The 123,370-nt window shown below is 37.9% G+C and overlaps 7 protein-coding genes across 10 annotated transcripts; 5 read left to right on the top strand and 2 right to left on the bottom strand.

The window, feature by feature from the left end:
• Positions 1 to 4,331: 4,331 nt before the first annotated feature.
• LOC120424647 (G-protein coupled receptor Mth2-like) lies at positions 4,332 to 45,978 on the bottom strand. Of its 3 annotated transcripts, none has more exons than XM_039588815.2 (8): positions 45,284 to 45,978; positions 27,127 to 27,953; positions 18,114 to 18,252; positions 16,211 to 16,475; positions 12,417 to 12,586; positions 12,109 to 12,283; positions 11,458 to 11,647; positions 4,332 to 5,153 (listed from the first exon to the last, which is right to left on the bottom strand). In XM_039588815.2, exons 2-8 carry the CDS (start codon positions 27,613 to 27,615, stop codon positions 4,854 to 4,856), a joined length of 1,728 nt encoding a protein of 575 aa, XP_039444749.1. In that variant the 5' UTR covers positions 27,616 to 27,953; positions 45,284 to 45,978; the 3' UTR covers positions 4,332 to 4,853. The 3 variants fall into 3 exon arrangements, with proteins under 3 accessions (XP_039444749.1, XP_039444750.1, XP_039444751.1); XM_039588816.2 differs by having other exon boundaries at positions 11,462 to 11,647; positions 45,284 to 45,976; XM_039588817.2 differs by lacking the exon at positions 4,332 to 5,153 and adding an exon at positions 11,070 to 11,131 and having other exon boundaries at positions 11,462 to 11,647.
• LOC128093527 (uncharacterized) lies at positions 32,424 to 33,779 on the bottom strand. Its single transcript, XM_052710707.1, has 2 exons — positions 32,624 to 33,779; positions 32,424 to 32,560 (listed from the first exon to the last, which is right to left on the bottom strand). The coding sequence occupies exon 1, from the start codon at positions 33,727 to 33,729 to the stop codon at positions 32,731 to 32,733; it is 999 nt and encodes a 332-aa protein (XP_052566667.1). The 5' UTR covers positions 33,730 to 33,779; the 3' UTR covers positions 32,424 to 32,560; positions 32,624 to 32,730.
• Positions 45,979 to 60,453: 14,475 nt separating the features above from the next.
• LOC120424645 (tyrosine-protein kinase transmembrane receptor Ror) lies at positions 60,454 to 79,507 on the top strand. Of its 2 annotated transcripts, none has more exons than XM_039588814.2 (7): positions 60,454 to 60,670; positions 66,890 to 67,374; positions 75,024 to 76,109; positions 76,179 to 76,383; positions 76,826 to 77,541; positions 77,599 to 77,924; positions 77,990 to 79,507. In XM_039588814.2, exons 2-7 carry the CDS (start codon positions 67,274 to 67,276, stop codon positions 78,895 to 78,897), a joined length of 3,342 nt encoding a protein of 1,113 aa, XP_039444748.1. In that variant the 5' UTR covers positions 60,454 to 60,670; positions 66,890 to 67,273; the 3' UTR covers positions 78,898 to 79,507. The 2 variants fall into 2 exon arrangements, with proteins under 2 accessions (XP_039444748.1, XP_052566663.1); XM_052710703.1 differs by lacking the exon at positions 60,454 to 60,670 and adding an exon at positions 60,737 to 60,753.
• Positions 79,508 to 83,801: 4,294 nt separating this feature from the next.
• On the top strand, positions 83,802 to 96,290 carry LOC120424637 (UDP-glycosyltransferase UGT4-like). Its single transcript, XM_052710967.1, has 6 exons — positions 83,802 to 83,985; positions 84,042 to 84,129; positions 84,182 to 84,488; positions 85,909 to 86,188; positions 95,048 to 95,490; positions 95,555 to 96,290. Exons 1-6 carry the CDS (start codon positions 83,830 to 83,832, stop codon positions 95,856 to 95,858), a joined length of 1,578 nt encoding a protein of 525 aa, XP_052566927.1. The 5' UTR covers positions 83,802 to 83,829; the 3' UTR covers positions 95,859 to 96,290.
• Positions 96,291 to 100,653: 4,363 nt separating this feature from the next.
• On the top strand, positions 100,654 to 107,638 carry LOC120424648 (uncharacterized). Its single transcript, XM_039588818.2, has 9 exons — positions 100,654 to 100,820; positions 102,087 to 102,133; positions 102,350 to 102,522; positions 102,577 to 103,108; positions 103,172 to 103,498; positions 104,621 to 104,871; positions 104,929 to 105,390; positions 105,451 to 106,815; positions 106,879 to 107,638. The coding sequence occupies exons 1-9, from the start codon at positions 100,771 to 100,773 to the stop codon at positions 107,536 to 107,538; spliced, it is 3,867 nt and encodes a 1,288-aa protein (XP_039444752.2). The 5' UTR covers positions 100,654 to 100,770; the 3' UTR covers positions 107,539 to 107,638.
• Positions 107,639 to 109,402: 1,764 nt separating this feature from the next.
• LOC120424640 (xanthine dehydrogenase/oxidase-like) lies at positions 109,403 to 114,069 on the top strand. The gene is made up of 8 exons (XM_052710593.1): positions 109,403 to 109,485; positions 109,542 to 109,714; positions 109,770 to 110,301; positions 110,360 to 110,686; positions 110,743 to 110,993; positions 111,047 to 112,013; positions 112,476 to 113,317; positions 113,374 to 114,069. The coding sequence occupies exons 1-8, from the start codon at positions 109,446 to 109,448 to the stop codon at positions 114,031 to 114,033; spliced, it is 3,792 nt and encodes a 1,263-aa protein (XP_052566553.1). The 5' UTR covers positions 109,403 to 109,445; the 3' UTR covers positions 114,034 to 114,069.
• A 3,039-nt stretch (positions 114,070 to 117,108) lies between these two features.
• Positions 117,109 to 122,100, top strand: LOC120424639 (xanthine dehydrogenase/oxidase-like). The gene is made up of 6 exons (XM_039588808.2): positions 117,109 to 117,365; positions 118,010 to 118,182; positions 118,250 to 118,781; positions 118,840 to 119,166; positions 119,223 to 119,473; positions 119,527 to 122,100. The coding sequence occupies exons 1-6, from the start codon at positions 117,326 to 117,328 to the stop codon at positions 122,002 to 122,004; spliced, it is 3,801 nt and encodes a 1,266-aa protein (XP_039444742.1). The 5' UTR covers positions 117,109 to 117,325; the 3' UTR covers positions 122,005 to 122,100.
• Positions 122,101 to 123,370: the final 1,270 nt, after the last annotated feature.

Here is a 123,370-nt window from a genome sequence, read left to right as displayed (position 1 = left end):
TAAATATTAAAAGAATCCGTTGTGTTATGTAACAACAGAGAACATACCTAAATAGCTTGTGGAAATGTTCACCGAAATCATTTGATTAGATCCCCAATAAAGATTTTTCTCCGAAAAGATAACTTTCTGGGTTAAGCAAAGATGCTTATTTTTGCCTTAGGAGTGAAGCTATTTGGTGCAAAACAATCCGAGTTGATCCATATTTTTGTGATTTTTTTTTTCTAGCAGTTTTTTCATAAACTTCCTTTATACCTTTATTATACAGTAGAGCAACTCTCTACGAAATCGGCCGATTTCGGCCATTTTTATTTTTTGTATTTTTTTATTTGGCTCAAACTTGTGGGGGCCTTCCCTATGACCAAATAAGCTATTTTGCATCATTGGTTCACCCATACAAGTCTCCATACAATTTTGGCTGCTGTCCATACAAAAATGGTATGTAAATATTCAAACAGCTGTAACTTTTGAGTGAATTTTCTGATCAATTTGGTGTCTTCGGCAAAGTTGTAGGTATTTTTGAGGACTATTGAGAAAAAAATAGGTAAACGGAAAAAAGATTTGCAGATTTTTTTATCAACTTTTTTTCACAAAAACTCAATTTCCCAAAACACGTATTTTTTGATTTTCGAGATTTTTTGATATGTTTTAGGGAACAAAAATCCGCAACTTCTGAGCCATAGAGAAACATGGTCAAAAAATCTGCCCCCCAGTTCTGAATTTTTGAAAAAATAATGATTTTTGGAAAAAATCGGATTTTCATGCTAAAACAAATTTGACGATATTTTTTAATGCAAAATTGAATTTGCAATCGAAAAGTACTTTACAGATTTTTTGATAAAGAGCTCCGTTTTCAAGATATAGCCACCGAAAGTTTGATTTTAGCGAAATATTTGCAGTTTTTCGATTTTTAAAAATAGTGACCATGAATGACCATTTCTAGAAATATTTTTTTTGAAAAGTTCATAAAAATTTGCTATAAAATTGTCTAAGAGAAGTTGAAGATTGAACCTCGGGTTGCTGAGATACAGCCGCATTAAAAAAAAGAAACACGAAAATTGAAGTTTTTTAAGTCTCACCAAAACAACTCACCATTTTCTAATGTCGATATCTCAGCAACTAATGGTCCGATTTTTAATGTTAAAACATGAAACATTCGTGAAATTTTCCGATCTTTTCGAAAAAAATATTTTGATTTTTTTTAAATCAAGACTAACATTTTAAATGGGCGTAATATTAAATTTTTGGCCCCTTTAAATGTTAGTCTTGATTTAAAAAAAATCAAAATATTTTTTTCGAAAAGATCGGAAAATTTCACGAATGTTTCATGTATTAACATTGAAAATCGGACCATAAGTTGCTGAGATATCGACATAAGAAAATGGTGAGTTGTTTTGGTGAGACTTAGAAAACTTCAATTTTCGTGTTTCTTTTCCTTTAGGCGTCATCCATAAAGTACGTCACGATCTAGGGGGGGAGGGGGGGTTGTCGCAAGTGTGACAAAGTGTGACAAGGGGGAGAGGGGGGGTACGTGAGACTGTGAAGTCACGCTAGACTATTTCATTAATACTGAAAATTCATTATTTTAATTTAGCAGTTTGATGTTTGGTAAACTTACGCATAAATCAAACACTATTATTGTTGAAGAACTTGATAATTTAAGATCAAAATTTTCCACTAAATATTTGAAACATAGACAGAAACCGTAAGAAAAAAAGGCATGGTAACAATGATTGAAATTTAGCCAGACAAGTGATTTAAAACTATGTAATCTTTCCTCTTCCACTATCCACCTTGAAGAGATGAATGCACAATGGTGTAAAGTCCCTATAATAAAACAAAAATAAAACACTATTCAAGGAGTGTTAGAGTTATTGATGATAGATTTAATATGCTTCAAAAAACTGTGATGATGATGATGATTTCTACCACTATAACATTGAACAAAATAAAACAATCCAAACGCAACCTGTAAAAATTTTAAACTTTCTCGATTCAAAATAATGCTAAAATTGTACAAAAAACAAGACAGTGGGGGGGGGGGGGTCCAACAAAACGTGACGTACTTTTCGAGGGGGGTCAGAGCCAGCGTGACAAAGTGTGACATAGGGGGGAGGGGGGTTAATTTTGGGCAATTTTAGCGTGACATACTTTATGGATGACGCCTTAAGCCGCTGTATCTCAGCAACCAGAGGTCCAATCTTCAATGTCTCTTAGGCAATTTTATAGCAAATGTTATGAACTCTTCAAAAAAAATATATTTCTAGAAATGGTCACTCATGGTTACTATTTTTAAAAATCGAAAAACTGCAAATATTTCGCTAAAATCAAACTTTCGGTGGCTATATCTTGAAAACGGAGCTCTTTATGAAAAAATCCGATTTTTTCCAAAAATCATTATTTTTTCAAAAATTCATAACTCGGCGGCAGATTTTTTGACCATGTTTCTCTATGGCTCAAAAGTTGCGGATTTTTGTCCCCTAAAACATATCAAAAAATCTCGAAAATCAAAAAATACGTATTTTGGGAAATTGAGTTTTTGTGAAAAAAAAGTTGATAAAAAAATCTGCAATTTTTTTCCGTGTACCTATTTTTTCCCAATAGTCCTCAACAATACCTACAACTTTGCCGAAGACACCAAATTGATCAGAAAATTCACTCAAAAGTTACAGCTGTTTGAATCTTTACATACCATTTTTTTATGGACAGCAGCCAAAATTGTATGGAGACTTGTATGGGTGAACCAATGATGCAAAATAGCATATTTGGTCATAGGGAAGGCCCCCACAAAGTTTGAGCCAAATCAAAAAATACAAATAAAATCCATTTCCGGTTTTGGTAGAGAATTGCTCAGTAGTTGTTCGGTAAATGGGCGTTGGGGCTGGGTTTGGGCTGCTTTTTAAATGGGTGCTCGGTAACTAGGCCACAGCCCAGTTAAAAAGCAGATAAACGTCAAAAAACCAAAACAAACCGAAATGACCGCGGGGTTAATGGATGCAAAAATCATGTTCAATAAATAAATAAACTTTTTTCCAACTTTTATTTAATTTCATGTCGCAATTAAAGCAATAGTAAAAGTAAGCATTGCAAATAAATTTGAGTACCCTTTATTTTCATATTCCATCAGGAAAATATTATGCATCGGTGATCCCCCTGTTATTTTTCGTTCAGCCCAGTTACCGAACAAGTACTGTACTATCAAGTATATAAGCCGATTTATTTTCATCGCATAGCTAGTAGCTCTTCAGGATCAACTCGGATCTTCTTACACTCTTGAACAAATTTATTGGAAATTGAACATCCTACAAGAATATCACAATTGGACACATTTGGTCGAGACCTGCACTACTTGCCGGCAAATCTTGAAGCGACATCCAACATATTCTTAACTGGTTTCAGCTAATGAAAATTTGCCTAAAAAAATAATTCCTTGTGCTACTTAACTTGAACCGCTATTTCATGAAATCAGAACTCAATTTTTGAAATATGTTTGCATTCTTTGGGCACCCTACATATGATTAATTTTGTTTTAAATGATTTTGGTCAAAAGAATTTTCATAGTGCAAAAAGTGGTTTAAATAAAACGATACATGTTTTTGTTTTTCATATTTAACCTTTTCACGTCCTTGATAGATCCAGTTCTTCAAACATTTTTAACTTCAAACTGTAATTTCTCGAATACTATTAATTATTTGTTATATCTTGGCCGGATAGGGTTAATATGTTATTTTCAAATGATATAACAAGAAAATTCGATAAAAAAGGTTACGACAAATAAAATAGTTTATTTTCATTCCATAATAGGGTTATTTTTGCTGCCGAGCAAATAAGCAAGATTTATTCCCAGTTGTGAATAATTCAGAAATAATTATTATCTCAAATAAATATTGACATGAAATATCAGACATACTAATTAGTTTAATATGAACAGTAGATTGAAATGAATACAATCAAATTAGGTGCTTTCTTTATTTTTTTATATTTTTTTGTATATTTTCAATGGTGCCAAAAAGTTTGGAAAATTTATACTTCTGCTTGAATTTCAGGAATTCTCGGGCAATTTACAAATCTCCCGGGAAACGGGAAATAATTTTTTTCGGGATATCCCGGTCCCGGACATTTTTTCCCCGGGACGGGAAATTGAACGCTCTAACATCAACTGATTCCCGGTTTCGCTGGACTGACACAAACTCTCAATAAGATACTTTTTTGACATTTAAGACTAACAAAACTTGTTTGTATGGAACGTCGACAAGCGTAAGTAAATTTTATTGTTGTTTCGACATATATTTCATAAGTAAGTGATTTCATCTGAATGCCTTAATTAAAACACATTTTAAATTTGACTGCTTGCACGATTTATTGACAGATACAATATTTAAAGCATAATTTATAATTGTGACTGGCTTTTAACTTAGTACTGATTGAATTAACAGTAAATACACATTTTTGTTAAGTAATTTAGAAAATTTAAAACTATCATGGCTTAGTTTATCCTAAAACATCTTGAACAACAATTTAAAATGTTATTATCTTTAAAGCTGTAATATACATAATACAATTACCTACAAGTTTTAAAGTACATAAAAATATTCTGAGGTTCTTCATTTGCCTATATCTGAATATTATGTACATATCAGAGTTTTTTTTTTTGTGAAAAGGACCTATAAGCTATTGTCTTTCATATGTTTATAGGACCTATTAAAAAAAAACTCTGGATATTATAACGCGCCTTCAACGTTTTCGTATTGTTTTACTACATTTTCCAGTTTAATACTCAACAGCTCACATAGTACACGAAAGCCAATACCGCCGTCAATGTGTGATTTGTACTCAAAAAAAAATCATAGAAAAGTTCAGCTTTTTCTTTGGTTATATTCCTGTTCTCCGTCCGAGGTCGTCAGCAGGTCGCTCTCTTCGGTGGTCCGGTCCACGCTGATGGTCCGCTCCAGGCTGGCTCTGTTGGCCGCGCTTAGGCGAACTGATTCAGCGGCTTGCTCGACTGCCGTTCCCAGGCCGTGCTGGTGCCGTTTTCCGAGTTCATCCGCGCCGTCGTCAGCGGCCTTGACCCGTTGAACGAGGAGGTTGTGGCCGTCGTACGTGTGCTGCAGGTTGACAGCGATTGCTCCTGTTCGCTCTTGCTTTGAATACCGAACCTGGAAGGAGGGATTGGATTAGCACGTGGAACAAGGCTCGAGTTTTGTTTTTCTTTGGTTTTGGTTAGTAACATGCTTAATTTTGACCTACGGGTAAGGGCGGTTAGTTTTACGCTACTATTTAGTTATAATACTTATGAACTAGAACAAACTACATCCAAGCTAATGTAACAAATCAACTTCACATACTGCGTAATGTTAGTCATGTTCGTGAATTGTTAGAAGTATTGACATTGGCATGCATTAAATAATCAGCATAATCAGTGTACTTAGAGTTGCGCTGACCAAAACTAGTCCAAAAATGCCTAAGTCAGATTCTAGGCCAGTTTTGAACATGTTTTTTTTTTGTCAGAAGCTTTTTAACACTATACTTTCTTGGGGAAAGTTTATGTGTATACTAGGGTGGGTACGTTTTTCAAAAAGTTCTCGGATCAAGTTTTAGTATGGTTTCCCTTGTAGGGCATGCCCATAGGGACTTTCTGGCCAAATATCAGCTCATTTGGTTGTAAACTGGCTGCGCGCATCAGGGTTAAAGTTTACATGGGAATTAGTATGGGAAAATTGGAAATTTTGTTCAAACGCTCCTACAGGTATAGGAAATTAACGCGCCAACTTCTGGTATGGTCAGGCCTATGGGGAATGGTCTGGAGAACACTTTTCCCGAAGAGAGCATATGGATTCGTTGTCCTTAGACCTGGTGCATCGGGAAACAATCCGATATCTCCGGAATCAACGGTTTTCCCTGAAAAAGCATCAAATTTTCCTTAGCATGCTATGAAAGTTTGATGAACACCACGACGCCATATGTCAGACAGCTCCCACGTGGGTTAGAAACGGCTGGAATATTCAATTGCAAACCTTCTTTTAACTAAAAAAAAATTCGAGCAATCCTGATATTACATAGTCGAATTCAGAATCTTTGCATAGCAAATTTGTATTTTTTTGCAAACATTTCAACCTCCCACGTGGCTGTCTGACATTTGGCGTCGCGGTGTTCATCAAACTTTCATAGCATGCTTAGGAAAATTTGATGCTTTTTCAGGGAAAACCGTTGATTCCGGAGACATCGGATTGTTTGCCGATGTGCCAGGTTTAGGGACAACGAATCCATATGCTCTCTTCGGGAAAAGTGTTCTCCAGACCATTCCCCATAGGCCTGACCATACCAGAAGTTGGCGCGTGATTTTCCCAGACCTGTAGGAGCGTTTGAACAAAAAGTTCCAATTTCCCATAGTAATTCCCATGTAAACTTTAACCCTGATGCGCGCAGACAGTTTACAACCAAATGAGCTGATATTTGGCATGAAAGTCCCTATGGGCATGCCCTACAAGGGGAACCATACTAAAACTTGATCCGAGAACTTTTTGAAAAACGTTCCCACCCTAGTGTATACTTTTAACTACAACGCATTTATCGGTTTTAAAATTTCATTTAAAAATAATTATTAGGATAATTATTACAAAACATTATTTACATTACAAAACTTTATTTTTGTTTTCCTCATGTCTATACAGCAATTCCATTTGAAAAGAGCATAAAACGAAAAAAAGTTTTCTGATCGGGCTCAACACTTTTCTGGGGGTATCTTGGCCAAAATAATTAGACCCGTTTTTTTTTTGTTTGGCCATAAGGGTGACCTACTCCATGCTAGGACGGTCCCAAAAAATTTTATTTTCGTAAATTTTCGCAAAAACCAAATTTTTCAACAAAAAAAAAATAACTCCGAGCCGTTTCAATCGAATTGAGCTGTCTTGGACGCAAATGAAAGGTTTTTAGTTGGACTTTTAAGGAAAAATAGTGTGTAGCTTGAATAATCTAGCCTAACATTTGAAAAAGTAGTATGAAAACTGAAAATGGCTTCATGGCCGTGTCTCGACCAAAGAGCCCATGTCTTAGAATACTATTATAGGTTTCCTCGGAAAATTTCCAAAAAAAATTGAGATGTCGACCCGTACGTTCCCGAGATATGAAAAAAAACGAAGTTGACTTTATAGCTGTCGGCCACCATTGCTAGTACCAACCACTAGTGTCTTCCTTTTTAACTACAAGGACTTCGCCGCCCTGGGCTCCTAAGTGTATGAAAGTATGGCACGGCGCGACGGCGCCGAATACCCATATTTACACAAAGAATTTTAGAGCACCCGCCGCGGGATTCGAACCGACGACCTCTGGATTGTGAGTCCGGGGCGCGGTCCAATTGATCCACACGGGCGGGAGTACTGAGATATGATTATTTTAAAATAAAAATTAGGTTTTTCGAAGCGATTTTTTAAAAGAATATTCTAAGCTACTGTGAAAATTGTGTTCTTTCGCAAATGGAACACTATTTAAAAAATCCGTATTTTTGTTTGACATATAGATTCATAAATGGTCAAAACTCGAAAACGATGCACACAATTTAACAAAAATTCAAAATTCAAATTTTACATTAAAAAATCTAAATTTAAATCTAAATTGATTTATGGTTATTTTGTAAGTATACTTTCCACACATTCAAAAAATCACAATTTTGCAAAAAATATAACTCATGCACTTTAGCTCAAAAGTTTGTGCTTTTGATGTTTCTCAACCGGTAAGGAATTCTCCCTAGGGGGATGACTGTACTTCAATATCTTTAAACGAATTGGCAACAAAATCAAAACTTAGATATAAATCATAATATTGAGCAGCAGAATAGCACTTGTTTTTTTTCGAAATATTTTATCTTTTTATGAATTTTTGGATAAAGTAAGCTAATAAAATTTGACGATAACAACGTATTGTCGAATGGTTGCAGAAAATTAATATCGAAGGAAACATCAACAGTAGGGTGCCCAGAATATGGGACTTTTTCTTAAAACCTTGCTCCACAAGCTGAATATTGTTCCTTGAGCTATTTTAGGACTCTGGGCCAAATATGAGCAAAATCGGTCAACATTTACCCATTGATACTCGAAGGTGAAGTTTGTATGAGAAAAATCGAAAAAAAATTATGGAAAACCTATTTTTACGGTTTGGTTTGCAGGGTGCGCCACTTCCATCAAAATACTCCCAAAAGTGATATTCTGATTGGAAATTTAATGCTCTACAACTTTGTAGAACGTAGCAAAGCTTTAAAACTCGATCCTGAAAAGTTATAAGTGTATTAAAATCATTTTTTTCACCAACTTCAGGCTCGGATATCAATGGGTTAATCTCATCCCGCCCGTGTGGATCAATTGGACCGCGCCCCGGACTCACAATCCAGAGGTCGTCGGTTCGAATCCCGCGGCGGGTGCTCTAAAATTCTTTGTGTAAATATGGGTATTCGGCGCCGTCGCGCCGTGCCATACTTTCATACACTTAGGAGCCCAGGGCGGCGAAGTCCTTGTAGTTAAAAAGGAAGACACTAGTGGTTGGTACTAGCAATGGTGGCCGACAGCTATAAAGTCAACTTCGTTTTTTAATCTCATCAATTTCACTCAAAATTTGCACAGATGCTTAAAATAACCCAATAAACCGTTTCCGCTTGTGTAGCAGGGGGTAATTTATTTTTTTCTGGGCATCCTAATCAACAGTGAAATATAAAAGAAATTGTGTAAAACTAAATTATGATAGTTTTATTTTAGTCTTCAACTCATAAAAATTTGTTTAAAAAAAAACAATTTTATTTTTGTTTTGAGTACTTTGATATGTTTTTAAAATTCTCATTCATTCACTCTCATTCTCATTCAATTTTAAGAGTTGAGTTTGCAATTTTAAGAAGCTTTTAATTTTAATTTGACTTTCTGCTTCTTTTATTTTTTTAAGTAACACGTTTTGGATCAAATGGTAAACATATTATAACAAATAGAACGCAGCAATCTTTCAAGAACTGCATATTCATAAGTTTTTTTTTGCATTTGTAGTAAACAATTAAATCATTTATTGAGAAATTTCTTAACCCTCAACAACCCAACCCCGCCTTTAGACCAATTTAAGACCAAATTTTCAACCAATTTTTGATCTTTAAAAAGCTTTGGAACTCTTAAAATTTGAATTAAAATTGTTTTATGTGACTTTGCCAATGTTTTTAAAAATTTCATCTTTTCAGGGGTCGACATTGACTGTGTTTTCACTAAGATTTCCTATATTTTAAGTAAAAAGAAGTATGCAGTAATTTTTGTAGAGCACAAAATATGACAAATGGGCAAAAAAATAAAAAGTGACTTTAAAAACATGAAAAAATAAAGGCAAAATGTAATGACAGGAGGTGGTAGAATAGGCCAAATACTAACAAAAACAAAGATATTCTAAACAATATAAATGCAAATTAAAATACTAAAAATAAAACAAGAAAAAACATAAAATAAGAGAAGTAAAGTTTTTCGTTGCTCAAAATGACCTCCTGAACACGGGAAAAATTAAAATTTTCGAAAAAAAAATGGCCGTAGAGGGCTGAATAATTTCTAATTGATAACAAGTAGAAAGAGGAGGGGAGGCTGAAATAAAGTTCTTGAACATTAGTTGAAAATGGTATTGCATGAAAAAGGTTTAATGTAACGCATGCGTTCAACAAATTTCAGAATCAAAACAAAACTTTTTTATGCTACCCGATTGTTATGAAAATTTGGTAAAGTTTGATTGCTTATAAACTTTACCTACACAAATATGAATGATAACAGAACAGTTTGATCGACTATTCTATGCTTAAAAAATTATGGGATGGAAGAATCAATTCTTACCTATAAAAATGGTTAAAAACAACTAAAACATCTTTGGCTCAATCCACATAAAAATAAGTGAAAGCCCGTTTGATATTTTTCTTATTTGACCTTTAAACCTTAAAATCTAAAGAATCTCATAGAATTAACGTGTATTTTTGTATCAGTGTATTTTTTTAAGAAAACTCATCTAATTTCATATAAGCTTGTCTTCGACCACTTTTTATACGATGCAATGGCTTCAAGCTACAAAAACAAAAATATTTAATAAACTTACGCCCTTTTCAAATGGCATTCTCGTGAGCAATATTGCATTTTGAGTTAAGATTGCCATTTGTTTATTCCACGGTTATTCAAAAAATTGTCAGAATAAACAAAACTTCGCCAAGAGTATAATTTTTATGACACGTGCTCAAAGCATAAACGAGTTCTTTCTATAGCATCACCGCTATGAAGGCACGCCGACGACGGGTAGATTGTTATTTTCATTTAAGTGTATTTTCAAATCGGCATTTATTTGATAGCACGTTTGTCATTATTCGTGCATGTGTTTTAGCTGTAAATTTTCAACAACAAACGAAGACCTTCCCATAGCATTGTAGCTCTGATGGCACGTTAACGAGATTAACAGCTAGTTTATTTATTGAACTCTTCGTAACTTCAGTATTTGCAGCGATTTTAAAGCAGGAGTTGTTCGAGATCTGGCTCTGTTTTTTTGAGGGATTGAAAGTCGAACAAGTTGGGAGAGTTTTATTCTCTTTTGCTTTGGTGATCAATGTATAGGTTGACATATTAAAATTCTTATGTTTTGATCAGTCCAACGATATTTGTAATTCGAACACTCCAATAACTTCCGTCCTCGAGGGAATCTAGATTGGTAGCATCGTCGCATAAATCTTTTAGCGTCCTAATTACAGTGCCACAAAAAAAAAACACATCAACAAATATCTACAAAACTCTCGCTCCATAGACTAAGATATACCGATGACCACATGTTAGTGTGCCCTAGCCTCGTGGTGGTGGGTGGGTTGTGAGTAGACAACGTTGACGGAGAGAGAGAGGGAGGGACGTTTGTGTTTACCTAGAACAACGCAGTTTGTACAAACTGTTTGCCGGACGACTTTTGGGACTAAACCACACCTCGATCGCTCGTTCGCCCATAAATCATGAGAGTTCGATTCGAGTAATTGGTCAACGATGAATGTGTGTGTGTGTTTCAGTCTCTTTTGTTACCATGTCTTCTTCTTCTTCTTGTTTTTGGGAGGTGCACGCGCTCTTACCGGATCTAGGATTCGTTCAACGGGGTTACCGAAGTGCTAAGAGTGATTTATTGCCGATTTGGGGAAGAAATAAAAACACAATTTATAAAAATGATGAGTTGATGAATATGACAGTGGAAATTGAGACGTTTGACAAATGGACAATGGATTAAACGACGATAGCATGAATAGAACGTGAGAAACGAGAAACTCCAATCGCCGAAGAAACAGAGAAAGATTCGCCGAAAATCGAGTGTGTTGCAGTATCGATAGATGAGGAAACTTCGAGCTGAGAAGAGTTGCAGTCCACAGCGGACTTGTTTTTTGTTTTGTTCGAGGGCATTCCGGCTAAGCGTGCAAACAGATAAATTCGCGCCACATACATACTTTTTGTAGATCAGCCGCTTGACCTTCTGCTTCCACACGAACAGCATGAAGATCAGGAAGCCCTGGATGCAGTTGCACACGTCCGAGATGTAGAACACCCAGGCCACGTTGTTGACCGCCCACGAGAGCACCTCCATCGACCAGGTCACCCCCATCACGATGAACAGCCGCAGGTACAGGCTGAATCTGTTGGAGAAGGAAGTTACGAGAATATGTTACATGGCAGTTTATGACGAATAAACGTTGCTTAGTATAGATGGCAAAAACATTGTCAATAAATGAGCTAAACGGAGCTCAGATATTTGCACGAGTTGATATGAGTTAAGTAAGTCAATAGCGATAAAATTGTGGCCTTGTAGTTTGCAATCGTTCTGTTGACAAATCCAATCGTTACAGAGGATGCAAGTTTCTTTGAACTCGATAAACGTTCGATAATGATAAAACTATAGTTTATAAACATGCTGGTGGGCATTTGTCCTAGTTGAATCTTAATTATATACTATCGTATCATCCATCACAAACTACAAAAGTGGTTTTCCACAAACTAATACTTCCCGTTGGAAAACCCACCCAGTGAATCCCATTGAGACGCCCAACCTCGCCGTGACACACTCGTGGGGTGTGCAACCCCTTTCCTTATCACTCACCGGTCCCGGTCATTGTCCAGCTTGGAGTGGCGCTTCGAATCCCCACGGCGCACCACGGAAGTCTCCCGCTGGATTTTGATAATCCGTATCGCGGTTATCACGAAGAACATCACGTTGGCAAACACCAGAATCAGCATTGGCAGATAGAGATAAAGGAACTCTACGTATTTGTTTTCTGAAATATGTTAAGAAAAAATAATTTAATAATTTTTCAAAATATATGAAAACGACCAACCCAATGTGCAAAAATGATACACAACTCTGACACACATTTGGCCCCACCCTAGCTCAACCAACCAATTACTTACCCTGCAGGAGGCATCGCGTTTTGCCCATCCGGGGCCGGTAGTACTCCGGAACGAGCTCGGTGTTGTCCATAACGAAGGCCAGGACGGCCAGCAGCACCGGGCATCCCCAGGCGTACAGCGAATAGAGGCAGAACTTTTTACGCTCGGTACTCTTGGCGCCGCGGTTTCCGCTGTAAAATAAAATATAATTAGCAGTTGTTCCTTAGAAAACGCGTATTTTTTATCCTTTTGGGATATAAAATCAATTAACCTTAGAAGATTATTAATGGGTTTCTTTTTTTGTAATTGTCTATTCTACAACTTTGTAGATTATTTTTACACGCTCCATACATAAAAGTTTAGTTTTGTATGGAAATTGTCCACGAGGGTCTGATATTTCAAAAAAGTGTCCACGTGATTTATGGATGGTTCCTTATTAGCCGAACCTAGTTGAATGTTTAAACTTTCGATTCGTGCAAAAAGTTTCAAATAAATTGAAAGAGCTATGCGCGAAAACAAGCAAAAATGATAATCAAGTCTTCCCATCAACACCTAAGTGTATAACAAATATCAGGGTGCTCCAGGCTCTGGATGCACCGTTAAAACTTATTTTTAAAAAATCATTGAATTTATTTAGACCAATTGTAATGATTTGGAAAAAATCAAAAACAAAAGGTTTAAATTATTAGATGACCAAAGTAACAAATGGAAGAGCTAATTCAGGATCATAAACGTATAATCGTTAACAAAATTCTAAAAACAAAATGAATTTCTGCAAAATTTTTTGATTTAGTTTGATTCTATTGAAAAGAACTTATTAAAATAGATGTCAAACTTGAAATCTAGAGTTTTTTTTGCAATGGTCCCATAAATATATGAAACACAACAGACCTTTAAAACATTATTGATTATATTCAGGGATGGAAAAATCGCGAAAAAATTAATTTCGCTTGCGAACTTTCTTCACCCGCGAAAGAGAGAGGAGGCAAAAGAAAATCGGTCCCGAAATTCTCCAAAAAAATCAATCTGTTGATGATTTTTTGTGAATTTCCTTGTCAGCACCACTCGAAAATATTTATTTCACTTTGTTTACAAACATTGCCTATCTACAAAATGTGACAGGTCATTTTTCGACGTGTGACGTTACACTTGCAAGTGTAGTAGTGAAAAAAAATGTTCCGCCGAATAATCCAGATGATGATTTTTTTTTAGTTTTTTTACCGATCTTTCGTGCACGAGAGAGGAGAGCCATGCTCCCTTCGGTTTTTTTCTCTTGATGAACTTCCAAAGATTTTCTTTCGATAATGATTATTCCATCGCTGATTATATTGCTTTCTCACAACAAGAATTAAAAAAAAAATAATAAGGCAATGTTTTCAAAAAGATAAACGCATTGATATTTTAAGAAAAAAGTTATCGTTTACACAGTAAAAAAAGTCATGATAGATGTAATATAGGAATCTCGCTTTGATGTCAGAAAAATGAGTAACTTTCCATCTGAAAATTTGTAAATTTGTCACTTTTCTGTTGTGCTGTCATTTTTTTAGTCAAAATTGTGGTAATATTACATGATAAAAGAGGTAATATTAATCCTTCCATTTTTAAACCTTCCAATTTAACACAATTTTTTACTGTGTAGTAGTGATCATGCCCTTAAGAAGCCAGTACTTGAACAATCTTCGAGAGAGTCAAGCCTCTACGGACTTGTTTACCAAGCAGTCATTTTTTCTTGTTGAACTGATGGATCTGATAATTTTCCAAGATTTCCTACTATTTGAACCACACAATAAACATAATTCCACACCAAAATTCCTATTCTAAACATATCTTTGAACAGAAGATGTAAAATGTATGTGTTCTTACACCCATACGGCGGTCGCATGATTGTGATGCATGGCGGCATGAAAGTATATCAGAATCTGCATGAAAACTGTCCTCATGCATTTTTTTTGCGATATAGGGGTATGACATTTTTGCCCGTTACCGACAATTATCGACATTACCGACGGCTTTTTGGTTTTATTTAACCAAAAAAAAACCCTTATTAGAACGAGTTTTGAACTTCTTGATTATTGATCCTACACGCTACCACCGCGCCATGGACGCTTGATGAAATGTGAGTGAAAGAGCACCAACATATTTTTCTCTTTGGAGTGTTGGTCGGGGACGGGCCAGCATTATATGTTTTGGTGAGAACTGCAGATCGCTGAAATGTTTACACGCGGCCAAAAATGATCTACGGGCCTGCTGCAAAAAATGTTATAAAATGTTACATTTTCTGCAGCAAATCCACTGTTGCAGATTTTGAGATATAATTTTCCATTGGGTGTAGAAATCGAAAATTTGTCAAAAGGAACCAGAGCTACGACAGACTAAGTTTGCGTTGTCCCGTCACGCCAATTTTATTAAAGGTGCTCATTTTTCGTATCTAGAAGCAAATCGTGTAACAGGTCAGTTTTTGATCGATCTAGACTAAACCTACCATCCTGAATTCGAATTTGCCTGTTAATTTTGTTGTTCTCAAAGGGAAGCGAGATATTCAAGATGGCGTCCAATATGGCGGCTGAATGGAAAAACCTCCATAAAAGGATTTTTAAGTTCAATCGACTAGTCAAATTTAAGGCTACCAACTCTTGCTGAGCAAAAATCCGTACACTATGCCAATATGACAGCATGGTATAACAAAACTGTCAAGGAATTATTTATATAAATTAAATTAAATTAAATTTGAGAATTAAAAATTTAAAACTGTGTCGTTTTTACAGCTAACAAATTTCACAAAATGCTATCAGAGTGCTTATGCCTTGCACGTTTAAAAGTATTCATACAATAAACCGTGATTTGAACCAACACGTTATGTTCTTATTTTTTTTTGTTAAAAGTTTAAAAGTTTACGAAATGTCAAGTTTGCTTTAACGAATAATATCGTTCATAGTGTTTTCACGAACATATATCCAAAAATATTGAAAAGGTCCTATAACATGTTAAACACAAAAGTTGTTAAAATTCGGTAAAAATCCGTAGTATGCGAAAAATTCCCTACAAAAATTCCGGCCTGTTAAAAACCCGCGATAAGGGTCGAAAATCCGTATGGTAAGGAATTTGAGATAAAATTAGCCTTAGTCAAATTCAACTAATTTGGGATCGCTGAACTCGGATATGACCTCTTAAATACTCCAAAGTATTCAGGGAATGTGAAATTCAAGATGGCGGCCAAGATGGCGATGCTAGAATATTGGAAATTTTTATACTGAAATGTAACAGGGGTTGCTGAACTCGAATATAAGCCTTAGAATACTCCAAAGTGCTCAGGGAATGTGTAATCCAAGATGGCTTTAAAATACCTGAGTACTAGGGCTCAGTCAGCAAACCCAATTTTCAAATATTTTAATATGGCAAATCAAAATGATCCAATTGTACTTAGTGTACTTTTTTGATTTTTTTACATATTGGTACCATTTACCACAGATTTAAAAGTTATCAGCAAAAACTGAAAACATAAGCGTACAAACGTTGCCCCGTCACGAAAGAATCGGTCTACTAATTGTTTGGGAACAAAATAAATTATAAAATATTAAGTATTGCTCATTATATATTCTCTACTGAATATGTTCAAATTGAAGATTGTTTTCCTATATTCTTAGTTGACTGAACAGGATTATGAGAGATTTTCTGTTATATTTACAGATTTCATAAAGAATTTCCGAGCCAAATCAATAGATCATCTCCGAGTCAATTAAAAGCTGATGAACGATTTTAACGGCCAATTAAAACCACCGTAAGATTTGCTCCACGCCCGCCAGCTAATCACCCACCTAAACGTCCAGTAGATATCGAACGACATCACGTTGAGCCAGAAGAAGCTAACCATGAAGAAGAAGTACAGCGTGTAGCCGGCCACGACGCAGGGGGTGGTTTCGGCCGCGAACAGCCGCATCTGGACCAGGGAGAGGGCCGTGTAGCCGACGGTCAGCCCCAGGACGTAGCACATCAGTGACTTGCCGTGCATGTTCCGCAGCTCCGGAATGCACGCGTACACGAACAGCGTGATGAGCAGAAACGGCACCGACAGCAACATTCCTGCAAAAAGAGAAATAAAAAAACGCGATAAATATCGCACAATTTTGACGAAATGTGTGTTTGTGTGATGGTATCCTGCTGATAGTGGTGATGATGAAGTCCTGGCCGGCCATTTTGGGTGGCCACCGCCGTCGTGATGGCGCCACCGACTGATTCAGCAGTTGATATTCGCGTGTCACGCACGCTTTGAATGGTTTGACTAATTGGCGGATTATAAACATTAGTGATGCCAGAAATGGACTTGATGGTGGCTATTACAAATTTATTAAATTTTTCAGATGCATTTCAATGTTAACTACACGCAATACAAAAGTCATTCAACTCACATTCATTTAAAAAGAATTTAAGTGACTAATCCAGTCCTTAGCATTAACCAGCAACAAACCAGAGAATCCATTCATCTTATAAACAAATATGAGCTGTGCAGACCAATAAACTTTGGATGAATCTCAATAAACATCACAGGTCGTAAAGCGAGCGACACTAAACAGATTGCCTGTAAACCAAAGCTAATTGGCAGGCGAATCTAATTAGCGTAACGTATTTTGTGAACTATGTAAACAAAGTAAACGAGCCTCCAGTATTTGCTCAATTAACAAGATTTGAATGGGGATTACGGACACTGCAACACAATGTTTGAAGTATCCAAATTTCACAGACAAATTCAAAACGTTGTTTGCCAACGTCTTCCCTATAAAACACAACTAATTGAATCGTTGTCGATTAAAGCTAAATTTAATGTGCCAATAATAGCTAATCAAATGCAAACAATGGTGCGTCTCAACCACCACGATTACGATAACGATTAAGACACACGCCATTCCGAACCATAACTGCCGTAAAACGATACTATTATCGCTTTCGCATTGATCTCTGCCCAACCCAACGCCACCCAACTAGATGACATTTAGGGAGTAATAAAATATTCCGCATTTGGTATTCGTAAAAGTGTCCTTTGTGAAAATGAAGATAACGCAAGGATTTCATAGGTTTACAAAATTAAGTCAATGAAAAAACAGATTCAATTGATTTAGGACAAACATGCACTTATCGAAAGTAGCACTAAACCGTCCTACCATACAAGTTAGCTTCCTGTTATTGTGCGGTTTATTTGTTCAGGCGGGAACGGCGTTCAATTCTCCGAATTTTTTTATCGCTCCACATTATCTTGGCACATGCTGAGTATATTTCCCCCGGTCAGTATACGAATGTCATAAAGCTACTTGCTTCATTTGATTACAAAATTCTAGGGAATACTACCACCACTCGTGCCAATTGCAAAAGGAATAAATGCTATTATTATAGTACAAGTCATTTGTTCGACATCGACGTAAGCAGCAGAGCTATCAAAACCAAAAACAATGTCTGATAAAAAAATAGCTTCCACAATACAAAACAGTGGGATATCTTATTTCACTTTATTACAAGCGTACACGAAAAGCAAACAATTTAGTGCGAAGTGTAAACATAAACAAACGGTTCACGGCGCACCAGACCATGAAAACGAGTGACATTAAAATTATGAAATCGATTATAGAGCAAATGGTTCAAGTTCACAGAGAAATTTTCTATTTTGTTCGTATCTAAACATTTTAAGAAATATAAGGTAACATGAATGGATGTAAATAACCAACTTACCAATCGGATACAACGCATACTTGAAGTCTTCCTCGGGCTCGAAGCAGATGTACGGGATCACCGGTTCCGAGTTGTTGTTCTGCATGAAGCAGAACTGGTTCCTCGTCATAAGGCGGGAGTCGTAGATGATGCTGCCGTTCTGGAATAGGTTAGCGAAAAAATAGCATTGAAATAAACATTGATTTAAACATTACCAAAATTTAAAAAAAAATACAAAGATAAAAAAATATTTAAAAAATAAATCACATTTCGTTAAAATGACTTATAAGAAGTTTTTTTTCTATTTGAGCAATTCTCTACAAAACCGGCCGATTTCGACCATTTTTATTTTTTGTATTTTTTTATTTGGCTCAAACTTTGTGGGGGCCTTCCCTATGACCAAAGAAGCCATTTTGCATCATTAGTTTGTCCATATAAATTTCCATACAAATTTGGCAGCTGTTCATACAAAAATGGTACGTAAATATTCGAAAATCTGTAACTTTTGAAGGAATTTTTTGATCAATTTGGTGTCTTCGGCAAAGTTGTAGGTATTGTTAAGGACTATTTAGAAAAAAATAGGTACACGGAAAAAAAAATTTCCCGATTTTTTTATTAACTTTTTTTTCACAAAATCTCAAATTCCCAAAATACGTATTTTTTGATTTTCGAGATTTTTTGATATGTTTTAGGGGACAAAAATCCGCAACTTTTGAGCTATAGAGAAACATGGTCAAAAAATCTGCCGCCGAGTTATGATTTTTTGAAAAACTGGTGATTTTTGGAAAAAATCGAAATTTCATACATAAAATTTTTTTGACCTCATTTTTTTATGCAAAATTGAATTTGCAATCGAAAATTACTTTACAGATTTTTTGATAAAGGGCCCCGTTTTCAAGATATAGCCACCGAAAGTTTGATTTCAGCGAAATATTTGCAGTTTTTCGATTTTTAAAAATAGTGACCATGAGTGACCATTTCTAAAAATATTTTTTTTTGAAAAGTTCAGAAAATTTGCTATAAAATTGTCTAAGAGACACCGAAGATTGGACCTCTGGTTGTTGAGATACAGCGGCTTAAAGAAAAAGAAACACGAAAATTGAAGTTTTTTAAGTCTCACCCAAACAGCCCACGATTTTCTAATGACGATATCTCAGCAACTAATGGTTCAATTTTCAATGTTAATACATGAAACATTCGTGAAATTTTCCGATCTTTTCGAAAAAAATATTTTGAAAAAAAATAAATCAAGACTAACATTTTAAAAGGGCCAAACATTGAATATTATGCCCATTTGAAATGTTAGTCTTGATTTAAAAATTTTCAAAATATTTTTTTCGAAATGATCGGAAAATTTCACGAATGTTTCATGTAATAACATTGAAAATTGAACCATTAATTGCTGAGATATCGTCATTAGAAAATCGTGGGCTGTTTGGGTGAGACTTAGAAAACTTCAATTTTCGTGTTTCTTTTTCTTTAAGCCGCTGTATCTCAACAACCAGAGGTCCAATCTTCGGTGTCTTTTAGACAATTTTATAGCAAATTTTCTGAACTTTTCAAAAAAAAAATTTTTAGAAATGGTCGCTCATGGTCACTATTTTTAAAAATCGAAAAACTGCAAATATTTCGCTGAAATCAAACTTTCGGTGGCTATATCTTGAAAACGGGGCCCTTTATCAAAAAATCTGTAAAGTAATTTTCGATTGCAAATTCAATTTTGCATAAAAAAATGAGGAGACACACACACACATTTGTTTAGTAGAGAGTGGGGGGGGGGGGGGGGGGGGGGAGGATTCTGGTTAGATGTTGGATAGATGAGCGAGTACGGTGGTTAAGTATAGAATTTAGAGGGAGTGATGTGGTTTGGCGGGAGAGTGGGGGGGTATTAGGTGGAGGGGGGGCGGGGGTGACATGGCTACTCTCTCGTGTGTAGGGGGGGAGGGTGGGTGGGGGATGGGGGGGGGTAATGCTATATATATCTATGAGAATTTTTTGATTGAGTATATTCTATTCGGTATTTTTTGTGGAGGGTGATGGGGTGGGGGACATATATAGAGGGGTGGGGGGTGGGGGGGGTTTGTATATATTGTTTTTTTAGTGCTATCGGTGGGGTGTTTGAAGGGTAGTGGGGGGGGTTTTAAGGTATGTATTTCTAGAGTATTCTGAGGGTTGGTTTTGTTTTTTGGGTGAGAGAGTGGGTTATTGGTGTGATTGGGAGGGGGTTGGGGATGTAGATGGGGGGGTGTTATAGAATTTGGGGTGTTTGGGTGTGGGTATTTAGTTGGTGGATTTTGGGAGGATGGGGGATGTAAGTTGGATAATTTTTTGGGATGTAAGGTGTTTTTTGTATTTGTTATTGATTGGTAGAAGGGTTTGAGGTGTTGGGAGATGGGTGGTGTTGGATTAGTTTGGGTTGGGGAGGATGGGGATTATGAAAGATATTGTTGTTGAGGTCAACCTCTAAAAATAAATAAATAAACAGCCTGCCATAGCAACGGATATCTTCGTCAGCACTGTGAATGAAAATATACTGTGATGAAAATAATTGCGCAAGACTCTAGTAAAGTGCAGAATGTGCAAAACAATGAATTCAATCAACAATTTCACAGATATTTTTAATCTCTACTTTTTCGAATTTCGGTATATATTTTCATATTTGAATAAAATATTGTCCTTGCATTCTTTGCATAAAAGAAGCTTTTTTGCATAAATAGTTTGTTTATACAATGGTCAATACAATTTCACGGGTTATTAGTCACACAAAATGAGCATTTTAACATTCTGTGTTAGTTTTAGGTTATAACTTCCCAAAATATGTAATTTTTTTATTTTAAAATTTTTAGGGGACTGGAAATGCAATTTTAGCACTAGTGCTTAGGGTGGTGCAAAATCCGGTACCAGAGTTAAATGTTTTGAACAAATTTATTTTTTTGGGGAAAAAAACGAACATATTACAAATTGATTTTTTTTTCCAGTAAAAAAATTTATGGAGTCTACTTAATAAAAAATCATAAATTTTTCTTTTTTTGACTTTGCTTTTTTAAATTTAGAATTTGGCAAAAATATTTTTTCACAGTGTCATCTAATCAAAATCCAAAAGATTTTTTAATTTCAAAGATATTTTTGAATCAAAGAGCAGAAAATTTTACAAATGTTTTGTTTTATAACATTGAAAATTAAACAAATAGTTTCCGAGAAATCGCCAGTTAAAAAATGAGGGCTAGTTATACGAAACTGGGAAAAAATATCCGGCGAAAAGTTGTAAGCCTTCAGCAGGTAATTGCAGTAAATTTTCTCTTTTTTATATTTAAATTGTTGAAAAGTTAAAAAAAACATTAAAGGCCTTTTTACTTGACAACGGTGAACTTTATTTTAAAAAAATGTGAAAAGTCGAAGTCGAATTCAAATTTAATTTGCATCAGAAAATTATTTTCAAAATTATGTCTGACAATATTTTTATTTTTTTCCATAAACTATTACCATTTTTACAAGCATAACTTTAACACAAAATTTTGCACCATCCTAGACTCTAACTCAAAAGAAATTATGTTAAAACCCTTATGAAATATTGAATAAAATTAAAAATGTGAAACCCTTATGAAATATTGATTTTTCATTAGTGTACCTATTTTATTCCGAAAGTCCTAGTCTTAGGTTATCTACAACTTTGCCGAAGACACTAAAACGATCAAAAAATCCTTTCTCAAGATCCATATTTTCGAATATTCACATGCCAATTTCGTATGACGAGCCTGCAACGTTTTATTCAAATAATAACGTGCACAATGAAAAATCTCGACAGAAATTGATATATTCTAGAGAATTACTATGTAGTTCTTTAAAGTTTGGTAAGTTTTAACGAGACTTTATAAATTAATAGAGATTTTTTATTCAATTTGAAGATTAATAGATTTGAAAAATTAAGTATTAAAAAATTTAAGAATTAAATTTGAAGATTTGAAGATTTGAAGATTTGAAGATTTGAAGATTTGAAGATTTGAAGATTTGAAAATTTGAAGATTTGAAGATTTGAAGATTTGAAGATTTGAAGATTTGAAGATTTGAAGATTTGAAGATTTGAAGATTTGAAGATTTGAAGATTTGAAGATTTGAAGATTTGAAGATTTGAAGATTTGAAGATTTGAAGATTTGAAGATTTGAAGAATTGAAGATAACGAGATTTCGAGAAGATTAAGCGGGATTTCAGCAAGATAGCACGACACCATCGAAATGAGCGTTGTAAATAAACAGGAACCACCGGAGTACAGTTATAGAATAACAAATTCACAGATTGAAATACAATCACCACAATTCCTCACATCTCTGACCAAAACAAAAAACATGACACCTATCGTTGAACGAAACAGGTAATAGGAAGAAATACCTCTAAATTGAAGATGAAGTGACGTCAGTGTACGGGTCACATGATGTGCTAACCTTTTTAAATCTTCTTTCATCCCCTTTGATATGCTTCTGACAGCTTTCGTAAGCAAATAGACAATTAGATAGGCGATTGAAATTTACAAGAAAATGATCAATAGTTCAGTTCCCTTACGAAAATCTAATCAGCAAACAACCGAGCGTGTCCTTGAAAACGAATATGTCAAGCCCTAATATCCGAGCCGTCTGACCATGCTCTTATTTGTACGTGTCTGCTAAAAATTAGTGGAGCACCCACAGTACGAAACGCGTGATAACGCCTAGCAGCGCCAATTATCACCCGAATCAACAAATTGGCACTAATCTACCACACTTAGCGATAACATTTCCACAAACCAAATAGAGCCAACTGCCAAATTGAAGCGCTTCTTGCTGTGTATGAGGCAGCACGAGGTATCGGCAAATAGAACAAGTATTGCAAAGTCGTACTTCGAGTAGTACGGATTTGAATTTTCGAGAATCTACGAAAAATTGAAAAAGGTCGAATTTATTTTCTCTCTTCAGTTAGAAAACTTATGAAATGAATTTCAAGATTATACTGTGGGCTGTAACCAAACGGGAGTTGACTGTAGACGTCCAACTATAGCGAATGTCTGTGGCCCATCATCGACGGGGTACAATTACGATGTGGCGCGCCGTGGTCACGCTTCAGCGGCACTTGCGGCTGCCGGTTGAAACCAAAACACTGTTAACACATGATAAACAGGTGTACCGGCGGCACGTCAACACCGGTATCGCGAGATTGACAAGCTGATCGAACGCCACCGCGGTTTGGAGCTGCCTTTGATCAAGTTTCAAAAGAAAAGTGGCAGCGATCTTACGCACTATTTTCACCAGACTGGAAAATGAAAGAACGGTTTTTTGATCGGTAACATGGCAAATTCCGATGCGTTTGAACGAAACTTTTTGGCAATCGAACTGGGTTGCATTCTAAGCTATAAATATTGAAACTTGCAAGGTTGAATGCATCAGTTCCATTCTGCAAATCAAGCAATACAGTCAGCTAGAGAAATGCTTTTCCAAGTAGTGAACTTTTTAGGGCTAGTAGCAATCAGCTTAGCATATCGTCAGTATGCATACAGTACAGAGGTGAAGCACATCATTCCGATCAAGCAAGATCTCATCGAAAGCCCACAGGATATACCGACGATCGTGGTGCTCGGAGAGGGTGAAGAATCCAGTGAAAAGCAACAGGAACCAGAGCAACAACTACAGGAACCCATCGAGCAAGAACCAGAACAAGCAATTGAACAACAAGAAAACACCTTAGAAAGTGAGCCCGAAGTCGACTTGAACTCCCACTACTTCAGCCACTACCCAAAGTACAAGTACGAGTACGGCGTCAAGGACTACCTCACCGGAGATCAAAAGAGCCAGTGGGAGACCCGCGAGGGGGATGTCGTCCGGGGGGAGTACACGCTGCTCCAGCCGGACGGAACGCATCGGGTTGTGCGCTACACGGCGGACGACAAGAACGGATTCGAGGCCGAGGTTAAGAACGTCGACAAGGCGAACGAGCTGAGCGATGGTGCTGGGGAGATCGATGTGAGGAGTTTGCAGACAACAGCGGAAGAGGAGGGATCGCAGGGAGAGGAGCTCAGTAGTGGGAAGAGTGATGGGCAAATTGCGTACAGTTATAACAAGTTGCGGCAATATTTGTGAAAGTTTTTGAGTATTGATATGTTAAGTGGTCCTAATAAAGTTAGTTGTTTATATTTAAAGTGAATTAAATGAAGAAAATTTGAGAAAAGAATGTAATGAATTAAAAAAAAGTAGCAAAAATCGTGTTTGCAATTCCGTCCTGAAATTACATACTTTTCATGCATACAAAAATAACAGAATGGAAAATTAATCAAAAAAATCAAATTATTCGCTCCACAGCATTGCATGGCGTTCTCGATTGCGAGATTCCTACTCGAAACTAGGTGTCCGAAGGCTTGATTGTTGAGGCAATTGAAAACCTCTTTTTACACCTAAGCTTCCATCCACCTCGGGATTCGAACTGATGACCTTTGAATTGTTAGTCCAACTGCCTACCAGCGACTCCACCGAGGCAGGACCCAGGGAGACGACTCCTACTCCTGGACTGAGCTAACGACCTAACCTCTAGGTTAGACCGGGACCAACATTTACTTCCCTGTCCGACGGAAGGCGTGATCAGACAAATCTCGTCTCAAAATTTGCCACCGAGACCTTCTGTGATCGAACCCAGGCCGACTGGGTGAGAGGCAACCACGCTTGCCCCTACACCACGGTCCCGGCCGAATGGAAAATTAATACCTTTCAAAATCAGGGCTGAAATGCTCTTCTTTTCAGCACTTAAAAGGGTGCTGAAAAGTTGAACTTTTCAGCAATAGTATCGAAAAGTAACATTTTTCATTTTTTTTTAATTTATTTTGAACGGTGAATTTACTTAGCATATGGATGTTTGATATAAAATTCCATTGAACTCGCTGCCAAACTTGATTTTTTCAGCGCTCATCGTATTTATCCAACTCGGTGAACCTCGATGGATAAATGTACGACTTATGCTATAAAAAAATATTCTTTTTGCAACTTGTTGCATAAACTACTATTATAAATTTTTGTAATATACTTGATATTGTAATAAATACTATACTCCATCGAGCACCTATTGAAAACTAGCCAAAACGTCAAATTAAAATAAAACTGACAGTAGAGGATTACAACCAAACACAACCTAAAAAATCGACAAAAATCAATTTTTCAATGAATTTTTGAGCATTAAAATGCATTGGAAAGAAAAACCCTTAAAATTTTAGAAAACTTTAGGGTTTGACTGTGTTTTTTGCTAACATTTCCTATATTTTACGTAAAAAGAAGTATGCAGTAATTTTTGTAAAAGCCTAGATAATGTCCATACGCATTTTTTTACAATTTAAATTTATTTATGATAATGTTGCCATTCTAGAGCAGAAAAGGTGAAAAACAAGCAACAAATGGAAAAAGTGACTGTAAAAACATGAAAAAATTAGAAAGGCAAAATGTTATGAAAAGGGATGGTAGAATCGCCAAATACTACCAAAAACAAAGATAAACTAAACAAGATAAATTCAAATTAAAATTCAAAAATCAAAACAAGGAAAACATAAAACAAGAGAGGTACAGTTTTTCGTACAACAAAAGTTGCTCAAAATGACGAGAAATATAATTTTGTTCACAAAAAAATTAAGCAGTAGAGGGTTAAATGAAAATATCTAACTAGCAAAGCCTTGGCCAAACCCAAAAAAGCATTTAATTTTGAAAAAAATGTATTGCCATCATTAAATGCCGTACAAATCCGTATTATATGAAATAACTCCATGCTTAAATTCTACCTGTTAAAAATCCATACGGTAAGGAAAAAATCCGTACAGTTGGTAGCCTTAGTTAAAACCATTTTAATGCAAAAAGTTATTTTTTTACAATTTTTCGTTTGCGTGCCTGTTTGTTTTCATAAAGCAGTATCCTTGAATCCTGTTGATTAAATTCTCCCTTTTTGAAATTGTTATGCGAATTTTTCCGTAGAATCCTATACAAATATTTAAAGATATGGGCTTTCTGGTCCAGGCATGGTCAACACGACAATTTCAGACTTTTTTTTATTATGTCCTATGAACAAATGTAAATATTGAGAGTATCCCTCTTACTCAGATGGACATTAACATAAGGTGTGAAAGGAATACATTCAATGTTTACATTTGTTTATGGGACTAATATCTAATTGTTTGGTCCAAGAAACCTCCTGACCAATTTTGAGGTGTTAATAAACTTTTAAATGGATATGATGAGTGTTATACATTTGATTTATTTTTGTTAGAAAATTACCATTTCATTTCGAAGAGAACACAGTAAACAAAGTTGATTTTTGGAAGCTTCAAAATTTTATTGGTTCAATATTACCTCTTTTTAAAGTAATTTCACTTAAATAATATGTAAATATGGAATATTAAACAAAACTGATCAACATTCCACTAGTTCTTTTAATGTTTTTGAAAAATAAATTAGATTGCTGCAAATATTTTTTAAAGTTTTTTTTTATCCTAGTGGAGAGTTCTTTGGCCGAAATAATTAGACCCGTTTTTTGGACGCAAATGAAAAGTGATTAGTTGAACTTTCAATGAAAAATAGTTTAGAGTTCCCTGAGTTGCCCTGAGCTCCTGAGTGTTTGAGTACGGCACGGAGCGACGGCGCCGGATACCCATATTTACACAAAGAATTTTAAGCGCCCGCCGCGGGATAATGAAAGAACCCCCACTCCAATTTTGAACTAAATCGAAGAACTTTTATTTTTATATTTATCTTTCATATGAAATTGTTGATAAAATACATCACGACTGCATCAAAGCTTCTCGTCTATTAACAGCAGCCTGATTGGTTTCATTGATAAACATGATTGTTTTTTTTTTCTAAAGGTTGCTTCCATTATTTCTACACGCATTTGTGATTCAACGAGATTCTTCAACAGAGTTAAATATCATCGCTGAAGTGAGATGACTTTCATTCTTTATACGCTTTGTAGAATAAATTTGCACCTCAACGATGAACAATCGAAAGTTCATCATCTCACGCCACATAACAACACACTTACCCTCGCAAAGATCCACTCATCCTCCGGACTGTTCTCCGGATCCAGCTGGTACACCGATTCACACGGTTTACCGTACAGAAACCCGTACATCTGATTCTGCGTCAAATCGACAACCTCCGAGCTCCGGTTGCTGTTGTACAACGTGGTGTTCACATTCACCACCAGCTGACTCTCGGTCGGAACACACTTTCGCTGGAAGAACACCGTCCCGTACGGACAGCACATCCGGATGCACAACCGCACGGCACACGGACACCCCCGGATGTACTCGGCCACAAACTTCTTCCTCGAAAAGTGCTCGTAATCGTAGTCGATCGTCCGGAAGTACTTTGGTTTGTACAGAATGTTGTTGTGGATGATGTTTCCGGCCGAGTCCCGCACTCCGTCGGTAATGTTGACCGAATCGATAAAGTCACACGGCAAACTGTCTCCGGAGATCCCGCGCACGCCAAACACCACCAAGAAGGCACACACGTACCTTGGATTCATCTTCGTTACGGGGGTTTTTCCTATTCTTACTTAACCGATACCAACCCAAAGACACACTTTCAATTCTTCGAACACACTTTGAATGAAACGGCACTTTTTGGCTCTCTCGATCTTCTCACTGAAACTCGATTATCCAATCACGCATGATTATTCGAGGTCCACGTCCACGCACTTTGATCCTGTGAATGACATGCTGGTTCGCGTTTTTTTAGTGACACAGATTTGTGGATGCACTCCTCCTTCGCCAAGCTGACCAAGCTGTTTACTGTCGTTGTGGCGGCTGGAACATGTGGAACTGCTTAGCACGCGCGCGCAAAATTAGGCGGCCTCACCTTAACCTGTGAACGGTTGAGATAAACAAAACGATTAAAATGTTGGCCAATAAAGAGTCGGAAGAGGGTTGGGGCAGCTATTTTTGACGAAATAATCATTCCCCGTGAAAAAACTTAAATCCCACTGGACTGGTCACTAAGTGGTTAACAAGGTGGTCTCTCTAAAATTAGCTGCCGAAATAGCGTTCGGAGAGAGGTACGATCTTCACCTAGTAATGAATAAAATTTATATAAAGCTCGTAAAATTTCCCTTTCAAAATAATCAGCTGGGAACTGCCAACGGCGATCGTTGAGCGTTTATAGCCCTCCAAGCTTTTTATGCACGCAACAGCTGGCAATGTGTTTTGTGTGTGTACCTGGATAAACTGTTTATTGTATCTTTTTTTTAAATTTCCATAACAAATTAGATATGGCTATCCATCGTAGGGCACTTACGGGTGTGGTTTTTGAAAACTTTATAATTTTTTATTAAATCTTAAATGGATTGTAAAATGCTATGTAAAATGTAATGTATGTAAATGTATGTAAATGTAATATTCAAAGTTGTAAAATTAAAAGGTAATTACAAATTTTGTTTGGAGTTTTTCTACCTCGGACCTAATCGAGCTTAAGGGAAGGATGGAACTATATTATACAAAATTAATGCACAAAATACTACAACAAACTTTAAGCACTGCCATTGCTGGTAAAAATCTGCGAATTTATTAGAAGATTGTTTTTGCAAAAACTTTCTGGCATTCTAATATATTGTCAATTATAAAAAATGCTCAAAACCAGATTAAAAAGTTACACAAAATCATAATTTAACTTAATACCTAATTACAAGAAATAATGGCTCACAAGTCTTGTTAAATCAATTTGCCTATTTTGTTTAAGTTTCTGGAATGATTTTGTGGCACAAATCGTCGTGATCGCCGCATGTTCACAGATCCACAAAATTAACAAAAAATACAACGATTAAATTTATGCAATAAAAACAACGCAATCAAAAACAAAAATTTAAAACCGTTTTTATCAGCACGATTTTGTAAATTTTGTAAATTTTGTAAATTTTGTAAATTTTGTAAATTTTGTAAATTTTGTAAATTTTGTAAATTTTGTAAATTTGTAAATTTTGTAAATTTTGTAAATTTTGTAAATTTTGTAAATTTTGTAAATTTTGTAAATTTTGTAAATTTTGTAAATTTTGTAAATTTTGTAAATTTTGTAAATTTTGTAAATTTTGTAAATTTTGTAAATTTGTAAATTTGTAAATTTTGTAAATTTTGTAAATTTTGTAAATTTTGTAAATTTTGTAAATTTTGTAAATTTTGTAAATTTTGTAAATTTTGTAAATTTTGTAAATTTTGTAAATTTTGTAAATTTTGTAAATTTTGTAAATTTTGTAAATTTTGTAAATTTTGTAAATTTTGTAAATTTTGTAAATTTTGTAAATTTTGTAAATTTTGTAAATTTTGTAAATTTTGTAAATTTTGTAAATTTTGTAAATTTTGTAAATTTTGTAAATTTTGTAAATTTTGTAAATTTTGTAAATTTTGTAAATTTTGTAAATTTTGTAAATTTTGTAAATTTTGTAAATTTTGTAAATTTTGTAAATTTTGTAAATTTTGTAAATTTTGTAAATTTTGTAAATTTTGTAAATTTTGTAAATTTTGTAAATTTTGTAAATTTTGTAAATTTTGTAAATTTTGTAAATTTTGTAAATTTTGTAAATTTTGTAAATTTTGTAAATTTTGTAAATTTTGTAAATTTTGTAAATTTTGTAAATTTTGTAAATTTTGTAAATTTTGTAAATTTTGTAAATTTTGTAAATTTTGTAAATTTTGTAAATTTTGTAAATTTTGTAAATTTTGTAAATTTTGTAAATTTTGTAAATTTTGTAAATTTTGTAAATTTTGTAAATTTTGTAAATTTTGTAAATTTTGTAAATTTTGTAAATTTTGTAAATTTTGTAAATTTTGTAAATTTTGTAAATTTTGTAAATTTTGTAAATTTTGTAAATTTTGTAAATTTTGTAAATTTTGTAAATTTTGTAAATTTTGTAAATTTTGTAAATTTTGTAAATTTTGTAAATTTTGTAAATTTTGTAAATTTTGTAAATTTTGTAAATTTTGTAAATTTTGTAAATTTTGTAAATTTTGTAAATTTTGTAAATTTTGTAAATTTTGTAAATTTTGTAAATTTTGTAAATTTTGTAAATTTTGTAAATTTTGTAAATTTTGTAAATTTTGTAAATTTTGTAAATTTTGTAAATTTTGTAAATTTTGTAAATTTTGTAAATTTGTAAATTTGTAAATTTTGTAAATTTTGTAAATTTTGTAAATTTTGTAAATTTTGTAAATTTTGTAAATTTTGTAAATTTTGTAAATTTTGTAAATTTTGTAAATTTTGTAAATTTTGTAAATTTTGTAAATTTTGTAAATTTTGTAAATTTTGTAAATTTTGTAAATTTTGTAAATTTTGTAAATTTTGTAAATTTTGTAAATTTTGTAAATTTTGTAAATTTTGTAAATTTTGTAAATTTTGTAAATTTTGTAAATTTTGTAAATTTTGTAAATTTGTAAATTTTGTAAATTTTGTAAATTTTGTAAATTTTGTAAATTTTGTAAATTTTGTAAATTTTGTAAATTTTGTAAATTTTGTAAATTTGTAAATTTTGTAAATTTTGTAAATTTTGTAAATTTTGTAAATTTTGTAAATTTTGTAAATTTTGTAAATTTTGTAAATTTTGTAAATTTTGTAAATTTTGTAAATTTTGTAAATTTTGTAAATTTTGTAAATTTTGTAAATTTTGTAAATTTTGTAAATTTTGTAAATTTTGTAAATTTTGTAAATTTTGTAAATTTTGTAAATTTTGTAAATTTTGTAAATTTTGTAAATTTGTAAATTTTGTAAATTTTGTAAATTTTGTAAATTTTGTAAATTTTGTAAATTTTGTAAATTTTGTAAATTTTGTAAATTTTGTAAATTTTGTAAATTTTGTAAATTTTGTAAATTTTGTAAATTTTGTAAATTTTGTAAATTTTGTAAATTTTGTAAATTTTGTAAATTTTGTAAATTTTGTAAATTTTGTAAATTTTGTAAATTTTGTAAATTTTGTAAATTTTGTAAATTTTGTAAATTTTGTAAATTTTGTAAATTTTGTAAATTTTGTAAATTTTGTAATTTTGTAAATTTTGTAAATTTTGTAATTTTGTAAATTTTGTAAATTTTGTAAATTTTGTAAATTTTGTAAATTTTGTAAATTTTGTAAATTTTGTAAATTTTGTAAATTTTGTAAATTTTGTAAATTTTGTAAATTTGGTAAATTTTGTAAATTTTGTAAATTTTGTAAATTTTGTAAATTTTGTAAATTTTGTAAATTTTGTAAATTTTGTAAATTTTGTAAATTTTGTAAATTTTGTAAATTTTGTAAATTTTGTAAATTTTGTAAATTTTGTAATTTGTAAATTTTGTAAATTTTGTAAATTTTGTAAATTTTGTAAATTTTGTAAATTTTGTAAATTTTGTAAATTTTGTAAATTTTGTAAATTTTGTAAATTTTGTAAATTTTGTAAATTTTGTAAATTTTGTAAATTTTGTAAATTTTGTAAATTTTGTAAATTTTGTAAATTTTGTAAATTTTGTAAATTTTGTAAATTTTGTAAATTTTGTAAATTTTGTAAATTTTGTAAATTTTGTAAATTTTGTAAATTTTGTAAATTTTGTAAATTTTGTAAATTTTGTAAATTTTGTAAATTTTGTAAATTTTGTAAATTTTGTAAATTTTGTAAATTTTTTAAATTTTGTAAATTTTATGTTACACTTGTCACTCGTTTAGAACATTCAGCCCCAAACAGCAATTTACAAACTTAGTTTTTTGCTATATATATTTTTTTCCACAGACACAAATTTTTCATATTTTTGTATTTTATCATAAATAAAAATATTGTACATGAAAAATGAGTTCTAAATATTTCCGCTAGACCTAAACCTAAAATCCTAATCTATATTTTTAGTCAATTGGAGCGATCAATTTTACAATTTGAAATGTAATTTCTTTGCTAATAAATAAACATTAAAACATTCACCACAGTTATTAGCTCTGATTTGACCCTGCAAAAACCATGATGAACCATTTTTTACAGCACCTTTATTTAAAAAAAAAAAACCCTTAATGTATAAAAGTGAACACAAATCAAAGACCAGTGACATCACTATTCCTAACAGAATAATGGTGGTGCACATCGAGTTTTAAACAAATAGTTCAAGGTAGGACCAATAAGTCAAGAATACATGGATGCAATCCATCACAACACATACGCCCAAGTGTCCACAACAAAAATGGAAATGAACGGAGAAACTGTCACAGAAAGTCACAATTGCCAAGAGTTTTTTGGAATGATTGATTACTTTTGGTCCAAGTTGACGGACGCAACCTGTTGGGACGTTTTCGGGTTCTTTTGAGCAGCACACCGTTGATTAATGTGGAATCGCTAAAAGCTAAATTTATTCAAATTAATAGTAATTCTAGGCTTAAGTTTAATTTTAAGTACATTGGTCACCCTATCCGTGTCTGTCCTCCAACAGATAAGCAATGCCGTGTTCGTGCGAAATGTAATCAATCCGCAGCTCTAGTTTAAGATTTTAGGTAAGATTTTAGTATAAATTCATTAATAAATGTCGTTTCCTCATACCCTAGGTAATAACAAATTTCCAACCGGTTCTTCCCCGCGGTCCAGCGAGAATCTTACAGCGATAATCCAAGTTACTGAACTAATCACAATATTAAATATTCGCACTTTCAATTCAACTCGTTCATTTCAATTTCACCAATCATCGCGACTGACGTTTCGTGACGTTTGCTGCGGTGACAATGTGAGAGCAACAAACATGACACACGACGTATTGCTCTTTGCATCGCCGAGGGGTGTACATGCCTGACATTGCGCGCGCCGCTCCGTAACATACCCCGACCCGTTAAGCTGGTCCGGATCTTTCGGTTCAGCCTTACACGCTTAACATCAAAGCGCGCCAGTTTCTGCATGTTTCGCTCCACCGCTGGCCTCACCAATCCTCGTAATTTCCTAATTTCCGCAACACGCCTCCGTAACAATCCTTGGTTCCACAACTTGAAGACTTCCAACGGCATTTCCAAGCTAGCGATGTGACCCAGCGGAAGTAGAACGCCCTCTTCACATTCAGCGAATTGAGCCTGCCTTCCACGCACTTTCCACCTGGATCGAGGCTTCACGGCAACCGGCTCTCCGAGTTGGTGGTCTTTATACTTGCGCTTAACCGTCTCGAAGTTCCCGACTTGATAGCGTTCGTAGTTCGGCGAGAATTTTGAACTGTCATCCTCTCGATCTTCGACGCCCAGCTCCTTCGTCAGCTTCTCTTGATCGATCTTTCCTTGCCTGAGTTCTTTGACAGTCCATTTCGGTTTCCGGTCAGCTTCCTCGCCCCTAAGCGTTGCCGACTTTAAACCTTCGATCAACACATGAAAGTTTCTCCTTCCAGTATTGTTGTGAACTTGTGTCTTATTCGCGGGCTGGCGAATAAGGACTGCGCGATTTCCGGATATCCCGCGACTATCCGGCTGGCCACGCGCGTGCTTGTCCAACTTACGCATCGTGCATTGCCGTCTGCACCGCACGATTCCGCATGTCATACGCACCAGATACGTCTTCTGTGCGTACCGAGTTTCCATGTGGTTCTGCCCAGGTGATGACTTCCAGTTCAAACGCAACGCACGAACGTCCTTCAGGACCCATTTCGTCGTCACCCCATCGAACCACCCCATTTTGGGGAGAGACGTGTAGTCGTCCGCCCAACCCAATCCACCGGTGTACCTCCACCGCAGATCGCTCCGATAAATTTGTGATGAACTGGTTCTCAAAGGATCGTAGATTTTCTGCAACGCCGCTCCATATCTGACCAGAGTGTCAGACTGGTCAAACTGTGACGTTGGTACTCCACACATCCTCCACCACTGCTCCTTCAACTTCCATCTCGGTCTTGCGCGCACTTCTGTGCACGTGAACAGCTTCCTCTTCTCGCATTCCAACGAACCCACCATCCGCCCTGCACCTGGATACCTACCACAGCGTTTGGTGTTGGCAGACGTGCTTACGTACAGCGGCTGGTCCACACGCGTCAACTGCTCAGTCGAATTCACTTCCCACTTGGAAAGTTCCCACGATCCTTCATCCGGCGCCTTGCGCTTGTCCAGCAAGGATTCGCTTTCCTGTATGCTCCTCTGGAATTCCCCATCGAATGCAAACGATACCGTAACGTCGTGATTCGAGAAATCTAGTATCTCAGGTATGTGAACAATTGTTGGAGAGGCATGGTTTAGACTGCTTACAGCTCGAGTTAGTACCGCCGTTTTCACGAAGCAAACTTCTAACGGGAACTCCACAGCTTCGCCGTTCTGCGAGGAACTAGTCAACGCACGATCGGATTTGCCAGTTGATTGCCTTGTGCCCTCCTCACTAGCGCCTGATCCAGATGTCGCCACTAAAATGTCCTCCAGAACAACGTTTGCTGTTTTCTCCGTTGCCTTCGCCGTCGCGCTTCCGACCTCGTACTGTCGTCCTCGATCTCGCAACTCTTTCTTCTTGCCTTCCTCTTTCTGCTCTATTCCGACCTTGATACTTTCATCCACGACTTCCACTCGCGATCGGATGTTTTCGTATCGCATCTCCATCTCGAGTTGCAGCTTCTTGCGATCATCTTCGTATTCCTGATCGATTCGTGCTTGCATTTCGCTCAGTTCCTGCCGCCTCTGGTGCAACGCTTCCTGCACGGCCAGTAACTGCTGTCTCAGGCCTGCCACACGCCCGCGGGATTTTGTATTCGGCGTGATAGGTTCAGAGTTAACCACCGCTCCAGTTCTCTTTCCAGAATCTGGACGGTACACGGAACCTGCGATAGAGTGTTCCGGTAGGGCTCTGCTGTTGATGATTTCGCTGTCGTAATTCAACCCCGACCAGTGTAGATGGCGCTCGAACTTCCCGTCCGGATCGTGTTCAGCGCAGCTCTGGCTGGGATTACTTCGACTGGAGTCGCACGACATCACGTTGGGCAATCTTTTAGATTATGTTGGGACGTTTTCGGGTTCTTTTGAGCAGCACACCGTTGATTAATGTGGAATCGCTAAAAGCTAAATTTATTCAAATTAATAGTAATTCTAGGCTTAAGTTTAATTTTAAGTACATTGGTCACCCTATCCGTGTCTGTCCTCCAACAGATAAGCAATGCCGTGTTCGTGCGAAATGTAATCAATCCGCAGCTCTAGTTTAAGATTTTAGGTAAGATTTTAGTATAAATTCATTAATAAATGTCGTTTCCTCATACCCTAGGTAATAACAAATTTCCAACCGGTTCTTCCCCGCGGTCCAGCGAGAATTTTAAGCGATAATCCAAGTTACTGAACTAATCACAATATTAAATATTCGCACTTTCAATTCAACTCGTTCATTTCAATTTCACCAATCATCGCGACTGACGTTTCGTGACGTTTGCTGCGGTGACAATATGAGAGCAACAAACATGACACACGACGTATTGCTCTTTGCATCGCCGAGGGGTGTACATGCCTGACATTGCGCGCGCCGCTCCGTAACACAACCATTTCACAGATTTTTTTAAATCAACTCCACGTTCAAATCACATGCTCTTCCACGAGTGCAAGTTGAACACACTTTGAAGTAGATCGCCACACACTTCCGGACAAATAGAGCAGATTTCATCAGTTTACAAAGGTTGTTTCACCAAAGTGCACTTTCATACTAAAAAGTTATTCATCCTCGATGGAAGGGACTCCTCGCAAGAAACCCACTCGATAAGCTTGGCAACGCGTATCTTATCACCTCAGGTTGAGGCGCGATTCGATTTCTACCTTCCAGAGTTTACGGACGACTTCTCCAACGGCAACGGCTCCGTATCGATAAGAGTGTGACGCCTGAAGTCATGGCTGGCTCTCTCAGGTAGGTATCGTTCAACGTGGTCCGCGAGGTCGCGAGCTGAAGATGCTAACGGCCTACATAGCCAACAACAATCGAACCGTTTGACGCAAAAATCCATTCAAAGCGTCGAAAAGATTGGAATATTCGCACCCGATTCGTCGGAGTTGTGTTCTCTTTACGCAGTTACTTGTTTTAATCGGTATCGATAGGTCATTTAAAATATTTTGAAAAGTTTTGAAACCCATTTGCTTCCACTTTTTTCAAAGTCGTGGATGACTTTTTTTGTTTTTTGAACACTTGTATCTATAGATTTTGAATTCCAATTTAAGATACACCCAAAGGAAAAATATATCTCAAAATCTGCAACAGTGGATTTGTTGCAGAAAATGTCATATTTTATAACATTTTTTGCAGCAAGCCCCTAGATCATTTTTGCCCGCGTGTAAACATTTCAGCGATCTGCAGTTCTCACCAACACATATAACGCTAGCCCGTCTCCGAGCAACACTCCAAAGAGAAGCATATGTTGGTGCTCTTTCACTTACTTTTCATCAAGCGTCCATGGCGCGGTGGTAGCGTGTCGGATCAATAACCAAGAAGTTAGTGGTTCAATCCTCGTTCTGTTAAGGGTTTTTTTTTGTGAAATACAACCAAAAAGCCGTCGGTAATGTCGATAATTGTCGGTAACGGGCAAAAATGTCATATCCCTATATCGCAAAAAATGCATGAGGACAGTTTTCATGCAGATTCTGATATACTTTCATGCCGCCATGCATCACAATCATGCGATTGCCAGTTGGGTGTACTTTAAACATTTTTTTTGCCAAGCTTCTAAACTAAGAAAACGTAAAAATAAAACTTTTATTGATTTTGGTAATTTTCTGAAATATTGTTTTACCAAAAGCCGCTTATGGCAGGAGAGCTTAATCAGGAAGACGAATCGGTGGTGTCACTTCTGCGGTCTGCGATGTTATATTTTATTTGCGAATGTCGCGGACGATGCTATTAGTATTGGCCGACGTGGGGCGGGGTACTATGACGATGTTTTTTTTTTTCTTTTTTTTTTGGTCTCTTCTCAAACAAGTTTTTCCGCGGATGGGTTTGTTCCATGTTTATTTTTGGAGGATTCCGTCAAAAAACCTTGAAATACCTGTTTTCGAAGATCGAAATGGCAGCTCTCGAGGTTAAGGTTAGAACGGAGTGCCTTGAGAAGGCGAACTTTCAACCGGGAGCTTTGAAGGATTAGTTTCACCTTGAAATTGGGCTTCTTTATTGTTTTGGAATCAGATTTGGTTTTGGATACAAAAAGTAAAGTGTTTCAAATCAATCTGCGCCTTTTGAAAGTGGCCGGTTTTCAAAAATTTCAAAATTCCTAGACTACAAAACAAGTTTATTTGATGTCTGGAAATGCCAGGTACCTAGTTTGTCGAAAACTTGTTGTTTGTCGAATGGCACGAGAATGGCGTTGCAGACGAACATTTGAACCATTTGGACAAATAAGCAAACATGAAATCCGAACCGTTTAAGGTGGCAACAGGCGATACTGATCATCGTCTCTGTTGTTTTAAAAATGGAACAAGTTGTAGGTTGGAAAATTCTGGATAGGTTAGATGAGCTTAATAAATTTGGTTCTCCCATATTTCTTTCTATTGATATTAAAAGTCATTTGTTCTGAACTAAACTACTTGAACTAGTGAAAATGTCAAATACAACATGACGATATAATATTAAAAAAATCCGACTCAAATTTTTCCACGGAATACGATGTTTCACCAACAGTTAAAGAAACCCTTCTCATCCACTCTTCTCCAGAAACAAACAAAGCTATTCTGGGTTAATTTCACAATGAGTGGATTGAATTTGGACCAGAATACACAAAACCCACGGTGTTCTCAACGAAGTTTGGACGTTTCATTTCTCTCTCTCTCTTCTTTGAACAGACAACAATCATACTTGCTGTTGGTGTAAACATCATTAGCTCGTACTGCTAATTGCAGTGAATCACCTATTTTTGAATGAATCAAAAAAATAAACCCTTTCGCCAATTGACTTTCAATTTAATTTCACTTAAATTGAGCTCGAAGAAAAGTAACAAAAACAATCTAATTTAGCTACATCATTTAAAGCAGCTACCAGTGAATAGCTCCCGATGTGGGAGGCAACGTTTTCGCATTTCCTACGGTAATTGCAGGTAAACACACCTTCACCATACATCAATGGATTCCCCTCAGAGCAGCGCAATGTAAACGAAACCGTCATTCTTGACAGGAAGGCAATATGTTTGCCCAATGTTTAACAGCTCAATGACATCAGAATTTTTCAAACCGCAAAAATTATCAACCAAATTGATTTGTTTATGTATTTTGCTAAATAGACGAAAAAGCCACAATAGTTGATAATTTTTCTTGCAAAGCAAAATATCCACTTCTTATCACTGCAAGTTGTGAGACTGCGCTGCTGTACATTCTAATTTATATTAATTGCTTGCGAGTGGGAAAACCACCCAGCTGAGCTATTGCGGAGAAACGCGATCGGATCACTGTAATTGCCGCATATACATTTCATTACTTGATATGAACTTTAGCGTGTGGTGTAAATTTCCTGCTCTTCCAGCGGCAACCGGTTACAGTAAGGTTCGTGCAGCATTTTTATCGCACGAGTAGATCAAATGAATCTTAGAACAAAGTTAATCGAAAGTCGTTACGGAAAGTGCAGAAATGTCATCCGAGAAAAAAAGAACAGGTAATTTGTCAATAAATAAACATTCTAACAAATCCATTATATTGTAAAAAGAATCATATTCAACGTGAAGCATTCAAAAAATTGTTTTTCAAGATCTATTAGAATCCATTGAAAAATGTTGTAATTCGTCAAGCTAGGACAATTTTGTCACACGTGCATTCAAGGTACGTATTTTTTTTTTAATGAATATTATCAGATGCATTTTGTCACAGGTGCATGCACTCTCACTGTATTTTTTTTACTGATACTCGGTACTTCGGCAACAATATTGACAACAAAACAACATTGCAAGGTCTTCGTTTTGTTTATTTATGATTTTCAAGATTCAAGTTCAAACATTAATACGCGTTTTCTCATAAAAAGGCGGGACAAAATAGCTTGATCATTTGGACATTTTTCAGAAGCAGATTTATTTATTTCAATTTACTTGAGCAGTCTAATTATATACCACTAGTCTACAACGTCTAGTTGCATTAATCTTCTCCTTAATTGCAGTTGAGTTAAGTGATGTAGTAAATGACTTTGCTTGCATATTTTAAACTTTTAATTTAAACTGCATGAATGAGATCAGCAAACTCAATATTTATTTGATATCGTTGTGTGTTCTGAATGACTTGTTGTTTGCATATTAAATTACAGAATACGTCTTTTGAGTGTACATCAGTTTAAAATTTTATTAAGTACAATTAATTCAAAGCTTACTAAGCTTTTGACATATTTGCATGTAATTGCTACCTAAAAATAAGAGTTGCGTTGGAGAATTTGAACGGTGTGCGTCGTCGCGGTTATCACGCCGGATTTTCGTTGCCGTTTCCGTCTCTGTTGTCCCCCCGATTGTGTGTGTATTTCGATCGGGGCGGTTTCGGGATGTTTGACAGTTGCGTTGGAGAATTTGAACGGTGTGCGTCGTCGCGGTTATCACGCCGGATTTTCGTTGCCGTTTCCGTCTCTGTTGTCCCCCCGATTGTGTGTGTGTTTCGATCCGGGAGAGTTTGGAGAATTTGAACGGTGCGCGTCGCGGTTATCACGCCGGATTTTCGTTGCCGTTTCCGTCTCTGTTGTCCCCCCGATTGTGTGTGTATTTCGATCGGGGCGGTTTCGGGATGTTTGACAGTTGCGTTGGAGAATTTGAACGGTGTGCGTCGTCGCGGTTATCACGCCGGATTTTCGTTGCCGTTTCCGTCTCTGTTGTCCCCCCGATTGTGTGTGTATTTCGATCCGGGCGGTTTCGGGATGTTTGACAGTTGCGTTGGAGAATTTGAACGGTGTGCGTCGTCGCGGTTATCACGCCGGATTTTCGTTGCCGTTTCCGTCTCTGTTGTCCCCCCGATTGTGTGTGTATTTCGATCCGGGCGGTTTCGGGATGTTTGACAGTTGCGTTGGAGAATTTGAACGGTGCGCGTCGCGGTTATCACGCCGGATTTTCGTTGCCGTTTCCGTCTCTGTTGTCCCCCCCCATTGTGTGTGTGTTTCGATCGGGGCGGTTTCGGGATGTTTGACAGTTGCGTTGGAGAATTTGAACGGTGTGCGTCGTCGCGGTTATCACGCCGGATTTTCGTTGCCGTTTCCGTCTCTGTTGTCCCCCCGATTGTGTGTGTATTTCGATCCGGGCGGTTTCGCGTTTTCGCATTTTATTTCGTTTTATCTTTCCACAGCCGGCTGTCTAAGATTAAATCATTTATTCTAAACTCAACACCAAATAACCGGGAATAGTCTCATCCGCATACTCCGACTGATTGCCTTGAGAATGCATAATACATCACACCATTAAACAAAATTTATTGATTATTGGGTCGCATCATCATCCTCTATGTTGAATCCTGGCCATTACCCTTACCCACTAACAAAATCCCAAGTAGAAGTAGTTTTCCGGCACACGCGGGGGTGTGGATATCGTATAGAACCCACCCTTGGTAGCAGCCTGTGCTAACTAACATTCCCGTCCCATTCCCTCGAGATCTACAAACTGACATGGCGGGCGCCGTTGGTGGCCAACGACTGTTTCCTATTCGCACCGGCTCTAGTTTTGATGATCGTGATGTTTTATCTTTTCAGCGCATTCATGAATGCTGTTGATAAGGGAAACATCATTTGATCGTTGAAGCGTGTGACCGGTTGTGCTGATGGGATATTATGGTCCTGTTCAGCAACGGAGAAGGACAACCATGGGTGGTCTCTCATGCTCATGCTCATGCTCATGCTCATGTAATTGCTACCTAAAAATAAATTTACAATTTATGTTTACTTCCTGAAGCAACTATAGTCTCAAATTATTTCATTCAATAATTCCTATAAAAAATCCATATCAATTTTCTAAAGGATTGTTCCTTTACAAAGATTATAGAGAATGAATGAGGTACTACCAAAAAACAAACCTTATACGTTGCTTTAGCAAGAAAGGTAAAAACTCGGCTCTGGCTTTGGGGGACAAAAAAATAAAAAAAAATAAAAATTTAAATATTAGGCCATAATCTCAAGATATAGGGGAAATATACCAATTTTAATCAGTCTAAGCCGTTCGACCAATTCTCATCACTTTTGCCGTTTTCCGCTATTTAATCAACATTTTCAGATGTATCAACTATCGAGAGTTGCTTGCTTACTTTTATTTGAGCTATTTATTACTTTGGAACAGTCAAATACACTTTATGAAAGCTGTAATTCATGATCAAAGTGCTGATAGGCCGATAATAGAAATAGGCTGAGAAAGGGTATAGTTCCCCTAAATAAAAAAAAAGGTTTAAAATGAATTTGACACAAATTCAGTTGTTTTACAATCATTGGTTTGAAAAGAATGTAAGATTTGACGAAAAAAAATATTTGATCGAAAAAAATTTTGCGGTTCTGTATAACGAACATTTTTTTTTTTTATATTCCCGAACATGCTTAAAAATGATTCTTAAATCAAGGGGAATGGATTTTAAATTGATTTCATCTGATTGTACTTGAATTCACATTGAAGCCTTTTGAAAAAAAAAAAAATTTGCCCTCTGATTTTTCGGGCTAATTTTTAAGGTGGGGTGGCAAAAAATATTTGTACCATCCTAAAGAACATTAAATTACCGTAAACCGGGGTGACTTTGATAGCATTTCAATTTGTTTTTGGAATATTTTCCAATAGGTAAGGTTTTTCTCAAGATTATCATTTTTAAAACATGTAAAGGGGTAGGTCACATAAAGTCCATGTACTATTTTTGAAAAAAGTGTTTTCAGTAGTGTTTAGAAAAATAGTTACGTTAAAAATTCTTAATTTAAATTCCGGAGTGACTTTGATAGTCATAGTTTTTCTTGTTAAAATCATTTTTAAGATGTTCAAACTTTATTTGTACGTTAAATGTACCATCACTCAAGTAGCTAATATAGTTTTTTTAGAAAAAAAAATCAATGTTTATATTAAGTTAACTAAGTTTATAAGCGTTTTTAACTAAATACATATAAATTTTAGGTAAAATTGTTAAAAATTCGGAATTTTGCCTGAAATTTTTTAACATTAGTTTTATTTATAAAATTATCGATTAATATAGCATTTTATACTGAATTTGAAGCACGAATCACAAGTTTTCACATTTTACATGAAATTTGTTCAACTGAAATTGCTTATAAATTTGGAGATTTTTTTAATTATGTTTCAAAAACACATATTATTTATTATTTATAATATTATCCTTCTCTTAGTGGAAAATTGTCCAAGGAATCCGGAAATGCACTCCTTTTTCCGCTTCAAAATCATGTTCATTGAGACAATAATGACACTTTGAGAAGTTTAAAATAAAGACTTTCATCAACATTTTCTTAACTATAGTTAACTAACTTTTTAAACTTTTCAAAATTTTATGAAAAGTTCTTCTTGAGGTACTATGAACACTTCTCTACCACAGTCAGTATGTTTCGTAACCATTCCGTAAGTATTTTAATTGTACTCTTCATTTTGCGGAAAAATCGCGAACCTATCAAAGTCAGCCCGGCTATCAAAGTCACCCCGTTTTACGGTATTAAAAATTCACAGTGGTTGTATACTGTAACAAGTTAAAAAATATTACTTTGCCAGTTTGTACTGCGATTTTGTTAACATAAAAATACATTCAACAATAATTTGTAACCTTAAGCTTCAAATAATCAACGGTTTTAGAAAAATATCGAATAATTTAAAGGTATAAAAAAAATGACCGAGCCACGTAGCCTAGTGGTAACGCTCCCGCCTAGTAAGCGGCAGATCGGGGTTCAATTCCCGGCTCGGACCAACACAACTGGTGATCGTTTCTCTTCTGGATTCGATTGCTTAGTAAAGGGAAGGTAGTGTATCGTAACAAACTGGACCTTATCACAACACCTTAGGGAGGCGACCTATGGAATGTTAACATTAACCTTAACATGTTAACATTAAGTTGAGAATGAAATTGCCACTGAATCCGCTTTGTAAATGCCGGCCCCGATACTCTTCAAGGGTGTTCCCCTCAGGAACTGGGAAAGATTTACTTTTTTTTTACAATAAAAAAATCACAAGCATTTCACGTTGCACGGTATTTAATGATGTACAAATTTCAAAGATTCTTAAAAGATGTCATCCAACATATAATATCAATTCATTGTCTAATTGTTTTTTTTTTGTGTGAGAATTTGCCGATTGAATTCTAGAGTTTTTTTTGTTTTTTTTAAGGTCCTATAAGCTTTTGTGTTTCATTTGTTTATAGGATCTATTAAAAAAAACTCTAGAATTGTATAACGATGGTCACCATTTGTAAAAGGTTAGCTGATGTGATACTGATTAGTCGGCATATAAGTAAAGAGATCACTTTCCATATAAAAAAAACTTTACATGGGTTTTTACTAATGCCAAAATGATAAAATATATATAAATTATTTAAAGCATCTTCATAGCACCTTCGTAAGAACGTACAACTCAGTTTAATTATAATCAATGATTTTTTTTTGTCCATTGCTGATACAATATATACCAAAAATATCCTCAACTTTCCTCTTAAAAATATTGCAAGTGTGTGAGTTGTCAAACTGTTTTTTCAGCTTTTTATTACAACTAAGCGTTAACCTAGATTTCAAAGTTGTTTTAAAATCGACAAGTTTGTTTCCAATTAGAAGCAAAATCTCATCACTTACGAAAACAACTAATGTTTTTAAGTTCGTCAACATTGGTGTTACGAACTCGCTCTCAAGAATTCTTTTTATGTTAAAAACTAAATTAAATAAAATCAAACCATGACACAATATTTCTTCGTGGAAATTCCATCCATTACCATAATACACTACATTGGAACAACCAGACAATGAATTCACATTTTTTGTTGTTGTCAGCCTTTTAAACGACAAGTGCATGACCTTTTAGCCTGAATTGGTACACATTAAATCAACTGACCTTGACGTCAGCAACTGAGCACTTGTGCTCGAGTGTTTCTGGCCTCTCTTCGACTATTTACTTCTAAAAGCTTTAAAAAAAATTAAAGAAACCAGGAAATTTATCATTGTTCAGGTTGTTCTTTAACATCACCTGATACTAAAGTTTTAAAATAAATGTAACACCTAACAAATAGAATCAAACATATTTCTTGAATTTCTATTTAATCCTGTTGATTCTATGGCAAAAAAAATATAAGGTTGATCACTGAACTATACATGACAATAATTGACGTTGGATTACAACATGTTGACCTCTGTTATGCATACGAAGCAGAGCAAAACATGATTCGGTCTCATTTGAAAGAACAAAAACAACCTCTTGAAAACTGAAAAAAATGGTCCATTTTCTCGCAAAAGTTATGAAATTTATGAAGTTTGTTTTTAAAGGTTTTAAAGAGGATTTATTGGTTTGCTTTTTCCAGTTACAGGATAATAATCTCATGAAAATATTAAAAAAAAAACATCACTATCCTCAAAAACATTGAACTTTATTTTCTATTATCACAGTCCCAGGTCGGTATTACACCCAAAATTCAGAGTCGAGATAATCGTTCTCTCAAAATTTATTGAGGGCTCAGTGCCAAAATCGATAGAATAATGGTACCAACTCACACCATCATAACAAATGAGTTCATTCGTTAGTTGAATCAATAAATCTCCAACAAGTGTCATACATCGACTTCTGACTTCTCCTTGGTCACCAAGCTGTGGTGGCCGAGGCAGCTAAGTCATTGGATTGGTTTGTCAAAGGTCTCTGGTTCGATTCCCGTTGTCGACACTTTTGGTTTTTTGTTTGACGGATGAACTTTTTTTGCAAATGAACCTCGAGAGAATAGTTCTATCGCCCATCTCGAGCTGTGTTCTCTGCGTCCGTGAATGGTACCACTTTTCTCTCGACTCGAAACAATCATTCTCTCGGACTAGCGCTGCCAGTTTTGGGTGTAAGTAAGCTTCTGTGTATGTGTTAATCAAACCCAAACAAATGATTCAAAATATTTATTAGAGTTTAATTGACTATAAGCTCCATTTTTTAGCTTTGTATACCAATATTTAAGTTAAGACGAAAACTATCAGCTTTGACAAGTTTTTCAAATATGTTCCACACAATTTTCACATTGTCTCACTTCAAACCCTTTCAAATTACACTATTTCCCTCTGATCAAATCGCACTCCGACACTGCACCAACGATACCGGCCGGATTCAATCTCTCGTCGATTACCGTCCCTAATTACCTGGAGTTTGTTGCTGTTCTGGAAAGCACAACAGAGCTCAGACACCCCGTGGGATCTTTCCGCTCAAGCAGCAACGTCGTCGTTGGGGCGTCCGTCTAATGACGCCGATCGGGAAACCGGAAATGGTATCGGCGGGTAAATATACAAACACTGTTTGTAAAACTTTCCGCCGCGCTTAAAGGCGACTGGACAAGTAATTATCACGCCACGCGGGGACCTGACAAGTGAACCGGTCACGACGTGGATCTTCTTCCGTCACCAAAGGTACTTCAAACTCGTCTTCAAACTGGTTTCACGGGCGTTGGAGTGACTCACGGCCGATAAATATCAGCTCGAGTCAATATCGGCTGATTGGTGGTTTGCTTGGGTTTCACTGTTTATTCACTAAATTGAGTACTTTCCCGGCTTATTTTTAGGATTCGTTACGGAATCGCGCCGCTATCGGATTGGCCAAGCTGCTGTATCACACTCGTTCACGGCAAGATGAGATTCTTTTTGTAACACAAACTCGTATTAGAATAAACAATCGCCCGTCTTTCTTTGAAGATAACTCTGATACATTCAGTGCTGGACCCTGGACCAAACACTTAGGGATTCCGAAAATCCGCCTAGAAGTGCGAATCCCTCAACCGGAGACAATTGCAGAAGAAGCGAGCGCTCGCGCCGAACAACCAGAGACAACTGAACGGATCGACCTGAACAGCCTGTTGCTTCACCGCTCTGTAGCTGAAGCATACCAGTTCAATCCACGAACATCCACACCTCCTCTGCTGGCACGGATGTTTGTGTGTCTCCACATCGAACAGCAAATAACAACACGACCAATTGGCCAACACATTTGCGTGGTCTCTTGACACAATCGCCACATTTGACAAACCATAAACCTGAAGATAAACTCAGAGATGTAAACATCGAAATCGATTCAAACTCTTTTGTTCTTTAAGATTAGCAACACTGTTATTCAAATCGTAACCACAAGGTTGCGGTAACGATTCTAATGACATTTCTATTAAAATGTCAACAAGACATTCACTTCCGCCACAAACCTAGACAATGCATTGTTATCAATTCTTGTACACTCAAACCCCGATGGTTTGACACCAACTGTTGTCAAACGAACGGGGTCACGTTTTGGTTTGACACCCCTTTTACACGGAGTTCACACACACTACCAAACGTTTGTTTTGATAGTGTGCGTGAGCGCCGTGTAAAAAGTGACAGTTCGTCACTTTTTAGTTTGACTTTGACCAACCAACGGGGTACAAACTAAAAAAGTGTCAAACGAAAAGTGACCAACCACCGGGGGTTGAGTGTAGAGCAAAATGTCGTCCGCAAAAATGTTCCATGCACGGAAAAAACCACGAAGGAATATATTCATGTTTATAGTGCAAATGCACTATACTCATGAATAAATTCCTTCGTGGTTCGCAAATTCATGAACACAATTCACGATTACGGGAATTATTCTTTTCTCTGTGTGTCAATCTAAAATTTTCTTTAAAAAGATTGCAATAAATATGATTGAAATTGTGAATTTTACTAGATACAAGCATAAAACCAGAGCACTGAAATCTGTCAAATTCACCGTTATCAAAACATGAAATTGACACATTCGCCAACAGAGCAAACCGTCAACCCCCCTGGGAACAGCTTTTGGGGGATTTCCTGCTCGACCGGCGACGGCGCTCACTTTTGCCAGCTATCGACACTCAAAGCTTGACTCTCGCACGCACACTCCCCTGTTGGCTGGTGTCGAAGCGCACGTGGTTTCACAGGTGTGGGAAGGGAAGGTGTATCGATGCGTCGAGTACCGCGGTTGAGGCCTAATTTGAAACAAACCAAACCGTGAAAACGCCGCTTCATGCGCGTTGGCGCGCCGGTTAGTGTTTGTTTACATCTATTACAAAGTTATTGCAAACAATGCGAATTGAGGGGTGGGGTTGGTGTAAACGTGCATGGACAGGGAGAAACCTAAATCGTGAGAGCTTTAACCTATTTTTAAGTATTTTTTCGATGAATGCGTGGGTGGGCGTTCATAAACATCCAACTATATTTATCAAACGAACATTCAACATTAAATAGAGCAAATTCAAAATTTAAATAAAATTTGGATGATTTTTAATCTGGATAATGCCGATATCTTCATTTTAAAAATTTGTTGTGTTTATGTAAATTATTTTACCTTTCAGACGTTAACATCATACATACCATACCAATCAGCATAGGGCTCCGAGGGAAGTCCGTGCTGTGACAAGGAGACGCCTCCATATTTCTCGATCCTGGGCTGTTTGTCTCCAATCTTCTAAGTTGCAGATTTTCCGGATATCTCGCCTGACTTGATCACCCCATCGTGCTCGCTGTGCTCCCGGTTTTCGTCCTCTACCGCCTTCCAGTTGATCGCGGTCGAAGATCATTTTAACGTTAACATCACATTCGCATAAATCTGCACATCAACTCTTTGAGTTGACACTATACTGCTGGCATTCCAGCTATAATACTGGTTTAAGCGTGTTGCTAGAATATTGGACATCGCGAACGGCCATGAGTCAGGAAGTAATCAGCGGCTGTGGAGAACAATAAAGCTACTAAAAGCTGTTGTCCATCGTGTGTAGTGGCTTGATAATTTAAGAATTATGCTGGACAGAAGAATAACAAATTAGCGAGAGTGAGATACTATGACATATTGTTTTGATTGATGGATGATTTTTGTGGGTGTTTGGCATTCAAAACATTATTTAATCCAGCTGTAGGAGGTTGTTGCCTTCCATTCATTTATATAACGTGTACATCTCGGGATCTCCTGATAGTAAAAATAGATTTTTGTTTGCCAAACATTCAATCCTTAAAAATCAATCTGTAAATGTTATTATGAACATTTTTAAGAAAGCTTTCAACAAAATCCACTTGCAAACATAAAAAAATTCTTGCTTAACATTGCTTTTGAAATGAATTCTTCTTATTTTTTATAAAAAAATAAAAGGTTTTGTTGTTTTTCACAATAAAAAAATATTTTTAATTTTTAATATAACATATTTTTTTTTACTTAACTTTATACGACTAATAGTTGGATATCCACAATAATGATTATTTTCGATTTTTTTATGCTTTAGGGGACTGAAAAAGACATTTTTGGAGCCATAGTGCGTGATGTTGCAGAATCTGGCTTAGGATTAGAGGGTGACGATTCTCGAGATTTTCAATTTCCCGGGAATCGAGAGTTGAATTTGGTCATTTCCCGGGAATTCCCGGGACCCGGGAGTTTTTTTTACTATGCCAATAGTGGCAATAATTTAAAGGGAAAAGCAAAAAAATTGTTTTTTTCTTTAAATGAAATTTCTTACAATGTTTTCATACTTATTCTATGAAACGTTATTTTAAGTATCCTTATTATTTGGAGGAACTATGTGTACCTTTTGATTTTTTTTCTTAATCTGCAAATACGAGATCGTTTCTTGAGCTTTTTGGGACTCAACATTTTAGTTTAACATGTTTACAAATAATATATAATTTCCCTGTATCGAGATTTTTGCAATATGATAAATAACGACTTAAACAACTTTTTTTTCCTTTTTAATGTCAATTATAAATATTCATTGAAGAAAAATTTACAGTTATCCGGAAAACCCGAATGTTCACAATTGGCGGACATTAACTTTACAAAGATCGCCAGAGTTTTTTCCCCGAAAATATAGTCCTAGAGTTTTTTTTTTTTTTTTGAAAAGGTCCTATAAAAGACAATAGCTTATAGGACCCTCTCAAAAAATGTCTAGAATCTAATATTGTGGGTAACGTGAAACACAAAAAGACTTATTAACATCAAAAATGGAAATTACCTTGATACAGCCAAATTAACTAAGGGACTAACAAAACAGACTATGAGGATTGCTATGCTGGAGAATAAGCTTTCTCCTTTTAGAAATAATAAATAAAAAAAATTCAAAAAAATTAGATTTTATATCTGGGATGTAACTGCTATGTATACTTTAAGGTAAAGGCTTCTTTCAGTTATAATTATTGGAATTTAAAATTTACACTTTCTGAATAAGAAGATTAGAGAAGAACTTGAACATCGAACATTTCACATACAATGTTCGAAACAATTTAGAATTCTCCAAATAATTTTCTGATAAGTTTATGTAATTTTGCTTCGATATTTGTATGTTTAAAATTTCCCGGGAGTCTCGACCGAATTTCCCGGGATTCGAGAGTTCAAAAAATGGTCGATTTCCCGGGATTTTTTTCCCGGGAATTCCCGCCCGTCACCCTCTACTTAGGATGTATGATTGAAGAAAATATTATTTGGAGAATATCGAAAATCCGGACAAAAAATTACCACTCCAATACTTCTAACTAACGAGAAATTTTCCGAGGATTCCGAATATGTCAAAATTGAGACCAAAAATTTGTAAAATGTTTGTTAAAGAAAAATCGAAAAACTATGAGGCTGTTGCAAAAAGATATAAAGGTTTAAAAAAAATCAATTTTTAACAGTAATTTGCAATAGGGGTCGTGCATAAACCACGTGGTCTCCTTAGGGGGGGGAGGGGGTCCGAAATCCGACCGAAAAAAACCATAAAAAGCCATGGGGGGGAGGGGGGGGGTCGACGGCTGACCACGTGGCCTTTAAAAAAAATCTTTTCTAAAAAAAACAAAAAAATACGCGCTTTGAATTTACTTATATGCATACATTTTTTGTTACACTTCAAAACCATACAATTATTGTGTTTAAAATTATTACTTTCTGTAAGTTTTTTTTATAGTTTTTTCTTACTCTTGCTAGTGCCTTAGTTAAAGAAATAATTGTTCCTAAATGGATTATGATGCAACACACAGCTGTAAGGAACTCCAAAACTCTGTAATGCACTTCAAAATAACTCATTGTATCTTGATTATTCACCAATAAAACCGAATTGAAATTGAAATTGAAAAATTATTACTTATATTTCAATGTCATAATATTCTTCAATTCAATATTGAATTATATATTTCGACAGATTCATATCAATACTTTGTGCCTGTTATTGAATGTACACTTTTTAATACTCATGTAACTACGTCTTACAAAAGATTCAAAAAAAAAGTCTAAAAGCTGTTAAAAAATAAAGTGACAGTATCAAAAGTTAATATACCCTAAAAAATGCGTACCAAAATGCAAACAAAATTTCATTTTTATGTTGATGGTATCAAGTAGCTAAAAATGTGCTTGCAAATTTGCATTGAAAGTAGATGTAGTCTTCGATAGTTCTATTTTGGAACAACTTAAAAAATAAATATTGCTGACAATTTTATAAGATTTTCGTAACAAGGCAAAAAACTAAATATTTATTATAAATGAAGTGTCTAAAAATGATTCTCTGCGAAAAAAAAAAATTCAAAATCTCAGATCTTAGCTAATTACCGTAGCTGGTCCTATAAGTGATCGAAGAATCTTAATCGAAAGATTTCCTTTTGACGCTTAAAACAAACTCAAGATATCTTATATCTCCTCTCTCATGCAATTTTTTTTGAAGTACAAAGAAACTAAAAACCCCAATTTCAGGATTATCGCGCAAAATTTCAGTTTCACCACCTCATTTGCAAGTGAAACGTCTAACATTAAAAAATAACCAGTAACAAAAAAACGAACGATACATACATTAAGATTCACCAAAAAATTTGATGAATATTTTGGTCTAAAATATATTCCTTATTTCATGGGTTACACAATTCGGATTGTTATATTACATAACATTTCATAAAATACACGTTTACTTTCCATCGGCAAAGTTGCAGGTATTTTTTTTAAGTTTTTTTTTATGTTAATAGGGACCATCTCTTGAGCCAAAGAGAAACATGAGCAAACATTTTAGATTTTTAGAGAAAAAAACGAGCTTCAAGCAAACATTGTTTTTGTTTCTCAATTAATTTAAAGATTAAAAAATCGGGGCCAAAGGTTCCCTTTCCTGAAAATATTAGTTTTTCTTTAAGCTGAGAAAATATACTATACCCTCAACTTCATATTTGAGATAAAACCACTCAAATATATAGACATATTAAAATAATTTAAGTTTTAAAGAGTCACTTAATTTTTAAATGCCGATATCAATTTGTGAAATAAATTTCAATACAATGCCGTTAAAGATCAACATAAATAAAACTCCTTAAAAAATATGGAACGGTATTTTCAACTCGCTGGTTCTCGGGCATAACTCAACGAACCGGGACCTTTTTTTTTTTTGAGTTAATTATAAGGATGTCTAAATGTTCCTTAAACTTTGCAGAACTCGATTTGATGAAATCTGTAATTTATGCGATCAAAAACGTCGTTCCAACTTTTGTTTGCTCTAGTAAAAAATCGCCCGAAAATCCACGGAGACAAGCCCGAAAACCTGTGAGTTGAAGTTACCGTTCCAACGTTTTAGGGAGGTTTTGGCATCCGTGTATATTGGATAAGCGTTGAGCGTCCCAGTGTTAATAATTTCAAAGATATTGAAAAGATTGAAAAATTAACTTATTACATATTTTTTTGTATTTATTTTGAGATAATATCTCAGCAACCAAAAGTTGGATCAAAAATCTTAAATCGTGGATAATTGCCTATTTAAACAACTGAAAAAAAATGTAAAATAAATTCGGAATTTTAGCTCAATCTTTTTTAAATTTATCAAAACACGTAGTCGATAGCAAAATCAATTTAAAGTAAGAGTAAGACTTAAACAATTTGGATGTCCATGACTAAAAGAATGATTTTTAGCGCGTTGTCTACAACTTTTCCAAAGACACGAAATCGATTTTCGAGCAATTCTATACAAAATCGGTCTTTATTCAAATTTTAATTTTTGATTTTTTTAATCTGTCTGAAACCTTTTTTGGTGACCAAGCCATTTTGCATCATTAGTTTGTCCATATAGTTTTCCATACAAATTTGGCAGCAATGAAAATTAAAAAATCTGTATCTTTTGAAGAAACTTTTGGTCGATTTGGTGTCTTCGGCAAAGTTGTAGGTATGGATAAGGACTACACTGAAAAAAATGATAAATTGTAATTTATTTTGCTGATTTTTAATTTCACTTTTTGTCACTAAAACATGATTTGCAAAAAAAAAACACTATTTTTATTTTTTTTTTAAATTTTGCCAACTTTTCAGAAATTTCCAGAACGGGCAACAAATCTTTGTTTGAGTTATGAATTTTTGAATCATTACTGATTTAAAAAAAAAAATCGAAATATTGACCGCAACTTAATCTCAATTTTATTTTTCGATGTAAAATCGAATTTGCAATCTAAAAGAACAATAGTGAAATTTTCATAAAGTGCACCGTTTTCAAGTTATAGCTACTTTTAGGTAACCTTTTTTTAAAAATAGTTGCAGTTATTAATTTAAAAAATTTATTGCCCATGTTTGCCCAATTTTGAAAAAAATATATTTTTGAAATGCTGAGAAAATTCTTTGTTGCTTTATTGCTGAGATATTGCCATGCAAAGATTTTAAAATAGAAAAATGGATGTTTACTACCCAAACAACCCATAATTTTCTTATGTCGATATCTCAGCAACTAATGGTGCGATTTTCAATGTTTATAAATAAAACTTTCGTGAAATTTTCCGATCTTTTTGAAATCAATTTAAAAAAAAAATTAAGACTAACATTTTAAAAGGTCGTAATATTGAATGTTTGTCCCTGTCTCTGATTCTTGCATGGAAAAAAATTAAACAGCTCGACTTTTTTGGACACACTGAATCATTGGAATCAATCATGCTTAATTAAAAAGAAAAATTGCTTTAGTTTGGATTTTTATGAATGTTTGGAATAAAATAAATATTAACATATTTTTTTCCTGAAACAAAACTTTTCTTTATAATTAATTTCGACTTTAAGAAAATATTTTAAAGCGCATTTAAATTAAATCATGAATGCTGTTTATATATCAAAATAGCTTTAATTCTTAAAGCATATTTATTCTGGATGCAATTAATTGCACTGCAATTCCATAATTTTGAATACATATGTTTTACTAAGTTGCTTGTTTTGTTGAGAGTATTTTTTACTTTCTGTACCATTTCAATAAATTGTTATACTGTTATTATTTACCTTAATCTTTGTGATATCATTTTTTTTTCACACTTATAAGTGAATTTCTGTTTTTTTTTTTATATATATTATTAAATTGGTTTTAATGGTGTTACAGCACCTACACAAATTAAAATGTTTTCTATTTGACCCAATGTCACCCCCTCTAAAGGGTGAGTTTGAGTTAATTTTAAAACGATTGGCATTTATGAACGGTGTGATTATACTAGCCACATTCTGGGAAAATGTTGGTAAATTCAGGAGCATTCCCCAACATTAATTATTTCGATATAATTTGAAATGTTTTTATTGTGTTAAAATCAGTGTTGCGTTCCTCACGCGCCCACGCGCTCGTGAGCGCTCACTTTTAGCTCATTCGTGAGGAGGAGCGCTGCGCGAGCTAGCTCACGTTTGCCCGCGCTCACGTTTGCTCCGATTTTTTCAGCTCGCGTTTGCCCCACGCTCGCGCTCGCGCTCATTTTTCGCTCACGGAGCGCTCACTTTGGAAGTATCGCGAATCGTTTTACTTTTTGAGACAGTTTTTTGTTTTTCAATCCTAGTTAGATTTTGTACACGCAGAAAAATAAGGCATATTTGAATCAACAAAATTTTTTGTTGATTTGAAAATCAAGATTTTTGTTGAATCAACGCTAAACGTCAAAGCAACTTTTTCAAAACAACAAAAGATTTTTGTGGAATTGAGAAAATCAAGGTTTGTTTCAACGCAAAATCGGCGTTGATTATATTCAACAAAATTTTTGTTGAAACAAACTTCGTACAGGCTGATTCTACAAAACATTTTTCTGCGTGTACTTAAGGCGCAGCATGTCAGTGGAAACAAGGGAAGGGTATGAGCGCGTGAACAAAAAGGACTGTAATCTTTAGACAAACTTACAAAACAATGAAATAATTCAAGAAGATTTATGCTGGGGTAAGTTCGATTCAATGTTATATGCTTGGTTGATTAAAATATAAAATTAAGCTGTTTTATGTACCAAAACAGTTTGTTGGCTACCATTTCAGCGTGCGGATCAGAATGAGCAACCATTAAACAAAAGTCATTCCATTTAATAAATCGTTCAGTGCTTGGAAACGGCTTATTATTTTTATAAAGTTAATCTTTCTCATTCTAGAAAATAGGGTAAAATTGTTGAAACAGTTCTCTTTTTACAATTAGCCTCCAAATTGATAGTGTTTGAAATAACCCATTTGAATGAAATAATATAAATTGGGTCCTAAAATGAAGCTTAGATTGCTGATATTATTGTTTACAGCGATAAAGCTTATTTTTCTGAGTACAATGACCCTTTGTACGACCAAAAAGAGTTTAAAATGGATTTTTAAATCAATTTTGAAAAATTAACCTCGCGGTCCTTCTTGACAGAAAAGTTCCTAATTGACAGCTCGTTCCAAGGGGACCATAGTTGATCCATTGAAAAAATGTTGCCTTGTCAAAAAGAAATTTTGCATTAAAATGAAAAAAAGTGATCAGAAATGGTTTTTAATGGTGTTTTTTACCGTTGTACATAAAAATTGACTTAGGGCTTTAGTACCCAATTGTCATTGTTATGTTTTAGCACATATAGGGGCCATTCCGTCAAGAAAATTATATATAACACTTCCGCTACCAAGCCTCTGAAAATATTCAATTACAGATTCAATAAATGATTTTTTGAATATGGACATTCTCTAAAATGTTCCGAATATGAGGGATGATTATAACTTTTATAAAGCTTACTGCTGTTTTTTTTTAAAGGTCCAATAAAACAAATTTTATTTTTTTGGTGTTTTTAAAACCGCCTTGAGTCAAAACTCCGGATTCTAAAAACTTAAAATAAACATTTGTCAATTAATTCATTTTTTTGTACATATCAGTGCATCTCTTCACGTCAATGATTTTTTACATTAAGAATGAGTTAGCTCTTTGTTAGCACACTCAAGAGTGAATCATTCTGCCCCTTGGCTAATTCTGAATTTAAATAGAACGTATATTTCGGTTCGCCGACTAAATCCATTTTATTGCTTACTTTTGTTTGTTTGACCACTTTCTTGTTTGTTTTTGCTGCCTGTGCTGAGATAGTTCTAGAAACTTCGTTTCAAACAGGCAGATGCTTCAACAGGGAAAAACAACTACCTACTTTGGCTCACCAGCTCACGTGAGCGCAAAACGCTCCGGTGAGCGTGAGCGAGCACGAGCTACCTGATAAAAACTCACGCTCCAGCTGGAGCGAGCACGCTTTCCGTGAGCGCTCGCTCATTCGCAACCCTGGTTAAAATAACAACAGTAATATCGTTTTTTGACCAAAAGTCACCACTACTGACGGTACATCATTTGTGGATAAACATTTTTGAAATCTATACTTATTTTGTTTTTCTAAAGATTTTTCACCTGGGAGGAAAAAGCCACGTGGCCATATAGGGGGGGGGGGGTTGGCGTGAAACCACGAAAAACCACGAGGGGGGAGGGGGGGGTCAAAAATTCTCCAAAAAAAGGCCACGTGGTTTATGCACGACCCCATAGCTATGAGCAAAAGTCAAACCAATCTTGGATGTCTATGGCACATTTTGAAGTGCTTCACAAGACCTATCAAATGCAACTAAGAGAGTTGAAATTGATGAAGTTTTACAGAAATGCGAGTATTTTTTAGTTTTTCTATGTTTTTGGACCTCAAACTTCAAGGCCCGTTTTACCCCACTTCCCTTTGTCGTAGAGGGCTCATATTTGGCATGAGTTCATCTCATGTATAGACAAACAAACGCTGAAAGTTTCATGTAAATCGGGGCACCTCGATAGGACCTCTAGAACAAACCGAGCATTTTTTTAAAAACTGCCTTTTAACTTTTTTTTTGATAAAATGTTCCGTTTTCAGGTTTAATTTCCTTTTTCTTTTTTTTTAGTTTAAAAAGTTATTCTTGAATGAAAACCACCTACAGCCTTACAAAGAACTCAAATCTATAAAAATTTATTTCTCTAAGTGTCAGGTAATTAGACTGTAATTTTTAACTGACACTATCTCGGAAACTATTGGTGCGATTGCGAATGCTAAAAATATGAAACGAAGTTGACTTAATAGCTGTCGGCCACCATTGCTAGTACCAACCACTAGTGTCTTCCTTTTTATCTACAAGGACTTCGCCGCCCTGGCCTCCTAACTGTATGAAAGTATGGCACGGAGCGAGGGCGCCTAATACCCATATTTACACAAAGAATTTTAGAGCGCCCGCCGCAGGATTCGAACCAGCGATCTCTGGATTGTGGGTCCAGTGCGCGGTCCGATTGATCCACAAAATATGAAACTTTTGTTTAAATTGTCTGATCTTTTTAGGGGGGATGGGGATTCAATAGGAATCCAATGATGTTAAAAAATTGCTAAAAAAAACTTGAATTTTGCTTTAAAATTGTAATGCTTTCAGCAATAAAATACATTGGTACATAGGGGGAATATACCATTTCTCAGCCTATTTGTATTATCGGCCTTTCAGCACTTTGATCATGAATTACAGTTTTCATAAAGTGTTTTTAACTGTTCCAAAGTAACAAAGCAAAGCAAAGCAATCCACATTAACGACCCCCGGGTCTTTTGTGGGCTCTGTTGCAAGTTTCTGCTCATTTCTAGACGTCCGAAGGTTATGTGTGGTGAGTCACCCATAGCCTCTTTTTACGCAAATGGACCGACGTTTTACTTCCCCATCCGATAGAAGGCGTGGTCAGGCAAATCTCGTCTCGAAAAATGCCACCGGGTCCGTCTGGGATTGAACCCAGGCCATACTGGGGTTTGGAGGCTACCACGCTAACCACTAAACCACCGGACCCGGCCATAGTAACAAATAGCTCAAATAAAAGTGAGCAAGCAACTCTCCATTGTTGATGTATCTGAAAATGTTGATTTAATAGCGGAAAACTACAAAAGTGATGAGAATTGGTCGAACGGCATAGACTGATTAAAATGGGTATATTTCCCTATCTCATCGTTGAAATTGAATTGAAATTAAAATTGAAATCGCTACCTAAAAAACTAAAAATTCAGAAATGTTTCTTGAAGAAACGCGATGTTCCGTCGAACTGTGGATAAAAACAGTTGAGAAGAATCCTTTTTATATTATTTCTAACATGATAGTTCCTTTAAAACAATTGCAGATGCTATTTTTTCGAGTTTTTTTTGTATTTCTTTGGACATATACTGGTTTTCCAATGATATTATATTTTTTTCATTCTTTGAAAAGGGAAAACTTTCTTTACTAGGGATAACTGCTAAAGTAAAATTTAACTTGTGTCAGCATGCTGCAGTTATCACAAGTCAAGGGAGTTGTTCCTTCTTGAAAGAAGGCAAAATTCAACTTTAAAGGGTAATTTCAACTTTTGCCCGCAGTTAGACAGCTAAGAGAGTTTTCCCTTCTGTAAAGAAGGGAAAATTCTGCTTCAAAGAAATCAAAATTCAACTTTAAAGGGGAAATTAAAATGTTGTCAGCAGTACTGACAGGCAAGATAGATTTCCCTTCTTTAAAGAAAAAAAACTCAACATTAAAGGGAATACTCAACTTTTGTCAGCAGTTAAATAAAGGCGAAATCCGAACACTCCACACTTTAAAACAGTTCAATTTTTGAAATAAAGTACATTCATAATAAAAAAAAAAACTTTTCTGGGAAATGGGATTCTCGGGAATGGGATAGAACCTTAAAAATGAACAATTCCTGAATATATATTAAAAAAAAAAACAAACAATTTCCTTTAGTTTTTTTGTTTGTTTCGATTCGAGCTGTTCTCTATTTTTATGTCATTATTTATTTAATTCGGTTTTTATTTGTTTTAGTTTAGGCCGTTGTAAATAATTTTCAAAGTTTATGTCGCATCCCCTCCCCTTCAAAACAGGTCCCGCAAAAAAATATGTTTACAAAAAACTTCAAAATTTTAATTGAAATTGAAGCCAAGTCAACTGAAAACACTTCCCGAGCAGACGGAAATAACTTGGGAATAACATTTTTTTGATATTTGAAAATACTAGGCCAATAACATTTTATGTTATTTATAACAGGATTTGTTATTCGTCGTTATGATTTTTTTGTTATTGGATTGTTATTGTCATAACATACTACAGTCGACTCTCTGGCTGTCAATATCCAAGGGACCGTCGAGGAAGAGAATCATCAGTTTACAGAACGATGCAAAATGAAGACTCGATTGAAAATATTTTTTTCTTGATACCCAGCTATGGGAAAGAATCATGGCAACGTCCATCAAACAAAAACAAACTAATGTCAAACACCCTTCAAAGTTTCGTTTCTCAAAGAAAAATGTCTATGCATGCCATGAGAAAGTGAAATTATTGACAACCGGAAGAGATTTTTAAAGCAAACAGAATCCAAGGGACCGTCGAGGAAGGGATCCTTCAAGCAAGGGAAAATATCGAGGAATGAAGATAATTGAAGTATGCAGATTGAAGGGACTGAAGAATTCATCGATAGATGGAGAATTATTGATATCGAGAAGATCGACAGCCAGAGAGTCGACTGTAATATTATTTTTAGTTATTCTTCGAACAAATCTTTGTTATTATTTTTTGTTATTTTAACAACTAATCCGATCATCCTAATAACAGTTGGAGTTATTCTTCCATAACAAAAAATGTTATTCCCAAGTTGTTATGGCTTTCAACCAATATCAGACCAATAACAATTTTTGTTATGATAACATAAATTGTTATTGAACTCTTATTCATAAATTGTTTTTTCATGAAGATTCCATAACATTTTCTGTTATTTTAACAGTATTTGTTATTGAAATGGCATGAATGTTGTTATTGCCGTCTGCCCGGGTTTGAATTTCATTCTACTACATTAAAAATCATATTTAGCATGCCAGGGCTCGATCAAAAAAAAAATATTTTTTGTAAAATTCAGAACAGTACTGCAAAAAAAAATTCCACGAAATAAAAAATTTCGTCGGTACTTAGATTTTTTGAAAACTTATGATTTCAAAACAACTGGACTGGTATAAAAGGCATTTTGAAACACATTTTTCAATGCAATGTTGAAAGTATGGCTTGTGATTTCAATTTTTATACTTTTTTTTTATTTTTTTGCCCCCTCGACTTTGGTCAGAGTTGAGGGACATACACTTCCAAACTTATTCTTAGAAAATTAAATTAAATTTCAAATATTTCAAACCTTAGCTCAGCTGTTAAAAACAGTATATTTTTGAGGTTTTGCATTCATTCGATTTTTTGAAGACATTATTTACATAAATACAACTCCCAGAAAATTATGTAAATAATGTGTTCAAAAAATCAAATGAAGGCAAATTGTTTTAACAACTACTCATGTATGAAATAATTAAAATATAATTTAATTTTCAAATCTTAATTTTTGTTTAAAATAAACTAAAGGTAATAAAAACCAATAAATATTGTCATGAATTAAAATTTAAAAGTGATAAATCAAGTAATAGTTTTTGTATTTGGGTAATTCTCCGCCAACTCAGCAGTTTCCGACCCCTCTTCGATTTGCGTGAAACTTTGTCCTAAAGGGTAACTTTTGTCAGTCAACAGTCAACAGTTAACAGTTAACAGTTAACAGTTACAAGTTAAATGTTAAATTGATTATGTCAGTGAGTGAGTGAATTAGCAAGTCAGTGAGTAAGTAAGAAATCCAATAAGATTAAAAAAACAGACTCACTAAACGCAACCAGAATAAGTTCACAGTTGATTTTCCTACACTCTTAAACCATTCAACCCATCTTCACCATTTCATTGCGAGAGAGCAACCTAACGTCATTCATTAAATTCCCTCTCTCCTGCAGCCTTCTCTTCGCCATCCGAATGAAGTCTCTCGCTTCATTCAGCTTTGTGCAGCTTGAGTTGGACCAGGGATGCCAGGTTGCCAGATAAATCTGGCATTGCCAGTTTTTTTGAGTGGCAATTTGTAAAATTTTATTTTTTATTTCTTCCAGACTTTGTTGAATTGAAGTATGATGTTTATTTTGAGAAGCTATAATGCATAAAAAGTGAAAATACACAATTTTTGAACACTATTTCGCTCATTACTTTGAGAAAAGTGGCTTGCCAGGTTTTTGCCAGTTTTTTTGCCAGATTATTTTCTGTTCAGACCTGGTAACCCTGAGTTGGACTCTCAAACGGTTGTCAAACCTCGAGCCGTCGAGTGTTTCCTTCTTTCTTCGTCGTCGTCGTCGTGTGTCTGTGCGTCTGCCCGAATAAACAAAAAGCATTTGCAAAAATCCACAATTTGCAGCATGTAAAACGCGTCGTTTCGGCTTAAAGTGCAACGCTTACAGTGTAAACCATGTAATTTCACACTAAAAGAGTCGAATTCAGTGTTAGAGGTGCGTTTTTCGGCTGGGGTGAAAATTTGTACAATTTTTCATTCATCTTGGAGTGGAAAAAGAGGAACGACCGTGCTTTGTGTGTATGTGTGTTGGTATTGGTGGGCGTGTGTAGAGCGTAACAAAACATACAACAAACGCCGTACACGCCGCACTCTCGCAACATAGCGCTGCGTGAGTGTGCGTGTTATGAGTTTATGCTCGGTCTCGGGGAGAGCATAGCGGCGACGGCGTGGAGGCGGGTGTTGAGGCATGTGGAAGTTTATCGTGTGATGGTAGCAGAAGCAGCAGCAGCCGCCGCCTGCGGTCTTTTTTTTTGCCTAAGCTGAATGGATAGCGGGATTTATGCTGCAGGCGGTGTTATGAATGAGTTTTATTATCTTTGACATCTTTTTGGAATAAATTATGCGAACTGCATGGGGGGCACAGTGCCCAAATTATTTTATTGTGGTTATTTAATGTCAAAAACAAATAGAGATTTGAAAATACAGATTGAGCCATTGTTGGTGATTTAAATGAAAGAAAACAAGGAAAGTTTATTTTAGGAAAATAGCTTGTTTTGTTGAAAAACGCATTTTTTACCGAAAGAATATTTAAGGTCAGGCATATTCCTAATCAGGAAGGCGAAACACAACTTTCTACGTATAAATCTCCCAAGGGCATTCTAAATTTGTACTATTCCGCCATACCGTGTCGGATTCTTTGGACAATTTACCACTAAGAACAGCATAAATTAGTTTTCAAGTAACAAGTTTTAACTGTTATTGAAATCGAATTCCGAAACCAAAAATAAAATATGTTCATACTTATAGGCAGATAAATTTTATAATGAATTTAGGCCGTTGCAAATATTTTGCGAGAAAAAAAAAGATTTTGCGTTGCTGTACATTGTAATTTTATCAAAAGTTCAAAGTATTGTAAACGAGCCCAAACATGCTAAATGTTAAAATCAATGCAAAAAAAAGCATTTTAGATTATTCTCAGTTTATTAGACTTAGAAAAATATCATTTTGCCCCCATATTTGTCGGATCAATTTTGAAGGGTGGGTGACATAAGCTTTTAAAAATTTATACAACGGCCTTAATTTGTTTAAATTTATGTCACAAAATTGGTTTTTGGAGACAACAAAATTTGATCTCTTATGAAAAACTTCAATTCCTAATGAATTTTGATCAAATTTTGAACTTTATTTCAACTTGCCCTTAAATTTATGTTTTTAAATTTTGTAATGTGTGTCAAACAATGGAAAATGTTGACATTGATATTGGTAAACATTTCACTATTTTGAACAAACAAAAAAAAACAATAAATAATATAATGCAAATCGATTTTTTTTATTTTTTTTTAAATATGATTTTTTTGTAATTAGAGCAATTCTCCACCAACCCGGAAAAGGATTTTACTTATATTTTTTGATTTGGCTCAAACCTTGTGGGTGCCTTCCCCACAATCACCAAAGAAGCCATTTTGTGTCATTGGTTTATAAAAATCTCGATACAATTTTGGCAGCTGTTCATACAAAAATGATACGTAAATATTCGAAAATCTGAAACTTTAAAGGATTTTTTTTTTAATGTTTTGGTGTCTTTGGCAAAGTTGCAAAAAACTATTTTCGAAAATCTGTATTTTTTATTTTTTTATATGTTTTAGAGGCCAAAATCTTTTGAGTTAGATCAACATTTTGCCGAACAGTTATGATTTTTGTTAAATAGTGATTTTTGTAAAAAAAATGAAATCATGTACTTAACGTTTTTTGACCAAATTTTTTATGTAAAATCGAATTTGCAATCGGAAAGTACTTTACATTTTTTTGATAACGTGCACCGTTTTCTAAATATAGCCACCGAAGTTGACTTTATAGCTGTCGGCCACCATTGCTAGTACCAACCACTAGTGTCTTCCTTTTAACTACAAGGACTTCGCCGCCCTGGGCTCCTTAGTGTATGAAAGTATGGCACGGAGCGACGGCGCCGAATACCCATATTTACACAAAGAATTTTAGAGCGCCCGCCGCGGGATTCGAACCGGCGACCTCTGGATTGTGAGTCCAGTGCGCGGTCCGATTGATCCACACGAGCGGGTGAAAAAACCAACCTAGTTAATATTATGAAGTTTCGATTTTGGCTATATTCAGAAGATTGTAAAAAGGGTGGTTTTTGTAAGAAAATCCGTCTTGTTATATATTTTTAGAAAAGTATTTGAAGACCTTTCCATTGACCTAAAACATCGAAGATCTGATAACCCTATCACAAATTATTAGCACTCAATTGTTATTTATACACTTTTTGGAGGCCGGATCTCAGATATTTCGATGAAAATCAGTCATGCAATTTGAACGGAACCCGTTCTGCGTTCGTTCTCTTTCTTCAAAACGAACTGAACCCACCGCGCAGGAGCCATTGGTTTTCGTTCCAAAAACAGAACGTCACTTTTTCGTGCCGTTCTCTTCAAAGTTTGGAACGCGTTCTGTGAACCCGCCTGTAGCCAGAGGCTCTCTATGGCAACTGTTAAACTTAAATAAACATTCAGTAGAATGAGTTGTACAGAGCTTAGTTAGCTCGGTGGTAACATGCAAGAACAGTATTCAAAGGAAATGAGTTCGAATCTCAACTTTTTGAAATATTTTTTTTTGTGGTTGGGTACCAACTTTTTGACGACGACTGAAATTGCATTTTATACAAATCAATGGACACTCCAGCTGGGAGGATAGGGAGACTAAATGAAACGGATAAAAAGCAAAAAACACCCCAACTAAAATGGAAACAAAAATTTATTGCCACCGTGATTTAAAAAAAATCAATGCTTTTCTAGTTCAGGAAAAAAAGAGATTCGAACTCACTACCTCTGATTACTAAACCCAATTGTTACCACTAAGCTAGCAGTACTGATATGTAAAGGGATGATTAACAGTCAATGAAGTTAAGCTAGTCTACTGAGGTATTATCAAAGGAAAATGTTGAAGTTCTGAACTGGGTTCTCCGTTCGTTTCAAAAAAGCCTACTGAACGAACGTTTCTTAGAGACGAGCGTTCGTTCTCAGAGCTGTTATTTTTCGTGTTGTTGTGTGAACTTGAACGAACGGAGAACCCGTTCAAAAGCATGACTGATGAAAATTATGTCCGGGTCCATCATGTGACATGTCGTTGGTTAGATAATTGAAAGTTCTCAGATATTTCGATGGATGCGATGCCCAGATCAATCATACGACCTATTGTTGGATGCGCAATCAAACGAGTCCAAAAGATTAAAAATCTGACAACCCTATCGAGTTATGAGTGTATGAAGTTTTACTCAGAAAATATTTGTAGGTTACACATTTTTATTTTACAAAAAACAACTATTTTAATGTAAGGAAGGCATCAACTACTTTACGGTGTATTAAATAACGTTGTACTATTAAAATTGCAACATCGCATAACTAAGGTTAAACTTGTAACGTTTTATATACGAATAACTTGTGATATTTACGCTATTTTCCTTAAAGGTGCTCCAAAAACCTATCAGCCTTACCATTTCTACTTAAAGTTGATCAAGTTGCATCAAAACATAGTTTGGAACAACACAAAAATACTGCCTTCTTATTATGTCATAAAAGTAGGGGATGCTAGTTTCAAACACGACCAAAGTTTACAAAAAAGTGCTATTTAAGCTTGAAAAAATAAATTGATCAAACCCAAGATTTTTTTTTAATTTACAAAAACACCTTTCCAATACTTTTATAAATAAATTTGGTAATTCAAAATAGGTAAAGATACACAGAAAAAAAAATCATGGTAATATTACATCTGGGAAGGGGTACATCTTTTATGTCAGAAAAAATGTGTAATTTTACTTCTGGAAATGTGTAATTTTACCACTTTTCTGGTGTAATGTCACTTTTTCAGTCTAAATTGAGGTTAAATTACATCATAAAAGAGATAATATTCAAACTTCCAAAATTACAGCTTCCAAATTTACATTATTTTTTACTTTGTATGGATTTAAATTATAAGATCGAAAGCACAGTTGCGTCACAGAGGGCAAATAGACTCTTGTCCCTCTTATAAGGACAACTGATCGAAAACCATAACAATTTTGACTTACCTTGAAGAGCAATTCATAAACCTTTAAAAATGAAAAAAAAAATGAATTTTTATTTTTTTTTTTTGTGCTGGGTAATTCTCTACCAACTCACACGAAATCGGGAAAAGTTGCCCCGACCCCTCTTCGATTTGCGTGAAACTTTGTCCTAAGGGGTAACTTTTGTCCCTGATCACGAATCCGTGGTCCGTTTTTTAATATCTCGTGACGGAGGGGCGGTACAACCCCTTCCATTTTTGAACATGCGAAAAAAGAGGTGTTTTTCAATAATTTGCAGCCTGAAACGGTGATGAGATAGAAATTTGGTGTCAAAGGGACTTTTATGTAAAATTAGACGCCCGATTTGATGGCGTACTCAGAATTCCGAAAAAAAACGTATTTTTCATCGAAAAAAACACTAAAAAAGTTTTAAAAATTCTCCCATTTTCCGTTACTCGACTGTAAAAAATTTTGGAACATGTCATTTTAAGGGAAATTTAATGTACTTTTCGAATCTACATTGACCCATTTTTTTCATTTTAAAATTTCGTGTTTTTTCTAACTTTGCAGGGTTATTTTTTAGAGTGTAACAATGTTCTACAAAGTTGTAAAGCAGACAATTACAAAAATTTTGATATGTAGACATAAGGGGTTTGCTTATAAACATCACGAGTTATCGCGATTTTACGAAAAAAAAGTTTTGAAAAAGTTACTTTTTGCGTTTCTCTTTGTTTCGTCGTCCGTGTCTGTCGCGGGTTCGATGACGACCAACTTTTTCAAAACTTTTTTTCGTAAAATCGCGACAACTCGTGATGTTTGTAACCAAACCCCTTATATCTATATATCAAAATTTTTGTAATTGTCTGCTCTACAACTTTGTAGAACATTGTTACACTCTAAAAAATAACCCTGCAAAGTTAGAAAAAACACGAAATTTTAAAGTGAAAAATTTTGTTCTAAATGAAAAAATGACCCTTCTGGGTCAATGTAGATTCGAAAAGTACATTAAATTTCCCATAAAATGACATGTTCCAAAAAAATTAACAGTCAAGTAACGGAAAATGGGAGAATTTTTAAAACTTTTTTAGTATTTTTTTCGATGAAAAATACGTTTTTTCAGAATTCTGAGTACGCCATCAAATCGGGCGTCTAATTTTACATAAAAGTCCCTTTGACACCAAATTTCTATCTCATCACCGTTTCAGGTTGCAAATTATAGAAAAACACTTCTTTTTTCGCATGTTCAAAAATGGAAGGGGTCGTACCGCCCTCCGTCACGAGATATCAAAAAACGGACCTTGGATTCGTGATCAGGGACAAAAGTTACCCCTTAGGACAAAGTTTCACGCAAATCGAAGAGGGGTCGGGGCAACTGCTGTGTGAGTTGACGGAGAATTACCCTACTGAATTTTATTTAATAATCTTTCAATCAAAGCTAATGTTTCTTAACCTAGAAAATGACTTCCATCGTACCCATGATTTTTCGATCGAAGATATTTATTTTAGCTGAATGTTTTTTGACAAAAAATCTTGGACAAGTGTTTAGATTTTTCCACTGTCATGAATCAATTAAAGTAACCAGTACACACTTTGGAGCCCAGGGCGACGAAGTCCTTGTAGATAAAAAGAAGACACAAGTGTATGTTAATAGCAATAGTGGTCGACAGCTGTAAAGTCAACTTTGTTAGTCATTTAAATCCTATTTGACTAGAAACTCTTTTTTGAATTCGACAGTTCATTTTCCCTGAACAATTCAGCGTAATAATCATTAAAAATTCTAAAATTATTGCAAGCCATTGCAGAGAAACGTCCGTGAATCCCTAAATTAAAAAAAAAAATGTTCATTAAAGTTGAATTTCAACTCAAAACAATTTTAAAAGATGGTATGATAAAATTAACTATTCTTGGAATTGCACTAAAAAAATCTATTTAAAATTCTGCTGATACAGAGGATGTCTAATATTCTTAAAAGCACGCGTAAAGTGTGCCTTCCATTGTCGTCCTAAAAAGGCTCATATGCCACTATAAACATAAAGCACTAAGTCACCACACCACATGGCCTCATCGTCGCGTCTCCAAACTAAACACCATCATCATTCCCGCGCCGACGACGACCTACTATATCAGAGCTCATGTTTCTTATACCATCTTTCGTTTCAGATTTGCTTAGCGGCACCAGAGTGGCGACGACGGCCAGCCAACACCAACACTGGCAAAGTGTGTGGGGACAAAAGAAGTGTGACTGTGTGTGTGGGGTAATAAAAAGAATTAGGGAAAAGCGGAAAAGCGTGGCTTAAGAAAAAGTGAAGAGAAAAAAAAGAAGAGAAAGAGAGTGTGTAAAACTCGCGTGGAAAGTTCTTGTTTTATGGCAACAGAAGAGTCATAAAAAAGGGAAACATCTCTGCTGGGTGAGGAAACTCTCACGGCCACCCGGACCCGGAAAAACACAAGAAACAACACCAAAAAAAAGAAAGGGTGGCAAGAAAAGTGGGACAGAACGTCGTCGTCGTTCTGGGCAGAGGCCCGTAGAAGGGCTAGAACACTATGCTCAAAAGTATTTATGTAGTGGCAGCACTAGTGATTTGTTTACATCGTGAGGTGGCGTTCGGCGAGACGACCAATGTGCTGAACGTGGCGAGCAATGGGTGAGTTTTCACAACGGAACCATCGCAGGAAAGGTGATGATTGCGTAAAACCTGGATTTAATTTGAGCAGGTTAATGAGGCAGTAAACAGAGGCAACTCCTAATCCGTAATGGCGTGATAAAGGCCTCAAATCATAAAGTCTGTAATTGAATATCGAAGGGCTAAACAAAAAAAGTAAGCTAGATTACAGTCGATCTAGAACAGCTCACCAGCACAGCACAGCAGTTTAGCATAAATGAAAATGCAAATATATGTAGGGCACAGTGAACTCAAAGCAACCGGAGAGAGCCAGAGCTTAAAAGTGGATTACTTGAAAACATTGTTCATTGCGGAGGAGCTAATTATGGGCAGATGTACGGGGCGTAGCGTTGAGTGAGATTTGCGTTACGCAATGTTTTGGAATTTCTTGCCGGAAAAAGGAAACAGCGAAGAGATTTGCTCGGCTCTTTATGTGTTGAGTTTATTCAAATTTGTGCTATTCGGTTGCGAATGTTTTGAACGCATGAGCGTGCACCAGCTGAGCATGGTGGCAACTCGAAACATAAAATTTCTCACAATGCTGAAACCACATAGGAAATCAAAAATTTAAAAAGCACAAAAAAATTGGCCGAGATACAATTGTGTAAATATCTAATGCCTCTTCATACTGGAAATCATTCACCCAGCTTTAATTTGCTTTTTGAGGAAATAATGACTATAATTAAAATATAAAAGGTATGATCGATCTGATTACTGAAATCATTTTTTTTTCTTTAGTTTATTTTAAGCATGGCTCAAACAAATATTTACTTTGAAGGTATTTGGCATCCTCAGTAAAATAAACAAGGATTAAACGATTTGTTTGAAAATGCCCAACCTTGCGACGCGGAGCTTCAGTTTTTTTTCAAGGGTATTATAGTCGTTTTCTTTAAAAACTTTTGTTTTAAACGGAACGACAAGGACGTAATAGTGCGCACCATGACATTTTGGAACATTTCTCATATTTGTGCATAGCACCAACAACCTACAATTTCCACGTCCTTCTGATGGCAACAGACCTTTACAACCAACATGATTTTCTCTAATTCCCATTATAATGGCTCATACCGTGAGCGGGAACGTTCAACATTTTAAATCAACAAATTGTTTGAACTTTTTTTTATTTTACTGAGAAAGCCAGAAATCATCAAATCCTGCATACCAATCGAAAACAAACAATCGAAAAATATGACTTTAAAAATAGAATCTAACAAAATATTTAAAATAATTTTGCGGAAAGCAATTTTCATATATATACATATTTAATACAATATAATTAGGCTAAGTGATTTTCATGCTGAAAAATTGCAAATTTCTCAGGGACATTATTTTTAAAACACCAAATATCCCGGAAATTTCGCGGAACGTTACTTTGAAAATCACACAAACTTCTTTCTATGCTTCATTCTACATTATTCTTCAATAAACTAAAGACTGAAGAACTCACTGAATTTTAACGTGACCAAAAAATAAAACTTTTCCTAATTTCCAAAATTGTTTCCAAGTGGTTTATGGATGAGCTCTATACATATTTTTTGAAACAAAATGTAGGGCAAAAGTTTAAGCTGATTTGCTTCTATTTTATCTTTTTCTAATTTATTAAATATCATATCAAAGCAAAATTTAATAAATGTTTAAAATAATTTGACATATTTCCCTGTAATAGTAGTTTATGCAACAAGTTGCAAAAAAAGGATTTTTTTCAGCACGAGTCGTACATTTATCCAACGAGGTTCACCGAGTTGGATAAATACGACGAGTGCTGAAAAAATCAAGTTTTGCAACGAGTTCCATACAATTTTTTTTGCAATTCCGAAAAACTTCAATGAATGTTTTGCTAACAATTATTCAAATGCTTTACATCACGCCTTCAAATTGGAAACTAATAAAATTTACTTAAAAAGTTTTTATGAATGAAATACTTATCATGTTGTAATTTACAACAAAAGTTATTCTGATTAAAATTCAAAGAATTGATTTGAGATTTTTTTTTATTTCAATATATACAGCAATTTTTCTGGGGGTTCCTTGGCCGAAATAATTAGACCCGTATTTTTTTTTGTTTGGCCATTAGGGTGACCTCCCAAGTAGCACTCATAACTTGCCGACTGTTGAATAATAGTTAGACAATTGTTTTTGATAAACATACGAGAAAAAATCTGAACATAACTTAAATAACAGTTTGTTTCACTGCTTGTATAACTGACTTATGTAACTATCGTGTTTTGTGCCACAAAAGTGTTAAAACACAGTCAACTTCACTCTTTTCCAACTTTAAAACACAACATAGGGAAAATTCTCACCTATTTGGGAGGTTTAGAACTCGCTCCTAACTCCATCCAATTTGCTGATTTACACTGTTTAAACAACTTATTTTGGAACACCTTCGATAGAAACTTGCTTGCTCACTTCCGTTTGAGGTATTTATCACTTGATTTCAGTCGAAAACGCTTTTTATGAGCTGTAATTAAACGTCAAAATGCTGATATGCCAAGATGCTGTTCCCTCATCTGCAATGTTATCTTCGAAAATATTGTTGAATAAGAATAATATTGCACTGTTTGTTTCACTGCTTATCTAACATTGTCATGTGACGGCATCTTCTGAAAAATGGGCGTGGCCAACCATTCTATAAATAACCTTAGGTTTTCTCGCTTTGTTACACAAATGTTATCGGAGAATAGGTTATATAACTGATAATCAACAAACATATTCAACATGACATTGCGTGTTGTTAGGTGGTGTAAATTTGTACGTGAGGTATTTAGAGTTTCAATAATGTTTATTCATCGAAGATTGCAATGATTTTAATTGTTGACCGATTATTTATAAACATATCGCCGGTAAAAGCTACAAAAAATATCAGCTTACGGAGTTCATGATAGAGAAAACAACAAAATAAAATCACACCAATTTTCAATGTTACTCCGTGGTACGGTAATCGAAATGACAGTTGAAACGGTTTGTTATAACAAAGTTACATAATGGAGTTACAAAAACTGACTTGAAACAAACTTATATAACTTAATTTCCAATGACAGCTTTTTCTGGAGTTAAGTTGTATAGCTCACTGCTGTATAACAAAGCTGACAGCAGCCTTCTTATTGACGTTTAGGCCAGCTTGTTTACTATGAAGCCTCGTGGATAGATGTGGAAGCGCGCCTGGACCTGCCGTGGAGATAACAACAACTCGTCGAAGTCATCGGATCGAATCTTGGGAAAGACGAATTTCATCAAAAAAGGAAAATCTAAAAGTTCGCAATGAAGAGGGTTTCACAAGAATCACAGTAGAGAGCACGAAAGGATTGTTTTTTTCATACAATTTCAATTTTTTTTTAAATAAATCGTGCAGAAACAAGCGTACCAAAATAGTCAGAGATACTATTCTTATTGGCTTCGTTGTTGATTGAAATTCTAATAAGAACTGTTTGTTTACATGTAAGTTGGGTAACGGTTAGACAACTGTTTTCAATCTATCTTTCCTTTTCAGTGTGCGCTTTGATTTGACAGCACAGCCGTTAACCACGCCCCCTTTTTTTTCGTTGAATCTCTTGTTAGCTAGCACAATGTTGTCAAATACATTTGTACAACTTACTCTGATCATTTGCATCTTATTCTGGCAAGTTATACAACAGAAAAAAGTGCGCTTTTTCCAATGCACAGGAGTTGTAGAACAAGTTGTGGTAACAAGGCCGATCGGTTATACAACCAGTTAGGAAATACGATTATCTGACAAAGTGTGTTGCTTGGGCTACGCCGTGCTAGGGTGGTCTGAAAAAGGGCCATTTTCGTCGATTTTCGCAAAAACCACTTTTTTCAAAAAATCATATCTCCGCGCCATTTCATCCGATTTTAGCTGTCCTAGACGCAAAAGAAAGGTGATTAGTTTGACAATGTGGGAAAAATAATGAGAAGTTTCAAAAATCTAGCTTATCATTTGAAAAGGTCGTATAAAAACTTAAAATGCAGTTTTGAAGGTCTCGGGACCAAAGAGCCTATGTCTGAAAATATTTTTATCGGATTCCTCGGAAAATTTCACATAACATATTCAAAAATGGTGAAGTTATGTTTTCAATTCAATTTAATTCAATTCATGTTTATTTGTTGTACTAATCAGAATACAATTTGCTTAACTAATAACAGAATGCAGAGTTTTGGAGATCCTTACAACTACAAATTAATTCAAATATAATCAGTTGGATGAAATAAATTCAGTTTCAGTCGGTTAAGCAAGAGCAGAAAAAACGTTCTAAAATAACTGCTACTATTACTATGGAAAGAGAAGGAGGATAGGAAAGCTTAAATATATATCGCAGAAAAATAATCAGTTCGTTACTGAAGGCAAAGACTGTTCCACAGTGTGTGAGCTTGCACCTATGCAGGGCATATGTACTTCCCCATCAGCTCTTGCAGCGCGAAGAACTGCTCCAGCTTGTTTCGGCAAGTGTTGAGTCGCGTATACATGTCCCTCGCAAGGGAGAGGAATTCGGTGAGGGTGAATAAATCACCATCACTGTTGCTGTCCGGGGTTGGACCGTTTGCGGTAGCCGCCACGCTGGCGTAAGTACGCCCGTATCCAGGAGGATTCGTTTGACGGGGTTCGGTCGAGGGTTGACCTGTCGAAGTCCTTGAGGAATGTGGTGCTGGCTTTTTCCTCTTCTCCAGCGCCTCGAGGTAGGTCTTCCTAGCGGTGCACCCGCGGTAATTGGCCGTGTGATTACCCTCACAGTTAGCACACTTCACGTTCCGCTTGTTCTGCTCGGCTTGGTTGTCCTTTCCCAGGGATGCTTTCTTGGGCAGCGTGCATGCAGCCGTGAGGTGGGCTGCGCTGCACTTGACACACTTCGGCGCCAAAGTGCAGTTCCGGGAACCGTGTCCAAAACGTTGGCATCGGTGACATTGGGCAGCATCGGAAGGCCGCTTGCTGAAGTATCTCCAGCTCACCATGAATCCTTCCAACGAACTTTGCGCAGGTCCTGGATCTTAATGGAACCGCTTTCGAAGTACAGCAGCCAGAGAATCTGGTCTCCGACCTCGGTTACCTTAAGCAAGAGCACGTTAGCTTCTCGCGGATAAATATTTTTTTTCGCGAGAATTACATCCAAGAATTCCTTGGGTGGAACTAGGATGGAGAACCCAGTCACCTCTACCTTGATTGGAAGGTTTTCCGGCGAATCATGCGTGTAGTACAGAATGTTCGCATCTTTCAGCGTTTTCTGCACTTTCTCGAAACGCGGACGATCTCGCGTGATGATGTTTACGGACGACTTGTTAATACGCATGAGGTATTGACAGTCGGCATCCGCTAATGCTCCCTCGATTTCAACAGCCGGGCGACCAGGCACTGTAATCGGTGGCATTTTTTTGTTCGATTTTTTCCCCTCTTGCTCCCTCGCGGTGGAGGTGCCCTTAGCCTGCGACGGTGTAGTAGTAACACCATCGCCACCACTGATGTCGTCGTCATCGTCTTCATTGTTGTCATCAGACAACACAGCAAATCCGTTTGAGGTTGGAACCGTCGTCGAGGAAGTTCCCGGCTTGTTAGTGGACAATCCACTGGTTCCAGGTTGATCCGGTTTACCGAGTGCCACCGATCCACGCGTTCGTATAGGGCTACGGGCAGGTACGAAGTTGGATGGCAGCTTCAGCAGGTTTGTTGATCGTTTCGAGCCAGACGAGGAGGTCTTTCCGATGCTGCTGCAGGAACTGGCCCGGCCACGTCCTCGAGGTGCACTCGAGCTGCCACGGCCGCGGGTGTTCCTGACAAACGTGCGGGGAAGAACTCGCGATTAATACAACGCACTTTCACCGTAAAACGAAAATTTTTCGCGGAGCATCAAAACAGGCGATGTTGCTGCGAAGTTGATCACGCTGCTGATCATAATTCCCCTTAGTTTTAGAATTTGTAAATACCTAATTCTAGTCCTTAATCAAGCCCTAATTTAAGTGTGAATTGCATCCCTAATCCTAATCTTATTTACACTACGTTACGGTAGCTATTAGATCTCTCTGAGAGAGAGCCAGACCAGACTGACCAACGGTCAGCACTTCATGAAGAAGAACCAATAAAATAGTACCCCAAGAGCGTTCGTGTTGTGAAGAGCTGCGCGCGTATTCTTTTGTTTCCCCCAATAAATCCATCCCCGCGAACACAAGAAGTGAAGTTCTTTTGCGCGATCCGAAATAGTGCCAAGTCCATCCTAAACCGCAATTAGTGGTCTAATTGGGCAAGTTTTGTGGTGATCTACCAGCCTTTGGTGAGAAAGGTGGTGATCAGTGTGAGTGCCAGGTGGTGACGTCTGCCGGAGGTGAGCTATCCAGGTACCCGCGGCGTCGCGGGATGAAACACCTCAGGTCGCCGGTATTCGGTGCTGAAAGGCGCCAACAGAAGTTATGTTTTCGATACTCTGAGATACGATTTTTTGAAAATAAAAACTGGGTTTTTCGACGCGCCGCGCGCAAAAACCGGAAACTTACGAAAACGCAACTATGTTTAATAATTTTAATGATTGAATGTTTGTGACAATTTCAGAAAATGGATAACTCTATTTATATTTCTTCCTTTTGCATTTGATCGATTTGTTCCCTTGAAACCCATCACTGTCGTGTTATCCGTGTTCAAGAGGTTATTTAGAGCAACTTTTATTTCACGAATAGCTTTATATATTAACTCAAAAAATAAAAGATGTCAGTAAAGAGCTAAAAATAAAGTGATTCAAGAGATGTTGCTTTCAATGCTGTTTGAAGATCAAAAACTAAATTAAAAATTAAAGTTTGGAAAAATTTGATCCTATCCCGTCTATAGAAGCATGTTGGGTACTATTGGGTTAATTATGACCAGATTGTTTGTTAAATATTGTTCGAGGCAGATATATAAATCCATATTCAATACAATGAAAAAAATATTGGCCCATTATTCATGATTTTGAATTTTGACACGTAGCATTACATGGTTTGCTGTAAAACATGGAATCGGTATAAGCCGGTACCAGTTATTTCAGCCAGTTCTACCAAAGCTGTTCCAATCGGTTTAAATTTATCACGAATAGACTGTTGAGATTGTTGGATGAATTTTGACACATCACATTACATGGTTTGCTGTAAAAACATAGAATAGTTGCAAATGGTACCGGTTTTTAAACCGGTTCAACCGAATTGGTTCAAATTGATTACAAATAAATTGTTGAAATCTTTGAGGAATTTTGACACGTCACATGGCATGATTTGAAGTAAAAAAAAACACGGAATCGGTTCAAACCGGTAACGGTTATTTGAACCGGTTTACCTGCATCGATCATTTTTATGCATTTGTTAATTGTTAAGGCAATTAACAATAAAATTTTTGTCAAAAATGGTGTTGCAAAATTCAAAATATTAAGCTCATATTGAATGTTTTTTCCGTTCAGTAACAATTCAAAATTTCGGAAATTGTTTTATTAGGTTAGGCATTTCTAGGTTTTTTGATAAGATATTTTGTACGGTACAGCCATAATTTGACCGATTTTTTAATCAATTTTCTAATTCGACTAAAAAGTGCTCACCCTACCCATCTCCTAAATATTCATTCAACGTTTCACGCGTCTAATTGTGCTCCCATTTTCCTCTCCCCCCTCTCGCACCGTTCGTTCCAGCTTAACAAAATCGGCGAACCCGGAAAAGTTCGCCCGGCGCAAGAAGACGGAAAAGCTGCCGTACCGTGGCGGCGATGACGAGGAAAAAATCGAGCAGGGCGTGTGCCAGATCTACACCGGCACCACGTGCGACGAGTTCCTGCGCAACCAGACGGTGTTCATCACGCCGGACATCACGATTGAGATGCTGGAGGAACGGCTGAAGGCCGCGTACGGGGTGATTAAAGAGTCGAAGGACATGAATGCGAATTGTCGCGTTTATGCGCTGCCCAGTTTGTGCTACAGCATATTGCCGGTTTGTCGAACTCCAGAGAAGACGAACCATCAGTATTTTGCTAATAAGGCGGCTGCTGAGGCTGCTCGAAGGGGTTCCAACTACAACCGGTCCAAGTTTAAGTCGCACGAGAAGAAGAACAATCGCAAGGGTAAGACAACGAGTACACCGGGAGTGATGACCACGACGGAGAGGTTGAAGGTGTATTTTAGTGGTGGAGTCACGCCCAGTTCGAACGACTTCAACGGGGATATTGTGACGGAGAACTCGTTGGATGAAACTGGGCGAAGAAGGAGATCTAGCGAATTCTTGACTGATCGACAGCGACACTTTCTGCAGCAGAACACTTACAATAACGATGATGGTTATTACTCTTCTTACTCTGCTAATTCCAACAACAAAAAGAACTACCCTCCAACGAGAAACACCGAAAACCTTCGTAGAATCTGCCGTAACGACTGTGAGCTGCTCGAGAACGAGCTCTGTCAGAAGGAGTACGCGATCGCCAAAAGACATCCAACGATCGGTCAAAAGCTACCGCTTGAAGAGTGCGACGACCTTCCGCTGCAAAACTCCGTCGATGGAACCATCATCAATGGGATCGGTGGCCTCGGAAGTTCAGGAGACAACGAGTGCATGCGGCTAGGCATCAAGATGGACATCGTTCCGGACGACGATTGCTACTGGGAGTCCGGGCTGACCTACCGCGGCATTCTGGATAAATCCAGCTCCGGTAAGCCGTGCATGCGCTGGTCCAAGCTGATGCGAGAGATCTCAAACTATCCGGAACTGGCGGGGCATAATTTCTGCCGGTAAGAACAATCCCTCCCAAATTTACATGAAAATCAAAACAAACTAAAAAAATAATCTTCTTTTTGTAGAAATCCCGGTGGTGAGCAGTCCTCGCCCTGGTGCTACACGGACCTCAAGAAGACGATCGAGTTCTGCGAGATTACCAAGTGTTCGGACCGGATGTGGCTGTACCTGATCGTTGGCTTTGTGGCGTTCTCCACTGTAATTGTGCTGGTCGTGACCATCGTGTGCTGCAGGAAGTATCGCAAGCACGGAGTGTCCAACATTCAGAATGTAAGTTGTTTCTCTTAAAATTGTAAAAAAGTTTACTAAGCGTTACTAACAGTCCTGTCCCTTAAAATTGAGTTCTACAAACTGACATGGCGAGCGCCGTTGGTGGCAATTATGGTGTTTTATCTTGTCAGCGCATTCATACATGCTGTTGATAATGGAAATACCGCTAGATCGTCGAAGCCTATGATCGGAAGTGCAAATAGGATATCCTATTCAGCAACGGTGGGGCAATCTCATGCTGTTGCTCTCATGCTAGATGTTTTTCTTTTACTTTGGAAGATTTCTATTGAAGATAAAAATAAACTGAAATCGATAGTAAACAAACTTTTATTCCAAATTAATTCCTATCTCTAACAATTTGTTTCTTCTATTTCTACTAAATTGTAAATTTTAATGGAATAGAATTATTAATAACATGTATTTTACATTTTTAACTCCTCAGATCAACCTCCCGAACGCCGACAAGAACATCTACGGCAACTCGCGCCACAACTCGCCCATCGAGATGACTTCGCTGATTGCGAACCAAAACTCGACCGGCGCCATCAGTCGAAACGCCGAGAACGGTGGCATCCAGGGCCTTATCAGCGGCCAGTCAAACCACGGCCACGGTCAGTCCTCGCAGTCGCGGAACAACGGCATCGCGCGAGTTCCGCAGTACACGCTGCAGGACGTGCGCTTTGTGGAAGAACTTGGCGAGGGTGCGTTCGGAAAGGTCTACAAGGGCGAGTTGACGCAAAAGGACGGCGAGAAGATCTTCGTTGCGGTGAAGGCGCTGAAGGAGAATGCCAGCGCGAAGACGCAGGCGGACTTCAAGCGGGAGATTGAGCTGATTAGTGACTTGAAGCACGACAACATCGTGTGCATTTTGGGCGTGGTACTGAAGGAGGAACCGCTGTGCATGCTGTTCGAGTACATGGCGCAAGGGGACTTGCATGAGTTTTTGATCGCAAACTCGCCGAACGAAGGCAAACAGTTGACGCAATTGCAGTTTTTGCTGATTTCACAGCAGATTTGCGATGGGATGGAGTATCTGGCGAGTCATCATTACGTGCACCGCGATCTGGCGGCACGTAACTGCCTGGTGGGTGAGAGCTTCACGGTGAAGATTTCGGATTTTGGACTGTCGCGGGACATTTACAGCTCGGATTATTATAGGTAAGTTTGAGAGGGTGTTGGAGGGTAGAATTGAAGGTAATGAGTTGTATTTTTCAGGGTCCAATCGAAATCGTTGCTTCCGGTCCGTTGGATGCCATCCGAGTCCATCTTGTACGGGAAGTTTACCACCGAAAGTGACGTCTGGTCGTTCGGTGTGGTGCTGTGGGAGATCTATAGCTACGGACTGCAGCCTTACTACGGCTACAGCAACCAGGAGGTCATCAATATGGTGCGCGCTAGACAGCTGTTGCCCTGTCCGGAGGCTTGTCCGAGTGCCGTGTACTCCCTGATGGTGGAGTGCTGGCACGAGCAAGCCGTGCGACGTCCGACGTTCCCGGAGATCGGGCATCGCTTGAAGATTTGGTACCAGGCGCAGAAGAGAAGTTCGTTACTTGATCTTTTGACGTTGCGTTGAGGTTACTTATCATTTTTGTCGTTTTATTCACAGATGAACAAACCGAACAAGGTTTCAACCGTAAAGGATCCGTCTTAAGTGTAAACACTCAACGAATGTCCTCGCAGGGCAATTTGAACGCCATTACCCCTTCGTCTTCGTCCAGCCATCACTCGTTGAATCGAAACGGCGTGCCAGAGCCACGTGAGCCGGGCCCTCACCAGCCTCATCAACCTCGCAAGCATCACCACTCGCTGGAGCGGGAGAAGATCCTCCGCACAAACCATCACCAACAGCAGCAGCAACAGCAACCTCACCATCATCACTCGCGGTCGCATCACCAGCATCACAACTCGCTGGACCGCTCCAACAGTGGCAAAATGGACCAGCAAGAGGGTGAACAGTACGAAACCCAAAGCAACCGCAGCTTCTATAACAACACCGGCACTAGTCGTAGCAGTAAGAGCATACACTCGATGCAGGAACATCCGAACCAGCACCAACAGCAGCAACAGCAGCACCATCCAGGGGCACCCCAATCCTACAAGAACTTCAGTCTCCCTCGCAAAAGCATAGACAGCAATCTGGACTTTGGCGACGGAGAAGCCACCGCAGCAAGCAGCCCCGGAGGAGTCGGCTACAGCGGCCGTGAGTCCAAACGTCCCCCAAAAGACCCGCATCGTCACCACCATCATCATCACCATCACGGCTCGGGCAGAAGCCGCAGCAAAATGGACAACTCGACCGGAACGATGTCGGTGTCCTCGCTAAACAGCGCCGACGCTGATCTGAACCAAATCCTACCAAAGAATAGCACCCAGTCGTTAGCCCAGCCACCAACCAGCAGCGGCAGCCGGAAGCCCAGCAGCAGCGGAAGCATCCTCAGCGTGGCTAGCGAGTCCAACACGGCGGATCCGGCAGTCGGGCTGCCGCTGATGCAGGGCTCGTTTCACGATGGCTAAGCTAGGGCATTTGTTTTAAAGCTATTATTTAACTCACATATTGCATGCACTTATCATAGTAATTTAGGAAGAGAGTGTGGAACAGTTTTTAGATAAGCAAAACGGAAAAATGGAGCAAGCATTTAGTAGGACAAAATAAAACGGTTCTCAAAGACAAGATTCGCGTCAAGCTACTAGGTTAGAAGATGGATGAGAGATGGGCTGATTTTATCTCGATGTGTACACACAACTATGATCTCTATTTTGGACTTTTTGAATGACTTTATGGATGACTTTTTTTCTAGGTTTTTCCTCTTCAAAGTATTAAAAGACTTGTAGGTTTTTTTTTTTTTTCATTTAGGAGCATCACCAAACCAATCTACTTTTTAATCTATAGTAAAGACTGATTCGAAAGTGCGCAGCTTTTTATTTATACAAACACAGCAAAAAACATCACTCAATTGCACAACTATTTATGAGTTTTTTTATGCCAAGTCAGCTAAATTAAACTACGATAAAACAAATGTCATCCATCTCAAATGTATTCTCATCTTTTTATGAAATAAACTTAATGAAGCGAACGCGACTAAGTGTTCACAGAAATAAATTTAAGCATTACTGGAGTAATAAATGGTGTAAATCATTTTGTCCGAAAAACCAAAAATCACTAAATTCAAAGGGGAACCAAATTATCAATTTTTACAGACAAATTAGTATCAAGCGAAAAAGTGACCAGGTGGTTCTTAAAATTAAGCTTTAATAGGGTCCTAAACTGCCGTTCTACGCAAAATTGTCCCATGTCATTTTTGGACGATTTTGATTTTTTTTGTTATTGGATTGTTATTGTAATAACAGACAAATAACATTTTTTGTTATTCAAATCATTGTTATTAATTTTTGTTATTTTAACAACCAATCCGATCACCCCAATAACAGTTGGAGGCATTCTTCCATAACGAAAAATGTTATTCCAAAATTGTTTTGGCTTTCAACTAATATCAGCCCAATAACAAATTTTGTTATGGTAACATAAACTGTTATTAAACCCTTATGCAAAAATGGATTTTTCAAGAAGATTCCATAACACTTTCTGTTATTTTAACAGCATTTGTTATTGAAATGGCATGATTTTGTTATTAACGTCTGCCCGGGTTGACAGAAAAGGTCCTACTTGACAGCTCGTTCCAAAAAATGTTGTCTTGTCAATATTTTTTTTGTTAAAATGAAAAGAAGTGATCAAAAATGGTTTTAAGTACGACCGCAATGGATTGACAGAAAGCATCCAAGCCAAGACAACATGTTGGTATGGATCAACTATGGTCCTTTTGGGACGAGCTGTCAAGTAGGATAATTTCTGTCAAGAAGAGCCGCGAAGTTAATTATTCAAAATTGATTTGAAAACTCATTTTAAACCCTGTTGGTCACAGAAAGGGTCATTAAACTCAGAAAAATAAGGTTTAACTAAGAATGTTTACCTCTTTGTTCTATAAATTTGAGAATCAACGGCCCTGTTACCGGGGGAAAGCTATTATTGTATTTTATTACATGTTCGAACAAAATTTGTTAAATGTGTTGTAAAGATGCTATGGATCATTGTGAGAAACCAATCACCTCCATGGAATTATTTTAAGAATCGGAGAACCGATAGAAGCGCTTTATTTGTTATAATGGAGCAATTCCAGCTCAAATCAGGATTTTTTCTGGTACTTTTGTACCCGACCCTCTCCATTTTCAATGAAACTTTGTAGACATGTTATCCTAGGCCTATATAAGCCATTTTTGTGTATATGGAGCCAATAGTACTCGAAAATAACATTTGAGAAGGGCGTAAGGTATTTAAATATTTTTGTATTTTGAAATTAAAAAAATACTGTATCTCGAAGCCGTTGCGTCGTATCAAAAAGTGGTTCAAGACAAACTTGTAGGAAATTGGACGGGCTTTTTGAAAAAAATACATTGAAACAAAAATACTCGCCAAATCTATGAGATTTTTTGGTTTTTAAGTCTAAAACTTAAATTAAAAGGTGATGTCACGATATTTTTTCGTTCAAAATTTTTGAGGAAATAGCCTAAAATGTTACCAAAAGACTGACGAAAAATGCAGGATGGTATGTCTCCCCTAAAAAAATACAAAAATCATTTACTAAAACTGTTTTTTTGAAAAGTGGTCTAAACATCAAAATTTTTGAAACTCGGTAGTGGGAATCGATTCTCCAGACAATTTTACATAAAAGTCTCCATTTTGACCATTGTCCTATGTCCAATCCTTAGGAAGATACAGCGGTTTTAAAAATAAAAATGTTGAAAAAACGGGTTTTTTGGTGGTTTTTCGCAATTTCTATATGACAGACTTGGTTTTTTAGTCTCGTAAATATTTTTACCGGAAAGTTCGTCCAATTTCCCATAAGTTTGCCTTTGACAGCTTTTCGATTTATATCGTTTTTATATTTACGTAATCAAATTTACTATCCTGGTTTCTACCACACTGAAAAAAATATGCTATTTTCAGTTATAAGCAATGTAATTAAGCTTATATCTGTAAGCCCTTACATCCCATTGAAATGCTGTCAAAGGCAAACTTATGGGAAATTGGACGAGCTTTCCGGTAAAAATATTTACGAGACTAAAAAACCAAGTCTGTCATATAGAAATCGCCAAAAAACTCAAAAAAACCCGTTTTTTCAACATTTTTATTTTTAAAACCGCTGTATCTTCCCAAGGATTGGACATAGGACAATGGTCAATATGGAGACTTTTATGTAAAATTGTCTGGAAAATCGATTCCCACTTCCAGGTTTCAAAAATTTTGACGTTTAGACCACTTTTCAAAAAAACAGTTTTAGTAAATGATTTTTGTATTTTTTTAGGAGAGACATACCATCCTGCATTTTTCGTCAGTCTTTTGGTAACATTTTAGGCTATTTCCTCAAAAATTTTGAACGAAAAAAAATCGTGACATCACCTTTAAATTTAAGTTTTAGACTTAAAAATCAAAAAATCTCATAGATGTGGCGTGTATTTTTGTTTCAGTGTATTTTTTTCAAAAAGCCCGTCCAATTTCCTACAAGTTTGTCTTCAACCACTTTTTGATACGACGCAATGGCTTCGAGATACAGTAATTTTTAAATTTCAAAATACAAAAATATTTAAATACCTTACGCCCTTCTCAAATGTTATTTTCGAGTACTATTGGCTCCATATACACAAAAATGGCTTATATAGGCCTAGGATAACATGTCTACAAAGTTTCATTGAAATCGGAGAGGGTCGGGTACAAAAGTACCAGAAAAAATCCTGATTTGAGCTGGAATTGCTCAATGATTTTATATCTCATAGCATTAATACTCGAATATTTTGCTACAATTTTCAATGCCTTAATTTTCAAAAAGTAAACTAAAACTAAGTTTTGTCGATTGGCTTATTTTTGGATAGTAATGCGCATGCTGAAAACCAGCATTTTTTAAAGTTGACTTTAAAATTTCAAGCGGAGTAATTCATTTGGATTCTTCAGTCAGCATTTTTTTTAAAAATAATCCTTTATTGATTGAAGTTATTCTTGTTCTAAGTTTTTTACATTATTTTTTGTTTGTTTTATCTTTCATTTGTAATATTTTTCTATGCATCTTGCATTTTTTGCTTTGGAGAAAATCAATTTCGAAAAAAAAACTTTGCATAAAAATGATACAAAATTCATAAAAATATTTCATGAAGCAAAAGCAACCCCTCATAAATGTACAGCACTTTTCAACTTCTTTCAATGCTGGTTGCCGAGATACAGCCTCTTTGAGCATAAATTTTGACGATATCTCAACCTTTTTTTTCGATTTTAATATTAAAAACTTAACCTTTAATGAAATTGTCTCTTTTGAGCATTACAACATCCCCTTTAAAAATGTGAAACTAAATTATAAATAAAAATAAAATTATTTTTTATTGAAAAAAAGCATAAAATTTAGCGAAAGTTTCATAATTTTACATTTCAAATAAAAACAATATTTTATAAGTTATCGTATGTTGAAAATAGTTGAGACATTTTAATCCTACTAATGTAAACTGAAATTCGTAATTTTATCACTTACCGGAAACTCTTATAGATCATTCACCCTAACAACATTCAGATTGACTAACATAAACTTGTTTGCTTTCATATAACGATAACTTTATTAAAAATAAATGTATTTATATTCCCATAAATTATATCAAATTTACGAAGGTTAGAGTAAAATAGCCCCTAGGTTTCCGTACTCATAAAACATGACAGTCTAATGAGTGAGTCATGCTTACTTGTAATCTACTTTCATTTAGTGAACATATGTATTCTCATCGTGACATGCCAATTTGTCCATAATGTAGTTCTAGCCTAGCTGCTGCTTCACCTATATGAAATGAAAGTATGATTCTTGAACCAATAACGGCCAACATAGGGCTCAAATCGCGAATTGAGCCTACCACTCTAAAAGAGTCTGGGTAAAAAAAAACATTATTTTATCTGAAAATCCTTAATTTCTGCTTCTTGAGCTGTTTTTTGTCAACGAGAAAAAAATAAAGTTTAAATGTATTAAAAGCAAATTTACCAACAGTATTTTGCACAAATAGTTCGCAACCTTTAAATGGGATAAACATCTCATCAACTCAAACATAGTAGACAACCATCACTACAATATCCAAAATGTTGCCTACTAAGCATGAATGACTAAGCGATAATGCTTGATTCTTTGTAGCTGAAATGTTTACAACTGTTGGTCTGTACGCCTGATCTTTAATATATCATGGACGAACCGCAATCTATGCGTATGAAGATAATACCACGAGACGACGTCGCTAACCCATTCATGACGTCACAAACAACTTTGCTGAATGATTTGGCTTTTTCGGCAACCAAAAATTGTCTAGCGGTGAGCGAGTTAGTCTACGAGTGTCCGCCGGCAATTGAAGACGACTTTTTTATTGACCATGCGGTCGTTGGTTCTGTGTACAGCCTTCGTGGCCTTATTTAGTGGAAATTGTGTGTATTCTGCAAAGATTCTGGGAGTATTTCCAACTCCTTCAAAATCACATTGGATTCTCGGGTCGGCACTTATGAGGGAACTTGCCTTGGATGGTCATGAGGTACGGTAGATCGTGTAGGATGGTTGTGATAAAGTTAACTTTTATTGTGATTTAAGGTCACGGATGTCAGTCCATTCAAACTTCCGAATGCACCGACAAACTATCGACATGTGGAACTCGAAACCGATAAGGAACTCTTCAACAGTAGGTTGCACCGCCACTGTAAATTTCAACTACTAAAAGCATTCTTCCGCAGATATGGTGAATAAACTGTTCAACAATCACAACGTGAACCCCATTCAGAAAATGGTCACACTCTACACAGAGGTGAACTACTTCTCCAACAGTACCTTAAGCTCCCCCAATGTTCAAAAGCTGCTCCATTCCGGTGAAAAGTTTGACCTCCTAATCTTGGAAATCTTCCTGGATCACGCCTTGCTGGGTATCGCTGACCACTTTGGTTGTCCCGTGATCGGAATGACCACCCACGGAGTACTGGATTGGATCAACGTACTGGTGGGAACCCCCCAACCTCTGTCCTACGTACCCCACGTTCATCTTGGCCTTACACGGTGGGTAAGAAGGGGATTATTATGCAACTTGCATGCACCTCGGAAATTCCTCCAGGAGGTTGTTAGGGGGACTATTCTGAGTCAGAAAAATCGATTCCAAAAATATTCTATCGGTGAAAACTGATTTTATCTCGATTTGAAGTTAAAAAACATAATATATCACCTAAAACCTCAAATACGTCGAAAATCTCGGTCTAACTCTGGACAAAGAAGTTAATTTTCATCAAGATATCAATTCTTAGTTCCCAAAATATAATCCTGACATAGTACACCTTAAATCGGTCTATCACTTGAGTCCCAGCGTCATCAGGAGGTGTAAAATAGTGTTATTTAAAAAAAAATATTTTCAAAAACATGTTTTTCAAAAATGTAGATTTTTTAGGCATTTTGGCCACTAAAGCGTTTATTTTCAACATCATTGGCGTGTAGGCCAGATCCTTGCGCATGTTTTGGTATATATAACATTGAATTGACGCACTCTGGAGCTCAGGCCTTCAAAGTTTTGAAATTTTTCAAAAAACGGATCAGCAGAAAAGATAGGCGACGCGCCATTTCATTTTGCTCAAAACTTCAATGTTATATATACCAAAACATGCGCAAGGATCTGGCCTACACGCCAATGATGTTGAAAATAAACGCTTCAGTGGCCAAAGTGCCTAAAAAATCTACATTTTTGAAAAACATGTTTTTTACGAGTTGAATCCTATTTAAAATTCAAATGCAAAGCGACAGCTCCTATTAAGTTCAATCAAGCTCATATTTGGGATTTGAGCTCAGTACGCCCACCGGAACCAGCCCCTGAATGCACGCCAAAAAGTAATTTTTGTTACATCCTACTGAATATGATCGTAGTAGCCTATTATAACAGGAATGAGTTAATATCGAAGAATTTTGAAAATTGGCAGCAATTTCCCCACTAAAATAGACATAACTTTACTGAAATTGGATAAAATGTCATACTTTATTCTGCAAAATTGTTCTTCATTTTGTTTGCAACAATGCTACAAACTTAGTTTTTGAATTCAGATATGACAGTTGATTTACCAGAGCAAATTGAAAATATTTTTTTTCTTCAAATAACACTACTTTACACCTCCTGATGACGCTGGGACTCAAGTAATGGACCGACTAAAGGTGTACTATGTCAGGATTATATTTTGGGATCTAAGAATTGATATTTTGATGAAAATTAACATCTTTGTCTAGAGTTGGACCGAGATTTTAGACGTATTTTTGAGGTTTTAGGTGATATATTATGTTTTTTAACTTCAAATCGAGATAAAATCAGTTTTCACCGACAGAATATTTTGGGAATCGATTTTTCTGACTCAGAATAGTCCCCCCAACAACCTCCCGGAGGAATTTCCGAGGTGCATGCAAGTTGCATAATAATCCTCTTCTTACCCACCGTGCTTACGGACCGGATGAACTTTTGGCAACGATTTGGCAATGTTATGTTTGACGTTCTGGATAAGGCACTGCTGGCGTACTACTTTCATCCCGTTCAGGAGAAGCTGTATCGGGAAGCGTTTCCCAACGCAGGCAGGTCGCTGGATGAGATGATGAAGCACTCGGTGTCGGCAGTGCTGGTCAACAGTCACTTTAGCATTAGCTTCCCACGTCCGTACGTGCCGAATATGATCGAGATTGGAGGGTTCCATGTCAATAGAAAAGTTAATCCACTGCCAGAGGTAAGAGATTTATTTTAAAGCTTAACAGTGCACTTAAGAGGCAGTATTTGTAGATTCTGCTCGGTTTGTTCTAGAGCTCGTATCGAGGTGCTCCGATTCGGATGAAACTTTCAGGGTTTGTTTGTCTATACATGAGATGAACTCATGTCAAATATGAGCCCTCTACGACAAAGGGAAGTGGGGTAAAACGGGCATTGAAGTTTGAGGTCCAAAACACATGAAAAATCTTAAAATTGCTCGCATTTCCGTAAAACTTCATCAATTCCAACTCTCTTAGATGCATTCGAATGGTCTTTTGAAGCACTTCAAAATGTGCCATAGACATCCAGGATTGGTTTGACTTTTTCTCATAGCTTTTGCAAATTACTGTTAAAAATAGATTTTTTTAAAACCTTAAAAACTTTTGCCAACAGCCTCCAACACCCATACTCCCATAGGTCAAAAGTTAGGGAATTTCATGGACTATAAGCCTACGGTATTAACTTTTTGGCCAATCGCAATTTTTCTCATAGTTTTACGATTTTTCTAGAACCAACATTTTACAACGTTAGTTTTTGCCCTGTAGACCAAGAAGACGGCACTTTTTGGTCTCAATTTTGTCATATTCGGAATCCTCGGACAATTTTACGTAAGTTAGAAGTATTGGAGTTGTAATATTAATTTAAAAAATAATTAAATAAAACATTTTTGAAAAAAGAAATAGATCTTATTTACCCTATGATCAATACGTCAAATGCTGTATCAAGTAGGCGAAAACTTGTGTTACCCTTAATCCGACAAAATTCTAAATGGGTAATTCTCTACCAACTCACACGAAATCGGGAAAAGTTGCCCCGACCCCTCTTCGATTTGCGTGAAACTTTGTCCTAAAGGGTAACTTTTGTCCCTGATCACGAATCCGAGGTCCGTTTTTTGATATCTCGTGACGGAGGGGCGGTACGACCCCTTCCATTTTTGAACATGCGAAAAAAGAGGTGTTTTTCAATCATTTGCAGCCTGAAACGGTGATGAGATAGAAATTTGGTGTCAAAGGGACTTTTATGTAAAATTAGACGCCCGATTTGATGGCGTACTCAGAATTCCGAAAAAACGTATTTTTCATCGAAAAAAACACTAAAAAAGTTTTAAAAATTCTCCCATTTTTCGTTACTCGACTGTAAAAATTGTTGGAACATGTCATTTTATGGCAAATTTAATGTACTTTTCGAATCTTCATTGACTCAGAAGGGTCATTTTTTCATTTAGAACAAAATTTTTCATTTTAAAATTTCGTGTTTTTCCTAACTTTGCAGGGTTATTTTTTAGAGTGTAACAATGTTGTACAAAGTTGTAGAGCAGAAAATTACAAAAATTTTGATATAGAGACATAAGGGGTTTGCTTATAAACATCACGAGTTATCGCGATTTTACGAAAAAAAGTTTTGAAAAAGATACTTTTTGCGTTTCTCTTTGTTTCGTCGTCCGTGTCTATCGCGGGTGACCATGAACGGCCATGATCGATGACGACCAACTTTTTCAAAACTTTTTTTCGTAAAATCGCGATGACTCGTGATGTTTATAAGCTAACCCCTTATGTCTTTATATCAAAAATTTTGTAATTGTCTGCTCTATAACTTTGTAGAACATTGTTACACTCTAAAAAATAACCCTGCAAAGTTAGAAAAAACACGAAATTTTAAAATGAAAAATTTTGTTCTAAATGAAAAAATGACCCTTCTGGGACAATGTAGATTCGAAAAGTACATTAAATTTCCCATAAAATGACATGTTCCAAAATTTTTTACAGTCGAGTAACGGAAAATGGCAGATTTTTTAAAACTTTTTTAGTGTTTTTTTCGATGAAAAATACGTTTTTTCGGAATTCTGAGTACGCCATCAAATCGGGCGTCTAATTTTACATAAAAGTCCCTTTGACACCAAATTTCTATCTCATCACCGTTTCAGGCTGCAAATTATTGAAAAACACCTCTTTTTTCGCATGTTCAAAAATGGAAGGGGTCGTACCGCCCCTCCGTCACGAGATATCAAAAAACGGACCTCGGATTCGTGATCAGGGACAAAAGTTACCCCTTAGGACAAAGTTTCACGCAAATCGAAGAGGGGTCGGGGCAACTGCTGTGTGAGTTGGCGGAGAATTACCCAAATAATATTTTTATTAATTCTAAATGGCATTTTTTCCAATCAAATTCAAAATTCCAACACCTCAATCTAATGTAAAATTTTCTGAGGATTCCGAATATGACAAAATTGAGACCAAAAAGTGCCGTCTTCTTGGCCTACAGGGCAAAAACTAACGTTGTAAAATGTTTGTTCTAGAAAAATCGTAAAACTATGAGAAAAACTGCGATTGGCCAAAAAGTTAATACCGTAGGCTTATAGTCCATGAAATTCCCTAACTTTTGACCTATGGGAGTATGGGTGTTGGAGGCTGTTGGCAAAACCCAAGTAACCATCCAGCACTTAAACCCGGTCACTGTTTGGCCCTTAATGCGCTTTCACAGCTGCGAGTAAAAGCTAAACAGTTTTTACTTCAGCACTAACAGCTACTATAGTGCTGAATAGTGGCCGCTTTTGGACTTTACTCGGCTGGTTAAGTGCTGGCCTCGACTGTTTCTGTCCACCCCTGCGGTAAACGTAAAAAAAAGCGAGAGCAAAAGTGTATCTATCTCCCTCTTCCCCGCCTTTTCCCTACACACTCTCAATTCTATTTTTGGTTTGCCCACAGCTGCTTTACCGATTGAGTTATTTTTGTAATGTTTGTTTGCTGCTTATTCCAGAAGTGATGAAGTTGACGTCGCCGATGTGGTGGTTGTTCCTGAGCCCGTGTCCTCACGGCTATATGAGGAGTCGTTCTATGATGTGATTACAAGGATTCATGTACTTCATATGAATGGACATATACTTCTTTTTATTGAAATTTCTTGACATCACATAAATGCTTATAAAACTAATGTCTCCATTTTAAATGAAAGTGAATTTACTTTATTTTCACATTTATTTGCCAAGCACGTCACACGAAAACCAAAACAACTCCCTCCCGGTTTAGGGTAGCAACCTAGCTCATTCTCCGTTGTTGCCGATGACGTCATGCGGGTCATAGCCTTCGACGGTGCATCTGAATCTGTCCTGAAACTCGGTGCCACTGCCTCTTGCAAATTCCGGACTTCTTGTGGGCCAACCGCTGAAGCAACACCCGAGCGGGACTCGCGGGGACGGCTGCTTGAAGTTCTCCGTCATTGAGACGTTGGATTATTCTGTAAAAACTGAAAACGTATAATATAATAGATGAAAAATGGAAAAAATATCTGATAATATCAGAAACTTACATGATAAAACACCTAAATATATATTAAAAAACGTTACTTAATCCACCTTAAGGTGGTTGGTGCCTTCCTCACATTAATATAATGTTGATAGGGTTGATAGTTGATAGGAAAGGTCTATTGATTACGCATCTAAATCAGTTTCAAATATTTGAGATCCGCCTTCATAAAGTGCATAATTAAAATCATGAACATAACTTTTGACAGGGTTGTCAGATCTTCAATTTTTTGGGTTCGTTGAAAAGGTCGAATGACAATTTTTTGATCAACTTCCCACCTCTCTGATCCCACTTACACACATACATTTGCTCAGATTTTGGTCTTGAGTAGGTATGTATACGTGAAGGTAAGTCTAGGAGGTCTAATTAAGAAGTTCATATTAAATATGAAATTTTCAAGTGATTTTAAAGCTTTCCGCAGTAAGGTGAGGAAGGCAACGCTGGCCTGACTGGAGTTCGCATCTATTTGGACGACATTTTGGTTGGCGGCATCTACACAACCTGCTCGCTGTGCTCGAGCGCATCCGTGACTACGGTTTCCACCCCAGCTCTCCAAGTGTCGGTTCTTCATGAACGAGATCAAGTACCTATGCCACGTGGTCAACAGCTTAGGTATCCGCCCCGATCCAGCCAAGCTCCAAGCGATTTCCACGATGCTGCTTCCGAAGAACGTCCCAGAACAACATGAGTAGAGGGTGACGAGCGGGAATTCCCGGGAAAAAATTCCCGGGAAATCGAACATTTTTGGACCTCTCGATTCCCGGGAAATTCTGTCGAGACTCCCGGGAAATTTTAATCTAATCTAATCTAATCTAATCTAACCCTAGCGCAGCCAGTCTTTCGAGGGCATCCTGGAGAATGCCTTAGGTTGATTAACGCCTAGCATCTTCTTGTCATTATTAACAATTGCAGTGCCCCAATGCAATAAATTGCTTTGAAACATCACAAACGTTAAAGCGGCCAGGCCAACTGCGTAAAGTTAACCGCAAAGATGATTCGTTGAATTGGATTGAGTTTCAACACGAGTGTTTAAACAGCAATACAGTTCTGAATCTACAGGGGAGGAAGAAACGTGGGGATCCCCCGCTCACGTTCCTGTTAGTTTGTGTTACGAATCGTTGGGAGCCACCATGCTAAGAAGTTTTGGTGCTCCGGGACCCTCGGGGATGGGACATTGTATTTCCACAGATGCCCAGGACACTATTTGCCGTGGTTTAAGCGCCACAACTCGCTCTCTGTTGATGAGATGGAAAGACATTATTTTATGGAAGAAACATTGTTTTATTCACATAAATTATGCAAGTTTTTGCCAAATTCAACAGATAGGACATGATACTGAATTTAATATTACGATGTTTTATCACAATTCGAAAAAGAAAAGGACTTACCATATCAACAATTCAAGGCCCGCACTGAAACCAAGGAAAAACTTACCACCAGAAGGCACCCTCTTTAGCCTCTACCGTTCTACATTATTTTCGCCCTTGCCCTCGGCCGAACAGAAGACACTTTCTTGCCATGCATCGAACGCAGCACTAAGCCGGCTCAACCTCCTCTGATATTGTTGAAGTTTTCCACTGCATACCAGCCTAGTTAAATACTCCAACCAACACAAACTCGATCCTACATGGCGCACACCTCTTCGCATGATCTTGATCCAGCAATCCCTTCCTTTACACACAAAACCCAAAAACGTCAACAAAAGTTGTCCTGCCCTGCAGGAAAGTGAGTTCACCGAATGACACTTGCACGACACGTTTTTTTTGCAACGCGCCTACAGCACCGCCATGGAAAAAGGAAGAAGAAGACACCGACACCGCTACTAAAGCATTTTTCAAAGAAATCATCCAGAAATCCTCGATTTTCACATAACTTTCACTTTCCCGAGCATCCATGCTTAACTATTCAACATTAAAATGTACAACCGATACCGGAAACTATCGAAAACACGAAGAAATCACGAAAACTCGAAGCCACACAAAACAAACAACTGCACGCGGGCAATGTTGCCAACCGGAGCCCGAGACTCCCGGGAAATTTTAAACGTATAAACATTGAAGCAACATTTTATGAACTAATCAGAAAAACAATTCAAAAATGTTCAAGTTCGAATAAACCAATGCTTCTCTAATCTTTTTATTCAGAAAGTGTAAACTTTAACTTGTCAAAAATTCCAATAACTCTAATTGAGAGAAGCCAAAAAATGTGGACCCCAAAATTTACTTTAAAACATGCTTAGCAGTTACACCCCAGAAATTAAATCTAATGTTTTATTTTCAAATAATATTCCTTTAATTTTTTCTAAGAGATAGAAGCTTAAGTTTGATTTCCATATCTTCATATCCATATCCATATCGAGCATAGAAATCCTCATAATCTAGTTTTTTTGTGAACATTCGGGTTTTCCTGATAAATATAAATATTTCTTCAATGAATATTTACAGTTAACTTTAAATAAAAAATAAAACTTGTTTAATTTGTTGTTTTGAGTCGTTGTTAATCATAATGCAAAAATCCGGATACTAGGAAATTATATATTGGCTATATCAGTTATTTTAACAAAAACCTAACAACAAATTCATGCAACACATTTGTTCCACTTTTGAAAAATCACTTAGTGTGAATTAAGTTTAGTAGACATTTTAAACTCCAATTTTGAGTCTTAAAGAGCTCAAGAAACGATTGTGTACTTGCAGACTCAGAAAAAAAATCAAAAGGTTGATATAGTTCCTCAATATAATGAAGCTACTTAAATTAACGTTTCATAGAATGAGTATGAATTGATTGTAAGTGAATTCATTGAAAAGAAACAAGTGTATTACTATTCATTTTAATTTTTTGGCACAATGGGCAAAGTAAACAAAAATCTCCCGGGTCCCGGGAATTCCCGGGAAATGGCCAAATTCAACTCTCGATTCCCGGGAAATTGAAAATCTCGAGAATCGTCACCCTCCAAACATAAGCCATCAAGGTCGTGCAACATCGTAACCGTTCGCTCACCCCCGCCGAGAAGAACTATGGACAGATTTAGAAGAAAGGTCTCGCACTCGTGATCGGTGTCACGAAGTTCCACTCCATGATCTATAGCAGACACTTTACCCTGTAGACCGACCACAAACCTCTTCTCTCAATCTCTGGCTCGAACAAAGGTATCCCAGTCCAATCAGCGAACCGACTGCAGTTTTGAGCCATCATACTGCTCACCTACGACTTCTATGTCGCGTACATCGCTAAGGATCAGTTTGGCTATGCGGACGTTCCCTCTCGTCTCATTAGCTAGCACAGCAAAGAAGACGACGATCGCCGCAATCTCGTTGGATGACGAACTCGAAGTTTGTATCAACTCGTCAGTCAGCAACTTCCTGGTCACGCACGCCCTGTTCCCGAAGGCTACAAAGAAGTCGAAGTCGATGCCAAATCAACATTTGATCTTCTGCCAGCTCCGTTCAAGCCGCCGAAGCCCACTCCTGCAAGCATAAAGCAGAACGCTGACTTCGACCGGAAACATGGAGCTGTTGAAAGGTGTATCGCGACCGGTAACCTAATCTTAGCATAGTTGTTACTTCCCAACGATTTTACGTGGGCGCCAGGGCAAGTGATCGAGAAATTCGGCGGGGTGAACTACGTCATCAAGCTCTCCAACCGTCCAATCAAGGTCGCTAACGCAGCATCGGTGTAAGCAAAACCCGGCACGCTTCCGCTGGACAACTTTGGGATCGAGTCGCAGCCACTGCCGGGCGGAGATTTAACGTTCCTAGCAGAGCTCCGGATCGCTACACTCTGGAAGGGAGATGTTGGGTTTCCATAGAACCACCAGCCGTTCCGAAAAATCGCGACACACTGTGCTTTTTGGTAGCAAAGCCAAGTCGATAGAAGCGCGATCAAAGTTGTAGAACCTACCTTTAGTTTTTCTTCATAATTCTAATTGCCGTCTAGATAATAAACGTTATTTAATTGTCAGCCGTGCATCGTTTTTATTTCTTACGACTTTGTGGCCGCTCGTTTTGTTCGCGCTCCCGGGTACACAACAAACATAAACATCAGTTTGACGTTTGTGCAGCGACGCAGCAAGGCCAAATTCGCGGAAAAAATATATTGCAGACTTTTTATCACCAAGCATTCTGTCATACAGATGTGATTCAAATGTTTTTTTCTGATCGTTTCTAGAAATTGATTTAAAAGATCATTCCTAGTAACACATAAAACCAAAATATATGCATTTTAAAATTCATGTGATTTTTAAAAGTGCCGTAATCATCAAAATACAGTCTATTGCAGACTTTCGTCCAAGTTAATACAGACTTCTCACGAAGCAAAAGTGCCAAACTGTGGCAACCGGGCGATACGCATGCTGCGCGTCTCTCGCGCGTTAGCAAAAAGACCCGGTCTTTGAGGTTATGCAAAAATCACCCTTTTTTGTAGCTACAAAAAAACTTTTTCGTGGCATAACTTTAAAAGTACTTCACTAAACAGAATAAAATTTAATAGGGTCTTAGGGGACCCCAAAACGAACAGAATAAGGTGGATCCGGCCAAAATCGGTTCAGCCAGTTCTGAGATAATCGTGTGGAAAAAAAATCATGTCTACACACATCCCCACAGACATTTGTTCAGAATTTGATTCTGAGTCGATAGGTATACGTGAAGGTATATCTAGGAGGTGTATTTAAGAAGTTCATTTTTCGAGTGATTTTATAGCCTTGCCTCAGTGAGGTGAGGAAGGCAAAACAATTTCTGTACAAAAAAAATCCTGACTGTGTGACTGCAAGAGTGAGCAAGAAGTATGTTGACTCTGGTACTCTCTCTTTCACACTTCACTCAAAGTCAGAATCGTGTTGCCAGTTTGATGGAAATTTTTAGAAGTGTTGCTAGTAGCGGCACTTAATCAGCATTATCTTAGCTTTTGACAATGCTAATGATTTAGTGCTGATTTGCATTAAAAAATGCTTTTGGAAGACTAATCAGCAATAGAATGCCGATTTATTGCTATTTTATGACTTTTTCAAGTGCTGGATGGTTACTTGGGAAGTTATTAAGGTTTTAAAAAAATCCATTTTTAACAGTAATTTGCAAAAGCTATGAGAAAAAGTCAAACCAATCCTGGATGTCTATGGCACATTTTGAAGTGCTTCAAAAGACCATTCGAATGCATCTAAGAGAGTTGGAATTGATGAAGTTTTACGGAAATGCGAGCAATTTTAAGATTTTTCATGTGTTTTGGACCTCAAACTTCAATGCCCGTTTTACCCCACTTCCCTTTGTCGTAGAGGGCTCATATTTGGCATGAGTTCATCTCATGTATAGACAAACAAACCCTGAATGTTTCATCCAAATCGGAGCACCTCGATACGACCTGTTTCACATCGGTGAAAAACTCGCTCTTAATTTCTGCTATCTTTTGCTTCGATTAATTTAATTTAATTGATGTTACGTGAATAATCTTGGAAAATCTCTACAATGATCACAAACATGGATAATTTAATGAGAAAAAATAATTATGAAAATGTTTCAAAAATGTAACCTTCAATTATTTTACAGAACATCCGCACCTTTATCGAAAACTCCCCAAATGGCGTGATTTACTTCTCAATGGGTTCGAACCTCAGACCTTCCGCTATGGAAGCTCGTAAGCGTGACGCCCTGCTGAACGCCTTTGCCAAGGTGAATCAATCGGTAATCTGGAAGTGGAACGACGACAGCCTAAAGCTAGACCCGAGCAAGTTCCTCATTTCCGACTGGCTGCCCCAGGACGACATCCTGGCACATCCCAACGTGAAGCTGTTCGTAACGCACGGGGGTTTGCTGAGCTGTACGGAATCGATCCATCACGGTAAACCAATTGTGGGAATCCCGATCTTTGGCGATCAGCAGCTCAACATGGCACGCGTGGAGCAGTCCGGCTGGGGCTTGCGGGTCAACTACGTAGATCTGGACGAGGAAACGTTCAGCAATGCGTTGACCGAAGTTCTCGGCAATGCCAAGTAAGCATGAGCTGTTCGCTTGTAGGCTGCGTCTAGAGAGATAATCGTTCTTTCTCCCCCACAGATACTCGCAGAACGTCGAGGCAGCGTCCAGACGGCTACGCGATCAACCACTGCCACCGATGGATATGGCCAAGTACTGGGTCAATTACGTGCTTCGCCATGACGGAGCAAAACACCTCCGGTCGCCGGCTCAGCATCTAAACTTTGTCCAGTACAACAACCTTGACGTGTACGGGCTCGTCGCGCTGGTGTGCGCCCTGCTGATTTTCGCAGTGAAGCGGCTTGTGCAAATACTTTGCAGCTGTTTTCGCAGTGCGCCACAGACTTCGCAACGGGGTGGAAAGGGCAAGAAGAAAAAGAACTAAAAGTGGTCCAGCGCAATACTTTTCCGAAATACCAAGATACCTCAGGATGATAGTTCATTCCTAAACGTACTTTTCCATAAATCGACAATAAATAACAGATGCTAAGTTGGCAAACAACCACCTTCGACTGCGTGTATGCTAAGTACCGGCTTATAGTAAAGATATATTAATGCTCACATGTGATTACGTTCGGAACATTTTGGCGCCGCGTCCGTTTAGTGAATCCAGGCATTAGCAATATTGCTGAGTTCCTCTCAAATTGTTATCATTAGGTTGTGGTGACGTTTTCGTTCCCACTAGTTAATTCAAGCAACTGTTTTTTTTTCTCTCTGGTGGAAATGCTCAATGTTAAAGAAGAGAAAAATTTACGGTTCTTACAGGAGTGAATTCTGTAATCAAATGTTCCTAATAAGATTCTTCTCAACATATCATAAATCAGTTCTAATTGTCAGTTCGTTTCGTTCTAATTGTTCTAATCTACAAAACGCATTTTGAAGCTTGCCAAAATATTGTATGGTTTAAGAGAAATCGACAAAATAGAAAGCCTAAAGCCACCGCCTAACGAAAAATACTGCACTAAAAAAACATGATTCTCCAAATATATTGCAGTAAATAGGGGTATGTTTTTTACAACCTGAGATGACAAGCTATTAATAATTTACTAAACATCCATCCATCCAACAAACAGAAAGATTAACCGAAGCTGATCAATAATACTAACAAATAGAACTCAAACAATTTTGAAATATTTGATTTGTTCTCCCTAGTATTTTGATAACTACATTAAAAAACAAACAGCAATTATTTTTGCAAAAGTTTGCAATTTTACTGCCTAATTATAGTATTTTTGTAATATTTGTGGTAATGTTTCCTCTGGGTCATTTTCTGCCAAATCACACAGCAGTTGCCCCGACCCCTCTTCGATTTTCGTGAAACTATACTCTAAGGGGTACTTTTGGTTCCTGATCACGAAACCGAGGTACATATTTCGATATCTCGTCTGCTGTGTGCTATCTTTCGACTAGGACCATTTTGGTCGAAAATGAGTTAATGATGACGTTTTGCTATACTTAACAAACACTACAAGATGCTTTAACCTGATTTAGGGAACTCGCTTCCGTTTCCCGGATATCGCAATACACACTTGTGATATAGACCAATTTATCATCAAAATGTTCGTGCACACTTGTGACACGTCATACATGTTGTTGGAAAATGTGGAAAATTTTTCTTGTTTTTCACAAACTTATGTTGATACACACTTTCTAAAGGCAATGCAATCTTTTGTTTTTTTTAAATATATATATTAAGTCGGTTAAAATATTGTTTTAAGCCTACTTTAGTTTGTATGGAAATTCTGTGCACACTTGTGACACGTACCGTCAGTGGGGGTGACTATGGGTCAAAAAACGATACACCTCTAGTATTTTCTTAATAACAAAAACAATTTAAATAACATCGGAAATCTTTCATCGTAGATTTGTTCTTAGATAGTTTACTAACATTTTCCCAAAATATGGTGGATTTTGATGAACACTATCTTGAATGCCAATAGTTTGAAAATTGACCCAATCTCATCCCTTAGAGGGGGTGACATTGGGTCAAATGAAACTAAAATGATGCTCAAATACAACGATATGGTAAAAACAAGTCATCCAACAGTGTTCCTTGTTCGAGGGAATCGTATTGACACGCTACAATGTTTGAAGTGGAGATTTTCAAACATTTGGGTAGTTTTCGAGCAATTCTAACAAAAATATTAGAAAAATGATTTTTCGAGAGGTCATTTTTGGCCAAAAACGTACCCCAACTTTAGACAGCTGCCAAAATAACAGGATTTGTTCTAGGAACGAGATTTTTTCAGCGGAGTCATCTTAAGATGTCCCCTACACAACCCTTTCAACAGAATTCATTTTCATTGAGAAGAACCTGAGAAATGGTAAAATCCGTAAAAAATCACTTTGACCCAATCTCACCCCCCAGACCCAATGTCACCCCTACTGACGGTAGTATAATTTTTCTTTCGAAACACACTTGTGACAAGTGCTTTTCAGATTTTTGTTTGCATAATTTACTGTATCTTTTAAATGTGTAACTTTTGTCTTGCGCGGCCTTAGAGTTACATGCTACCAGGCAAGGGCATCGAAGCATAAAACTCAGTGAGGGTTGTGGGAGGTCCGAATGACTCCCAATTTCTCTCAAGGGTCGGCATGCGCTCATGCTCACGAGGCAGGAAAACACAATGTGTCGCTTCAAGATAAACTCCTCGGTTTATTCTCTGACGTCACTTTATTACACCGGCTTCCTCTTCTACCTGACCTCCTATCCTTTCCCACTATCCCACTTCCTTACAGGCTACCTCCTACCTCGACCTGCTTCTTCCCGGATACCGTGGGTGGATCTTCTGCTGATGTGGGGCCCCTCAGCTAAGCCTGCCGCTGCTCTGCTTCCGGATCTCCGGAACCGACCTCCAGCCTTCTCGTTCTGCTGCTCGCTGGCCTGGGGGGTAGACGTTGAACTCGCCGGCGTCCCGGCGTCGTTGTGGTTGCTGCTGCAGACTTCGCTGTCCCCTTCGTGTGCCTGTCCCTCGCGCCCTCGAGTATGGTGACGGACTCGAGCTTCCACGTCACCGAAGTTCCGTGGGAATTGCCCGGTTTCCGGCGCTGGGTTTGAGTCGTGGGACAGGTCTTTCGGAACCAGGTGGTTCTCTGGGTGGCTTGCGGTTCGGGGGGGTTCCAAAATGGAGGACGCAGACGATCTAGCGATGTCGGCTAGTCGCTGCTCGTCGATACCGCAATTGACGACGGTAGACGGTGACGCTAGCGGTCACGGATGTTGGGTGGAACCACGACCGAACCGGGGAATGTTCCGTAGCGAAGCTACGCGAACTTTAGTCCTAGACTAAGGGGTTCTGGAGTTCCTGGAGTTCTCGCTTCTCCCAGTCTCCTCTGTCCTCCGTGAAGTCCTTTGACCGCTTCCTGGCACTGGCACTTCACAACACTCCGTCGAGCTGTAGTCGAAGATACGACGGCTTTCGCGACTTATCGCACTTCAATATACCGGGCAAAATGGCCGATGAAAATCCGGGCCTCACCCCGTGAACCTCTGATCCGGCGAATCCTGGAAAACCCGCCCATCATCATCATCAGTTTCGCCACCCCCAATGGCCGCCCATTCGTTGATCCTCGGCCCTCTGGTGGTGGCTAGCAGAACTGCTCCTCTTTATAGGCGCTTTAGTACGGAAATGGCTGCGTCCGTACACGGGAGACATAAACCGACTCGTCTCACTATCCACGAACACACGCACTCCCCTGCCTCTGTGTCACCGAAATTCTCCCACAACACACCCACTGGTTACAAATGGTATTAGCAAACTAGTTGAAACATGGAGCGTTTGTTAAGCGATAGTATACGAACCGATTGCTTCAAATAGTTTTGAAAATATTTATCATCAAACTTTAAAAATCGATTTTCTCGAATAGTACTAAATGGTCGTTGTCACAAGATAGCACACAACAGACAATCTCGTGACAGTAGGACCCCTTTCATTTTTCTGGATTTTTACTAACACACTTTTTTCAGTGATTTGTAGCTCGAAACCGTGAAAAGATAGAAATTTGGTATCAAAAAGACTTTTGTGTAAAATTGGTGCCCGATTTGATGGCGTACAAAAAAGTTTTAATAAATAAAATGGCTGACATTTCCCGTTACTCAACTGTCAAAAATCGTGAGGCATGCTTTTTTATGGGAAATAACCCAGAAAGGTCATTTCTTGACTTTTTTTTGATAAGGTCCTATAAACAAATGTAAACATTGAGTGTATCCCTTTCAAACCTTATGTCAAAGTTCATCGGAGTAAGCGGGATACACTCAATGTTTACATTTGTTTATAGGACCTTATCAAAAAAAAGTCAAGATTTTTTCATTGAGAACAAAATTATTCATTTTTAAAATTACTGTTTTTTTGTAACTTTGCAGAGTTATTTTTTAGAGTGTAACAATGTTCTAAAAAGTTGTAGAGCAGACAAAAACAAAGAATTTGATACATAAATACGAGGGGTTTGTGTAGGTTACCCGGTATTCTGCACAAATTATCAGAATTTTACAGAAAAATTAAAAAAGCGACAATTTTTGAACGGTTTTTCTAATTTTAACCCCTAAAATTCAATCGTGTGCTTTTGAAAGTATTTTTTTCGGAAAGTGTAGCCAATTTTGCATAAGAATGACCCTTTGGACGATTGAATGAAATATTCAAGTTGTTTAAAAAAAATAATAATAATAAAAATAGATTTGCCGAGTTAGAAGAAAACGACGAGTGCTGAAAAAATCGTTTGTATTTGTATGCATCAAGCATACAAATTTATAAAATATAAAGAATAGAAAACTTTTTATTCAAAGTTGTTATGTTAAAATAGTAACTTTAAATAAAAGGCAATTTTGCTAACATTAAATTAGGTGATCGAGGTGCAAAGACGCGGACCGTGATGGAACAACATTCAATCATTTGTGTCTGAATGAATCTTTATGGCAAAGAAATCAAAATTGATCATTTGAGCTCAACAAAAGTAAGGTAAAATTAAAAAGACAAAAAATTAAAAAAATATTCCGCGCTGCTAGCAGGATTAACCCATCGGAACTCCATAATTACGATTCCATCTCGAGTCTCTCTCACTGGCGGGCACCTCAAAAACCATTGATCGACCAGAACCTGCCGGCACTCACTCGCGACTAGTCGTAGTGAGAGGACACGTAAGATTTCGCGCGCCGGTTTTAATATTTATTCGCGAGCTTTTTTTTGCTTCTGTCGTAACGCACCCTTTGCAACAAAAAGGGTTAAAACAGCTGGCTTGAATTTGTTTATGTGAAAGTTCTTTTTTTTTATTACATTGAATAGAATATTTTGTGTGTGAAAATGTTCTCGTCGTTGAGTTCATACATCTGGGGCTCTACGGAAGGATCAGCGTGAGTTCCAAGAGAGGGGTTTCAGCAGTTGTTTAGATTGACATCATAATGGTTTATTGTTCAAACGCAATGCAAAAAAAAATACCCGACCAAAAACCGGTTCAGCTTAAAATCAGCTAAGGTCAAAGAGAGGTACAATTATAGTGCGAATCGTTTCACAAGAAGAATGGTAGAAGCCGGTTTGAAGACTTCTCAGTTATACATCAACAGGACTGATGCGAAAAAAAAAGTGTGCAAAAAGAGAATTGAATTGAATGGAATTGTTTTGCTTTGAAGAATAGTTTGTAAACATTAAATAAATGTGTACATTTGTGATTCAAGGTTACCCGGGCAGTACATGCCATTTCAATAACAAATACTATTAAAATAACAGAAAGTGTTATGGAATCTTCCATTCCATTTTTGCATAAGAGTTCAATAACAGTTTATGTTATCATAACGAAATTTGTTGTTGGTCTGATATTGGTTGAAAGCCAAAGCAACTTGGGAATAACATTTTTTGTTATGGAAGAATAACGCCAACTGTTGTTATTGGGATGATCGGATTAGTTGTTAAAATAACAAAAAATAATAACAAAGATTTGTTCGAAGAATAGCTAAAAATGTTATTAGTCTGTTATTTAATCATAACGACGAATAACAAATTTTGTTCTAAATAACATAATATGTTATTGGCCTAGTATTTTCAAGTATCAAAATATGTTATTCCCAAGTTATTTCCGTCTGCTCGGGTGTACAATATATTGCCTACAAATACATGTATTTTGCATGTGCAATCTTCTGAAACTAAGATAAGTGTTTTAACTTTTTTCGTAAATTTTTGGATTTTTTATATTTGTAATTTTTGCATTTTCTCAATATTTCATCGTCGCCATTTTGGCCGCCATCTTGGAAAGTGTTTTAAATTTGTTGATTTATCAAATTGACATTATTATTGAAAGTTTCATAAAAAATAAAAGCTTCAGGCATATAAATTAGCCTGAGATTGTAGTATCAAGAGAGCTGTAAAAACATACGCAAAAAAGGCTAATTGACAAGACATTCGTTTAACTTAGGTAGCTATAAAAAGCATGAATCCAGCAAATTAGTAGCGACTAAACTCTAGGTGCAGCTGTTTAAAGCGGTGAATTCTAAATTCAAAGTGATGCATCGCACGGTTATCTTGATTAGAATATAAACGCTAATATTATCACTTGACGCTAGCCTTTAGTCAATACAACTAAACTAGTCACCAAACGTGATCAACTCTGTTGTTTACGATTTCAGCCCCCTTGAGGAAGCTACTTTTACCATCAACGGAAAGTCTTACACTGGTGAGTACACCGCGAACTGAGTGCATTCTCTCACCGTCATACAAACTCACCTGTGCCATGTGTGTGACTTATATCTGATCGTTACAACGCAAATTTCAACAGCTAGTTTGAATGTCTGTCGTTAATAACTGCAATTAAGCTGCGGCCACCCTATTAAAATGCACTCGGGGTTACTTCATGGGAGTCTCGTTTTGCTTGTCTCTTTGTGAACCTTAGTTAAGCCCAACACCGTACCGGTTGACACCTCGCTGAACACCTTCATTCGAAGCCATGCCCACCTCACCGGGACCAAGTTCATGTGCCTGGAGGGGGGTTGCGGAGCGTGCGTGGTCAACGTCAACGGGGTGCACCCGGTGACCAAGGCCAGGACCAGCTGGGCCGTGAATTCGGTGAGTTTTGTGGACGTTTCGGCTCTCTCGCTTACTCACTAACCTCAAAACCAGTGTCTCTTTCCGGTGTTTGCCTGCCACGGCATGGACATCCTGACGATCGAGGGAATCGGCAACAAAAAGGACGGCTACCATCCGGTCCAGCAGCGACTGGCGCACTTCAACGGAACCCAGTGCGGGTACTGCTCGCCCGGCATGGTCATGAACATGTACAGCTTGCTCGAGTCCAAGAAGGGGCAGGTTTCGATGGAAGAAATCGAAAACTCGTTCGGAGGGAACATCTGCCGTTGCACCGGATATCGACCGATTTTGGACGCGTTCAAATCGTTGGCCGTCGATGCTGACCAGAAGCTGGTGGAAGCGTGTAAAGATATTGAAGATCTGACCAAGACGTGCCCGAAAACGGGAAGTCCGTGCGCGGGAAAGTGTCGTGCGGGGGGCAAGGTTGAAACCCAGCAATCGCTCCGCATGGTCTTCGATAACCATTCAGAGTGGCACAAAGTGTTCAACTTGAATGACATTTTCGCCATCTTTGAACAGATTGGAGAGAAGCCGTACATGCTGGTGGCTGGCAACACTGCTCACGGTTAGTAGATCTATCCCAAAAATGGTATTGCAGTTAACCTATTGAAATCCCAAACCATTTCAGGAGTGTACCGTCGCAGCGAAAACTTGCAGGTTTTCATCGACATCAACTCGGTCGAAGAGCTGCACGCGCACTCGTTGGGAAGTGAGCTGATCGTGGGGGGAAGCGTTTCGCTGACGGAGTTTATGGCCATCCTTACGGAGGCGGCAACGAAAAACAACAAATTCAGCTACTGCAACGAGCTCGTCAAGCACATTGATCTGATCGCTAACGTGCCGGTGAGGAATGCTGGAACTATTGCGGGGAATCTGAGTATCAAGAATCAGCACCACGAGTTTCCGTCGGATATGTACTTGATTTTGGAGGCTGTGGGCGCGGTTTTGAATATTGGTAAGTAAATACATTGATAAGGACCCGCACCCACAGTAGAAATCCGATAGAATAGCTCTACCAAAATTAAATGGAAGAATAAACCTCTCGCGGGTGAACCTCCACAAAATTGTGTTCATTTGTTCATTGAAACAGTTCATCCCATTGAGTGGCTTATATTGGCAAATGACCATCTCAAAGTCAACGAACTTTGGTGGCCGATACGGCAAAGGCGCAGCTCGATATGTCAAAGGTCTTGGGTTCGAGACTCGATATTAGGCACTTTTTTTTAGTTGATGAACTGTTTTGAAAATGAATCCATAAGAATAACGCTCTCGTCAATCTCGGGATTTATCCTCTGTGTCCGTTCACAGTACCTTTATACTACCAGATCGTGTTCTTTATTCTCTCGGATGGCGCTGCCCATCTGTGGGTGTAGAGCTTTTATGATGCGGTTTTCGACGAATTACTTTTTCTTAAAACGAAGTGAAATGCCGTGAGATGAAATACCCTTTCCAATCTTTAGGTGAGATATTTAAGTTTCTACACCCAAAACTGGGCAGCGCTCGTCCGAGAGAATAATGGCCTCGAGTCGAGAGAATAGTGGTACCATTCACGGACACAGAGAACACAGCTCGAGATGGGCGAGAGAATTATTCCCTCGAGGTTCATTTGCAAAAAATTTCATCCGCTAAACAAAAGTAGGTATCGACTACGGGAATCGAACCAGAAACCTTTGGCAGACTTAACCAATGCCTTAAATGCCTCGGCCACCACAGCTTGTTGACTATGTCGATGTATGACACTTGTTGGAGATTTATTGATTCAATTAACGAATGAACACATTTTTTATGATGGTATGAGTTGGTAGCATTATTCTCTCGATTTTGGCACTGAGCCCTCAATAAATTTTGAGCGAACGATTCTGTCGACTCTGAATTTTGGGTTTTAAGTTCTTCGTCATGATGGTTATGCTAGTAGCATTACACCGCGCTTTTTTTAAATTGTCTCATTTTTTTTTGCATTCATTGCATTAATTGAATTTAATAATATGGAGGACAATCACAAACTCAAAAACTATGAAGATAATATGTATTCGTGAAGATGGATCTACAAGGCCTCATAAAGAAATTCTTATTTCAGTCGAATCCGGCGGCAAATCGTCCAGCGTCAGCCCGAAGGACTTCGTCACAATGGACATGGGCAAGAAGGTGCTTAAAAACGTAGTCTTGCCGGCGTTGGATCCATCGGTGTACTTTTTCAAATCGTTCAAAATCATGCCACGTGCTCAGAACGCTCACGCGTACGTGAACGGAGCCTTTCTGCTGCAGTTGAACGCGGGCAAAGATCGCGTCGAGAGCGCCCGGATTTGCTTCGGTGGGATCAATCCCGATGTAATTAGGACTTTATACTTTGTGTAGAACTTCAAACTTATGGGCATTTTATTTCAGTTCACCCACGCTACAGCTACGGAGGGTGCCTTGGTTGGCAAAAACATCTTCGACAATGAATCCATCCAATCAGCGTTTGCTACCTTAGCCGGCGAACTTAACCCGGACTGGGTTCTCCCAGACGCTTCCAGCGACTATCGCAAGAACCTCGCCATTTCGTTGTTCTACAAGTTCATCCTGAGTATCATTCCCGAGGGTCAGTACGCGCTAAAGCCCGAGTACAAATCAGGAGGCACCGTAATGGCTCGTCCACTATCTTCCGGAAAGCAAACCTTCGACACCATCGAGAAGAACTGGCCTCTCACCAAGAACGTCCCCAAGATCGAAGCCCTTGCGCAGACAGCCGGCGAAGCGCACTACTCGAACGATCTTCCCCCGCAGCCGGGTGAGCTGTACGCGGCGTTCGTGCTGGCCACGCAGGTGCACTCCAGGATTGCGAAGCTGGACGCTGCTGAAGCGCTGGTTTGTGTTGGTTTAGGGGGAGGTTGGGTTATCTAAAGTTCATGGTTGTTTGTATTTCAGAAAATGCCCGGAGTTGTAGCGTTCTACTCCGCGAAGGACATTCCTGGAACGAACAACTTTATGCCGGCTGGACTGGGCAACCAGGACGTCGAGGAGATCTTCTGCAGTGGAGAGGTTCAGTTCCACGGTCAACCGGCGGGAGTCATCGTCGCTGAAACGTTCAACCAGGCCCAACGGGCAGCTAAAGCGGTCGTGATCACGTACGAAAAGATTAACAACAAACCGCTCTATCCGACGCTGAAGTCTGTGATGGATAAAGACGTCCAGGATCACTTCTTCGACGTTTCGTTCGATAAGAAGGGCAAGGGTTACCGAGTTCAGACGGCAGTCACCGCAACTAAAACCGTCAAGGGACGCTTCGAGATCGCCGGGCAGTACCACTACACGATGGAAACGCAGACCTGCGTTTGCGTACCAATCGAGGACGGAATGGACGTGTACTCTTCAACGCAGTGGATGGATCTGACCCAGCTGGCGATCGCCGAATCGTTGAAGCTTCCGATGAACAGCCTGAACATGTACGTCCGCCGACTCGGCGGAGCTTATGGAGGCAAAATTTCACGAGCAACCCAAATCGCATGTGCTTGTGCCTTGGCGGCTCACTTTACCAACCGTACGGTTCGGTTTGTTCTTCCGATCGAAACTAACATGTCCGCGATCGGTAAGCGGTACGGCTTGATCAGTGACTACACCGTTGATGTGGAGAAAAACGGCAAAATCACCAAGATGAACAACCACTACGTTCAGGACTACGGAGTATCGTTGAACGAGTCCGTCCAGGATGCAACCACGGCGTTCTTCAACAATTGTTACGACGCCAAGACGTGGAAGGTCGTCGGAAAGGCGGTGAAAACCGACGCTCCCAGTAATACCTGGTGTCGGGCACCGGGAACAACCGAAGGCGTAGCCATGATCGAAAACATTATGGAACACATTGCGCACGAAACCGGACAAGATCCGCTCGAAGTTCGATTGGCCAACATGGCCGCAGACAACAAATTGAAGCAGCTGCTACCGCAGTTCCGTACCGACGTTCAGTACAACGAACGCAAGCGAGAGATCGATAACTTCAACGCCAAGAACCGCTGGAAGAAACGTGGAATCGCCATCGTCCCGATGCAGTACTGGTTGGAATACTTCGGCCAGCTAAATGCGATTGTTTCGATCTACGCTGGCGACGGAACAGTATCGGTTACGCACGGCGGTATTGAGATGGGACAAGGCATGAACACCAAGGTGGCACAAGTTACGGCCTTCGTCCTGGGAGTCCCACTGGAGAAGGTCGCCGTGAAGCCTTCGACGAGTCTTACCTCGCCAAATGCCATCGTCACCGGCGGTAGCATGACCAGCGAAGCTGTTTGCTATGTAAGTTACTTCGAAATCAATTCTTCAACATTCATCTAACCCACCATCTAATCTAATCCCCAGGCCGTCAAGAAAGCCTGCGAAATGCTGCTGGAACGCATGAAGCCCATCCGTGACGGACATCCGGACGCCCCGTGGGAAATGATCGTCAAGCTGTCCTACGTGAAGAACATCGATCTGTGCGCCGAAGCGCAGTACAAGGCCGACGAACTCAAGGGCTACATCATCTGGGGTCTCAGCTGTGCCGAGCTCGAGGTGGACATCCTAACCGGAAACGTCCAAGTCAAGCGGGTGGACATCCTCGAAGACACCGGCGAGAGCATGAGCCCGGGCGTGGACGTCGGTCAGATCGAGGGAGCGTTCGTGATGGGCATCGGGTACTACCTAACCGAAGCGCTGGTGTACGACGACGCATCGGGAGCGCTGCTGACCAACCGCACCTGGACGTACAAGCCGCCCGGCGCGAAGGACATTCCGATTGATTTCAGGGTCAACTTCCTGCACGGAAGTGCGAATCCGGTGGGAGTGCTACGTTCGAAGGCTACCGGAGAACCGGCGCTCAATATGGCGATTGTGGTTCTGTTTGCGCTGAGGAATGCGCTGCGAGCGGCTCGAAGTGATGCCGGTCTGCAGGACGTCTGGATTCCGCTGGGATCGCCGACAACGCCGGATCAGGTGTTTATGGCGGCAGGGAATAACATGGATCAGTACATGCTGAATTGAGGTCGTTTATTGAAACAGTGATAATTTTTAATGGTGCTGGAATAGTTTTATAATTGTATAATTTTCAAAATAAATTGCATGCTTGATTTAAGGCAAAACTTATTTTTGAATCTGGTTTATTTAAGAGAAAACACTAAAAAGCAAATAATTTCTAGGTAAACAGGTTTTGTTGTAACCAGACTCGTTTATCCGAAGTCTCGATTATCCGAAGTTTTGATTATCCGAAAGTATGTATAGGACTTCGGATAATCGAATCATGGCCAAAAAAATTGCTCTTCGTATTATTTTAATTTCTTACTTTTAGCATCAAATTCGAGTTATGCGACCCCATTTAAGTCAGATTAGAATTGTCGATTGCCTAATAAATTTCAAAATTAAATTTTTCAAAATTTTACCGCCGCCATTTTGGTCGCCATGATGGATTTAAAAATGCTAAATCACTTTAGCGTAGTTTGGTCATACTTAAGCTCGACAATAAAATATAAGACAATAACAAAAAAAATTGTGATTTGATTATCTGAAGTTTCGATTATCCGAAGTGATATTTTTCCGAGGTCTTCGGATTATCGAGTCTGGACTGTAATGGGAAATAAGATTGTCCTGGAAGAGTGACTCTCCGTAAAACCTTAAATAAGTTTTCATATGGGTAACACAATTTAGAAGACTTTATGGCATGGTTGGCTTATGCATTCAATTTAATGTTACTATTTAAAATGTATATCTTATAACAGCAATTCCCCACGAAAACAGCATGGAAAAAAACAAAAGTGCTCGGATCGGGCTCAAATTTTTTCTGGGGGTTCCCTGGCCGAAATTATTAGACCCGTATTTTTTTGTTTGGCCATTAGGGTGACCTACGCCGTGCTAGGGTGGTCTGAAAAAGGGCCATTTTCGTCGATTTTCGCAAAAACCACTTTTTTCAAAAAATCATAACTCCTCGCCATTTCAACCGATTTCAATTGTTTTATACGCAAATGAAAGGTGATAAGTTGGACTTTCAAAGCCAAATAGTAAGAAGTTTCAAAAATGTAGCCTAACATATGAAAAGGGCGTATGAACCTTTAAAATGCCGTTTTGACGGTGTCTGGACCAAAGAGCCTATGCCTGGAAATATTTTTATCGGATTCCCCGGACATTTTTACATAACATACTAAAAAACGGGAGGAGTTCATTAACAGGATTCCGATATATGATTTTTTGAAAATAAAATTCGTGTTTTTCGACGCGCCGCGCGCAGAAACCGGAAAATGATGAAATCGGCAAAAAATCAACTTTTTTCACTAAAACTGCGATAACTTTAAAATTTCAGCGATGACCTATACATGTCTGGGTACCAAAATTTTTGTAATTGAAAGACGCAACTTTTGGTGTCCAGTCTAAAACTAAGACCAAAAATCCTCAGAAAAAAAAATTTAAAAAATGAAATTTCAACCATAACTTTCAACCAAATTAAACAATAGCAGGTACATTTTATACAATTGAGCAACGTTATTGGTCATTCCACCTCAAACGTACACAGCACTCGAAATCAACATTTTATGATCAAGCTCAATTTTGTCCAAATCGGCTTGTGTCAAAAAGGAGGGGGTGGTCCAATTTAGACAAAAATCTATATTCTTGCTGGTTTTTGATGACAATAACTTGGAATAAACTTTTCAAATATCGGCATTCAAATTTCCATCAAACCATGTTTATATCGGTCTATATTTTAACCATAACATAGTTTTACAACTTTTCCTAGTTTAGATCCCAAGCTTGCCCCCTGCTACGATTTTTTTCTATCCATTTTCTTCAATCCTCTCAAACGACATCGTAACCGATGTTTGTGAGTAGTTATTTCATCACATAGGAGCAGTCTTGTTAAATTGACCTGAGATTTCTGCTGAAAAAGTAGTTCGGAAACTAAAATGTCAGTTAATTTCACCATCAATGGAAAGCTATTCTCAAGTGAGTATTGGATCTAAAAGAAATAGCCTTAAACTACTAATTTTGTGGAAGTACAGTCAACGCTACAACAGTTCCCATCGACACTTCGCTGAACAGCTTCATTCGCAACCATGCCCACCTCACCGGGACCAAGTTCATGTGCATGGAGGGAGGCTGCGGGGCGTGTGTATTGAACATCTCAGGGTTACATCCAGTGTTCGGCGAAGTTTACTCGCGCGCTGTTAATTCGGTATGATTTTAATAGTTTTTATAACTTCAATAAAATTTAATCTTAAATTTATTAGTGTCTATTCCCAGTATTTGCATGCCACGGTCTGGATATCTTAACGGTCGAAGGAATTGGAGACAAACAAAATGGCTACCACCCGGCCCAGAAGCTTCTGGCGCACTTCAACGGAACCCAGTGCGGGTACTGCTCGCCGGGCATGGTCATGAACATGTACAGCTTGCTCGAGTCCAAGAACGGTCACGTGACCATGGCCGAGGTCGAGAACGCCTTCGGAGGGAACATCTGCCGTTGTACCGGATATCGACCGATCCTGGACGCGTTCAAATCGTTGGCCGTCGATGCCGAGCCTCGTCTCAAGGAGGCGTGCCGAGATATCGAGGACTTGACCAAGATTTGTCACAAAACTGGATCCGCTTGTGCTGGAAAGTGTTCCGCGGCTGGGAAAATCAACGACAAGAAGGGAGTCCATCTGAGCTTTTCCGAGGACAAAGAGTGGCACAAGGTCTACAATATCAGCGATGTATTTGCCATCTTTGAGAAAATCAAGACGAAGCCGTACATGCTCGTGGCTGGCAACACTGCTCACGGTATGCGCTAATCGATTCATTATCCAGCAGTATGACTAACAGCAATCCTCTATTTCAGGTGTCTACCGTAGAAGCGATGACTTGCAGGTTTTCATCGACGTCACTTCAATCGAAGAGCTGCGATCGCACTCCATGGGGAACAACTTGACCATTGGAGCGAATGTGTCGCTAACCGAGCTTATGACCATTCTGACGGATGTCGCGGCAAAAAGTCCGAACTTTGGCTATTGTGCGGAGCTCGTTAAGCATATTGACCTGATTGCTATTGTTCCCGTACGCAACACTGGAACAATCGCTGGAAATTTGAGCATCAAGAATCAGCACAACGAGTTCCCTTCGGATTTGTATTTGATCCTGGAAGCCGTTGGAGCTCAGTTGACTATCAGTAAGATTTCCGTAGAGTACGTTTCTTCCAGTTGAACTAAAATACTTTTATTTCAGTGGAATCTGGTGGCAAGACCAGCACCATTTCTCCAGCTCAATTCGTGTCCAATGACATGAAGAAAAAGCTGGTTCTCAATGTTGTTCTACCACCGCTGGATCCCAAAGTATACGTCTTCCGCTCGTTCAAAATCATGCCAAGAGCACAAAACGCTCACGCGTACGTCAACGGTGCGTTCCTGATCAAGTTCAACGGGAATAAGTCATCCGTTGAGTCGGCATCACTGTGTTTCGGTGGAATCAATCCTAAGGTAAGATTTGCAGTGGTTCATATGAATTCATCTAATTTGATTCTTTCCAACAGTTCACGCACGCCACGGCAACTGAAAAATTCCTCGCCGGCAAAAACCTATTCTCCAATTACGTCTTCCAAGGAGCTCTCCAATTTCTGTCCAACGAGCTCAACCCGGACTGGGTCCTTCCCGACGCATCCCCCGAGTACCGCAAGAGTCTAGCCCTCTCACTGTTCTACAAGTTCGTTCTCAACATCGCCCCCGGCAACGCGTCCATCAAGTCTCAGTACAAATCCGGTGGCACGGTCCTTGAGCGACCGGTTTCCACCGCGTCACAGCGGTTCGATACCTACAAGGAGAACTGGCCCCTCACCAAGAACATTCCCAAGATCGAAGGTCTGGCGCAGACTTCCGGAGAGGCTAAATACGTCAACGATCTGCCTGCGATGCCGAATCAACTGTTTGCATCGTTCATACTAGCCACTGAAGTTCATGCCAAGATTCTGGATGTTGACCTCGGTGAAGCTTTGGCTGTCGTGGGGGTTCATGCATTCTATGAAGCTAAGGATATACCCGGATGCAACGATTACATGCCGATCAAAAGCATACATCCGCATCCCGAAGAACTCTTTTGCAGTGGAATGGTCAAGTATCATGGGCAGCCAATTGGTGTTATTCTGGCAGATACCTTTGAGCTAGCTAATAAGGCAAGCAATCTTGTCAAAATCATCTATAAAAGGACATGTGAACCAGTAGTACCAACGATTGATAGTGCCATTGAAGCGAATAACGATGATCGTATTCAAAAGCAAGATCATGGATTCGTCGGACCTCAACACGTAAGTACTTCTGAAAGCTGCATTGAGCTCAAAGGGAGTCTCGAACTCGGTGGACAGTACCACTTCCACATGGAGACACAGTCCTGTGTCTGCGTGCCCATTGAGGATGGACTGGACGTGTACTCCTCAACCCAGTGGATTGATATGGTGCAAGTAGCTATCTCTCGGATGCTCATGATTCCGGAGAACAGCATTAACGGTGCACATCAACCAGTGGTTTTGCACCCAGATTATTGTTACAGTTATTTTATTATCTTCAAAACTTCGGATACTATCGAAATATTTTTTTATTCATCCCCTAAAGCAATATCCACAAAGTAATTTACAACAAAGTTTCACTAATTTTACAATCCCGTTGTTTCAGGATTGGGTCCGTAAGTTTGACAATTTTGGAATAAGAAGACAACAACTTCCTTCGTTGCTGTGCACCCTTAACATACACAGAAAAAAAAATCTTGGTAATATTACATCTGGGAAGGGGTACATCTTTTATGTCAGAAAAAAGGTGTAATTTTACCTCTGGAAATGTGTAATTTTACCACTTTTCTGGTGTAATGTCACTTTTTCAGTCTAAATTGAGGTAAAATTACATCTTAAAAGAGGTAATATTCATCCTTCCAAAATTACAGCTTCGAAATTTACATTATTTTTTGCTGTGTAGCTGTTCGACGACTGGGAGGATCTTTCGGAGGTAAAGCTGCGCGCTCTACCATGATCGCTTGCGCTTGTGCGTTGGCCGCTCGCCTTTCTGGACGTCCGGTAAGGTTGGTCATGACTCTCGAATCAAACATGGCAGCGATCGGGAAACGATACGGATTGAAGTCCGACTACGTGGTTAAAGCTAGTAAGGAGGGGAAGGTCGTGCAATTGAACAATACGTTTTACCACGACGCAGGATCATCCTTCAACGAAAGCCCCTTCTGGATCCAGAACTCGTATGCCAATTGCTATGAGAGTGATTGTTGGAAAATAGACGCGTTTGAAGTACGGACTGATCGGGCTAGTAACACATGGTGTCGTGCACCAGGGCAAACTGAAGCGATCGCCATGATCGAAACGATCATGGAGCATGTAGCTCACGGATCAGGAATGGATCCGGTAGATGTCCGGATGAACAATATCCGAGAAAAGTCTAAAATGCGAGAAATTCTTCCAATGTTTCGCAAAGACGTTCAATACGATTCTAGAAAGCAAAGCATTGATCAATACAATAAGGAAAATCGCTGGCGAAAGCGAGGAATCTCGATCGTTCCAATGAAGTATCCCGTATCCTACCTTGGAGCTCTTCACGCATTAGTTTCAATCTATCATGGTGATGGAACAGTTTCAATCGCTCACGGTGGCATCGAAATGGGTCAAGGCTTGAACACCAAAGCCGTCCAGGTAGCAGCTCACGTACTGGGAATTTCGGTAGAGATGATCAGCATTAAACCAACCAACAATCTCATCTCACCGAACGCAGTCTGTACCCAGGCAAGCTACACTAGTGAAGCCGTAGGTTACGTAAGTTTACAGTGTTTTATCCTCATTTTACGTTTCTAACACTGTAAATCTTCTAGGCCATCAAAAAAGCATGCGAAATTCTTCTCCAGCGAATGCAACCAATCAAAGCTCAAAATCCAGCAGCATCGTGGACCACGATCATCTCCGAATCGCACAACAACCAGATCGACCTCAGTGCCAGCTACATGTACAAAGAAAGTGAACTGCGACCGTACGACGTCTGGGGAGTTTCCTGTGCCGAAATCGAGGTTGACATCCTCACCGGAAACGTCCAACTCCGCCGGGTGGACATCCTCGAGGACACCGGCGAAAGTCTCAGCCCCGGCATAGACATCGGACAGATCGAGGGTGCCTTCGTCATGGGAGTTGGATACTACCTAACCGAAGCACTCGTGTACGACCCAACGAACGGTGCCCTGTTGACGAATCGATCGTGGAACTACAAGCCACCGGGGGCGACGGATATTCCGGTTGATTTTCGTATCCAGCTGCTTCAAAACGCATCGAATGAAGCTGGAGTTTTGAGATCCAAAACTACCGGCGAGCCTGCAATTGTGATGAGTGTTGTGGTGCTGTTTGCCGTGAGGAATGCCCTGATATCAGCGAGAAGAGATGCCGGACTGCCGAATGAGTGGATCGAGCTGGGAGCGCCGTCGACGCCCGATGTTGTTCAAAAATTGGCTGGGAATAGGCTGGAGCAATATCTACTTAATTAAGTGGTTGCTGGAATGATTTATTGCTGTCAATTTTATTAGTTTTTTTTTTTTTAATTTTGGTGTTGGTTGTAGTGTTTGAAAATGAAAATAAAAAAAATTTAAATTGGATTTTATTTCTCACTGAATTAGAACATGTTTATTATTGATTACATTGCGTACTCTAGTTTTTGTTGATTCATGGTCACACAACAAAATTAAACTTTAAATAACTTTTATATAAATTATGTTTAATCAAATTTCGTTTAAATTTACAAAGAAACTTGTTCTACTGAAAATTACTAAAGATTTTTGAATTCTCTTTCAATAACACTTAAAAATTGTACCGTAAAACGGGGTGACTTTGATAGGATTGAGATTTTTCCGCAAAATGAAGCGTACAAATAAATTACATACGGAATGGTTTGTAATCATACTGACCGGGGTAGAGAAATGTTCAAAGTACCTAAAGAAGAACTATTCATAAAATTTTGAAAAGTTTAAATAGTTAGTTAACTATAACTAAGAAAATGTTGATAAAGGCTTTATTTAAAACTTCTCAAAGTGTCATGATTTTATCAATGAACATGATTTTGAATCGGAAAACGGAATGCATTTTCGAATTCTTTGGACAATTTTCCACTAGGAGATGGTAAAAAAAGTTTGTAAACAATAAATTATATGTGTTTTTAAAAACACATTTCAATAAAATCTCCAAATTTAAAGGCAATTTCAGTTGAACAAATTTCATGTAAAATGTTAAAACTTGTGATTCGTGCTTTGAATTTAGTATAAAATGCAATATAAATCGATAATTTTGTAAACCAAACTAATTTTCACGAATTTAAGGAAAAATTCCAACATTTTAACAATTTTACCTGAAATTTATATGTATTTTGTTAAAAAGAACATAAAATTTGTTAACTAAATATAAACATTGATTTTCTTTCTTTAAAACTGTATCAGCAACCTTAGTGATGGTACATTTGACGTAAAAATAAAGTTTGAACACCTCAAATCTGATTTTAACAAGAAAAACTACGACTATCAAAGTCACCCCGGAATTTAAACTAAGAATTTTTAACGTAACTATTTTTCCAATAACTATTGAAAAAACTTTTTTTCACAAATAGTGCATGGACTTTGTGTGGCATACCCCAGTACATGTTTTAAAAATAATAATCTTGAGAAAAACCTTAACAGTTGGAAAATATTCCAAAAACAAATTGAAATCCTATCAAAGTCACCCCGGTTTACGGTAATTTAAAACTAATTTCAAATTTTCTTAGTTTGAAATTCTCCCATAATCCCATAATGCTGCCCGTTTTAATGTACTTTTCGAATCTACATTGACCCAGAAGAGTCACTTTTTCATTTAGAACCAAATTTTTCATTTTAAAATTTCGTGTTTTTTTCTAACTTTGCAGGGTTATTTTTTAGAGTGTAACAATGTTCTACAAAGTTGTAGAGCAGACAATAACAAAAATTTTGATATATAAACATAAGAAGTTTGCTTATAAACATCACGAGTTATCGCGATTTTACGAAAAAAAAAAGCTTTGAAAAAGTTACTTTTTGCGTTTCTCCTTGTTTTGTCGTCCGTGTCTGTCGCGGGTGACGATGAACGGCCATGATCAACGACGACCAACTTTTTCAAATCTTTTCTTCTGAAAAATACGTTTTTTAGGAATTCTGAGTACGCCATCAAATCGGGCGTCTAATTTTACATAAAAGACCCATTGACACCAAATTTCTATCTCATTACCGTTTCAGGCTGCAAATGATTGCAAAACACCTCTTTTTTCGCATGTTCAAAAATGGAAGGGGTCGTACCGCTTCTCCGTCACGAGATATCAAAAAACGGACCTCGGATTCGTGATCAGGGACAAAAGTTTCCCCTTTAGGACAGAGTTTCACGCAAATCTAAGAGGGGTCGGGGCAACTTTTCCCGATTTCGTGTGAGTTGGTAGAGAATTACCCATGAACAGTTCAATTTTTCAAAACTTCAAAATATGTTTGAACTAGTTCAATCATGGTCAGAGTGATTAACAACGCATGGAAATATATTTGAATTTTTTTTAGTTGGTTGTATGTCCGATTTCATTGGAACATTGCAATTCATTTTCACAAAAATTTAGAAAAAAAAATCGTGACATCACCTTTAAATTTTTGTTTTAGGCTTAAAAATCAAAAAATCTCATAGATGTGGCGTGCATTTTTGTTTCAGTGTATTTCTTTCAGAAAGCCCGTCCAATTTCCTACATGTTTGTCTTTGACCACTTTTTGATACGACGCAACGGCTTCGAGATACAGTAATTTTTAAATTACAAAATACAAAAATATTTAAATACCTTACGCCCTTCTCAAATGTTATTTTCGAGTACTGTTGGCTCCATATACACAAAAATGGCTTATATAGGCCTAGGATAACATGTCTACAAAGTTTCATTGAAAATGGAGAGGGTCGGGTACAAAAGTACCAGAAAAAATCCTGATTTGAGCTGGAATTGCTCTATATATATCACAAAGATTCTGGACCACCCTAGACGGGAGGTGTGAGTAGCGTCGTCCATAAATCTTCATTCCTCAAACTGCCAGCAACATTAGCGTCAGATTCTAACACAGTCATATAGACGACACCTAAACAACTAACAGTAGCACGCTAGTATAAGAATGCCGATGATACCGGCATCTAATACAACACGCTCACATCAATGTTCTTTTTTTGAATATTTTAAATGGTTTGTTTTGAAACTAGTAAAGCATCTTTAAAGATTTAAATAATCAAAATATTTAATGTCCTGCTTAGACTCAAATCGCTACATTTCACTCTGAGCTTCTGACGCATAAAATACATATTTTAAACCTTGTCTAAACCCCAAAAAAGAGGAAGTATTGGTGACCTAAGCCAGTCGCACAATTGAATGATTTGCCAAATTTTAACCCAAGCATTCACAACCTGGGATTGAATCTAGACTCAACCCACACTCGAACCAAAAGTTTTTGTTCTCCAAACTTCTCACTCTCTCGCAGACCGGTGACAAACACGTGCGCGCGCCGCCACCTCAGGTTCAGCTGTTTGCGCGCAATGGCGGTTAAAATTGCCTCGGCCGAGCTCACGGCCGCACACTCGCTCACGATTAGTCGTAGTGAGAAGACGTGCTGCGTTTCCATTTCCGCAAATATTTCTGTTTTGCAAAAATAAATTCTAATCACAGTGACCGGCTGAGGGGAGCGAATTGTGAGCGATTGAAGAAAATTAGTTTTCCGCGATAGTCGTTGATTGAGTTGGCGAAGATTCAGATATAAGTAGAAGATGGAGGTGATTTTTACGATTAACGGAAAGACTTTTAATGGTAAGTATTGTTGGGAAAGGTTGTGAAATACTTTAAGTCATTTAGAAAAGTGTAAAGAACAGATATTTTCCACTAAAATAAATCTATTTTTCTAGTTATCATTAGTTGACAGAAATCTCATTACAACCATATTTTGTTTAAATTATTGTATGAATTAGCTACGACTTCAAATTTTAACTTATTATGAACTATTTTGATAAGTACCTTTAAATACACAGTTCATAAATAAAACAAGTTCAACAGTTCAGTTTTTGTAGAAAATCCACTAATCACATTAGATATTCATCACACTGTACAAATTCATCAAAGTTCGTAACGCGTGACAGGAACAAATTTGCCATCATTTAGCCTTCTCATCTACCAAATACGGCCCCTATCTTATCTCTGGATACAGTTTGGCACAATTGGAAAACCTCAACATTTTCCCATTCTGCCTCAAACCGACCGTTTGCCATCAGATTAGATAATTACTCTTGCGTGTCACCGCCAATTGTGATAGCGAAAACTCGTCACAGCAAATATACTTCATTTCGTTTGCATTGCACAAATAACGATATATGACTAGGCTAGAATATGGAGTGCATCACTTGAATTGAAGGTATATTTAATAATATTTTGCAATTCCGCACCAAACATCAACACAGTCGACCCGAAGACCGTCCCGATTGACACGTCGCTGAACAGCTTCATCCGCAACCATGCCCACCTCACCGGGACCAAGTTCATGTGCCTGGAGGGAGGTTGTGGAGCTTGCGTCGTCAACGTGAACGGAATTCATCCGGTCACGAAGCAGAAGTCATCATGGGCTGTGAACTCGGTAATTGACGGCGGCGAACTTCAATCCCATACAATCGTCATTAACCCGCATTCAACTTGAATTTCAGTGTCTTTTCCCGGTACTGTCCTGCCACGGTCTGGATATCTTAACGGTCGAAGGAATTGGAGACAAGCAAGATGGCTACCACCCGACCCAGAAGCTTTTGGCGCACTTCAACGGTACCCAGTGCGGATATTGCTCGCCGGGCATGGTCATGAACATGTACAGCTTGCTCGTGTCCAAGAACGGTCAGGTGACCATGGCCGAGGTCGAGAACGCTTTCGGTGGGAACATCTGCCGTTGTACCGGATATCGGCCGATCCTGGACGCGTTCAAATCGTTGGCCGTCGATGCCGAGCCTCGTCTCAAGGAGGCGTGTCAAGATATTGAGGACTTGACCAAGATTTGTCCCAAAACTGGTTCCGCTTGTGCTGGAAAGTGTTCCGCTGCTGGAAAAATCAACGACAAGAAGGGAGTCCATCTGAGCTTTTCCGAGGACAAAGAGTGGCACAAGGTCTACAATATCAGCGATGTGTTTGCCATCTTTGAGAAAATAAAAACGAAGCCGTACATGCTCGTCGCTGGCAACACTGCCCACGGTAAGCGCTAATCGATTCATTATCCAGCAGTATGACTAACAGCAATCCTCTATTTCAGGTGTCTACCGTAGAAGCGACGACTTGCAGGTTTTCATCGATGTCACTTCAATCGAAGAGCTGCGATCGCACTCCATGGGGAACAACTTGACCGTTGGGGCGAATGTCTCGCTTACCGAGCTGATGACCATTCTGACGGAGGTCGCAGCAAAGAGTTCGAACTTTGGTTATTGTGCGGAGCTCGTTAAGCATATTGACCTGATTGCAAACGTTCCCGTACGCAACACTGGAACAATCGCTGGAAATTTGAGCATCAAGAATCAGCACAACGAGTTCCCTTCGGATTTGTACTTGATCCTGGAAGCCGTTGGAGCTCAGTTGACTATCAGTATGTTTCTCTTAGATTGCGTTTCTTCCAGTTGAACTAAAATACTTTTATTTCAGTGGAATCTGGTGGCAAGACCAGCACCATTTCTCCAGCTCAATTCGTGTCCAAGGACATGAAGAAAAAGTTGGTACTCAACGTTGTTCTACCACCGCTGGATCCCAAAGTATTCGTCTTCCGTTCGTTCAAAATCATGCCAAGAGCACAAAACGCTCACGCGTACGTCAACGGAGCGTTCCTGATCAAGTTCACCGCGAATAAGTCATCCGTTGAGTCTGCTTCACTTTGCTTTGGCGGAATCAATCCAAAGGTACGGTTAGTAGTCGGTCTAACGAATTCATCTAAAACGATTCTTTCCAACAGTTTACCCACGCCACCAATACTGAAAAGTTCCTCGTCGGCAAAAACCTGTTCTCCAACGACGTCTTCCAAGGGGCTCTCCAAACGCTGTCCAGCGAGCTCTACCCGGATTGGGTCCTTCCCGACGCATCCCCCGAGTACCGCAAGAACCTAGCCCTCTCACTGTTCTACAAATTCGTTCTGAACATCGCCCCCGAAGGCAACGCATCCATCAAGTCCCAGTACAAATCCGGCGGCTCGGTCCTCGAGCGACCGGTTTCTACCGCTTCGCAGCGATTCGATACCTACAAAGAGAACTGGCCCCTTACCAAGAACATTCCCAAAATCGAAGGTCTGGCGCAGACGTCCGGCGAGGCGCAGTATACCAACGATATCCCGGCACGACCGAACGAACTGCACGCAGCGTTCGTGCTGGCCACCAAAGCTCACGCCAAGATCGAGGAGATTGACGCTTCGGAAGCTTTGAAGCAAGCTGGGGTTGTGGCGTTCTTCTCCGCAAAGGACATTCCCGGAGCTAACAACTTCATGTATTTCCCCGACTTTATGGGCTCGGATATCGAAGAAGTCTTCTGCAGCGAACGCGTAGCCTATCACGGTCAACCTGTAGGCATGATTGTGGCGGAATCGTTCGCTTTGGCCAATCGAGCCGTTAAACTTGTGAAGGTGTCGTATGGAGAGCCCAACGCTAAAGTTTACCCAACAGTGCAGGATGTCCTTCATGCCAAGGTCGCTGATCGTATCAAAGAAATGCCGTACAGCACGCTTGGAGCAAGTTACGAGGCCGCTCCGGAAGGGGACATGAAAGTGAAGGGTCATTTTGAAATTGGAGGTCAGTACCATTACTACATGGAAACGCAATGTTGCGTGTGCATCCCAATCGAGGACGGAATGGACGTGTACTCGGCGACTCAGTGGGTGGATTTGACCCAGATGGCGATTGCCAAGATGTTAAAGATTCCCCAGAACAGCTTGAACCTGTACGTTCGACGGCTGGGAGGTGCCTACGGTGGAAAGGGAACACGAGCTACGATGATCGCATGTGCTTGTGCACTGGCCGCCCACTTTACGAAGAGACCAGTTCGATTTGTGATGACCTTGGAGGCCAACATGGATGCAATTGGTAAACGCTACCCGCTCGTTTCCGATTACGAGGTTGATGTAACCAAGGAGGGCAAGATCACCAAGCTGTTTAACGAATACGTTCATGATTTCGGATCGAACTTCAACGAAGCTATGGGACATGCCGGTATGTTCTTCACCAACTGTTACGACGATACCATTTTCAAAACAGTGGCCAAGGGAGTAAAAACGGATTGTGCCAGCAATACCTGGTGTCGTGCTCCGGGAACTACCGAAGGAATTGCTATGATTGAAACCATTATGGAACACGTGGCATTTGCCACCGGTCTTGATCCGTTGGATGTCCGCATGGCAAACATGCCAAAAGACCTGAAGATGTTGGAGCTGATGCCGCAGTTCCGAGCTGACGTTGAGTACGATGCTAGAAAGAAAGAAATCGAACAGTTCAACGCTGAACATCGTTGGCGCAAACGAGGCATTGCCATTGTTCCGATGCGGTATCCTTTGGGCTACTTTGGATCGCTAAGCGCAATTGTAAGCATCTTCCATGATGATGGCACCGTGGCAATTTCTCACGGTGGTATCGAGATGGGACAGGGTATGAACACCAAGGTGTCACAAGTAGCTGCGTACACTCTTGGCATTCCGATTGAGAAGATTTCCATCAAACCAACCAACAATCTTACTTCACCGAATGCCATCTGTACTGGAGGAAGCATGACCAGCGAGACTGTCTCTTATGCTGTCAAACGTGCCTGCGAGATGATCCTGGAGCGTATGCAACCCGTCAAGGAAGAGAACAAGGACGATCCGTGGGAAGCCCTGGTCGAAAAGTGTCACACCAAGAACGTTGACCTGTGTGCCACCTACATGTTCAAGGCATCCGACCTCGTCCCGTACATCATCTGGGGTCTCAGCTGTTCCGAGGTCGAGCTCGACGTCCTCACCGGAAACGTTCAACTACGCCGAGTTGACATCCTCGAGGACGTCGGCGAAAGCCTTAGCCCCGGAATCGACGTCGGCCAGATCGAGGGCTCGTTCGTCATGGGCCTCGGATACTACCTAACCGAAGCGCTAGTTTTCGATCCGAAAGACGGAGCCCTGCTGACAAACCGCACCTGGACGTACAAACCCCCGGGTGCCAAAGACATTCCGGTGGACTTCCGCATCCGGTTCCTGCAGGGTAGTTCCAACCAGACCGGAGTGCTGCGCTCCAAGGCTACCGGCGAGCCGGCGATGAACATGACCATTTCGATTATTTTTGCCCTGCGGCACGCGTTGATGGCCGCCCGGAAGGATGCTGGGTTGGCGCGGGAGTGGGTTGCTCTGGGGGCGCCGTCGACGCCGGATCAGATTTTGGCGCTGGCCGGGAATAGCATTGAGCAGTTTAAGCTGTGCTGAAGGGTTGATTTGACAAATGTATTTCGAAATAATGTTTAGTTTGTAGCTTATCAACGTAATAAAATGAATAAAAGGTGCTTGGTTTAGCAAATAAAATATCCTCTAATTATTCAAAATGTTTTTGTTAAATTTATTCAACTAGTCCGAAAATTATTTTTTTTTAAACAATGATCAAAATCAAGATAGAAAATCATCTTAATTTTTTTTTGTCATACATTTATTTGCATTTATTGTAAACCCAATCCAGCTTCTAGACGGGCTCCAATTCAAAAATTCCATTTTTAACCAGTTTGTAATCTTCAAAAAGCATTGGAAACAAGAACTCAAACACTTTTTTTAAATGCTTTGGTTTGATTGTTTAACTTGTTTCATTTGATAGTTTTGAAAAAAAAAGAAAAAAAATGGGGTCAACTTTGGCCCTCTTTTACCTATTAACCCTTTCTTTTATGTGTCAAAATAACTTTGCAGTATTGAAACACATTGTTGCGACTGTAAAGTTGATGGTAAAATCAGAAAATTAACCTGAAAATTCTGAAAAACCACAAAAAGGCCAAAGATAATAATTAAATATTGTAGAATAGGCCTAAACCTACCAATTGAATACAAAAAATCGCAAAAAGGCCAAAGATAATCTTAAAATGATAAATGTAAATAAAAATAGCTAAAAAAGAACATAAAGCTAAAGCAGTTTTTCGAAGAAAAAAAGATTGTCCATTTAACGAAAAATGCATTACCATTTATTTAGAATTGATTTCGATTAATTGCTCTTCGATTTTTCTAAAAAATTTAAGTTATTTTTAAAATAAAATAATCTACAATTCTCTTGAATTTTTAAAAGATTTTCAAGGTGGGAATGTAAACTTTGTAAAAATAACAGTTTGATATATCCTACTGAGAATATAACATTCCAAAAATACAAATTAGTAAACAACAAGTGATTTTTAGGATGTGTTCCTTTTATAAGAATTCTATCTATCGAGCACTTTTACATCTTTTGGATCCAAACATGAAACTTTCTGAACTTGAAATAGCTATAGCTTAATTTAGCTTTTTTTTATGTACTCAGATCTTAAGAGGCAGTATTTGTAAATATTGCTCGGTTTGTTCTAGAGGTCGTATCGAGGTGCTCCGATTTGGATGAAACTTTCAGCGTTTGTTTGTCTATACATGAGATGAACTCATGCCAAATATGAGCCCTCTACGACAAAGGGAAGTGGGGTAAAACGGGCTTTGAAATTTGAGGTCGAAAAAACATAAAAAATCTTAAAATTGCTCGCATTTCCTTAAAACTTCATCAATTCCAATTCTCTTAGATGCATTCGAAAGGTAATTTGAAGCCCTTTAAAATGTGCCATAGACATCCAGG

The sequence above is a fragment of the Culex pipiens genome, chromosome 3 (genome assembly GCF_016801865.2).
Source record: "Culex pipiens pallens isolate TS chromosome 3, TS_CPP_V2, whole genome shotgun sequence".
Taxonomy (NCBI): Eukaryota; Metazoa; Arthropoda; class Insecta; order Diptera; family Culicidae; genus Culex; species Culex pipiens.
This window is presented reverse-complemented; position numbering and strand designations above follow the sequence as displayed.

Bases quoted from the DNA above. Each gene is read 5' to 3' on its own strand.
- LOC120424647 (XM_039588815.2), bottom strand. From the start codon at position 27,615: ATGAATCCAAGGTACGTGTGTGCCTTCTTGGTGGTGTTTGGCGTGCGC. The intron at 18,253-27,126 runs GTAAGTGTGTTG...AACCTATTCCAG, and splicing joins ATGAGTGGATCTTTGCGAGG to AACGGCAGCATCATCTACGA. The intron at 16,476-18,113 runs GTAAGTTGGTTA...CTCTTTTTGCAG, and splicing joins GTATGCGTTGTATCCGATTG to GAATGTTGCTGTCGGTGCCG.
- LOC120424639 (XM_039588808.2), top strand. From the start codon at position 117,326: ATGGAGGTGATTTTTACGATTAACGGAAAGACTTTTAATG. The intron at 119,167-119,222 runs GTATGTTTCTCT...CTTTTATTTCAG, and splicing joins TGGAGCTCAGTTGACTATCA to TGGAATCTGGTGGCAAGACC. The intron at 119,474-119,526 runs GTACGGTTAGTA...TCTTTCCAACAG, and splicing joins TTGGCGGAATCAATCCAAAG to TTTACCCACGCCACCAATAC.
- LOC120424640 (XM_052710593.1), top strand. From the start codon at position 109,446: ATGTCAGTTAATTTCACCATCAATGGAAAGCTATTCTCAA. The intron at 110,302-110,359 runs GTATGCGCTAAT...CCTCTATTTCAG, and splicing joins GGCTGGCAACACTGCTCACG to GTGTCTACCGTAGAAGCGAT. The intron at 112,014-112,475 runs GTGCACATCAAC...TTTGCTGTGTAG, and splicing joins TCCGGAGAACAGCATTAACG to CTGTTCGACGACTGGGAGGA.
- LOC120424645 (XM_039588814.2), top strand. From the start codon at position 67,274: ATGCTCAAAAGTATTTATGTAGTGGCAGCACTAGTGATTTGTTTACAT. The intron at 76,110-76,178 runs GTAAGAACAATC...TTCTTTTTGTAG, and splicing joins GCGGGGCATAATTTCTGCCG to AAATCCCGGTGGTGAGCAGT. The intron at 77,542-77,598 runs GTAAGTTTGAGA...TGTATTTTTCAG, and splicing joins TACAGCTCGGATTATTATAG to GGTCCAATCGAAATCGTTGC.
- LOC128093527 (XM_052710707.1), bottom strand. From the start codon at position 33,729: ATGGGGTGGTTCGATGGGGTGACGACGAAATGGGTCCTGAAGGACGTT.
- LOC120424637 (XM_052710967.1), top strand. From the start codon at position 83,830: ATGCGGTCGTTGGTTCTGTGTACAGCCTTCGTGGCCTTATTTAGTGGA. The intron at 83,986-84,041 runs GTACGGTAGATC...TTGTGATTTAAG, and splicing joins TTGCCTTGGATGGTCATGAG to GTCACGGATGTCAGTCCATT. The intron at 84,489-85,908 runs CCTTACACGGTG...CTTACCCACCGT, and splicing joins GTACCCCACGTTCATCTTGG to GCTTACGGACCGGATGAACT.
- LOC120424648 (XM_039588818.2), top strand. From the start codon at position 100,771: ATGTTCTCGTCGTTGAGTTCATACATCTGGGGCTCTACGGAAGGATCA. The intron at 100,821-102,086 runs GTGAGTTCCAAG...TTACGATTTCAG, and splicing joins GGCTCTACGGAAGGATCAGC to CCCCCTTGAGGAAGCTACTT. The intron at 105,391-105,450 runs GTTTGTGTTGGT...TTTGTATTTCAG, and splicing joins TGGACGCTGCTGAAGCGCTG to AAAATGCCCGGAGTTGTAGC.